Consider the following 134,015-nt stretch of genomic DNA (forward strand, 5'->3'; position numbering starts at 1 on the left):
ATTTCTGCTCAATCTATCTAGTCAAACCCTAGCCTTATCTCTCAGTGTCTCATATCTACAATCATGACTGTTTCTTCGCATCAAACCACTACTCAAACCACTGTTTACCTTCCTAATATCCTTCTTGATGACACAAATTATCCTACCTGGTTGTTTCGGATGGAGTCTTTCCTTAGAGGCCAAAATCTCTTTGGCTTTGTTGATGGTTCAACACCTTGTCCTGCACAATTTGTACTTGCCTCTGATGGCTCTACAAACACAATATCTGTTGAGTATATTTCATGGAAGACTCAAGATCAGAGCATAGTCAACATGATAGGCCAAACTCTAAGTGCTGTGGCTATGACATGTGCTGTTGGGAGCAAGTCTGCTCAAGACTTATGGACTCGGCTCAAGCTAAAATTTGCTGATGCTAACAAGCAAAACATTCTGCAGCTAAAATCAAACCTCCAAAATGTGAAGAAAGGGACTGATGACATTGAGACTTATCTTGATAAAATCAAAGCAGCAAAGGATGCTCTAGAGACTGTAGGAGTGTCTATTGATGATGAAGATATTGTGGTCACAGTTCTCAATGGTCTACCTTCAGATTTTGCAGCAATAAAGACTGTTATTCGTGCTCAATTCACTTGTGCATCACTAAGTCAACTCAAAACTCTGCTTAAAGCTGCTGAAATGGATATTGGAAATGAAGCACAAGGCCTGCAGAATCTGCTTACTGCAATGCTTGCAAAGATCAGTCCACACACTCTGCCATCATCTTCTGCAACTACTTATGCCACTTCCACACCACCGTCATCTATGTTTCAGCAATCACAATTGCCTCAAACTCAAGCCATACAGTTTGCATCACAAGCCTCATCCTCCAACACATCTGCACCACCTGGATTTACAACTCAATGTCTTGCATCTTCTGGTGTTGTGCCTCAGGGATTACCTTCCTTTCCAATGTCTACTCAAACTCCATATGTTCCTATCCCAGCTATGCCTTATGGATTCACACCTATGTTCAATCCCAATAATGGCATGACAGGATTTTATGCTGGAAGAGGACCTGGCAGGTTTCAACACAATGCAGGCAGAGGCAACAATTTTGGTGGAAGAGGAAATGGCATGAACTTGACTGCATCTGGCAATCAGAATGGTGGCTTCAGGACTTTTGGCAACAACAATGTTGGAGGTGCTAATTCTATTACTTGCCAATGGTGTAATAAGGTTGGCCATAGCGCCAAAACCTGCAGATCTCTTCCTATGAATCAACAAGGCAACAATAACTCAAATCAAGGTGGCTGCCAGTATTGTGGGAGACATGGACATACTGCAGATAGGTGCTATTTCATTATTGGTTTTCCTGGACAACAAAATGATTCTGAAAATTCTAATGCCACTGCCATGGTTGCTGCTGCTACCAACCTTGCTCCACAATTTTGGCTAGCTGACACAGGTGCCACCAACCACATGACCAACAACTTGCAGCTACTCAACAATGTTGTTCCATATCCAAACACAGATGGTGTGCAGATTGGTAATGGTAATCAACTCCCAATTACTCACATTGGTAATGCAATGTTGGGACTGCTTAAAATGGACAATATTCTATTAATTCCAGATCTTGCAGCACACTTGCTCTCCATTTATCAACTATGCAAACAAAATAACTGCTCAGTCTGGTTTGATGAATTTATGTGTGTAATACAGGACAAGGTGCAGGGCAAGATATTATACCAGGGACTGAGTAAGCAAGGCCTTTATCCCATACCATTTGATTTACCAATGTTCAATAAAGCATCTGCTACAGCTTCTACTTCAAGTATTCAGAACACAAAAACAACTGCAAGTATTCAGCAAACTGCTTCTTCTTCACATTCAGCTTTTCTTGGTCAAAAGGTGCAACATCCTCTTTGGCATCAGAGATTTGGCCATCCATCCAATGAAGTGATCAAAGTAATGCTGAGCAAACACAACATAGTTCAAGCTTCTGATAGTGAGAAAAGTGTCTGTGAGTCATGTCTGTTAGGAAAATTTCACAAACTCCCTTTTCCTAGTTCTCAGTCTAGATGTGCTACACCCTTTGAGCTTGTGCATTCTGATGTGTGGGGTCCTTCTCCTCACCTGTCCATAGATGGATACAGATACTTTGTTCTCTTTATTGATGATTGTACACGTTTCACTTGGATGTTTCCAATGAAAAATAAGAATGAAGTTCTTTCCTACTTCAAATCACTGTGTGCATACATCTCTACTCAATTCTCTGCTACTGTAAAAATGTTTAGAAGTGATGGAGGAGGTGAATATATCAATGCAAAATTTAAGGAATTCTTGAATAACAGTGGTATTGTTCATCAAGTAGCATGTCCCTATACTCCTCAACAGAATGGAATCTCAGAGAGAAAGAACAGACATTTAAGAGAGACAGCTGTAACTCTTCTACAGAATGCTTCTCTTCCCAATCAGTTCTGGTATCATGCCTGTGCTACTGCAGCTTTTCTGATTAATCGAATGCCTACTCAGGTACTCCTCATGAAATCCCCATATGAAGAACTATATCAGTCTACTCCACAGGTGGATATGCTCAGGGTGTTTGGCTGTGCTTGCTATCCCTTGTTGACACCATATAGATCAAATAAGTTACAGCCTAAGACTACTAAGTGTGTCTTTATTGGCTTTGCTGCTGGTTATAAAGGCTATATCTGTTACAGTCCCTCTAACAGGAAATATATCATTTCAAGGCATGTTTTCTTTGAAGAAACCACCTTTCCTTATGCTGTGAACACAGTGCAATCATCATCTTCTACAAGACATCCTCATCTGTCATCTCCTCAAGCTCAGACTACTGTGCCTTGCTTTGCTCAAACTCAGTCCCATACACACACTCCTGTGCCTGCATCTGTCACCACTTCACACATCACTTCAGGTCCATTATCTTCTAATCCTTTACATAATGATCATCCTGTGTCAACTCCTGTGCCATCTGATCCTGCTGCATGTGATAGTGCCACTCCCAGTGTCCCTGCATCATCTGACAATCATGACACATACTTAGAACCTCTTCATGTCACCAATGACTGTAATTTTGTAAATAATGATCCTGAAATTTTGATATCTCCATCTTCGAGTAATATCTTTGCTCCTCAAGCTGACACTGTTATACGATTTGCTGAAAGCGATGGAATCATATCATTGTCTTCTCAATCTGGAACTGGTACAATATCAGTTGTTCTTAATTGTGACACTGCTCCAACTCCTTCCACTCATATCTCAGAAGCTAATATTCTTCACCCTGTTGAAGGCATTGCTCTTAACTCTTTCAATGATCATCACATGATTACAAGGGCCAAAAGAGGTATTCATAAGAAGAAATGTTTTCTGACATCATTATCTCATGATTGTCTTGATCCAAGTGCCACAGAACCTGCCAACTACAAAGCTGCACTTCAAACTCCAGAATGGAAGAATGCAATGCTTGAGGAGTATAATGCTCTTATGCACCAACGCACATGGACTTTGGTACCTCTTCCCCCTGACAAAAATCTTGTCTCCTGCAAATGGTTGTTTAAAGTCAAGAGAAATGCAAATGGCTCTATTGCTCGTCATAAAGCACGACTTGTTGCACGAGGATTCAGTCAGGAATATGGAGTGGATTATGATGAAACCTTTTCTCCTGTGGTTCGTCATACAACAGTGAGACTAATTCTTTGCTTAGCTGCCTATCATAACTGGAAACTTCATCAGTTAGATGTTAAGAATGCATTTTTGCATGGTCTCCTTGCTGAGGAAGTATATATGACACAGCCTGGTGGTTTTGTTGATCCCCATACTCCTCACTATGTCTGCAAATTAAATAAGTCACTGTATGGTCTTAAGCAGGCCCCCAGAGCTTGGAATGAGAGGTTCACTACTTTTCTCCCCACTATTGGCTTCTCTTCCTCCTATGCTGATCCAAGCTTGTTCATCAAACAAACCCAGTCTGATTATGTCTTTCTACTTTTGTATGTGGATGATATAATCATTACTGGTTCTTGTGAAATATTGATTACTTCAGTTAAACATGCTTTGCAACAGGAGTTTGACATGACAGACTTGGGAAAACTCCATTATTTCCTTGGTCTCGAGATTCAGTATATGTCAGATGGTTTATTTGTTTCACAAAGGAGATATGCTAAAGATTTGTTACATAAATCTGGCTTGGATGACTGTCACACTCACTCTACACCCTGCAGGTCTGGTTTAAAGCTATTCAAAGACACAGGCACTTCCTTGCAGTCTCATGATGTTATTCAGTTTCGAAGTTTGGTTGGATGCCTCCAATATCTAACCTTCACAAGGCCAGACATCTCTTATGCAGTCAACTCAGTTTGTCAATTTCTACACAATCCTACTGATGAACACATGACTGCTGCACACAGGATTCTCAGATACATCAAAGGCACCATGGATCAAGGTATTTTCTTCCAGAAGGGACATAACATTCACAAAGACACTGCACTACAGCTTCAAGCATATTGTGATGCTGATTGGGCTGGGGATCCAAATGATCGAAAGTCTACCACAGGATTCGTGATCCTCCTTCATAATTCCCCAATATCTTGGTGCAGTAAGAAACAAACTGCAGTGTCTAGGTCCTCCACTGAAGCTGAGTACAGGAGCATGGCAGACACTACCTCTGAAGTCATGTGGTTAATGCATTTACTCCATGATCTTCATGTCCATCTTGCTAATGTTCCAGTGCTTCATTGTGACAATATTTCTGCTCTTGCCTTGGCCACAAACCCAGTCTATCATTCCAAGTTGAAGCACATTGAAGTTGACGTGCATTTTACTCGCAATCAAGTCAAGGCAGGCTCTCTCAAACTGCAATTCATCACATCCAGAAATCAGCTGGCCGATCTTTTCACTAAAGGACTGTGCTCACCTCAACACTCATATCTTTGCTCCAGCTTGCTGCTTTGCACCTCCCATCAAGCTGAGGAGGGGTGTTAGGATTATGAGTGTTATTTAGTTAATTAGGGTTAATTAGTTAGGTTAATTACGTACTAATTCTGTTATCAGTATGCATGAGTTGTCTTCATGTGAGCTATAGATAGTATACACGTGTCAATCATCTGTGGTATTTCAGCTACTATATATAGTCCTACTGTACCTAACTTCATTATCGAATGAATAGATCATCTTCTTCATTTCACAATTCTCTCTCTAGCTTAGCTTTGCTTCTGTAGCTTTCAGTACTTGTGTGGAGAAACTGCGATACAGTACTCTGGATGCTCAACGGAAGTTCTTTGGCACTCAGAATGACAAAATACAGCAGAGTATTTTCTTGATCCAGCCTAGGAACCAAAGGCCCATCTCTTTAGAATTTCTTACAGAAAACTGGTATATGTCGTTTATCTTGATTTTCACTGGAAATATGCAATACATATTTATTACTAATATACTTCTTAACAGGCCATATGGAGGAGAGATTGATTCAGCAAATTGTGTAGCAGTTAAGAGAGATTTCTATGCTTTTCGTGTGGTATTCGAGACTGAAGAAGATGCTACAAGAGCAAATGAAGGTATTATGACCCATCAGTTGCCTGTGGAACTTCGACAGATGCCTCGACCTATGGAAAACAGTTGGTTTCGTTTTGGTATTCTAAATGTGCTACCTAGGGTGGTCTTTGGGAATCCCACGGTTACATGTTATGTACCCAAGAGATCAAAGGCTATGTTATATTTTATGAGCCAAATGGCTGATGACCAGGACTAATTAGGTTTATTGTTGTAATTGTTTTGGAACATACAATGTCCCCTGAAACCAATTTTGTAATATTTTTGACTAGTTGGGTTTATTGTTTTATGAGCCAAAGTGACTTAGCTAGATGAATCTAGCCAAGTACCTACTAACCTGCTTCAAAAACCAATTAATTCGTCCAAAATCAAAACTTTGATTGGTACGACATTTCCTCTAGCTAACCAGGCATATGGAAATCCTCACATTCAAACATTGCAAATAGAAACACCATGCCATGAATGCACTACTTGAAGCCTAGAATTATTTTATTCTTTCTACAAGGATTTTTGCAACTTATTCTAAACTTCGACAGATATATTGGTATTTGGTAACAAGACATATTCACCGTGTCAAATGCTCTTAACTAAGCCACATTCTTGAGTTTCTCTGTCTTGAATTCATCATAGACTTTTAACAATATGTGTTACTTGAGCTACTGTATTTTTTTTTTTTTTTTTTTCTGCTAAAGTCAAAGGTTAAGAGAGGCAAAGAGCCACCTTAACTTTTGAGATTTTATTGAAGAAGAAGGAAAAATACAAGAGGAGAGGGACCAAAAGACCAAAACCTCCCATACAAAACATAAATAAGTTGTAGAAAAAAAGAAACTAACAAAAATGAAAATTTGGCATTCCCAAGCGATTACTCTGAAAATGTCTATCAATGAAAGAATGAGCTAGGTCCCACTAAATCAAATCACTAGAAGTCGCATCATAATTCACCAATGCATCTACAACTTGATTCCTTTCCCGAAAGATATGTGGAGATTGGAATTGTATTTGAGAAATATGATATAAGCAATTGCCCCACTCAATATGAAGCTACCCTCAGTATGAAGTTACCAAGGCACTAAATCAGGGGACCCCATAAAGTTTAGAACTAGGGAAGAGTCGACCTCTAACCCTATATGTTTTCAGTCCCTAACTAGCTTAATAGCCTTAATGACAGCCACTACCTCTGTTGCTATTGAACTAGGAATATTAGTATAAGCAAAGGCACCAAGGAATTCTCCTCTATAGTCACATAAAACGACTCCATAACCACAATGACCTGAATCTTGCTTCTAGGCACCGTTAGTATTTATTTTAACCCACCCAAAAGGAGGAGGGAACCAATTAGCACACCAATCTTGTCAAAGTAAGTTACTTTATGTTAACATCGATCTTGATATAGTTGTCCATACTACATCAATGCCTTGAGTTAGTTTTCTGCATCTTAATGATGTATCTATAAAATTCTCAACTATAATATTGGTACGATAGTTATGGTAGCAGCTCTATAAGAGGAGAATTGTAAACATGTAAAAGTATGATTGAATATACAGAAATACATTATCAAAATTGACATGATATCAGAGTAGTTTTGATCTTGAGACCGATACACATTTCTAGAAATCTAGATTACCCATACCCATATTCCGCTGCCAGAAATACCTTTTAGTTTAAATAAAATATTAGATTAGTCCACAAAATGATATATATAGATACAATTATATGAAATAATGAACAAAAATTAAAATAGATCATGAGTCATAACCTGAATGGCCACTCAATCCAAGCCTAAATCTTCTGCACATCTCTCATGTGGTATTCTCTTATGGGGCAAGAAGACTATATTGCAAATGATGAGAGAGTACAGGATGTAAGCCTTATACAGAGGCTTGGATATTCAGTATCCTCGCATAATGATACTCTCATGCACATAAAATCGAGAAATTTGTAACTTCAATGACAAATAGTCTCATGCACATAAAATCACAATTGCCAGAGAAAAAGTTGTGACCTTCCTCTAAAGATGAATCACAATATATAGCAATTTTTCTCGAAGTCGTTGTTCTATCATCTTTTACCTAAACATGTAGCCCACAATAGCTTGTGAATTGTGGATTTAAAATCGTCTTCCTAACAATAAATTTATACCGCATCTAAACCAAAAACATGTGAATGCTTAAAACAAATTGCTATTATACTCTTTCATGCATATTCAAATACTTAGCATGTTCATTACATTCCAAAAATAATTTCAGAAATAGTTTAATAAGTACTTGAAGATAAAGGTGATACTATTTTCTATGTCTTGCAAGTAATGGGAAGTAGACCTGTAAATGAACTAGATTTGGATTGGATCGACCTAAATCCAAATCTGTTTACTAAAAAAAAAAAAATCAATCCAAACCCGCTCCGTTAACCCGGCAGATCATTGATAGCTCGATCCAAATCCGTATCCACCGGATTAACGGATTCCCGATCCGCTAATCCGATCCTTTATAATTTCAAATATTTTTAAATTTTAAATAGTAATATTAAATTTATATCATGATATCTCATAAGATATTAATAAAAATTTAAAACAACATGAAGAGTATCACTAAAAGTAGAATTACATTATCAAAATATTCCTTACACTGATAAATTAAGGTAACCAAAGTACCTTCAAAGCAATACTTTAGCTTCAATTTTTCATCAGCTCTTAATATTTTATATTTTATATTTAAAAAAAAAAATTATTATATTAATAAAAAATAATATTTTATTATTACAAAACGGGCCGGATCATTAACGGATCAGATCGACCAAAACCCATAGTTGATCCATTAAATAAACGGGTTAACGGATTCAGATTATTAACGGATCAATGGATCAAAATTTTTGATCCAAAATTTTCGGATCAAAATCCGATCCATTTACAGGTCTAATGGGAAGATAGCTAATACTCTTAACCAGTACTAGGAAAATAACATTGATTATACAAACAATGATGTACTGCCATAAGCCCCATAAGTTTAACAGTGCGAGCAGCACCTATTGGCACGAAGACATAACATTATGAAGTTTCTTATTTACACAACCAAAATAAAAGAAAACATGTTATCCCTGACATAGTTAACACCTGTTGGCAAGAAGAAAAGATCAGTTCTCATTATATGTTATCCTTCATTTTGTGGTGGTTTTACATTTGAGAACATGTAAAGTCAATCCTCTTGTTGGAGATATAGTCATGATTCTGCCAAAAACACAAGTTTTGATCTTATAACCTTTATGATCAATGAAGGGGTCGAGATTTCGTCAATTTCAGACGTTAAGCTGCTGACATGACATTCCAACTAAGCAAAAAAATAGGCCCCACATGGAAGTCAAATTCCCAAAATGACCCTAACCAACCAGATATGGAAAAATCCAAAATAAACTTCAAACTTTGAGGTTGGGGAGACTCGAACCCACCCCAACACATATGCAAATGAAATCCCCAACCACCAAACCACTTGCATGGTATGGGTATATTGCAAAAAAAAATATATATATATATATATATATATGTTGTATAATTCTCGTGTTTTGCAATCTCTGAAAGTGTGTATATATATATATATATATATATATATATCTCTCTCTCTCTCTCTCTCTCTCTCTCTCTCTCTCCTCTCTCTCTCTCTCTCTCTCTCTCTCTCTCTCTCTCTCTCTTCTTCATTCCAGATTTCCAGCCACAAAGCACTACCCTCACCCGCGCCGCTTCATACACAAGTACTCCATCATCGACCACCACACACCTTCGATGCCCCTCAAGGCCCAACTCCAGCCCAAAGCTTGCTCCGCGCCCCCAATGTCTTCCGAAAAGCCAAACACTACTGACCTCTCTCCTCCCTCCCTCTTCTCCTCCGCCTTCTTCTCCACCAAGTCCTCTTCTTCTCCCACTGCCTCCACCGGCCTCGTCGGCTGGTACCTGGGCCTCGTCAAGAACCTGCCCATTCTCACCAAGAGCGTCACCACCGCCCTCATCTACACCGCTGCCGATTTCTCCTCCAAGCTAATAACTGTAACCGTAACTAAATCTATAATTTTGGGTATGTTGGTGTAATTGGGTTTATGTAATGGTGGTTTTTTGATTGTGACGATGATCATACTATAGCTAAATCAGAGTTTAAAAACACTTTGATATTTGCAACTTTAAAAAAAAAATTAATAGTAAGAAACTTTGTGGCTGGAAATCTGGAATGAAGAAGAAAGATAAAGAAAGAAATACTTTCAGAGATTGCAAAACACGAGAATTATACAGGATAAATACTATGTTTTTTGCAATATACCAGTAACATGCAAGTGGTTTGGTGGTTAAGGATTTCATTTGCATGTGTGTTGGGGTGGGTTTGAGTCTCCCCAACCTCGAAGTCAAGAGTTTATTTTAGATTTTTCCATATCTGGCTGGCCAGGGCCATTTTGGGAATTTGACTTCCATGTGGGCCCCATTTTTGCTTAGTTAGAATGTCATGTCAGCAGCTTAAATTAATGGAATTCCGATGGAGGGATCTATTGGATGAGAAGATGATACTGTGAGGGTGTTTTTGATGAAATTAAAAGTCAAGGGACTGAATTGATGTTGGTCCTAGATCACAGGATATTAAACAGTATTTAGCCCTTATCAATATATGCGAAGACCAATGTAGGATATTCTAGATCATATAGGACCAGTAAGACAAAAAATGTATCCAATGTAAACTTATCTTCAAGGTTTCTGGAAAATATACCATACGCTCTAATTATTGCATAAAACATGACAGCGAAAGCAAAACTTGAGTATAGCACGAAAGTGAAACTGTTTGTAATCTGATTTCAAGCCATATCAATCCAAATACATGACTAAGACGAAAATTAAGTTAATATGGCTGTTGAAACTTGAAATCAAAGCATAACACTTAACATGCTAAACTTGATTTATTGTACAAAAAAAAAAATCGATATGCTTGATTTGTGAAAAGAAAATCATACATATATCCTTGATGTTGAGTCTCAAAATTAATTTACACAATCAAAAGCTTATTTTTTTGACATTAGGGTAATCTAATGAACAGATAACCTTGAGGATCATATCCATAGCTGAATAGTAACATGTACAAACATTGATAATTCAGTTGCCTAGATAGTAGTATCTCTTATCCTTAATATAGTGATCGAGAACTAATAACCGTATTTAAATGCTTTAATAACATAGTATCAAGGGGACCACGAAGTTTTCTTGAAGGGCAATTATTAGGCCAGTGCTTCCCTTGATCATTATCAAGGGAACAAGTCATGTAAAGAGGATGGTTCATACCGCTGCGACAATTTTCAACCCCACAGCTCTTACAAACCATTATATATCCCTCTGAAAGAAAATCACCTGGTTGTTCAGATTTATTAGGAGTATATGAACCCACTAATTCGACTTTAGAATCAGTGCCAGAGCCAAGTGTTCTGTGAGGAGGGTGTTTTCTATGGCCCGGGTCAACCTTCTCACCTGGTTTCCATTAAAGGATTGAATAATCTCAAAACAAAAAACAACAGGCTTATTTAGGGTTTAACCCAATAGTACAAGAGAGGATTTCCAGATAATTCAACAGGAACCATGAAACAAAAATCAGAAGCATACCAGCAAAAAAAAGGTAGTCTTGTTGCAGATATGATCTTTCTGCGAGAGATCGATCGGATGATGATCCTGGTATTATACTCATGGAGGAGGGAAATTGCACAAATTGGGGATTAGGGTCAGTGAGAGGTGAGAGATTCCGTAGGTTCTAATTAACAGCCTGCCTATTCCTCTTCCTGGCACCAGATTTTGACACCTGGAGACTCCTGTGAACCACACTGAGCCTAGCAAGGGCCGCTTTCTTCAAATCTGGTCTGTAGAAGTTATCAACCACCTAGAACAATAGAAATATAACATTCAGTAAGTACTTGCATCAAGACAGTATAAAATTATTGCAACAGAGACAGTAATGTAATTAGTTCACATTCCATTTGCACGTACTTCACTTTCTATTCTCACTTCAATCAGAAGTTCATTTTGGTAACCACAGTATCATGTTAAGTTCATGCAACCTTAAGAGACCAAAAACTAATAGAAAGTTGGAGGAGAACTGTAGATACTCAGAAACTGAGAAAAGTAATTGAGATCCCAAGAGTTGGATTTTATTCATCAAATAAAGACTTTGCACATAGGCCGGTCTTCGTAAACAAGATATGATAAAATTGGGATCATTTCTCAAATTTACTCAAGTTATTACATAAAATAGCCATCTACCATTTGCCTCAAAGAGTTTCCTCAGCCATCAGTTGTTGTTAGGGAGTTCGATCATAGATGATCAGCAGTACTGCCGAACAAGGCTTATTCTGAAACAGTAATTGCGTGCTTTTTTATTCACTCATCTTAAAACGAAGTCTAAATATTCTCTATCATTATTTGTTGGGAGTCATCCCCATGTAGTTCTGATTTAAACGTCTATGCAGAATGTGGTATTCTTAGGGCCATTCTCTGAGCAAGCCAAGGCCTTTGCGGGTCTGGGTCGATGTAATAATGATTGAGGAAATGGTCTGCTTCCTCACATCCCAGTTGTCTAGCCCATGTCACTCGTTTTTCTGGGCAACTACCCGGTCCGAAACACCTGTATTCGTTAAAGCAAGCGCTTCCTTCATTCTCTGTTTTATCCCAATTATTCCAGCCTACATGTTTGATGCATGCATCCATATATGTAAATGCAAAGACCACTCTTCCACAAGGTCCCCATGGTCGTCCCAGAAATGCGTATGGAGTACCTCCATTTCCAGTGATTACACATCTTAGGAACACATATCCTGTTGCCTCCTCGCATGAATTTCTTTTGTGCGCGGTTATGAAACCTTCCGACTTGCAGTGGATATGACAATGCTCCAAAAGAGCTGTGCTATTGCCGAAAATGAAGTCTACACTTCCTTCAATATAACAATCTTTCAAATACTGCTTTCCATGATGTAAGTATAGGGTATCCTGCCATCCAAGGAATCTGCAGTTATAGAAGGCACACCTATCCGCTGTTACTCTCATTGCCACAGCTTGGCCTGAACCCTCAGGAGAAGAGTTCTCAAAAGTGATATTCTCAGCAATGAAGTCCTCTCCTTCCAGTATTGTACTCCCACATGCAAAAGTCCCAGTCCCAATCACCTCAGAATTCTGGTGGTGCTCGATTTTGGTGGCGGTGTTGTTCCACGTCAGCACAGTCTCCTCCGGAAGCAAACCAGTCAGTGTGATGAGGTTCTTGGTCTTGGGGACATACACCGGCTGCTGGTAGATGCCGGGAGATATACGAATCACAATGCGACACGTGTTTTTGAGAGGCACGGCGTCGATGGCCTCCTGTACGGTGCGGTAGTCACCGGAGCCGTCCTGTGACACCGTTTTCACACAGTCGGACATTTCAAGGCGTTTGCCTAGAATTATTTTGTTGAGAATTAGACTGGATCAAATAAAAAGAAAAAAAATGCATGCGGTGATTTGAAATCGATAATATTACCAAAAATCCTACCACATAAACCAATATCTCTCTTTCTGAAGTTTCATACAAAATCCCTAAGCACGCTTCTTTACTGTTTTATAACCTAACAACACAGATAGTGAACAGGAACACTGAAACAAAAATATATACCAGCAGGAAATGGAGTCTCGTTGTGGATCTGATCTTCTTATGGGAAACCCGATGAGGATCGTGGTACGTACCCTACTCATAGCGAAGAGTTGTGGATTAATAGGGTTCAGTTGAGGGGTGAGAAATTTGATAAATAACCTATTTTAAGCCTTCAAATTGACTTTTATCCATGTTTCTCTAATCAGTTATAAAATAACCACATGAATAGATCAAAGCTCTTAACTACCCCCTATTATAATTCTAGTTTGAGAAATTTTAGAAAATGACATACGTTAGGCATTTAAACTGACTTTTGAGTCTTTGACCATGGCCTTTTTTTTTTTTTTTTTTTTAAATAAACGGTTGGTGCGGTTGTCTTCAAGCCTTGATTAATGAAACTATCAAATATGGGGGGAGGTGACATAGAGCCTAAACCCCTGATTACAATAAGCATTTAGAGACTGTCTTGAAATGTTATCTAGAGACCCTATCAAATAAATGTATACAACTAGACACCAACCAGCAAAAAGTGCTATAATAGCTAATATATTTAATTTGACATAACGGAAAGATAATTCGATACAAACGAAGCTAAGAAAGATTGTTAGCAGCAGGTGTTGACATTTATTTGCATGGCTCCCTTCAAAAGGGTAGGGTTAAGCTCGGCAGAGGGTTAACAGGGGCATAATTACCGAAAGCATAGCTTTCCTACTATGTTGCCGCTAGAAGATAAATCCAACGACATGTAACTTTACCCTGTCACTAGGAGGTTGCGACCATTTAACCTTGTTATTTTAAATAGATGAAAATGACCATATAAAGAGATCGGAGGTCTTAACCGTACTTATTAAAATTATGTGTAATCCATATAAAGAGATCAGAAGTCTTAAGAATAGGGTTTTGGTTGATGGATTACACATAATTAACATGGGCGGTTTAGACTTTTGCTCTATATGTATGATAATTATTCAACTATTTAAAAAAAACCGCACTAGCCCTTTATTTAAATTGACTTTAAATAGTTGATAAATGACCTATTCTTGATGGTTAAGGGTTTTTAGGGGTTTTTAGTTCTTCATTCGATCAACTTGCTCATACGAGTACTGTTTAATGCCACAAGCGCGCGTGTGATGAAGCAAACCGAAACAAGTTCAGTGGCCTGCCGCAGGCCGCAGGAAGTTACTTGCAACCTTTCGTATAGAAGTCATTGCTAAAGCCAGCACCTTGCTGAAAGACTTGGAAGCAGTAAGGTTGGTCACAAGGATAACGTTTTAAGTACTAATTCCTTCATCTCATAGATCGACTCGATCTCCCCATTCTTTTATGCCTGAAGGGCAACTCGTAGGCCGGTGCTTACCATGATCACTATAAAGGGGGACAAGATGACGGTGCAAATCGGTGCGACAATTTTCAACCCCACATATCTTAAATATCCCTTTGACAGAACATCATCCGGTTGTTCAGATTTTTAGGAGTATCAGAGACTAGTGTGTTGTGAGGGAGCGCTCCAGGGCTGTCCCTTTTGGCCAAAAGAACCCAGTAGTTCCGATTCAGGATCAGTTTAGCCAAGTCTTCTTCTCTTCTAAATTGTCAACAACACCTGGTTTCCATCATAGAATTGGATAAAGAAAAAATATCTCATAAATAACAAGAAGAAAAATAAATCTTGAGTGGAACATGTACATAGAGCCAGTTGCATTAATCTGCAAAGATATTTATGAAACTGATACCCATGAAGCCAAAATGAGTTAGCTAGCTGAATTCATCCAAGATTAAAATTTTGGTACAACGTACATTATCCCTTAGGTATATGATACTCACCATACGATCAAAAAACTCATTTTTTTAGCATGTTCAAGAAATAAGATTGAAATTTGAATCAACTCGATCCACTTTTGGACTCAAAGATTGGTTTGAGAAATGGATAGTGGCATGATTACAACTACTATGCATGAAATCCATTTGGGGAAAGCCATTGATTCAAATACTTCGGTCTGTAACTTCAAAATTCAATCAAGATTCCAAAAACTTGAATCAAAGACTCGTGTATTTACTATTTAGTCGTGCTGATTCCAAAACTACTTGTCGTTTCTTGGAGATGATATCTAATTGGATTGATCAACGGTCCTGATTTGTTTGCACGATACGGCGTCGTTTGGTCTGAGCTCTCGCGCGGTAACTATATACAACGACCCACTTCAACTTTCTAAAAGCTTTCTTAAACCGCGAGAGAGAGAGAGAGAGAGAGAGAGAGAGCAAGTACCCAAAAAACCCTCGTAAAACCCTAATCCTCTCCCATGGGTCGCCGAAAGAACCAAAGCACCAAGACCACCAATTCGTGCTCGACGGACTTGGCCCAAGGCTCAGCGACTCCTGGGTTCGAAGACGAAGTGGGTGTCATAGACCACGACGAGTCCATGTCCATGTGCGACCCTGATCTCGACAAAGCCGTCGACGACTCCATGGGCGAGCCCGAGGTCTCCTTCGTCGACGCCAATGACAAAACCAGCGCCGACTATTACTTCGACTCCTATTCTCACTTCGGTAACTTTCTTTTTTTCTGGGTTCATAAAAGCTTTGATTTTTATTATTGGGTTTTGGTAAAGTATTGAACTTTTCAGTTGGCTTGGAGCTTTAGAGGAACATCTTTGGTTTTTATGATTGGGTTTTGGTGAGGTTTTGTAAAGTTTTGAACTTGGGTTCATTGGCTTTAGTTGAGTTGGAGCTTTGGTTTTGAGCAATGATGTAGTGATGGCAGAGCATTAGTGTATGTGTAATCGAAATTTCGTAGAGTTTGTTATGGTCTGTTTAAGAAGTTGTTGAATGCTGAGAAAATAGATGGATATGAAAAAAGGAAAAGTTTTGGTTTTTATTGAACTCGGTTGTATTGGCTTTGGTTGAGTTGGAGTTTTGGTTGTAGTGTGTAAAGTGATTATATAGTTGTCTAATTTTTATAGAGTTCCCGTATGCTGTTTAAGAAGCAGTTTTGATTTTCTTGATGTGTGTTGTTTTTTGTGTAATTGGTTCATGTATGCAACAGAACACTTATTTTAGTGCTCTTTCTGTGATTGCAGGTATTCACGAAGTAAGCGTGACAATCTTGGATGAGAAGCAGTTTCGTATTTCGTTCTTGTAGCTTTCTTGCGAATAGTCATTAGATGTTGTGCTGACTATCATTATGTTGCAGGAGATGTTGAAGGATCTAGTGAGAACCAAGACGTATCAAAATGTTATTTATCAGAATAAGTTTCTATTCAAGGACAAAGTTGTTCTTGATGTCGGAGCTGGGACTGGAATTTTGTCCCTATTCTGTGCAAAAGCTGGTGCCAAGCATGTTTATGCAGTACGTATTTCTCCAAAGAAATTCTGTTGACACATGAGTTTCTTTAGTTGCATTGTAGACTTCCTAATTATTAGTCCGTCTACATCTATTTAGTAATGTTGATTTGCTTCCACAGGTTGAGTGCTCAGATATGGCTGAGAGGGCAAAAGAGATTGTTGAAACTAACGGGTTTTCTAATGGTAATTCTCTTGTATTTCATTCCTGTATCTAGCTCTGATCTGCCACTTGAGCCTTAACTCTTAACATTGTTCATAATACTATCCTGCTTACTTATCAGTTGTTTTATAAATGCAGTTGTTACCGTTCTGAAAGGAAAGATTGAAGAACTTGAGCTTCCGGTTGCTAAAGTGGATATAATTATTTCTGAGTGGATGGGATACTTTTTGTTGTTTGAGAACATGTTGAATACAGTCCTCTATGCTCGTGATAAATGGCTTGTAAGTATTATTTGCAATTTTTATTTTTTTAAAATATTCTGATATCCAGTGCAAGAATAAGCAAGCCTTATGCAAAGTTGCAGATTTGTCAATTGAGGGTGGTTATTATTATTATTAGAAAAAAGAAAAAAGACCTAGACTTTTTAGTTGGGTGGCTTAGGTTCATCTTCAAGGGATACAATTCCATTATAGTTGTGTGTTTTGGGATACTATATGATAAATTGGAGCTAGGGGTATACTCTTATAAACTTTCAAAACTATGATCTATCATGCTCTGGCTTATTTATAGGAAAAATTCGTTCTTTTCCTGTTTGTAGGTAGATGATGGAATTTTGCTACCGGACAAATGTTCTCTCTTTCTGACAGCTATTGAGGATGCAGAGTACAAAGAAGATAAGATAGAATGTAAGCCTTCTGATCTCATGTGTATTTACATATAGATTGTTGTTATTTTTTGTTTGGAAATATCGCTTATTTCCTCTTCCAATTATCTCAATATTCCAGTTTGGAATAATGTATATGGCTTTGACATGAGCTGCATCAAGAAGCAAGCCATGATGGAGCCTCTTGTGGACACGGTTGACCAAAACCAAATTGTTACTAATAGCCAGCTACTCAAGGTGGGAAATACATATGCCTGCACTGCATCAGATAAGCGCTTTGTCCTTTTATATGCCTCACTAACATTCTCCACTTTTCTTCACTCAGACAATGGATATATCTAAGATGACTCCTGGAGATGCTTCCTTCACAGCTCCTTTTAAGCTTATTGCTGAACGTGATGATTTCATTCATGCTCTTGTAGCCTACTTTGACGTGTCATTTACAAAATGTCATAAATTGATGGGCTTCTCCACAGGTCAGTATATGTGTTCTTTACCTCCTACTTTTGTTTTCTGTCCTGATCAAAATTCCTTTTGGAAATATTGGCAACAAAGAAGTGTTAAAAAGAAGAGATGTTCTATTGATGTGCTTCCAATGTTTTCTACATGCATTTATAGATAATTGCCATAATGTTCTTAGTACAGTGTTGTGCCCTTGTTTCACTCATGTTCTGTCACTCTGTCAATTATGTTGTGTTCAGCTTTTGGAAGGGCCATTCCATCTCTCCTCCCTTCTTTTCTTTCTCAGTACATTTGATGTTAGGGGTATTTTCATCAAATCAACATTACTTCTGATAATAACCAAAAGATAATAATGGAATCAATCCTTGATAAGTAAGCATCACTACTGTGTTAGGAGCCACGATACTTTAATAACACAATTGCTTTCTCATATGCACCATCTTTCTTACAACGTGAAATATAATGCAGGGCCAAGATCGCGATCTACACATTGGAAGCAAACAGTCCTGTACTTGGAAGATGTGCTGACAGTATGTCAAGGAGAGTCGATTGTTGGAACCATGACTGTGGCGCAAAACAAAAAGAATCCCCGTGATATTGATATAATGCTCAAGTATTCATTGAATGGTCAGCGATGCAGTGTCTCAAGGGTTCAATATTACAAGATGCGCTAAGTTGCGCTATTTTATCGTTCCATGAGAAAGCAATCCATACTTGCAGCAACTAAATGTTGTGGATTGTTTTTCGACCAGTTTTAAGAAGAAACTGCCACCATATGGATCTAGGAAATGATCTAGGAGGCAGTTTTGTAGCATTTGTACTATTAACTATTCATTTCTTGAACTTGTAATATCAAAATTTTGATTCTAAAAAGGCTTGGTATTTGATCTATTATTTAACTTTCTAAGATCTGATCTATATTTGATCCATTACCCGGGAGGGTTTCCATGACTTTGAAAAGGCATACAATATTATTCAGTGTGGTTAGTCTCACTTGAGGAGACACCATTAGCCTTACTGAAAGAAAGAAAAAAAGACCAAGAAAAAATGATAAAAACAATTGCTAAGGTATTCTTGGTGTGATGGAAACAAGAACTCAACGAAACCGTAATTCTCCCTCAACTTCCTACTTGTTGGCAATGGCAAAATCATATTGATACAATTTTAACAAAAATGTAATGGCTCTAATACAATTCCTATAGTAGTGTGATTCAGTGGTCTAAAGCTCTGCCTTGCCGGCCTTTGTACTCTTCTTTGAAGCTGTCTTTTTGAGTCCCCTCCACCTTTGCCGTAACCAGTTAGAGACCTTGTTTGCATGCTTCTTTAGTGTGTCCTTGGTCTTTATAATTCCATGGGTGATCTTCTGTTTCAAATCACTCTTTGTATTTTCTTTGTCTCTCAAAGCCCTTCCCTGTTGAATAAGTTTTTTTACATGGCATAAGAAACAAATATAATGTTCATATGAGAAATGTATAGACTGAAATATTGTAATTACCAATTTTGAGGGAAATTGAGTGTCGTCTTCGTCATCATCATCTTCGTCATCACCATCTTCGCCGCCAAAGTTTTTCATGTTCATTAAATCATCTCTTGAGTACATTTTCATGCCTGGGGCTCCTGGCATACCCTGAACAGTAAACAAGAACATGGCACAACATTCAGCAAAACACTAGCATTGTATGAAATGAAGCTCTGCACCAATGAAAGGACAATTACCTCCATAGATTTCAATATTTTTTCCATTTCAGCCTCTTTTGATGACTTGGGCACAAAAACTTCTCCAGGAGTCCTACCCTGGGAGATGCAAGATATTATCATGAGTATTCTTTCATTAGTATGGTACATAAGTGTGTTGCTTTCAAAGCAAATTGTGTGTAGTCAATCACTAGATGTACATTAACCTATTTATGTAGAGATACTTATCAAAATGATCCAGGTGGTTAAAAACAATGGTTGAGATCAATATATAAACAAGGCAGCATGTATGGATCACCACTCACCTTGTTAGGATCTGAAATGTATACATGTCGCTAAAGGATTTTATTTGTTAAGCGCATTATATGGTTTTATGCGTTATGAAATAAAGAAACAATTGGCATTCACATGTGATCCCACTGGGGTAAAAACAAATTTCAAAGAGCATCTTTATAGTGCTCAAAACATGAACTTAAGACGTATTGGAATCATGATTGCAAAGATCCCTAGTCTCTATAGATCAGCAACAACGGAGGATGTCTCACAAATGTGTCAACAATGAATTAACTAGAATATCAACCAAGAAAGCAGTTACCTTAGGAACTGGGGGAGGCTTGGCACTGCATGCTGTAGTAAGGTCTTTGCATAGATAATTAACCAAGGAATCAATGTCGGGTTTGGATTTGTATAGATATTCAGCAACATCAGTATCAGAATACCCCAGAACCTGCAGCATTACAGATTAGCTCTTTAATTTGAGTATAGTGCATCAACAATGAGGCTAAAAAAAAAAAAAAAAAACTGAAAGCTAGGAGAGAACAAATTGTAATACAGAGGAATACAAAGGGGAAAGGCAAAGAACTTTAACTTGATTAACAGCAAAGAGTATAGGTACAAGCGAATAGAGTTTCTAGATACACAAAAACATTGAAAAAAAATCCTCATTACCTCCTGACAGGCTCGCTCGATCGTCTTGCATTCGGAATTGCATTGTCCTTCAGATTCTTGTTCGACCAGCTGAAAAGTATCAAAGATCATGTCAGGACATTGAGCAACCAAATATCTATACTTTAGCCTATAAGACTTAGAAATACAAACCATCAACAGTTCAACACTGAAAAAACAAATGCTTTGAATACTAGCAATCCATTATTTCTGTTGACAAAAACACAATCTCTAAACTTTCAGTCCACAAGATCCAAAGCAATGAAGCACAAATTCTTTACCTGCAACTTATCTCCTTGTTCAACTATATCAATCAGCAAAATCCAATCCGCCTCCGCCTTCTTCAGATTACAAACATTCTCCGTAATCTCAATAATCTGATACTCCGAGATCTACCTCAAAAAAAAAACAAACACCCACAATCAAATTCCACAACCCATTACTCAACTCCTCAAACAAAGCCAATAGAACAAAACCCAGATGATAAAGTTACCTTCTTGGGTTCGACCTCAGCTCTCTTCTTCTCAACTTGGTGGTGCAACTGAGCTGCGAGCTTCTCACAGACCTGGCATTTGATGAAGGGAATGTCTTCCTTCCTCGCCACAGTCACTGGCTTCTTCGCACACTCGGAGATCGATACCAATGCCGAGATCACCACCACCACTGTAAAGATCCAAACTTGAATTGCCCTCACTTTCGCCATAGCTCTCAACAACCAGGAATGCTTAGAATGTTTTGAAGAACACAAACTAGTTTTTGATGATTTTATATAAATTTTTCGGAACTACGTTGATTTATCGAGGTTCGAACCCTGGTTGACCCAGATTGGTCAATTTGCGAGACTTGAGTTTTTTTTTTTTTTTTGTGTTACGTGTTCAGCTGCATGTGATTGGTTGAGTATAGTTTGGTCCTGCCGGCCAGTGGTTTTGGCCAATAGGGTACGAGATTACACGTATGACGTATTATATAAAACCTTTAACTAGACTCGGCAAAATGCAAAATCGTTTATAACACGATAATACAACACGAACACAAATTAAGGTTCAGTTTCATTTTCAAAAAAATAAAAATAAAAAGGATCTATTTCATATTAGGTCACCACAAGAAGTACATTATTAGAGTGTTTGAATAAGTTGAGTTAATTAACCACAAAAATGTGTAAATGGTCATTATCCTTTTATTTTATTGTTTTTTTCAATTTTCACGCCAACTTCAACTCTCAATTAGGAAGAAGAAAAAAATATTTCGACTTTACAAATAATTTATGTGTCTCTTGTGTGGCTCTAGTTTTATAAGATTTTATAAGCTTACAAAAGAAATTAATTAACGGGTTAACAAAAAAAAAATAGTGGTTGACTGTGCTCCTTAAGCAAGTTGAGGGACTTGAGGCAGAGGTCTCAAGTTCGAGCCTTGTGTATGGAAAAGACTATGCGGGGAGGGCAAGCCCACCTATTTGGTGTACTCGATGCCCGGAGGGGGGGTGTCGCTGCGTCTTTGGCGCGGCACTGTGCTGGACTTCGGGTAAAAAAAGGCCATTGCGTGCCTCCTTGTGGTCCTTCCCAGTACCTCCTTTTTAAAAAAAAAAAAAAATAGTGGTTCGGTTTAGTGGTTTGTAATTCCACAACATGACATGAAATTACACAATACAGGCACGACACGACACGACACGATATTTTGCCAGCTCTACCTCTGACCCAGACCCGGATCCGGAACTGATCCGAACCCAAGTCCCAGTAAACGACACGTAGCTTTCGAAATTCTCTTAAACCCTAGCTACCCAGCTTTCCTACAAGCTCAAAAGGTTTAGGGTTTTACTTGAGCTCAGCTCCTACTAGCTCTCACTGCAATTCAAACAGTTTCACCATGGTTCCATCTCTAATCGAGTTCACGACTTCCTCAAATCCACCAAACTCCGAACTCCAAATTAAGCTAAGCCCATCAATTCAGACCGTTGTGGATGAAATCCACAAGGAAAACCCCAAACTCTCTCCCTTGATTCAACAATTCTACCAACCAATGCAAGCTCGGGTCGACCCGCCTCTCGAATCCATCTGGGTCTACACCGCATTGACATTTCGGAGCCGGAACCACCCAAAAGGCGACATCTTGGACCGAATCGCCGCCGCAAAGGACTTGTTTCAGCTGCTCTCCTCTTGCTCAGCTCCCTGCGGTTCCTCAAAGAGCGTCGCGCTGCTCGCTCCGGTGGTGCGGTTGGCACACGACGTCGTTTTGGATTTGTTTAAGAGGGACTTGGGGTTGAAGAAAGTGATGAAGGAGGTGAAGAATTTGGTGGGAGTGATTCTGGGGTTTATAAATGTGTGCTGTTCTGGCAGGGATTCGGGTCAGGAGGAACCTTTGATTGATTCGAGTTCGGGTTGGTCTTTTTCAGGTTTAAGTTGTGTTTGGTTGGACAGAGATGAGAATGTTAGGAATTTGTTACCTTTAGTGAGTGAGGAGGTGATTGGTGGGCTTACTGAGAGATATGGGGATGTGAGTTACTTGGCTGGAGTTGTTATTGCAGAGGTTTTTTTGTTGAGACTGTGCTTGAATTGCAAAGCTGGGACTTCAGGGGAGGTGTTGGAGACAGAGTTGAGGACTTGGGCTGTTGGTTCCATTACTGGGTTCCAGAATGTTTACGTTTTCGGTTAGTATTGTTTTATCCTTGCATGAATTGGATGAATGTGTATTCGTAAATCAAGGTGTTTACTTCCACTTACATTGAGAATTTAGTGTAGGACTATTTAATGTCTGGGTTTGCTGTTTGTTGATATCACAAGAAAGGGTGTAATTCTATCATGCTTGTATGAATCTGTTTGGTAGATTTCGAGTACTGAATAATGGTATTAGTTTTGTTGATCTCGTGTTTAGTGTGCTGACTTTCTTACTCTTTCTGTTAACTAGAGGTCCTTTTGAGGATGCTGCTGGAGAAGACTTTGCCTGTTACCTCCCTTTTGGTAAGTAACAAAGTACCCTCTGTTTAAATGTTTAGTTTTGATACTACATCTGTTGTGTTGGCTGTTTCCCTTTGAATATTTAGTATCTTGATTCTACTTGTACGAAATTTAATTATCTTTGTTTTGTTTTGTTCTGAGGTGATCTTATAAGGTAATGACTAAAACAAAAACTATCACGGTGAATCTATGCAGAGTTCTGAAGACGAAGTTTTGTTGAGGAAAGCGCTGTATGATGCCATCATATTGGTCGAATATTCTTTCCTTAATCCTGAGAAAGCAATTCACATATCTGCTGAGCACATGAAAATGATTGCCATGAGAAGATTGATTCTTGCCCATGAAGCAGTGGAGTATTTTAGGTAAGAAAGACCTACAACAAATATTATTACATGTCCAGAAAGAAGAAATAAAATGTATATTTCTTGTTGTGGTTGAAATTCTGATGATACCATTAATCAATTTATGGCTTGTTTCAGGGAGCATGGTGATCAAAGGAGAAGCATCTCTTTTACAACTGCATTTTCCAGTTCACAATTGTATTCCCAAGTGGTTAAATGGGTAAGGAGTCAGATTCCTGTGGAGGATAGCTTGGTCAAATCAAAGGGAACCTCACCCAAAGCTCTTATAAGTAAGTGGCTCTGCTTACTTCCCTTGGTAGTAAATCAATAATGACATATTTACTAATGCTCTGTATAATATTGATCTCTTTCTCCAGAATGGCTTCTTAACCTCGAGCGTCGAGGCTTCTTAGTGTTTGGTGATAGTATCTTGAAGTATCATAGTCTTGATATGTCTAAACCACCAGCTTCGAAGTTAGACAGCAATGAAGTTGATGAAGACCCTATCTTTTACATCGATAAGAAGAGGCGAGGAGAACATACAGATGATGGAGAAGTTAATGAATACATTAGTGCTGCATTTTTAGCTGCTGCCAATACAATGACATCAGCGGAGAAAAGAGGGAAAAAACGGAAAGGGGAAAGCAGCGAGAGTGAAGAGGAGAGTTCACTCTCTGATGAGGACTCGGAATGAATGAGAATGCACCATTTGATGAGGACACAGAATGACAGGAGCACTATAATTTCTCATGGATGCTGTCTCGAGACTGGTGCTGATGGTCTAGGAGTTTATATGAACGGCTAACAATTTTGTATTGAAATATTATGAAATTATATCACTTTTGTTGTTGTTTGATGAGGCCTGTACCATTTACCAATTGTTTGCAAGAAACTTCATCAACAAATTGTCAAATCACTTCCAATACATCTTGTGGCTCTTTGTTATTCTTTTACAAAGTGGAAGAGCAACTGCTCCAAAATTAGCACAGAACATGGGGGAGACCCGTTTATTATCGCTGTTCTTTTTCTTTGCATAATTGAGTAATTTACAACCATTCTTCGCCTCAAAACTCTTATTCTATTCTTATGTGATCTATCCATCTCTCTTTCCGGCATTTTAAGAAATGCATCAAAATTTGGAAGACAGCAATGAGACTCTTAGAAGAGTTGCAACCCATTGAAATCTTCATTGGAGGCGATGATTGCTGAAACATAATCTTTTGTCCATATTCAGTTACATGGGTGGTCCTAGCTTCAAACCCAGGTTGTTCCTACGCGAGACAGCCTGCACCAGCCGTACCTCTACTGAAGTGGCCGCTGCTCTGTCACCACCCGATCACAAACCTGGACCTGCACCACCAACCATATCCATCCATCAGGCTCCATAATAAACATTGAACATGCTCTTTCGTTCAATCTTATGTTGGAGAATCATAGCTATGAATCAATCGTGCACATCCACATGCTAGACTCGAACTAACAAGCAAGTTGCAGCCTACCTCTATTAAGGCACTGTATCTCCCATCCAACTCTGAAGTCACGACAAGCGCCTCAGTGTCGAGGATTTCATCCCCAACAAAAAAGTGTGCAGCACCTTTAATCCTTCAGTTATGTCAGGTCTGTTGCTCAGTCCTGCAAGAAAGAAAAAGAAAGCTGCATTTCCCTCTGCAGAAAAAGAAAACCTTAATATAAGATTGAAAGAAGAAAAGGAAAAGAAAAGAAGGCCATTCCAGCACTGTCTTTACCAATGAACTGCCCAGAGAATTTCCTAACCTTTGACATTTGCCTCTCTTCGAGAAACTGAAGAAGAAGCACCCAAGTTAATAAAAACAGATAACACCATTTGAAAATCAAGAAGAAAGACAGACAACTGATTCCATCAAACTGCAGTACAGGTCAAAGAAGTTTAAGTAGCTGATTACTTTTATGCATGCTTTAACTATATCTGAAACTTCAGCGCTCTCATGAACCTCCCGTTGTTTATAGTTCATTACGAGAACAACGTTTAGTACTCACTATAGCTGAACCTGCTATCTGGACTATGGAGCTTCAAATACCAACATCACCAGAAGTCCTGACAGGAGCAAGTGCCATTCTTAAAATGATGAAATCGCTTGATGTCACGAACAATTATCTCTCTATTCATGACATCTGAGATGAGCTTCATAACATCATGGCAGTCCCCACATATGCGAAGATTTTTGAAAATACGAATAGTTTTTACAGGATCGGTGCTTAGAAGGGCATACGCAAGAGCCAACCTTTCACTATGATATTGGAGATGTTCCTCTTTTTCTTGTTCAGTGATATTGTGAAGAACATTCTCAGTTTCTGGTATATAACCAACTGAAGTCAGCTTTTGACCTAGTTCCTCCAATTTCAGATGGATTTCCTTGGTTCTTGGATGCGAACCATCATGAGAGACAAAAGTGTGGACTTGTCCATCAACTTCAACCCAGCTACAACCAGGCTCCTTTTTAATACCCTGGCTGGACATTAATGTCCTGACTTTTCTAACATCATCCCATCTACCTTTATTTGCATAGATATTTGACAGCAATATATAAGTCGAATCCATCTCAGGTTCAAGCTCAAAAAGCTTTCCTGCAGCACTTTCACCAAAATCCACATTTCCATACTTCTTACAAGCTCCAAGAACAGTCTCCCAAATAATGGCATACGGTGTCAGTTTCATTGTCACAATAAAGCTTTCAACCTCATCAAATTTCCCAGCACTACCAAGAATATCAACCATACAAGCATAATGCTCAATGGTAGGAGTGATCTGGAAAACTTTGCTCAGCGAGTCAAAGTGCTTTTTCCCTTCTTCAACCAAACCCAGGTGACTGCAAGCTGAAAGAACACCTATGAAAGTGATCTCATCTGGCATGACGCCTTCATCTAACATTGTCGAAAAGGCTTCCAGAGCCTTCTCTCCTTGACCATATTGAGAGAATCCACAAATCATGATGTTCCATGAGACTGTATCCCTGGAAGCCAAACCCTCAAAGGTACCCTCAGCATCAGCAATGCATCCGCATTTTGCATACATATCAACGAGGGCACTACCAACAAACAAATCTTCTAAATGCCCAGCCTTAATTGCCATCGAATGGAGCTGCCGCCCATTTTCCAGCATAGCTATACGGGAGCAAGCACTCAAACAGCCAGCAAGAGTGAACTCGTTTGGCTTCACTCCTTCTTGTTGCATCTGACTGAAACAAGCAACAGCTTTCTCTGCTTGATCAGTTTGTACATAACCAGTAATGATGACTGTCCAAGTGAAAAGATCTCGATTACTCAATCTACTGAAAGCTATAACAGCATCATCTAAGAACCTACTTTTGGCATACATGTCAATGAGAGCCGTCCCAACAAAGTCATTATCATGGAGGCTTGTTTTGACAATATGGGCATGCACTTGTTTCCCGAGGTCTGCATCCAAGAGGCTAGAACAGGATCTTAAAATACTGATGAAGGAATACATGTTGGGCTTGCAACCTTCAGCAAGCATTTGGTGGAATACTCTTGGACCTAGGTCGTGTGCTCCAGATAGAAGGGCATTCCATGAAATCAGATCATGTTCTGTCATTGCCTCAAAAACCTGAGCACCATTTCTCACACATCCAATTTTCATATACATTGTGATCAGAGCATTGCTGACTGGAAGATCAGATTCATAGCCATATTTCCATATAAGAGCATGGATGCTCTCACCAAAATGGAGGTCTCCAAGATCAGTGGCAGCACTAATAATACTAGAAAGGGTAAATTGGTTCGGTGAGATGCCTGTGCTTATCATTGAACGAAATAGTCTAGCCATTTCCTGGTATTGCCTTTGTTGATCAAGGCAAGTGATAATAGCACTCCAGGCCACTACATCAGGATCTTTAATCGTCCTGAATACTTTTACTGCATCAATTGCCATTCGACACTTAGAATACATATCAACAAGACTGCAACCCAGGAATTCATCAACCTCAAACCCAACTTTGACAACCAAAGAATGCACAATCCGACCTACTCTCAAATTTTCTATGTTTGCACAACCTTTAAGGACAGTAGACAAGGTGAACTTACTTAACCTCATATCTGATTCCGTCATTTTGCAAAACAATTTCAGAACTTGATTTCCATCACCTTCCTGAGCATACCCATTTAGCAGGGCATTCCATGATACAACATTCTGCTCAGGCATACAAAATAACACTCTATTGGCGAGTTCCATCTCACCACATTTTGCATAAAGATCAACGAGAGCAGATCCAACAAAACCATCGGAAAAGAACCCCGCTTTCACTGCTTCAGCATGCAACTGCTTTCCAAAGCTTAAATCTAAGCACAAAGAACACGCTTTCAAACCAGTAGCCAACGAAAAGTCATTTGCTCTTGTACCATCTTTCTTCATCTCACAGAACAAATTAACAGCATCAACACCAGAACCTTTGACCACAAACCCATGAATTAAAGTAGTCCACGACACAACATCTCGTTCAGGCATCTCACCAAGCACTTTGCGGGCATACGCAGAATCCCCACATTTCGAGTAAACATTAACCAACGAAACCCACAAATGCGAATCAGGGTGTATCCCATTCTTTATCACCTGCCCATGAATAGCCTTCCCCTCATTCAAAGACCCTTGTGAAGCACAGGCACGAAGCATCCCAGAATACCGTATAAGCCTCTTCTTCCCATTCCAAACGAAAGGCCTGGCTTTCACATCATCTCCTACTATTTCCTGATCACCCACATTCCCATTATCTAATCCTACTTGAGTCTCCAATTTTCGGGTATGGTTTTGAGCCAAATCACTGATTGGACTCGACTCAACAACATTCACAGCAGCACAAGAACAAGACTTCAATCTAGACAGCAACAATGACCTGACACTGGGACTAATCTTGCCATGCAATCGAACCGAATAAGTAGTGGGTCTTTGGCAAATTGGCAGTAACAGGCCTCGAAACCCCGGTGACATTCCCAGAGCAATTAGGTCACATTCCATCTACTTGAAACAGTGTTTAAATCAATCAAATGCATCAAAGAACAAAACTTTAACAAACCCACCAAAATCAAAAGGCTACCCAATAAACACTTGAACATCCCATAATCTACAACAGTAAATAAGTTGAACTCAATTATCAGATTAAACACAAAAATTTCAAAAAAAGAAGAAGAAGGGAACTTTCATGTACTCACTTACAAATGCGACGACGGCGAATACGGAACGACGGACGCAACGGCGGTTTGCGGGTGGTGCTTCTTTTTCTTCTGGAAGTTTCTGGGTATCCTCTGTCCTCTATCTTCTTCTCTTTCTCTAAATTGCTGCAGGGTTTTGCCAAATACCCTTTTCTCTTCTTTTTTTGTAGGGTTTTACTTAAACCCTGGAAATGGAATGGCAGGGGTTTTTCTTCTGCACTCGATGAAAAGAAACAGATAATGAGTGCGACGATGTCGTTTTGGTTATTCAGGAGTAATTAGTATTTTTCATTTCTTTTCTTTGGTTATCTAGAGTGAAAAGCATTCCATACCCCTATTACCATTGTATAACAACAGGCCCGCTCACCTGCGGGACTACTTTTCAGGGACAAAAAGGGACAGATGGTCTATGGCCATTAGATTTAAATGAACCAGATCCGAGGGGTGAAAGAAACTGTACAAACCTTCATGGACTCCACCCAATCCGTTACCCATCGTCATTCGCTGCTCTCTCTCTCTCTCCCCCTCTCTCCTCTCTCTCTCTCTCTCTATTCTATCTGGCTCATTCAATCACTGGGGTTGGTCTCGTTTGAGACTCATGAATAATTAAACATTTATTAATAGTAAAATTCATTGGAATTTGGGTTTGAATCAAGGGTGCGAACTATTACAAATTCAAGATTGATTTCTATTATTTTTTGTATTCTGGAATGAACCAAAATCTAGCACCACTTAGCATGTAAAGGATGAAGTTGATCTTTCTTCTGTTTTGTTTCAGCATAATCACAAGTTTTTTTATATGTAATGGATTGTAATATGCATAAGTTGGGTTGTCATTCAATGAATGTTTTTTCATTCATCCACTGCCCAGAACTTGTGTATATTCTTTTGCATTATGATTATAACTTGTGATTGTGAATTGGGATGTCTGTTACATGTCACTGACCAAGTAACTGTAACTGGTCACGTAACTGACCATGTCACTGACCAAGTAACTGACCATGTCACTGACCAAGTAACTGTAACTGGCCATGTAACTAGTCACGTAACTGACCATGTAACTGACCAAATAACTGCCCATGTCACTGACTAAGTAACTGCCCATGTCACTGACCAAGTAACTGGTCACCTGCCCATGTCACTGATCATGTCACTGACCAAGTAACTGCCCATGTCAGTGACCAAGTAACTGGTCACGTAACTGACCATGTAACTGACCATGTCACTGACCAAGTAACTGCCCATGTCACTGACCAAGTAACTGGTCACGTAACTGACCATGTCACTGACCAAGTAACTGACCATGAGACTAAACGGGATTGGATAATAGGTTAAAAAAAAAATTGTTTTAATGATTTGCCGTTTTATCCGTTTGATCAACTGAATTAAGATCCAACGGCTGGGATGGTTTTGTCCCGTTTTGTCCCTTTATTTTCGTCCCGCAGGTGAGCGGGCCTGTGTATAACAATGTATGTACTATATTGAATAGAACTATACACACGTGTATGACATGACATACACCCAGAATCTGAAGGCTGAAGTGTGTGCAAGTCATAAGTAACATTTATTTCTCATGTACTTATGACTTACACACCGTTAGATCATGTGTATATGTCATACATGTGTGTATAATAAAAATTTCACCGAAAAAAAAAGAAATGAGAAATACTAAAGAAAAGAAGAGTTAGTATCGAGTAAACGATTGGTAATAGTTTCGGGTTTTTGTTCTTTAACTCCAATTCATTGTGTTTAGTGTTTGATATGAATTCTAGCTAGAGCTGATAACGGCATTTTTAAGTCATTTATTTGGATAATTATTTTAGTGAATTCTTCTTTGAGTTGAATGAACCGATGACTTTGCTTGTTGCCCCTCATGTAGGGCAACAGTGGCTCTGTGCATCATGCGCAGCACAGTGATCATTATAAAACTGCAAATGACAGTTGAAAAGAAAAGAAGATGATACATGAATGAATGGGAAGGTTTCCCCCTCTATTATTGATTTCTCGTCATCATAAATAAAATTCAATCCTCCAAAGTGTTCATAGAATATACAGACAGACAGAGACAGCTCAAAGGAATGATTTTCCATTATGAGTGACTACAAAAGAATGAAGGAAGTCTCCTCCCCTTCCTATATAATATATGATATGATACGATATATTCCTCTCCCCTTTCTGTATCTACAACCGCTCCTCCCTCCAGCCGCATGCGAGCTTCTACCCTCTTCTTAAACAATAAAAAATTTGAACAAAGAACTAAAAAATGAAGCAACTTCTGAATCACATTCACAGCTGGATCGATCACCTTGCGTTATTTCCATTTGAATTCTTTCCTTCTACCATGTTATAATCCGAGCGAAACACGGGTCTTGATTGGTTTTAGCTTCAGACCCATGCTTTCCGGGGAGAGAAGCTCAGGGGAGATGCAAGATGGGCTGAGTGGGCTCCTTGGGCTCTCGCTGAAATGACACGGTCTGTACAAACCATACCCCATGAAGAAGTACTCCATGGGTATCAACATTGCATGTGGCTGCTCCTCTGTCACCATCGATCCACAAGCCTGGACCTGCACCACCAACAACAAAGCCCAGCCATAACATTAAGCATGTTCCATTAACTCTGCAGAATCATATCTATCATGCACACCCACACCTACGCAGAGACATAAATTATTGCTAGACTCAAACATGACATACAAGTTGCAACATACCTCTACTAAGGCACTATATCTTCTATCCAACTTTGAGGTCATGTGGAGAGCCTCAGAGTGGAAAGGAGAGCTATCCCCAACAAAAATGAGAGTGCGACACCTTAGTGACTTCAATCCTTCAGTTATGTCAGGTCTCCTGTAAGTCAGAAAGTTAAAGTTCCATGCATTTAACTATTTTCCGTTTCTCTCTGTCAAGGGAAGAAACATAAACAGCAAGATAAAAAGCAGGATCAGCAATGTGCTTACCGATTAATTGCTTGAAGAAATCTCCAAACATTTGAGCTCTGCCTCTCTTCCAATAACTGAAGAAGCAAACATGTTAAGTAAATAAAACAGATAACACCATTGGAACATCAATAAGGAGACCAAAAGTAGAGTTTAAGTAAAGGAAATTGAAATTAGCTGAAGCACTTACTTTTCTGCATGCTTGAACTATATCTGACTCTGGAACTTCAGCACTACCACGAACCTCCTGTTGAGATGCATGGCATACTCAATACTGAATCTACAGAAGTTAATAGAAGGAAAAGAAAAAAGGACACAATGTCGGAGTGCAACAATACCTTACTGAAGTAACGCTGAAGTAAACACTCCTTTAACAAACCACACATGCCATAGAAATATAGCATGTTTGATATCACCTGCATATTACAAGTAATCATAAGTAGAGTATAGTATAACAATTGAGCTTCACAACTTCTAAAAAGAATAATAATAACAGCTAGGTTAGGAAGAAGTACCTTATTATAAAACCATTCAGTCCAAGATGGTGCTCTGCATAATGGGGATACAAGTATCAAACCAAGAACGCGTTCCCTATATTTCATCTGTGGAACAAACCTTGATCAATAAACTAAGATAGAAGTATTTAAAATCATAAGTATAGAAAGTTGAAGGAGAACCTACAGCAAATAGGGAAAGGATATAAGCACCCGCCGTCACTCCCATGCACATAACTGCACCAAGCCTGACAAAGGAGATTTTTGTACAATGAGAAACTAGTTATTGTGAAGCATCTCATCAGAGAAAAGAAAATAAAACATGATTAAAGAAAAGGAAATCCATTTCTACACGTACATTTCACAGCAACCATTACTAACATAGAAGTCTTGAAAACAGTAAGAAAGAAATTCAAAAACTCAAAAATTTCAATTTTGTTAAATGAAGAAACAGTGGTAATCATTACCCGAAAAAGTTGAGAACCTCAAGGATCTGATCTGCCAAGTCATCAGCAGAAGGCACAGGATCATCAAGACTAATCGAAGCAGCTCCTAACTGCAAGAACTCTTGTAAAAGTTCCCAAAGAGAAACTATGTGAATAATAGCATTCAGTTACATAAAAATATTCTTCAAAGAAAATTATATGATTCAAGCAACAATTAAAACAGAAATGCGCTCAAAGGGAAACTATACAGACCTCATGACCAGGAGGACTAATATGGTATATGCAGAAGTTGTGGAGCAGCAAAGAAGCTGCTTCAGGACAAAAGAATAGCCCTTGGAAACAAGACATATCTGCTCAATTCCAAAGAAAAAAGTGAATTAGGATTAACAAATTTTATTGAACTGCCGGGTTATGTTATCAACAAGAGAAGAGGCAAAAACTTTTGTTGTAAATTGACAACACAGTGTAGTAAAATATCGAAAACAGCAAAAAGTAGATACTCAGGTTGTCATTTTAAAAATGGAGTGTAATAGTATATAAGGCACTTACGATTTAGAGCTAAATCAGGATACGTGATAAGTGCCGGCTTATCTTGGTCTCCATAAACTATAACAGACACAGAACCACAGCCAGTTCGAATAAAATGTTCCTGAGGATAAAACATTGCAATAAATGAAATTGTGATATGAACAGAGCAAAAATCACAAGACAAGAAACAATAGGCATGCAGAAAAAATCAAGGCTTTTAAAAAAAAAATTCATAAAAGCCAACTTATTTTTCAAAGAAGCAATCAATCACAAAGCTACAAATTAAACTGTTCTACTACCATAATAATTTGTTATACCATATAGCCTTTATTACTTGGGAGATATCTGGCCTGTCTCATCTATATTGTCCAAGTAAGAGAAGGAAATCCAGGAATCCAGCTTTTCCAGATAAATTTATTCCCCAAAGAGCTTCCCATGTGCACTTACACCTTTTTCAGGGAACTCAGTCTCAAAACACACCTCACTAACATAAACTTTGTTTAAATAGGTGAAACAAATAAGTGGTATTGGATATCAATCATTTTGATCTTTAGAAAAAGAATGAAAATAAAGTGATGACAGTTAAAAAGACAAGTATAGAATCTAATTGTATTAAAGAAGAAATTGACCAGCTACTCAGGAACAATAAAAATGACAAGTTAAAGTGACAGCTAGATTTGTTGATAGAATTGAGAAATGAGACGAAGAAAGGTATCACTTTGGTTTCGTCAATAGACTGTTATACACTTAAGAATAAACCCAAGAGAACCAACTTCCTTCGAACAAAGAACATCACACAACAAGGAAAGAATCAACAAAGAAAGACAAAACAAACAGTAAACCACAAAAAAAAAAAGTGAATGAGAAAAGTAAAATCCCTTAATACCCAGTTGACATTGTATTTCAAGGAAATCAACAAAGGATCTATCTCGATACTTCATACACTAGGTAATCCAATTTGGACCCAAACATTCAACCCTTTCACATAAAAGCTCATAAGCTCGAATAAACTGAAACAAGATTAAAACAAAAGAAGAATGGAAAAAGAAGCTCCACCATTGCAACAGATCAGTGACGACACAAATTAAGCGAAAAGATGTTAATATACCCCAAAAACCCAAATGACCAAATGCATACGTGAAAGGAAAGATTTGTTATATCCGTAACCGTAAAAATCTAAGAAGGAAAAGACTCAAATTCAGCAGAAACATGAACTGTCATGTACAGATCTAGAAATAAATTTTTAGCAAAACCCATCTCCAGAAAACGTCAGAAATCCAAATGCTCCTATGTTCTTCATGTTCAACCAAGCTAAAAAAAAAAAAAAACTTGAGCTGAACAAAGAACCCAGAAATACAAAATGTGGGTTTCCTATACTTCTCACCAACCAATCACAGAATACACTACCAATTCATAAACACCATAACACATTCACCAAAACACAAACCACTCTTCCAAAACTAAAACCCAGCAAGAAAAAACAAAAAATTCACATTCTGCAAAGATTAAACTAAAACCATTCAGACCCAAAATGCCAAACAACTTCATACCACTCTGAGCTCCAAAACCCAAAAATTCAAATTCAAGCAACAAAAACTAAGCGAAATCCAAAAAAAAAAAAAAAAAACCCAAGAAGAAAAAAAATCCAATCTTGGAAGTAAAGGTTTCACCTTTCCACCCAGATAGATCTTCTCCATATCAAGGGAGACGGCGTCGATTGATTCAGCCATAGCCAAGCCCTCTCTTCCCGTCTCCCAAACACAGCCCTCTTCTCTCTCCTCTCTCTCTCTCTCTCTTCAAGAAATGTAGACCTCTCTCTTCTGGGTGTGGCTTATATACAAAGCAATTGTTTCTCTCTCTAAAACTCTCTCTCTCTCTCTCTAGAACCCAATAAATAACCTGCGGTTAACCACCACCGACGCAATTGCTTCTTTTTTACTAACGGAGCCATATGTAGCCGTCGATGTTTTTACCCGCGGTAAAAACCCAACTACTTTAACCCCGCGGCGTCGTTTTGGGTATAGCCGTTAACGTTTCACCGTTCTGATTTACCGTAATTAGCTTTACGGCACCGGAATTACGGTTTCGGTGGCTTATTTGACTTCAAAGGGAATGATAGTGGCACGCCCCTATCATTGTGGTTTGACTAAAAGTGCTTGCTGTCCTACTGACGTGTAGGGTCGTGATTGGAAGAGGCTTTTTCTGGTGGGGTCCTTTTGTGGGGCCACGAAGGACATGGGCCCTACTTTTTGAAGGTACAATATACTCCTCCAGTTTGCTTGCCTTTGATCCAACTCAATCATTAATCATACCATCGTAATCGTGATTGGGTGCCAAAATCTTTTGCACCGTCTGAATTTGGTCTTTTTAAAGTGAAATGTGTATTAAATTCAGGGCAGACAATTAAAAAAGAAATTTTTTTAAATAGATTATGGACTGTTGTTTTTTTGTAACAATTAATTCTTATAGATTAAATTTTGATAAATCAGACTACCAATCACTAAAATATGTGACTGTCATAAATATTGTCATTCAAAATCGATAGAAATTTATACTCATTTATAGTTATACAAACTTGATTTTATTTTTATTTTGAAAGTGAAAATTCTTAGACTTCAGTTTGGTCTTCTCTAAAGCTACGCTAGCAGCTTGCATATCATCATCCCTCAATGTAGCGCTTACATATCAAACGATCTTCAAGTGGAAGGAAAGTTCTCAACTTCTCAATGATTAGTCATACCATCCTAATCATTACTTGGTGCAAAATATAATTTTCATCACAGTAAACAATTGGGTAACAATCCATCACATCTTTTTGTGAAAAAAAGATACATATATTTGGGGGGTGAAATTTGCACACCCAAAATTACAAACCACACACCCTACAATTTTTTTTAATAATATTTTATCTTACATCTCTTTTCAATTCCTTAAATACCCTCAAGTCATATTCATTTTTTTTTCTTGGTCTTTTTCATTTTTAGGAAATTAGGATATTCCATTCTCTAACAGCCTGTCATTCATTTGGTCTTGAAATTCCAACAAGGCCCAAAACAAAGTAAATCACTTTATTTTTTTTTATTTTTATTTTTAAGGAATACTAATAGCAGATGACCAGACTCTTCAGCGTTGGCAAGTTTGGCTGTTACAGTGAAAACTGGTTTCTGGGTCGAAAGAAAACCACCTCCGGCGCTTAGAATGACAGGAACAGTGGTGGTTTTTGACTTCGACCGGACCCTGATCGACGATGACACCGATCGATGGGTGGTGACGGAGATGGGTCTCACCCAGCTCTTCAATGAGCTTCGTCGCTCTACCATGACATGGAACTCACTCATGGTCTGTACTCTCTCTCTTTTTTGTTAGTAAATTTGTCAAAGTTGTTTCCTTTGGTAGAAAAGAATTTTGAACGCTTGGAAAGTATGAACAAGAAAAAAGATTGCAAATTTCTTAGCACAGTAATAATGAATGTAGTGAATTTTGGGTTGAATTATAGCTTGGTTGAAGCATTTGCATATGTGTATGAGGCTTTATATGTTTCAGCTAAGAGACTATTTGGGTTTGTATTACTGATGTTAATTACTTGCAATTGGGGCTTGTATGTTAGATTGATCATGGACTTACTGGGTTTCTTGATGTTGATTCCCACCATCCGTCTTTTGATCATTAAGCAATGTACATAGAACTATAAACCGAAAACTAGAGAGTGCCGAAGAACCAGCCTTGTTAATGTTAACTCTTAACTCTGTAGGATAGAATGATGATGGAGCTTCATTTGCAAGGAAAGACCTCTGAGGACATTAAAGAGTGCCTCAAAAGAACTCCAATGCATCCACAAGTAGCTGCGGCTATTAAGTCAGCTCATGCTTCAGGGTAAGATTTTTGCATTATCTATGGTCAATTGCTTGTTTTCCTTATTGATTTTGTGCTCAAATATTGTGCTTTTTTAATTCGGACATTTCAGATGTGACTTGAAGATAATTAGTGATGCAAATCAGTTTTTCATTGAGTCAATCTTGGAATGCCATGGCCTGTTGGGATGCTTCTCACAGATCATCACAAACCCAACGTCTGTAGATAGAGATGGAAGACTGAGAATCTTTCCTTACCATGATCCAGTCTCATCTTCTCATGGTTGCGATCTTTGCCCTTCAAATATGTGCAAGGTATTTTTTTTTTTTTTTTCATCGAATATGTATGCATTTGCTGGTCTGATGCCTCTGCACACAAAAAGTTTCACTATATTGTCTATTTTAGTTGTATATTTCTCCATGTTTTATTGTTTCTACTGTCTTATGGTTTAGCATGACATATCCACCAAGGTTTGCCATGTGCTTAGTCTGAAATTATGAGTTATGTGTTTGTTCATATCCAATTTCTAAATATTATATTTATAAGTTTGGAAAAGGGAGGGGGGACGAAGAACTGGTTAGTTGTGACTTGTAATTGTTGGAGATTAATACTCAAAGTATTGTCCAGTAGCTTGACTTGTGATCTTGATATATGATCTACATATATCACTGAGAACTTGAGAAACTAATACTCAAACTATTTCAGCGAATATGGTTTATAGCTTGTTTAACATACAATTTGGACCAGGAAACTACAATAATAATTGCTCTTTCTTCCTAGAGGCGGTTGCAATCTTCGCTATTGTCCGGTAGCTCTAATCTTATATATGGTGCTAAGTTTCTGATTATGCTTTCAATTTAGGGTCAGGTGATTGATCAATTTTTAGCTTCTGCTTCTGAAAATGGGAGGAAGAGATACATCTACCTTGGAGATGGGAGAAACGATTTTTGCCCAACTCTGAAACTAGTAGAGGGAGACCATGTAATGCCAAGGAAGGACTATCCTCTATGGGATCGCATTTGCAGCAACCGAATGCTTATCAAGGCTGATATCCATAAATGGAGTGATAGAGAGGAGCTTGCTAAGATACTACTTCAGCTTATCCAGTAAACCTCTATTGAAGAAATCAGGTGCTGTGACTCCAATAAGTAGAACTCATCTGACCACAAATGTCCAGCTATGCCCGATGAATCATATTGTCAAACTCTCAAGTCTCAAGCCTCAAGAAAACTTGAGGGCCATTGATGCTTTAACCGTGTAGCTTATAATCAAACTACAAGGTGGCAGTGGAGAACCTACAATTTTCCAGCCTCTGCCCAAGTTAGGAGCTCTTAAATTAGGTGTTGTTTGGACAAGTCTTTGTTCAATTCAGTAACTGTCAATCTGTCATCGTTTGCTCTTTGGTAACTGTCATTGTGTGTTGAATCAATTGATCTGATTTGACAGAAGTATATTCTCTGACAACACATTTTCGACACTACTTGGATTTCTAATATTCTTGTCTCTATTTTATTCTGAAATTTATAGTTCTAATAGTTATGAGTATTTATTCTGCGAGTTTAGATTTTTGGTAATAGCACATGTTGCACATAATATTTATTCTGCTTTTTGCAGATTGCTGACTGAGTTACCGGCTGGCTTGACTAATAGAATTTAATAAGAATAATAATAATAAAAATAAAATCTGAATTGATGACCCTCGTCACAAACACACTAGATTCAAAGCATGAACAAGCCATTGAATTTTTTCTAAATATTCATGATGGACTTGTTTTCTGGGTAAGGAACAATAATGGGACCATGATTCACCAATAGCATATTCTATAGTTAACCCCATGATTGGAACTTGGTCCACTAAAGGGACCTGATTCCATATTCCAAAACGATTAAAATAGACCTGCAAGTAGCTGATCAAAACCTCCACAACCAATAATAATTGCTTTCTCCTACATAGAAATAAATATAAAAAAATAAAAATAAAATCAGGGATCCAAGTCTGACTTGTCAGGTTCCCCATACATATAAAAATCCAGAGCTCTCAGACAAAGAAACGTTTCGATTCTCAGCAAGCAACCCAGAAACTCTCTCTCTCTTTCTCTCTCTAATGGCGAAGAAGAGAGAAGAAAGAGAGACGAATGTGTACCTAAATGGGGTTATAGACGGCATGCCTGTTTTTGCCAAGGAGCTTATTGCCGGGGGCGTCGCCGGCGGTGTTGCAAAGACGGTGGTGGCTCCTCTGGAGCGTATTAAGATTTTGTTTCAGGTAAAAGTTTTTTACTTTGGAGTTAAAAATTGGTTCTTTTTGTGAAGTTTTAGCTTTTGGTTAGTGGTAAAGATTGGTGCTTTGTGTTGGGCATTGTGCTGATTAGTACTGCATTTTAGATTATTGGGTGTTTGAGTTTTCTGGGTTTGGTGCATATTTGATTAGTTGAGTTGGGATGGCTGGTTTTGACTGAAGTAGTGAGAATTCTATGGATTCTGCAAGTGGTCTATGTTGGGTGTGTCTTGGTTTGATATGTAATCCTAAAAATATGATCATGTAGTTTCATTGAAGGCTTAATTTAGTTGAATGCCTTATTTCCAATACTTAATTTTCCTTTGACTTAGTTATATAGAGGCAGTCATGGGGTGGTCAATGCACACACAAAGATAGATACACATGTATTGATTTTGATTTGAAGATGAATGCTTTGATTGTGTTGCTCTTCCATGAGGTGACAAATGAAAATTTAGATATGCCCTTTTCGATAGAATTGATTTCGTGTACTAATGAAACAACTTGGTTGTTCATCTTTTGCAGACCAGAAGATCAGAATATCAGAGCTTAGGGCTGTTTGGATCTGTGAAGAAGATTGCAAAGACAGAAGGGCCAATGGGTTTCTACAGGTGAATCCCTGAGTACATAATCATTAATGTGTGTGTTGTTTACAAGTTTTGGTGGACTAACAAGTTTTCAGTGGTTTTTGTACAGAGGCAATGGAGCTAGTGTTGCAAGAATTGTTCCCTATGCAGCCCTGCATTATATGAGCTATGAGCAATACCGCAGATGGATTATCCTCGCCTTTCCTGACGGGGGGCGGGGACCTGTTCTTGATCTTGTTGCAGGATCATTATCAGGAGGAACAGCTGTCCTCTTTACCTATCCTCTTGATTTAGTTCGTACTAAGTTGGCTTATCAGGTAAGAAACTGAAAAGGGGGAAAGCTTGACCCCTCTCTCTCAAGTGCACGAGATTGATTTCCGTTGTTAAGGAATTATTAGATCTTTACACTTCAAGGAAAAATTTGCACTAAAGGCATCTTTGTTTCTGCAGGTTGTTGGTTCACCAAAGTTAAAATTGCAAGGGATCATGAATAATGAACAACTTTATAAAGGAATTGTTGATTGTTTCTCTAAGACTTACAAAGAGGCTGGACTTAGAGGCCTCTATCGCGGTGTTGGTATGGGTTTGAAAACTGCTTTTATTATCCTCTGGTGTCATTATGTGTTTCTCTAGGTTTCCAATTTAACATTTGAACATCATTATCAGCTCCATCCCTTTATGGAATCTTCCCATATGCCGGTTTGAAGTTCTACTTCTATGAGAAGATGAAGCGTTATGTACCTCCAGAGCAGAAAAGCAGTATTATGGTGAAGCTTGTATGTGGTTCTGTTGCTGGTTTATTAGGTCAGACTTTTACATACCCCCTTGATGTTGTGAGGAGGCAAATGCAGGTAATATAGTTAATCCTGAAAATAATTTTTGAAAGAAATTTATGTGGCATTAATGGGTGAAAATCATCTGAATAGGTTCAACGACTCTTCGCATCAAACAGTCCTGAGATGAAAGGTACAATGGAAAGCCTTGTTTTGATTGCTAAACAGCAAGGATGGAAGCAATTATTTTCAGGACTTAGCATCAATTACTTGAAGGTGGTAAAACCTAGTCATTCTTTTGACAAAAATTATTAGTCTTTCTTTCTTGTAGCTAATCATGTGTGATTCAGGTTGTGCCATCTGTGGCAATTGGATTCACTGTTTACGATGTTATGAAGGCCTACCTTCGAGTTCCATCACGAGACGAAGGTGTGAAAGGGTAACCAGCAAAACAACTTCCCAGCCCTCGATTCACTCCTAGTGACATTTTTCGTCCAATTTTTCACTATAGGCAACACACGTACACAAATTATTGGGAGCGTTGCTTCCCTTCTCAGTTGTCAATTAGGTTGACTAGCTCATTGTGTAGCATTCAGGTGATTTTCAACTGTACATATCATTCTTTTAAGCTAAAAATTAGCATATCTATAGGTTATATCCCTTACCATGGGGATCTTGTAAGCTGTAGTTTCACTAATTAAGGTAGCAGAAATAATTGATTGGACTACCTTGTATTAGAGGACCCCAAACAGAGCAACATACATTGTTAGACGAGAAGTGAGTAAGGAGAAACCAGAAGTTCAGTTCTGTAATGACACTATTTGTCTAATAAGCTTCGGCATATCAAACTTGTCAGTAGAAATTGAATCATCCAGAAGCTTTGCTTAACTTATGCAGTAAATATTTCTTACTTTTATAATTCATGTTCTGCACGTCTTTGATGATGTTGTAAATTCGAAGAGTATCAGTTCAATTGGATTTTGAAATGATGCAGAGTTATTCGCAACTGATTCCATTTTGCCTTTTATCTTATCTAGACAAAACAAATGCAAAAAAGATTCAATTCTATAAAAACTCTTTTGCCACTGGGACTGTCCCTAGAAGCAGCCATTTTTTGCTTCCTTTACTTTCTACTGAAAAAGGCAGACACAGGAATCAACAAGGATGGTGATGATGCCAAGTGCTGTGCATCTATATCAGACAGATGCTTTCAGAAATAGAATATAAAATATAGCACGCATCATTTTAGCATAATTCATGCGAATCTAATACCAAACAAAACATTATCATAGCAACTGAATTTCAGTACTAGAATAATGTACAATGTAAGATGCTCACAAAATTCTACAAGTCAATTTCTAGCAAAAAGATTCCCTTTTGATTTTTCCGGTGCGGCATTGAAGTTGCCTTACAATCTTACATACTTAGCACCACAGCCTGGTTTTGGAGAGAAGCTTCTATCACCTATAGGCTGATAGCTTTACCAGTAATCTCCACAAGAGCATTTCCCATTCTTGAAATGATGGAATCGCTTGTTATCCCTAACAATCAGCTCCCTCCCTACAATCTTTGACATGATTTTTATTGCATTGTGGCAGTCACCACAGATTCGAAGGTTCTTTATTATCCTTAGAGTTTGCCTAGCAGGAGTACTGATCAGACCGTAAGCAATTGCCAACCGCTCGCTGTGATACTGCAAAGCCTGCTCTTTGGCTTCCTGATCAATGTCGTGAAGCACATATCTAGTATCCGGCACATATCCTGCTTCCCTCATCTGTCCTCTCAAACCTTTCGATTGCTCATATGACTCTCCATATATGTCTGTACACCTATACTCACTCACCAAATTCCTCTCCTCTAGCATGTTAATCTCTGAGTACTTCTTCCGCAGAGGCAACGGGATTTTATCAGCATTGGCCTGAGAAGGATCAACACTAACCAACAATTCCTCAGCGCGATCTTCAAGCTCAAGATCTCCATTAATTCGCGCCAAGTTCCTAAGAGCCTCCCAAACTTTGCCGGTAGGCTCAAATGGCATTTTCGCAATGAACTCCTCAGCTTCATTCAAATGACCAGACTTCCCAAGAACATCAATAACCCCTACATAATGCTCAATCTCCGGCACAATCCCATACTCATCCTTCATTGATTCAAAGTATGTTAGCCCTTTTTCCACAGCTCCCGCACTAGCACACGCCCCCAAAACCACCTTTAGAGTCTCCTTGTCCGGCTTCAACCCTGAACTCCTCATTTGCTCAAACAACAACACCCCCTCACCCCCTTTCCCATTCAAAGCATACCCATTGATCATCGAATGCCACAAACTCAAATTTCTCTCAGGCATTCTATCAAACACCTTGCGTGCATCTCTCATACTCCCACACCTCCCATACATTTCGATCAATTTCACATTCAACTCGATATCTCCCCCAAAAGGAGCCAACTTCAAGTACTGGTCAATCTTTCTCCCAACCTTCAAGTCGTCACAGGACTCCATTAACATACAGAAAACACCATAATCAGCAGAAACGCCATGGCCCATATACTCCAAGGCCTCTTCGACCTTACCCTCCTTGCACAAGCCCATCAAGTCCACATCTTTTCGTAATGGGTCACTCACATTTTGACCGTCGGACTCATTTGTGGGTTCATTTGGGTTGGGGTAGTTGCTGTCCTTTTGTAAAGGTTGGGTCTTGTAGACGGGTTTGGAGCGAGGCCTGGTGGTTTGCGGCTGGGAGGAGCGGTCGTAGCGGCGGCGATTGATGCTGGGATTGTTGACTGCGAAAGAGCGAAATGGTTTGGATGGGGTGGGGTTGAAGTAGGAGAAAGATTGGGTTTTGAGGAAGAGATGATCAGGGTTAGGGTTTGGAGGTTTGAATCGAGAAGAAGAGATTATGGAGTTGGTTGGCTGAAGCGAAGTGACAGAGGCCATTGTTGTGCTAAATCTCTGCTCCTATTGGAAACACAGATGCACCAAGTGATGAGGCCTTTGTTATAACATCAAGTTTCTTGGGCAGCTTTAGTTGTAAACTAACTGAATTTTGGTTTGGGTAAATTCAGCTGGTAAAAGCACAAGATAGGTCGAACTTCTGATGATATTGACAATGTTACCTCTCTAGTTTTTTAACTATTCATAACACACTTTGATTAAGTACGGTACCGAAAGGCGAGCAGTGGGTTTTCAAGTGTAGTGGTTTTTCCATAAAAATATAAACGCCTCGCGCGAAGATTGATACCAAGAGAGTACTATTACTTAATTTTATTTCTTAATTAAAGAAAGAGAAGGTAAGTGTTTGGTACCGAAAATATTTGCATCAATGTTTATTTCTCAAAAATTTATAGACATGACAAGAATATTTTAACATACTTGGTAACTCATTTTCTCCTCTTCTAAAATATGATTCTAAAGCTCTTTCTGAAATCACTTCTAATTAGTTGTCGGAAGGATAGAAAAAAAAATTGATCATTTCATTGTGCGGGTTGACATAGAAACCGACCTAAACCGAACCGCGTTTGCCAAATTGCAAGTTAAATTTTGAAGTTTCTTTATCGGAAAAGATGAAATTCCAACCTAGCCTAATACCAGTCCCAAGTCCTAACCCAATTCTCCGCTTCAGATGATTTTTGGCTAGATTGTGGTAATTTGATGCAGTGGAACAGCTTCTTTATTCTTCATCCTCAAATTGAACTTTGGGGAAACAATAATGCTAGTCCAAATAGATATGGCTAGTAATATTGTTCAACATAGTATGATGCGTCGCAAGCAAAATCAAAATTGACAGAAACCTATATAATATAGTCAGACCACTCCGATATAAACGAAGTATGGTCCATGGATTCTCCAGGCACATCCTCATGCTTCGACGGCTTCTCCTTCCCGCCAACCAACCTCGCAGGATTCCCCACCGCCGTAGTCCTCGCCGGCACGTCAATAAGCACCACCGACCCAGCCCCAATCTTCGCACCCTCTCCAATCTTCACATTCCCCAATATCGTTGCACCGGCCCCGATAAGTACCCCGTCGCCGATCTTCGGATGCCTGTCTCCGCCGGCCTTTCCTGTCCCTCCAAGCGTCACGTGGTGGAGTATGGAGACGTTGTTTCCTATCACCGCCGTCTCCCCGACCACCACTCCCGTCGCGTGGTCGAACAGCACCCCTTTTCCGATCCTCGCCGCGGGGTGAATATCCACCGCGAACACGTCGGCTATCCGCGAGTGGAGCGCAAGCGCCAGTGGCCTGCGTGACTGAATCCATAGCTTATGTGCCACACGATGAGCCTAACAAACACAAATCACTCCATTAAAAACCGAAAATTTGAGGTGTTCTATAGTGCTCCTAAATCAATAAGTTGATCAAAATTACAGTTACAACTCCGACTATGGAAACTCGGAAACCATAACTGAAATGAGTTTTACCAGAGTTCCAATGCTCCCAAACACAAATCAATCAATTATTAGTTTAAAATCGATCAATTAGAGTAACTCTGCAATTTCAATACTGTGCTTCAAAAAACCTACGAGTATTGAAATCCCGCAGATGTGAGTATTGAAGCTCCGAAACCGGAACCGATTACTCCGAGTTTCAAAGCTCTGGAATACAGTAAATCACCGCTAAACAAATTATACTGATTCGAACCTTGGGAATCGGATTATTTACCTGACACGCCAGGAAGCCCTTGTAATTGAGCAAGCAGTGAGAGAAGGACACGCAGGCGGGGTCACGCTCGTGCACGGCGCGTAAATCGGCGACGGCGGCGGCGCGTAGGGATGAGTCGGAGGAGAAGGTGTTGAGGAAGAGGTCGTAGAGGAGGGTGGAGAGGAGCGTGGAGGAGCAGAGCTTGTTACCGAGGTGAAACGACAGCGATCGCTCCAGCGACGAGTGCGACAGGATGGTCGAGTAGAGATAGCTGGCCAGAGCCGGCTCCGACTCGGCGTCGCGCCGCGCCTCCGCTTTGATCTGGGCCCACAGCCACTGCTCGGCCTCTGCCTCCGAGGACTCTGACTGCCGGAGCTCGCCGGCCGGCATCGTATCTGCAAATGGTGGTGCTGAATTTGGTGTTTGGGGGATAGGGCTTTGTGTCTGCGACTCTGATTATGTGGTTCGGTGGTTGCCATATCTCTTAATAATTAATAATTAGGACTATCACGGTGCTTTTGTTAAAAGTGCTTTTGGTGTTTTTTTTTTTCTTGGAAAAAGAATTGGTGCGGCTGCCCTCAAGCTTGCATTAACGAAACTGTGGTTTGGTGTTTTTGGTGCTTTATTACAAATGTGAAAAAAGACGAGAATTGGATGGACTGTACTGCGCCTCACAGTGCTTTTGTTAAAAGCTCTTTTGGAGTTTTGGTGCTTTTTCACGGATGTGAAGCATGCGAAGCACCTAAGACCTATATCGTAAATTTGGTGTTTTAGTTCTTCAATAAACAATTGTTAGATTAGTTATTGTCAAGTGTATATGGTATTTCTCATATAATAAGTTTATCTAACGGCTCACGACTTTAAAATGTTGACAGAATAAGCTATTTAACGACTAACAATTGTGAAATATTGACAAATTAAGCGATTTGACGGCTAATGTACATCTCCATAGCATTATTGAACGCACAACCTAATAAATGCTTCAATGCTTTCAGTGCTAGCAGAAAAGCACTTCCAACAGTCCAAAAAACATACAAAAGAATCAACTTTAACAGAGGATATGGAATTAAATAGGGTTTTTTACTTCAACAGTGTCTGAACTCTTCGAGGACTTTTGAAATGATACCTGAACTTTCAAAGTTATCAATGTGATACCTGAACTCTAATTTTCTTGTCAACGGAATACCTACGTCAGTATTCCGTTACGGGTCCGTTATCTAGAGGCATGTGAGGCGCATGTGATCAAAAAAACAAGGGCAAAACAGACATTTTATCCCAATTCCCCCTAAAATGGATCAAAAACTAAATTCCCTCTATAAAGTTTGAAGGACATAAGGTTCGAACCCCCAACCTCTCTCACAACAACTCAACTCTCCACCACTGGAGCACAAATTATCCTCGGTACAATACCTCCAAACTTTATATTTATACTCTCTTTAAAAGATACCGAATAATTATACAAAACACACAAACCATGGAAGACTTGAGATTCGAACCGCTAACCTCTCGCACGACAACCCAACTCCCCACCACTAGAGAACAAACTGTTCTCGGTATTGGATCTCCAAACTTTATATTTATACTCTTTTTAAGAGGTACAGAATAATTAAACAAAATATATAAACCATGAAAGACATAAGGTTCGAACCCTCAACCTCTCGCATAACAACTCAACTCCCGACCACTGGTGCGGGAGCTGCCAGCGTTAAAATGTTTACAAAATTTAAATTTATACTTTTGTTAGGTGATAGATTAAACATAAAACAGAATCTTCTCTCTCTCTTGGTCTTCGACCTTTCTTCTTCTTCTTCTGCAGTTCTGCTTCATCTTTTTTTTTTTTCTTCCTCCCCAATCTCCATCTCAAATCAACACAGATCAACATCAGATCTTGTAATTACAACATATTCCATCACCAAATGGATCAGTTTAGTATCGAATCCACCCCTACTAGTCCAAACTAACCACACAAAGAAAATTTCAGATCTTAAATCAATCATAAACTATTGCTCCCAAACCAAAAAGGAAGTGGTGGCTTCAGTGGTGAGAGGTAGGAAAAGGAATGGATAAATCTGGTGGCTTTGTGTTTCCAAGGAGAGAATGATTATTAGGGTGAGTTGCGGTGATTGTATAGAAAATAGAAATGGATAGGTGTTGTGGTGTTAGTTTTTAGTGTGAGATTTGCAGGTGAAGAGGTCGGAGGAGGTGAGGGAGTCGCGGCGGCCGGGGGAGGCAGGGGGAGAAGAGAATGGGAGGGCGGCATCGGTGGACTGAAGTGGCGGGGGATCATGACTGGAAAGAGAGAGTTGCAGGAGGGGGAAATGTCGGAGACCGGAGGGGAGGAGGCGATGGGCTCCGGAGCGGCGAAGAACCTGACTTGGCGGACCTTCGGGTCGCTGACGAAGAAGATGAAAGAAAGCAGGGGAAGAAGAAGCTGAAAAAGAAAAACAAGAAAGACAAAAAGAAAGAAAGAAAGCAAAAAAAATAAAGAATTAAAAATAATAAAAAATACTTTTGAGGGTAAATTAGTCTTTTATTCTTATTTTGTGCCTTACATGCTGACACGTGGTCATAGTTAACGGACCCGTAACGGAATACTAACGTAGGTATTCCTTTGACAAGAAAATTAGAGTCCAGGTATCACATTGATAACTTTGAAAGTTCAGGTATCATTTCAAAAGTCCTCGAAGAGTTCAGACACTGTTGAAGTAAAAAACCCAATTAAATAATAAATACAACAAGATAGTAACTAAAATACGTTAGAGAGTACATGATACAACCCAATTTCTACAGGGTACAACAATAACTTAAAAGGCTATCATACAGATTAAGGCTGAATGCTACAACATAAGCATGAAACTATAAATCACACACTATAGTATAGAACAGCTCTGTAAATTAGCACACATTTCGACCTTTTCTTCTTTCACCAACTTACAATTGGATTTCTGGATCCCTCTCCCTTTGTGCTCATCACACCTCACTAACATGAACTGGTGGAAGCTCTACCGGTTCATATTTCACATTTGATGCACCATGACTATCAAGCTCTTTGTTGCTGAGAACACTGCATTTTGAATCCACATTCTTATCTGATTCCTAACTATAATTAAATCCTCCTCCCTTTGTGTACAGCACACCTCTGTCTTCCTTGAACTGGAGGCCTTCTACAAGCAGACCCAGTATTTGTACGTGCCCCACAAATTCCAGTGTTTTCCCAAGTAATGCCACTTTCATATGAAACAAACTCTCTGTTGCTGATAAAACTGCATCTTGAGTCTACATTGCTAGCTGTAGTCGATCCAGTAATCCTCATCCCTTTGTGTTCAGCACACCTCACTCTTCCTGGAACTGGAGGCCTTCTACAAGTAGACCCATTACCTGTAACCACCCCACAAATTTCAGTGTTCTCCTGAGTAATGCCACTTTTATATGAAATCAACTCTCTGGTGCCGATAAAACTGCTTTTTGAGTCGGCATTGCTAGCTGTAGTCGATCCAGTAATCCTCATCCCTTTGTGTTCAGCACATCTCACTCTTCCTGTAACTGGAGGCCTTCTACAAGTAGACCCATTACCTGTAACCACCCCACAAATTTCAGTGTTCTCCTGAGTAATGCCACTTTTATATGAAATCAACTCTCTGGTGCCGATAAAACTGCTTTTTGAGTCGGCACTGCTAGCTGTAGTCGATCCAGTAATCCTCATCCCTTTGTGTTCAGCACACCTCACTCTTCCTGGAACTGGAGGCCTTCTACAAGTAGACCCATTACCTGTAACCACCCCACAAATTTCAGTGTTCTCCTGAGTAATGCCACTTTTATATGAAATCAACTCTCTGGTGCCGATAAAACTGCTTTTTGAGTCGGCATTGCTAGCTGTAATCGATTCAGTAATCCTTGTCCCTTTGTGTTCAGCACACCTCTTTCTTCCTTGAACTGGTGCCTTTCTACATATGGACCCATCACCAACAGCCACCCCACAAATTATAGTATCTTCCCAAGTAATCCCACTTCCATCCAAAACTAACCTAGGCTGTGATCTGCCAAACTTGAAAACTTGGGGTATGAGATTCCTGCTCTCCCTATCAGCATAGTTACTGAACTTGTCCTCTGTTGAAACCAGATTGCTGGAGTTAATTCTAATACCGACTTGCTTCTGTCTGGAAGGTAGAGGCCTCGGGACAATATTAGTAAATCGGGTAAGTTTTGAGGGAATTTCCTTGAGTTTCTGAAGGACATCATCACGGCGCCGTGCACCATTGATCCTTGTGTTCCACGCATAATCATGTGTGTCAAGCAGCTGTCTTTCTGTTCTCTCCGCCTCACTTTTGGTTCCCATCTGTTTGACAACGAACAAAGAATGAGGGCATTTCATCATATATTCCAATTACATGTCCAAACTTGCACCTAAAACTGCTATCACAACTATTCTTTTTATATCAAACTGCATAATGGCAAGCAGATAATCACAATTCACCATATGCATCACCCTAGACGTATCTCTAGCATACTAGCATGTATGTGAATCAGAATGAAGGACAAACATAAATGTACACAACCATGCTTAAATGAATGTTCAAGTTATGACAGCTAAAAGCCTCAAGTTGAACCTATTCTATACAGCTAGTATAAAGCTTCATATAAAGTACAGGTTCTATCTGTACTCTTTAGATTCTGTCCATTTACTAGAGAACTGAAGTGCACAGAGAAAATTATGCATCTTTCCACTGTTTTCACTATCAAATCCAAAAAGCCACACCAACCCTATATGAAGAAAGAAGAATCACAAATTCCCTGAACTCCATATCTTCCATAGAAAGAGGGAATACCAAAATCCTTCTAGTATTAGTAAAAAAGCAGACAAACAATGGCGAACTGGCGATTAACAACTGCAACCAAAACACAGATTCCATAGCATAGCAGTACTTATAACAATACAATCAGCCCAACCAATTAAAATCCAGGAGATACAACAAATGTCAAACTTACAGGAGCCCATCTATACACAATGGAGTATCCACTTTCCAGCATCTCCTCAATCAATCCGGGCCCCTTACAGATTTGCTCACTCGGATTCCCTGAGCATGACCTCCCCAAATGAGCCCCTGTCCGGCCATACTGCTGAAGCCTTGTCCTCGCACTATCAGCTTGTCCAACATAAACCGGGACTATTTGATCCGCTTTAATCCCACGGCCTGAACCACTGGGCGGAACAGCAACTCCGAGTTCATACACTCCTGGGCTCTCGTTTCCAGGCAGGTTTTGAACTCTGTACCTTTCAGCTCCATCCTTTCCAGGCGCAACAAGAACCTGACTTTCATCACAATTGAATAAGTCAAGAATGTAAATGCCATGTACAACTCGATTCGGCCGTGATGTGGGGTGTGATGAAAGCAACATAAGTTAAGCCAAATACTAGGAGTAAATTAATTACAGACAGACACAAATCTTGAAAACAAAGTGAGCTTGATAAGCGCAATTACCTTCCATTTGGAGAAATGGGGGCCGTGCTGTAAGCGCTTGCGTTCTTCCCTCTTCAACGTTGGACTTTGGACAGCAAGGGTCAAGACTTGACCCGCCACCATTGGAGATTCTTCATCTTCGAGTTCGAGTATTAGCGGCATGTCTTTTTCTTGAAGAGTAAGCCCTATGATGAACTCAATGTGTGCTCATGGCATCCGTTTAGAAATTTATACACTGTCATGCAGTACGTAACTTATAAATGAATGGTGGAAGAGACTGCAAGTACCACTCTCACGACTAGCTAGCTTCGCTAGAGGAAGAATCTTTTTTTTTTTTTTTTCCGGCAAATAGAGAGGAAGAATCTGACCAAACAAAAATAAAAGAGATAGAGAGCAATAAAGGAGCACTGATGCACAGTAGTGAACAGTGATAGTACCATTCTCCCCAACTCTCGTCACTCTACTTTTGATCTATCCCTATCTCATGCCAATATGCGTGTTCCTGTTGAGCAAGAAAATATGACAACCACATTCCACTAGCTAAATTATTGGTGCTTTTTATTAAAAAGTAAATATAAAGAGATCTTATCGGATCTTTCTTCCCCACATGTTCTGTCCTTTAAGGGCAGAAGCAGAGGTAAAAATAAATAAATGTTGAAAATTGGTATGTGTTTTATAGAAATCACTTCCATTTTCATGCACATGTTCATTGAAAAATCATTTATAGATGAAGTATGGTTTGTAAGAAATATGTGCAAATTTCAATCCTTAAAAAAAAGAAACCAAAATTGCAGGAATGTTTATTGCCTATCATAATAATTTGCTAGTCGGGACATAATAATCCATTAAAAGTGCTTTTGGTGTTTTTTCTACAATGCAAAAAAAAAAAAAAAAAATAGATGTTAAAAGTGCTTTTGGTGCTTTTTTACAAATGTAAAGCAAGCACCTAATAATTATATTATAAATTCGATAGTGTTTTAGAGAAACTGATTTTGGGAGGAATTTGCTGTGTATTCTCATTGATAATAGGAGCCTCTTTATATAGAGGATTACAATGCGTAGAATCTCAATCATACAAGGAAAGTAATTCTACATTGATTAGGATTCTAGATCCTTCTAATTAAATCCTATTACCACTAGGTCAAGTAACCTAGAGTTTGGGCTAAACACAAATTAGGTTTTCCTTGAACACTCCCCCTTGTGTTGCCCAAACGCGGTGCTTCTCTCGTTGCCTCGTTAAAAACCTTGCCGAGTAACAAAAACCCAGTGGGACAAAAATAACCTCTGTCGAAGGGGAAAAAGAGCACAACACACCCTTCACGATTCGAGACAAACATGTAGACATCCCCCCCTGATGTCTGCACCTCCCCCTGATGACTACGATCATGGGAGTTCAGATAATTTCCGCAAGCCAATTCTTGCCACATGTTTCTCGAACGTGGTATTGGGCAATGACTTAGTAAACAAGTCTGCCTCACTATCCTCAGATCGAACCTAGTTCACTTTGATCTCGAGGAGTGTCTGTTGTTGCTGATGATGCTTGGTGTTATCGCTTTTGATGTAGCCTTGCCTCATTTGTTCAAAACAAGTAGCATTATCTAAATGCTCGTAGGCTCATCTGTGGTAGACTTCAAACCACAATTGTTCGAACATGCGTAATTATGGATCCAATCCATATACATTCACGAACCACTTCGTGAAGAGCAATGATCTCTGCATTGTTCGAAGATATAGCGACTACGGTCTGTTTTGTAGACCTCCAAGATATCACGGTCTTTTCCCATGGTGAACACTTAATCGGATTGGGAATGACCATTGTGTGAGACAAACAGATACCCAACATCAGCAAAACCTTCCAAAACACATGTCGTTTTGGGATGGGGATAATGGACGCAAGCCAGGGTTGGCGGCGTACCTGGTGTGCGATGGGTCCGAATCCATCATCTCTTCATAGGGATAGAACAAGCCTATATCAATCGTACATCTCAAATATCGAAAGATATCTTTTACGCCAATCCAATGGCGTCGCGTTGGCGCAGAGCTATATCTAGCTAACAAGTTCACAACATATGAGATGTCCGGTCTTGTGCATTGAGATAAGTACAATAATGCGCCTATTGTACTAAGTAAGGCACTTCTGCCTCTAGCACATCTTCGTCATCATCCTTCCAACGAAGAGGGTCCTTTTCAGGATCAAGACTACGGACGATCATGGGGGTGCTTGAAGGCTTGACCTTGTCAAAATGCCTAAGCATCTATCGACACGATGCTCAAGTTCCAAACCGAGACATAATCGTGTTCTCCCAAAATCCTTCATCTCAAACTCAGATTTCAAGTGTTCAGCGGTTTCCCTTAACTCTTTAAGGGCTTCTAATGAAGATCATGTCCAACATGAACCGCGATGGAATCCGAAACTTGTTATAGAAATGCGTGGGCATATCCCTTCCCAATCAAGTAGTCACTTTAGTGAGCGTTTCAACCTCTTTGTAAACGCGCTCCATGGTCTAGAGCCACTTGACTTGGGTAAATGAAGTTCACCATGAACCTTCATGTATATTCCGTATCTAGATCCCTATAGAGATACGTAGTGACCATATTTGTAAGCTGCATGTTCAGTTATTCGGAAACTATCAAACTGACAGGGTAGTGGAGTGCAATGACATCCATTACGAGAGAATATGTCTCATCGTAGTCGATTCCAGGCCGTTTTGTGAGAAGCCTTGCGCCATAATGCGAGATTACCATCTCTTTTTCTCATCACGCTTTCTAACGAAGACCCATTAGTCAACAGGTTTTTATATTAGGAGGTGTTGGCATCTCTAGCTCGAAAACCTTCCTCTTCGTTAGAGAATCCATCTTAACCTGGATCGCATCTTTCCATTTAGGCCAAAAACTCTCTACGTTGGCATTCATTCATCAACGGAGCGTGGTTCGATATCATCTAACTCAAAAACTCATGCGTAACAAAATACGCAACTACATCATCAATTCTGATGGAGTTTCTATCCCACGTCTCATGTACACTAGTGTAAGTTTCATAGAGCTCTATATTCTCAGGAATAGGGTTTGACGTTGAGGCGTCCCCCAACGATAACCATAACCCGGAAGATTCTCATGAGACGGATTTTGAGTGTCAATGATCGAGGATTGGTTTGTGCCAATATATCCTTCGAACCTACGGGCCTCCCACGCATCCTAGCTGGGGCCATGGCCTGTAACGCCAGAGTGCCACTATCTTTGGCGTTGGCGCCATGCCTACCTCCGTGTAGGGTGACGCTACGTCCTCTCGTAGGGACGTCCTTCCTTGCAGGCATGTTTGCAGCATATTTGTGTGATCTCGTCACTTTAATAGGGATCAAGATGAGACATAGTGGGGACAGACTACGACAATTCCTGTCGTTCCTGTTGAACATTCGTGTTCTTATCTCCCCCTAACGACGGGAAGACTGTCTCATCAAAGTGACATCCGCAAATCTAGCGGTAAAGAGATCGCCTAACAAGGGCATTTAAGTGGCGGACGATTGTTGGAAGCTCAAATCCAACGTAGTTGCCCATTCGTCTGTAAGGACCCATCATAGAGCGCTGTGGCGGCGCAATTGGCACATAAATGGCTCACTCAAATATGCGTAAGTACAAAATACGTGTACCCAGTCACTAGCTGTAACGCAGAGGTACATTGAGTGGCGGTAGGTCGTAGACGAATTAGCATAGCTGCATGCGATATTGCATCACCTCAAGCGGATGTAAGAAGATTGGTGCGCATTACCAATGTTCGGACTACCATCGTAGTCATTTCCGCGAGACCAATTGGGTGTGTATATGGGAATGTGATGTCCAACATCAAACCCATTGCAATATCCATCGAAAGTCTTCGATGTAAACTCACTAGCATAGTCAAATCCAATTGACTGAATAGGATGATTCGGGGAGTGAGCCCGTTGTCACATGATATGTGCTAGGAGTGTAGCATAAGTAGCATTTATAGGTGGACAATGGCACAACACGTGACCGGCGTGTTTGCGTGTCAACCAACATCATGAAATATTTAAGCGTCCGCAAGTTGGTTAAATCAATCCACAAAATCCCTACGGATTCTTTGTAAGAACAGAATGAGTAATGTCATATCCTTTGCATAGGACGGTCTCAGTCCTAATTTCCCTAAGGAACGGGCTTAGTAAAACGAGCGAGAGGCTTTAGAAGCAACCAATGAGAATTTTGGTTAGGCCTGAGCGTCTGAAACGCTATTTTGAAGCAAGTTGGTGATTGCAGCATCACCTAGGGCGCCATCACCATGATGGATGCCATCCATGGAGTCATGGATAGGGACTACGCCAGCCCTAGGCTGGTGGTGGACTGAGGCGGTGCCCTAGGCAACAGCGTTGGTCACACTTAGTCTAGGAATCAACTTTTGATTCATGCTTCATTTCGCTCGAAAGAAATGATGTCCATGTGAAGTCTTTTTGTAGACGGATCATCATATCAGGACTAGGATGATCTATCCTGTCGTGACAAAGCCAATATGTGTCTAAATCCAAGAGATCTTCTCTCATAACTTTATTGGATTTAATAGCTCGAATAGTGACATAAAGTCCACTAGAGCGACACATAAACTTCTCTAAGATGCGTCTTTGTTCGCAATCATTAGAGGTAATGCAAAGGAACTCATTTCCGTTCTCTACATGCATTTTCGCATGGAATGCGTTGGCTATTCATAGGTGTGATTTTCCCTATGAGCGTAGAGAGCTTTTGCGACAATAATCAAGGTGCCATTTGGCAAGTGGAACTTGGGCTATTCCATGTCCTTGAATTAATACTGATGACCCAGCCATCGTAGTCACAAAGTCATATGCTCAGAATCAAAATTGAGTCATAATGAAAAGAACTCGAAATTTTATTCATAAGCCAACGGAGTACATCATTGTTTCTTTGATCAAAGAAAATCTAATCCAATAAAGGTAATATGGCAATCGCCTTACATCTCTTGGAAAATAAAGACTTTAACAGAATTGGCGATCTATTGATCCCAGCCAGATTTGTAGTCTGCAACCCTTCACTCTAGATCATTTTCTTGATCTTCTTGTTCCACATAGTGAGCTTCTCTTGCTTCACAATATGCTTTGTAGGCGGTGACCAGTTCTTCACGAGCTCTACAAATGTGTGCCCAATGCTCAGACACTCCACATCGAGAACATACATCTCTCTGCTCGAACTCCATTAATTGAGGCGCTTTGAAAGCGTCATTTAGATGGCTCTTAGTGTTGGTGGCGCCACCAACATGGCCAGAGGCGTTGCCTCCCTCTCTCTTTCCACGTTTACCTCTTCGGTTCCGTGTTCGCCTATTTTGGCGGTTATCTTCCCAAGTAGAGCGATTATATGGATCAGAATGTCCATAAGTATACCTAAGATTAGGGTTTCGCTCTTGGCGCCCTCTCTTAGAGGTGCGATTATAATTGGATTCCGGAATATGCTCTGTTTCCACGGATCTCGAATTATAGTTCTTCACAAGGATATTGTCATGCTTTTCAGCGACATTCATAGCTCCAATGAGCTCATGAAACCTTGTGATCCGTCTTGCATATACATCGATTCGATAGTTCTTAGTAACCATCAATGCAGAGACGGGGAAGGTAGAGAGAGTCTTCTCAATCAACATCGCATCTGTGATCTCTTTACCACAGAATTCCATTAAGGATTTAATGCGAAGTGCTTCCGAGTTATAGTCAAGAACTGACTTGAAATCACAGAAGCGGAGGCTATGCCATCTCACTTCTAGGTCAGGAAGCAAGGAGTCACGGACGTTGCCAAATCTTTCTTCGAGTGAGACCCACAGCCTTCTGGGGTCTTCTTCATTCATATACTCGTACTGGAGCGAATCATCCATATGACGAGTCATTAGGATGATGGCTTTCGCCTTATTTGCCTCTAAGGCTGCTCTATTTGCTTCCAAAGCTTGAGCTTGCTCAACAGTTATCACGTCCTGGCTAGGCTCGAGAATCATATCCAAAATTCCTACAGCCTTGAGATGCTGGCGGATATCACGAACCCACCTGTGATATCCAGAGCCAGTTGTTCCCAATGGAGCAAAGTCCAATTTGTTCAGGTTACTCATCCTGAAAGAGAACAAGAAATTAGGGTTAGTTTCGGAGCGAAAAGGGCTACCACGAAAAACTTATTAAATTTCTGAGCGTAGTCGCTTCCAAGAAATTAGGGATTTTTCTGAGCGTAGTCGCTTCCAAGAAAATCCTATTCCAAGAGGGGTTTTGGATTAGATCGAAACAATGATGTATGTGGTCGATCGTTTTCTTCTCAACAAACTCTAAGTTTGGAGGACTCTACAAGCTCCAAGTTTGGAGTGAGCACGAACCCCCACAGTTCGGCTATTGGTCTCCCCCATGAAGAAGAAAGGGGGGGTAGAAGAAGGGATGTCGGAAGTCCCCGAGAAAAGAAGAAGAAATTAAAAAAAACTTCAAAAACGGGAACTTTTAGAAAATTTTACCTTAAAAGATGGCCGGAAAAGTCGTCGCCGGAAAGTTACTGTAGCTGACCGGAAAAAATCACCGGAATGTGGTGGTCGGACAGTGGTCGCCGCTGGCCGGAGCTGAGCTGGTGGTGGCTGCAGGCGGAGGTGGCAGAGCCTTGCAGGGCTTGTGCGGGGCTGCTGCAGGGCTGCTGCGCGGCTCCTGCAGGTGCTAGGCAGGGGCTGTCGCCAGCTGTCGATGGCGTGCAGGGGATCTGTCGGCAGATGTCGACAGATGCTCGGCAGGTGTGCGCGGGAGCTCGGCAGGTGTGTGCGGGGCTGTCGGCAGGTCTCGGCAGGGATCGTGCAAAGCTCTCGGCAGATGCTTGCAGGGCTGTCGACAGAGACTCGGCAGCACTCGGCAGATCTCAGCAGGAAGCGTGCAAAGCTCTCGGCAGATGCTTGCAGGACTGTCGACAGGGGCTCGGCAGCACTCGGCAGATCTCAGCAGGGATGTGCAGGGACCTCGGCAGGACTCGGCAGGTGTCTGCAGGGGGCAGAGGCCGGTCCGATTTTTCCGACGGCCGGTTCAGGGGCTTTCCGGCAGGTTCCGGTGGTTCCGCCGCCGGTTCTGGGTTCCTTGAGGCTAGGGCTTCAATATGTGGGGCGGTGGATGTTGGAATTTGAGGGCTACGAAATTAGGGTTTCAGGGTTAGGGCTTCGTGCTGATAACGTGTTTTAGAGAAACTGATTTTGGGAGGAATTTGCTGTGTATTCTCATTGATAATAGGGGCCTCTTTATATAGAGGATTACAATGCGTAGAATCTCAATCATACAAGGAAAGTAATTCTACATTGATTAGGATTCTAGATCCTTCTAATTAAATCCTATTACCACTAGGTCAAGTAACCTAGAGTTTGGGCTAAACACAAATTAGGTTTTCCTTGAACAGATAGTGTTTTAATCCTTCAATTAAAAATCGTTAGACTACTTAGTGGTTAAGGTGTCTCACACAATATAACGACTCACGTCTCTGAAATATTGACACAATAGGCTAAAGAACAACTATTTTTGTACTCCAGAGCACTATTGAACACAATACTGACAAATGATTCAACTGCTTTCCATGCGAGCAGAAAAGCACTTCCTACAAAATTACTTCCAATACCCCAAAAACGTCCAAAAGAATCAAATTTAACAGAAAATATGGAACTGTACTAGAATTAAATTAGAGTACATTATACAATAATCATGCCCCAATTTCTACAGGGTACAGGGTACAACAATAACTTAAAAGGCTATAACTCATACAGATAAGCCTGAATGCTACAACATAAGCATGAATCTATAAATCACACAGTATATTTTCTATTTCAGAAAAAAAAAATGAATAAAACATCAACTGGAGACTCTTCTTCCTCCTTTTGTAGTATTTGCTCACACCTCTTCCTTTCATGAGCAGTTCTTGTATGGTATAAGTACAGAACAGTTTTGTAAATTGGAATACATCAATACATCATGCACATATTTTGACCTTCTCTTCTTTCACTGACTTGGATTTGCATTTCTGAATCCTTCTCCCTTTGTGCTCATCACACCTTTTTCTTCCTTGAATTGGTTCTGTTCTACAAGGAGAGCCATCGGCCAAGATGAATCCACATATCGATGTAGAGCTCTCACAAACATGAACTGGTGGAAGCTGTACCGGTTCATATTTCACATTTGATGCATCATGACTATCTAGCTCTGTGTTGTTGAGAACACTGCATTTTGAGTCCACATTCTTATCTGATATCCTAACTGTAATTGACCCTTTAATCCTCATCCCTCTGTGCTCAGCACTCCTCTTTCTTCCTTGAACTGGTGGTGTTCTACATATAGATCCATCACCCGCAGCCAACCCACAAATTTCAGTGTTCTCCTGAGTAATGCCACTTTCATCGGAAACAAATTCTCTGTTGCTGATAACACTGCATTTTGAATCAAAATTGCTATTTGATATCCTAACTGTAATCAACCCTGTAATCCTCATCCCTTTGTGTTCAGCACACCTCTTTCTTCCTTGAACTGGTTCCTTTCTACAGATGGACCCATCACCTACAGCCACCCCACAAATTATAGTATTTTCCTGAGTAATCCCACTTCTATCCAAAACTAACCTAGGCTGTGATCTGCCAAACTTGAAAACCTGGGCTGTGAGAGTCCGGCTCTCCCTATCAGCATAGTCACTGAACTTGTCCTCTGTTGAAACCAGTTTGCTGGAGTTAATTCTAATACCGACTTGCTTCTGTCTGAAAGGTAGAAGCCGCTGGACAATATTAGTAAATCGGGTAGGTTTTGAGGAAGTTTTCTTGAGTTTCTGAAGGACATCATCAGGGCGTCGTGCACCATTGATGCTTGTGTTCCATGCATAATCAAATGTGTTAAGCAGCTGACTTTCTGTTTTCAGGGCCTCACTTTTGGTTCCCATCTGTTTGACAAAGAACAAAGAAATAAGGCATATCCTTCATATAGTCCAATTACATGTACAAACTTGCATACAAACTGCTACTACACATTTCTCTTTATTGACAAACTGCCATCTCTCATAATGGCAAGCACATAACACAATTGACCATGCGGCACTCACCAAGATGTATCTCTAGCATTATAGCATGTATGTGAATGAGAATGAGCATGAAAATGTAAATGCACCCATGCTCAAATGAACATAAAGTTAAGACAGCTAAAAGCTTCGAGTTTAGTCCACACACACAACAAGTAGAAAGCTTTATATGACTACAGGTCCAATCTGTATTGTTTAGATTAGTAAATGTTTAGGTTTAATAGAGAACTGATTAAATACGGAAAAATGATGCATCTTTCAACTGTTTTCGCTATCCAACTCCACAAAGCTACACCAAAAACCATATAAAGAAGCTATATGATCTATAGAAATCGGGTATACCAATGCTCTTTAATATGCATAATAACCCAACTAGACATGGCATCAGTAGAACAAAGCAAAATGACAATGGCGAACTGGATATCTAACAACGACAACCAAAATACGGATTCCATAGCAGTGAAAACACAGCACAAACCAAGTAAAATTCACTACTTGAAATGAGATGAATCATAGATCAAACTTACAGGAGCCCATCTATACACAATGGGGTAGCCTCTTGCCAGGATCTGCTCAAACAATCCAGGCCCCTTTCGGATTCGCTCGCTCGGAATCCCAACTGAGCAGCACTTGCCCAAATGAGCCCCTGTCCGGCCATACTGCTGGAGCCTGGTCCTCACACTATCAGCCTGTCCAAGATAAACCGGGACTATTTTATCGGCTTCAATCCCACGGCCTAAACCACTGCGCAAAACAGCAACTCCGAGTTCATACACTCCTGGGCTCTCGTTCCTAGGCAGGTTATGTACTCTGTACCTTTCAGCTCCTTCCTTCCCCACCGAAAAGTCCTCCCAATCACAGGGCCCAACAAGAACCTGACTTTCATCACAAATTGAATAAGTCAAGAATGTAAATCTCGAGCCTGGGATCTGGGTGTGATGGAAAGAAACGTAATTTAAGCAAAAGAGGAGGGAGTAGATTACAGAGAGACAGAAATCATTGAAAAAAGAGTGAGCGTGATTAGGGGAGGGGAACTTACCTTCCATTTGGAGAAATGGGGGTCGTGCTTTGTGCGCTTGCATTCTTCCCTCTTCAACCTTTGGAGAGCAACGGTTAAGTCGCTGGCTACCATTGAAGGGCTACCTCATACAAAATGTCAAATTACCGTTGATGACGCCCTTTAACAGCGCCAAGAGTGGAGGAACAAACTTCGAGGAGCGGCCTAAAGTCTGGCCCGTTTACATGGTGTATGGGCCAGTCCAATTCTTTTTTAATTCCTTACGCAAAGGAACGGTCTACCATTTATAGGAAAACTTTTAACGACAACTGTTAAAATGAGACTTCATAACGACTTTTTTAATGTACGGATGTGAGACCCATTCTTTTATCACATTTTGTAATTTATGAACCTGAAAGGTTCAGATTTGATAGATTTGTTTCGTTCATTGATTTAATCTAGTTCGATACCTTCACGATTAGCAATTTGGAAGAAGATTTTCACAAGTGACTTACTCATGCATACATAAACATCTAACGATTTATTTGCTATAATCTAATTTAAAAATGAGTCTCACAACCTTTGATTAAGAAGTGTTCATTTTAAAGGTCCTCATTAGAAGTTATTTCTACAATATATTAATGTATCAATATAATGTAAAAACGTCAATACATGGAATTATAGTACATTGTAGGCTAGTTCACTACAATCGAAAAGTTAATCGAGATGGCTAAGTCTACTGATACATAGAACCAATCTAATATGAGATGTATCAATACAATAATGTATCGTAGATGACTCATAAAAATAATGTGCCTCGAGTATTAATTAGTATCCATCAAGAACTAGTCCCGCTCCTAGTGACTGATGAAAAGGAATATGATCACGAGCAAGAGAGGAAGATGATGACCAAATGAGCATCTTCCTAGCTTAATCAAGTTGTAGATAAGTTGACAACATTTGACTAAGTACAAAAGCCCTACAAAAGCTAAAAGTTTGGCCCTCGAGGCCTCGACTCTTGATTGATTTGATGACCGACCATCAAGATCAGAGTTGTTATGCATTTTTGTTGCTTCCTATATATCGTTTTCTTACTCTCGACGAAAGGCAACTTCATCGAGCAATAGATATGATGATGTTAATGCATCCTAGATCTTTTGTGCTGAAGCTGCTTTGGATAAAAGGAAAAGGGAGGTGGATGGGGACTTTAAAACTTGAGATTCGAATAGCCATGAGTCACGAAGTTACTTGCTTGTGAATCCATAATGCATTCATCTTTTGGAGAAAAATAATTGAACAAAAGAAGCAAAGAAAAGCGGACGGAATACCTGAATATGGAGACTTTTATAATAGAAAGTTTGATATGGTAATCACATGCATAGAATAAAAATCACCGTTCTTTATGATTTTGTAAAGACGTGTAAGATAATTACTAGAAAAAGTGAGTTCTAGCTTCAGTATAAGTTATGTTTCTTGCACTAACCTCAACATATTATGCATATGAGACCGCCTTAGAAATTAGGAATGCTAAAAGCAATACTGTTTTTTCTTACTTCAAGGAAATGAAGGCAAGCAATGCTTGGAATGTAAAATGAAGGCAAGCGATGCTTGGAATATGTTAGGCCCTTAGAGCAAGTGGAGCGGTATGCTTAACTGGGTAAAAAAAGTCATTTTGATGATGTGTTGACCAGGTATATTGAAAAAGTACCTTCCATCGGACCCTTTTTGACTGGACAAAAGATGTCTTTTTTTGACCCAGGCCAAGAAAAATGTCATGGCCTTGACATATTGCTTGCCCAGGCGAAGAAGCAAGCCAGCTCAACCCATCAGGCCACATGGGTGACGTCAGCGGCCAATTAAAGAGAGAGACGTCATGGCCTTAATCTGGGCCGTTGTTTTCAATTAATGTTTAGATCCAACGGTGGTGCAATTATATGTATATATAGGGTTGTAACGGTAACAAAACGGTAAGAGAAAATATTGTTAAAAATTCTAAATATTTCTCTATAAACACCCTCCATTTATTTTACATCTCACCCAAAAAAAATTATATTTCATAGTTACACAATGAACAGTGAAATAAAACTGTAAAAAAAAAACAATGAACAGTGAAAAATAAAATAATGAACAGTCTTGACCGGTCAAGAAAAAAAAAGGGTGCTAACCCATGTCCAGTGGCAGTGAACAGTAACTTCACTAGTCGAATTCTTGATTTTTCGACCTTGACATTTCTTGATTACGGGTGAACTTGCTCTTAGGTCTTACTCTTATCTCTTAAAGAGAATATAGGGTGGATACAATGTCCCCTTCTCCATTGATAACCATTGAGATTTGTAAATTAGTGGCCCCAAACCTAGCTAAGTGCTTTAACTTCTATCCCCAACAACCATATCAAATCAAACAATCATCTACATTAAACAAGGGTTGAATAAGTGGCGCCACGTTCCTATCAAGCCCCAAAAATAGATGTGACGACATGGATTATGGTTTTGAGAGATGTATTAGCCATCATTGATTCTTGATTGTTTATGAAAGGACAAAAGTCATCACGATTTTCATTAATTGATGCCAACTTAAGGTTTATGAATACAATAAAAAAATTTCATATAATACACAAAATTGTTTATCAAACTGAGTTGGTTGGGATGTTATGCCGTGATATTGTTAATTTAAACTACTAATCGATTGAGTTGTTACTTAGTACACTATCAAGATTAACCATTTACTACTCTATGAAATATCTTCCTCACTATATGTTGAGAATATTTCGTTGAGAATGTGAAATAAATATAACTTCTGCATTGAAAAAAGGGATCGTCTACAGTACATTAATGTATCGATACATTAAGTACACTAAGTTCAATACAGAGGTAGACTAGCTCAGTACATAGGTAGACATGCATGGAGTTAGTCTACCATTGTACCGAGTTAGTCTACTTATGTATTGAACTTAGTCTACTTGATGTATCGGTACATTAATGTATTGAAGTATTTTCCTTGAAAAAATAATATTTTACATATGAACTTATAAGGATTTAGGCCACTCTATCGATCTATTGTCAATTGATTTTGGATGTGAACTCTAAATTACTTTATTACTATATCATTTTCCTCTAAATCAAAAGCATATTGAAAGAGGTAAATGAGAAGACAACTTGTTCATATCTCTGTAGTTATGACTTATGGTTAATTTTGTAATCCTTAGTTTAACAAAGAAAAGACAAACCCTAATCAATATCATAACCTACTGACCAATTCACTAAACAATAAACTACACAATCTCCCTCACATATTCCACTTGCAACTTACAAATAACAAACACTATTTAAAGAAAGCAAGAAAGAAATAGTCCAATGATTGGTCTTTGATATAATATTTGGTTCCTCTTGTCGTTTAAGCTAAAACCTTCTACTTCCTCTTGTCGTTTCATTGGTTTTCCCTATTGGCGCTTCTTCCTTACAATTATGCTGGAGCCCAAATCAGAATCTACCAACAAAAAAGTCCAACTTTAGGCCACCTGCTACTTCCTCTCTCCAAAGACTCGATCAAATTATGGCTCAAAACTTGTATAACATTCACACGCATCCCACATGCAAAAGGGTAGAGGCTTCATTTCCATGAAAGACCAAAACTTCGTGCTTGAAGATTTTTTGTTCTGTTTTGCATTAATCCCAAAGGTTCATGTATAGTGTTTCACACAGAGTGAGTGAGAGGGTTTTGGGACTTTGACGTGTCCTTTAACGGAAATAAACCCAGTCAGTGGTTAAAGCAAACATTGAAGACAGTGCGTGTCTTGTTCTTCTACTTTGGTTTGTCGCTTTTTTTCAGATGGAAAAAGCTTATTCATTTGGGGGTTTCTGATTCTCAGAGTGATAATGCACGTTTTTCTGCTTCTGGGTTTTGTTTGTTTTGGACAAGCTCTGGAATTTGGATGTGGGTAGTGAATTTGGGGTGTGTTGAGGAAGTTTTGGTGTGTAAAGTTTGAGTCTTGGTTTGGCCGAGTATGAAGGAGAAGAGGAAGTCAGTGGTGGCTGGGAAAGTTGTGGTGGTTGCTGTTAAGGCTTTGAAGGAGATTCCAAACACAGCTCTGGTGTGGGCTTTGACTCATGTTGTTCAACCTGGAGATTACATTAAGCTCTTGGCAGTCGTTCCTTCACATACATCAAGTAATCATCCTTGTCCTTCTCTTAATAAATGAAGAAAAGTTTGTACCTTTAAATTTCAAAGAAAGCATGTCAATTGCAGTTCATGTTGGTTAGCTTGATTAGAAACTTTTGTTCTTCAAATGATTGATAAGAGGGGTCATGGTTAAGTTGGTTAGTTCAATTGATTGTTTGATATGTTTTTATTTAAGGACTGTAGGCACAAGTTAATGGTTTAGGGGTTCAATTCTGTAATATATATACCTGTTTAATATATCAGCAGCCAACTATCTGGTGTGGCATGTCTAAGTAGGGTGTTCTACTTCATTTTGACACACCCATGTGTCTATGAGAATCAGAAGTTCTGCAATAAGAAACTTTTTGGCAGTATGTTATCCGCTACTTTTGTTTTAATTGCTTGTTGGGTATTCAAAACCTCCCCATGGCATGCTAGTTTTGACAGAAGCACTTCACAGATTTCAAAATTTATTGAATCCAGGCCAAGTTGAACAATGCATAAGAGTCTTGTGTTTGATGGAGTTTTTACCCTTGTCCTTTTATGCTTGGATATACATGAACTGGGGAAGCCAAAGTTGATGTTGATGAAAACACCATATGTTCAGGTAATAGGGTATGGGACTTTGCACGATTCACCAGCGATTGCACCAGAAGTCACCGTTGGTCTCTCACAGGAACCATTTCAGATCAGAAGGATGAGATAGTGAACTCATGCTCTCAGATGGTGCTACAGCTCCGAGATGTTTATGATCCAGAGAAGGTCAGTGAATCAGTGTAGTGTTTAGTCCTAGTGCTTCATATCCAATATTAATCTCTTCCCTCTTTATTTTACTTCACAGATAAAGATCAGGATAAAAATCCTCTCCGGCTCACCATCTGGTGTTGTGGCTGCAGAAGCGAAGAAAGCTCAATCAAACTGGGTTATATTGGACAAGTATTAAATTCGATGCAACCTTAATTTCCACTTTTCCAGTATCACTTACTATAGCTGAAAACTTCTGATTATAAGAAGGCATGCCTTTTACATGTTTGATAATGCAAAATGGCATCCTTTTTTGATTTCTCAATGTAAATCTTTAGTCAGCACTTTTTGTGCATAAAAGTCTTTTACTTCACTTTCCGCCTGTTCAAATTATAAGTTTTGCTGTTGTGCAGACAATTGAAATATGAAAAGAAACACTGCATGGAACAGCTGCAGTGCAATGTTGTGATTATGAAACGATCTGGGCCTAAGGTTCTCCGGTTGAATTTGGTTAACTCTCCAAACAAGGAACCTGAAGTGGCTTGCCCTTCATTGTATAAATCAGAATCTTCTCCTAAACACCTGAAGAGCAAATTTGCACAGTGGAATATAAGTGGAGGGCCACCTGTGACTCCTACTAGTAGTTTTGACCGTGAGTCACCACTGACTGCAACTGATATCGGATCATCATCCATATCAAGCTCAGATATGGGGACTGAATCATTTTTACATTCTGGAATTCTCAGGAGATTGAAGCAAGAGTTTCCATATACCAGTGAAGGTAATGAGATTTTAAATGAATCTGACAATGAGGCAAATAATGAAAAGACGAGCGCTTATTTCACGCGTTCATATTGCCAGCCCTGGATGGTAGATTATCATTCTGATGGTGAATTTTCAAGATATGGGGCCGGAGGTTCACAAAGACCTTATGATAGATCTCTGATTTCAGCATATGGAAGCTTGCTAGATAAGTTAGCTAATTTGAATCGAGAGCCTGATGTTGGAGTCCTGAACTATAGGCTTGATTTGAACTTGAGTAGAAGTGTACGTGAATCAATTTCCCTCCGTAGAAATTTACCTTCTATACCTCCTCCGTTGTGCTCTGTATGTCAGCACAAGGCACCTGTCTTTGGCAATCCTCCTAGGTGGTTCACATATGCTGAGTTAGAACTTGCTACATGTGGTTTTTCTCAAGCAAATTTCTTGGCTGAAGGTGGGTTTGGCTCCGTACACAGAGGTGTCTTACCACATGGTCAGGTTGTTGCTGTTAAGCAATATAAATTGGCCAGTTCTCAAGGAGATCATGAATTCTGCTCAGAAGTTGAAGTCTTAAGCTGTGCACAGCATCGCAATGTTGTGATGCTAATTGGATTCTGTGTGGAGGATGGAAAGAGGTTGCTAGTATATGAATATATCTGCAATGGTTCTTTGGATTCTCATCTATATGGTAGGTTCTCCACTACTCCTGATTGATGTAAATAGCCAGCATGCATTACTCTCAATACCTTTTTACAAGTTATGCTTTATTCACTTCTATGGAATGACAACACTAAAATTTACAGGGAAAGACCAACGTTCATTAAAATGGTTTGCACGACAAAGAATTGCAGTTGGAGCAGCTAGAGGATTGAGATACCTTCATGAAGAGTGTAGAGTAGGTTGCATTGTACACCGTGATATGCGACCTAACAATATCCTTCTGACCCATGATTTTGAACCATTGGTATGTCATGCTCTTCTCATCTTTTACAAAATTCAAATCCTCTATTCACCAGCATATTGTATTTGATGAATCATACCTTGTATGAGTATTGTCTCTCCCTGTCAAATTGTATGTTCATTAAGGATGAAGCTTTAGACTCTGGCATGAATCAGTTGGAGTGACAATCAACCACTTCTAATTTCAGGTTGGAGATTTTGGACTAGCAAGGTGGCAACCAGATGGAGATATTGGCATACAAACAAGAGTTATTGGAACATTTGGGTAAGACCATAGGACTTAAAAGCAAAAATAAAGTTGTTAATCTTATGAAATATTGAAATTACAGCTTGATAAGAAAAGTTTTACTAAGTGAGAAGTCTTGTGTTAATGTAGTTACTTGGCTCCAGAATATGCTCAAAGTGGAGAAATTACAGAGAAAACTGATGTATATTCCTTTGGGGTAGTACTGGTGGAGCTTGTTACGGGACGGAAAGCTATGGACATAAACAAGCCCAAAGGCCAGCAGTGCCTCACTGAATGGGTATGTATGAGTAAAGGCAACTCTAGTTTGAAATATGCGGCATACCATATAGTGGCCAAAATTCAAGACAGATACATATAACCCTATAGTAATCTTACATGATCTTCTTTTGGTGATTACTTATGCTCATTTGTGTGGTGAGCAGGCACGACCCTTGCTAGAAAAGAACACCATTGACGAAATGATAGACCCCCGGTTAAGAAACTGCTATTCAAAGCAAGAAGTTAGTAACATGCTGCGATGCGCTTCCTTGTGCATCAGGCGAGACCCTCATTCCAGGCCTCGAATGTCTCAGGTATCAGTTGATCTTAGCACTCATTGCCTCTTCAAATTCTTCTTCGTGGAATCAATGGAAAGGTCAACTATAATCTCATTCTTGTTTTTTTGGCTTCTTATCTATAGGTGCTTCGGATTCTGGAAGGTGACGACAGTCCCATGAATTCCAAATCATTCTTAGATGAAGGGGGTTTTGACAGGACAGTTCTGTAGACAACCCAGATGATACCCATTCATTTTTGTGTGCTTCAAATCCAGAATATAGTTATATATACATATAGTTTCTACGTAGTACATAGGTGTTAAGAGAGATCTGTCTGCAATCAATTTTTACGAGTACCCCTCTCTCACTGGCATACGTTGTTGGTTCATTTCCCAATAATCTCCTCAACAAATCTAACATTAGTAGAAAAACAAATATCAATCCACATTAACCGGACAACAAACCTTGGTCTACATGAGCTACCGAATTCAGAATCCCAACTTGTCATTCAAATTGGATGATACTGTTCATGATCATTTACCTGTGGCATACGTTGTCAATGAGCTGTGACTTGTTAGTAAATTATAATTGTTACATTATAAAAGTTATGGGTTCGATTCTTAATGACATATGTACGGGTAGAGGTGGGCCAAGGATTTTTTTCAAAAAAAAAAAAAAAAAACCTCCCATTTTTATATAAAAAAGCTTGAGTTTCTCCTTAAGACAGACCTACAAGTCATTGCTTATTAAAAAAATGTTAAGATTTGGATAACTTTTTGATGCCTTTGGCGGTCATAATGGGTAAAACAAGTTCTCCCAAAGATTAAAAATATCGGTTTTGACATATCTATCGGAACTTTGAAAGAAAAATATATCAGAAATAATAAAGATATTCTGGAAAATATATCTTTTTTGAAAGAGTCAATTTATTGGAATTACATATAAATGGATATGAATGTCAACTTCATCTATATCTAAAAACATACTCTAGGTGGTTGAAAAGTAGCTCAGTAATAATTAGAGAAAGATATATGACTCATATAGTACAAATTGTAATGATGAACATGATAATTATAGATCTCTTTAGAGTTGCCTACTATTTCTCCTATAAGGGGATAAATAAGGATGAATCTAACTGGATGACTCCTCATTTGAATAATTGAACCTTTATGTTCTTTATATTGTCCAACTACAGACTACACAAAATCACAACCTACACAACACCAAATGATTCATATAATTGAGGCCAATTCCATATAATTGAGAAATATGAAGTGAGTGAATTATTTTTTGAAACATGGCTCCATCAAGTTTGTTTTCTTTTAATGAAATTGCTCTATCATGAATTCTCCGCACCCAGATTTGTCTTCAGGGAATTCTCCTCACCTGGATTCTACTCCTCACTCAGATTTCTCTCAAAGGGAATACTCCTCACCCAAATTCGCTTTGAGGGATTTCTCCTCGCCTATATTCGCCTTGAGAAAATCTCTCCTCACACATATTTACATTTAGGGAATTATTTCTCACCCAGAATCACCTTGAAGGATTTCTCCTTACCCAGATTCGCCTTGAGAGAATTTCACTTCACCTAAATCTGCCTTCAGAGGTTTCACTTCGAGGTTCTTTTCCCAAACAGGTTAATTTATCTCTTTATTAGGTCATCTAGTCAGGAGAAACCGTTGTTAAAATTTTACATCCTGACACAACCTCCATATTCCATAATATATGTTTCTTTGTGAATAACTGGGTTTTTTTTTTTAATCAGATTTTACGGATATTTTTTCATATTATCGGAATATATCCTAAATATCTTATATATTGAGGATATTTGACGATATCGAAGAAATTTTACAAAAACGGTAGAAGATAATATATTTTCTCCTATAATATATCGGTCTCTCCGAAAAGGAAGATATCAGGGGATAATCGGAAATATCATAGATATTTTAATCCTCCATAAAAGGTTCTGAATATCTGGATATACACTTATAGATTTGTCATAGTTTGGACTACACGATATTTTTTACACTATCCTTGCTTTCAATAAATGTACTATACACGACTTTTAGGAGAAAATGGAGAGAGAGCCTCCGAAACTTGCCGAGCGACCCGGTAGGGCGAAATTTCGATTTCGTGATGACGGCGGGGAGTCTCGTGCTCTCCATACCATGCGAGAGCAAGATGGCCGCGGCCCGGGTGTGGAGAGACTGTGGTCACTTATGCACCGGCGCTGGGATCGCAGTCAAATTTCTCGAAGATTCTGGCTGAGGAGATTCTCGGCTGAGGGTGGTGTTTCTCGACGTGGGATGGCGAATCATGTCGTCGGCGATTGCAGCTTTCGCTGCGCTTGGGCTCTGCGTTGTGGGCCGGCTTCGTTTGACCACGTCAGGGGTCAGGTCGAGGTGAATGGAGACGTCGGTGGTGGAGTCGAGCCGAGATGCACTCGAGTCAGGCTGTGGTGCTGCAGATTTCCAGCGATCTGTGATGGCAGTAGAAAGGCCAAGATGGCGTCGACGGTGGCCAGATCGGGGGGCAGGTTGGCTGGGACTGGTTTGGCAGCGCTGGTGACTGCGGCGGTAAGCTGCAGGGAAGATCCAAAAAAACAGGCAACAAACCCTAGTTTTGAACTAGGGTTGACTTTGATGGGGCTGCTTTTGAAGTATGGGTAATTTCTATAGACTTTTATAAGACGTTTTTAGTTGATATTTGTACTACAATTGCGTGATTGGCAGATTAGACTAGATGAATATTTCTTCCTTAGAGAGCGAGACTACTCTTGCTTAGTTTTAGGTTTGCTGTTCAGCGAGCGTCCCTTTATATTTTAATGAGTTTAGAGTGGCTTAGATAGGTTATCCAGTTTTGTCGTGATTTTCTTATGTAAGTTCTGTTAGACTCTGACCTGTTTTCATGGCTTTGATATCTAATAACATCAAATCCTATTAAATAAGAGTTTTTCTATTGGAACCTCCAAATTTACTCACTTGACCTCTATGCTTTTTACACCTCTTATCAAATTTTCAAATACTAAATTTACTCACTAAACTTCCTCAAATAACCTCACTCATATAATTTGCAAACAAATTATTATCTTTAAAATAAAAAATTTAGTCATTTCAATGATTTAATCATTCTATAAATCTTAACTAAATATACATTTCTTAATCAAACTTGAATTTCAAAAATTAATGTCTAATCAATAAGAAAATGCCATGAACTATTATATTTTTTTAAATATTTTTTTTTCTATTTTAGCTATGCAAAAAAAAGAAGAAGAAATCATTTGTTTTTATTCTCAAAAAAAAAAGTCATTCATTTTTTTAATGTTTTTTTTTCTGTATTTTTTGAACCACATGATTAATTATTTAAATATTTTATTATTATTATTATTATTATTTTACAAGTATAATGGATTGACTTAGATTTAGGTCATAAATCATAAGAGAAATTATTTTGTTTTCCCTCACCAATATGCGTTCAACATATATATCATACATTTTTATGTCACATGATCTTAATACATTTTTATATATTTAATTCTTATTAAATATATATGAATGCTTTAATGAGTATGTTGTGAAATTGGAAAATGAAAATAGGTAAGGAAAATAATTAAAAATACAATCTAATATTATTGAATTGGAAAGTCTACATAAAATAAATGTAATATTTTTTTGGTATAATTATTGTCCTTAATAGTCATTTTATATTAGGTTATATATGTCATTTGATAATTCATAATAGAGTGAGGTCAATTGAGCAGATTTGGAGGTCCCAATAGAAACTCTCATTAAATAATAATAATAATAATAAATAAATGTACTATACACGATATTTCTTTGATATATTTATGTATACAGATCCTATCCAGAGCGGAGCTCCGCTTTGAAATTAACGTGTGAAGTTCGAGTTTTGGGTCACTTTTCGGTCGCATATCCACATCTCGACCGTTCAGTTTTTAGGTACTGGTGTATAGATCATCTCTGCAAATTTTCAGCCAAATTAATGATCGTTATGGTATCTAACTCGCTTAAACCAATGGACGGACTGAATCTGTCAACCTGAACCGTACTAGCTTTAAGGCAATTATCAATGCCTTAACGATCATCATTTTGGTTGAAAATTTGCAGAGACGATCTATACACTGGTACCTAAAAACTGAACGGTCGAGATGTGGATATGCGACCGAAAAGTGACCCAAAACTCGAACTTCACACGTAAATTTTCAAAGCGGAGCTCCGCTCTGGATAGGATCTGTATATCAGATCCTATCCAGAGCGGAGCTCCGCTTTGAAATTAACGTGTGAAGTTCGAGTTTTGGGTCACTTTTCGGTCGCATATCCACATCTCGACTGTTCAGTTTTTAGGTACTGGTGTATAGATCATCTCTGCAAATTTTCAGCCAAATTAATGATCGTTATGGTATCTAACTCGCTTAAACCAATGGACGGACTGAATCTGTCAACCTGAACCGTACTAGCTTTAAGGCAATTATCAATGCCTTAACGATCATCATTTTGGTTGAAAATTTGCAGAGACGATCTATACACTGGTACCTAAAAACTGAACGGTCGAGATGTGGATATGCGACCGAAAAGTGACCCAAAACTCGAACTTCACACGTAAATTTTCAAAGCGGAGCTCCGCTCTGGATAGGATCTGTATATCAGATCCTATCCAGAGCGGAGCTCCGCTTTGAAATTAACGTGTGAAGTTCGAGTTTTGGGTCACTTTTCGGTCGCATATCCACATCTCGACCGTTCAGTTTTTAGGTACTGGTGTATAGATCATCTCTGCAAATTTTCAGCCAAATTAATGATCGTTATGGTATCTAACTCGCTTAAACCAATGGACGGACTGAATCTGTCAACCTGAACCGTACTAGCTTTAAGGCAATTATCAATGCCTTAACGATCATCATTTTGGTTGAAAATTTGCAGAGACGATCTATACACTGGTACCTAAAAACTGAACGGTCGAGATGTGGATATGCGACCGAAAAGTGACCAAAAACTCGAACTTCACACGTAAATTTTCAAAGCGGAGCTCCGCTCTGGATAGGATCTGTATATATCTTTACATTTGAACGTTGATATATATCCATGATGGTCAATTTTTTTGAACCTCGTAAGAGTTTGGGCCCAAAAATGTAAAAGCTACAAAAAGAGTAAAAGTACTTCAAAGAAAAAGGAAGTGTCCGAGTCTGACTGAGGTCACTGGTCGAACACCATGTGTGCACTATTCGAACTTAGCACCAAGCGCTTATTCACTGCCCTGAACAACCAGAGCTCTCTATCTCTGCGACGACGCTTCTTCTGCAGCACAGCTTCCGATGGCTTCATTCACCCCTCTGCGATCGTTCACCCCAATGCCGTTCTCGGCCAGGTACCTAGTTTTCTTCACCTCTCAATAAAACTAGCTACTCAGCGATGCTTGAAACTCATAGTGTGGTTGTGGGTTTTGGTTTTTTACGATCAGGGTGTTTCAATTGGGCCCTTTTGTACTGTTGGGTCGTCGGTGAAGCTCGGAAATGGCTGCCGGTTACATCCCGGAAGCCATATTTTTGGGAATACTGAAGTTGGGGAGCGTTGTGTTTTGATGACGTGAGTTTCGAATATCTGCATTGTTGATTTTCTTTGTAATTTTGGGTTTCTATTTCATTTTGTGCTTTAAAGTTTTGAACTTTTTCATTTTGTGCATTAAAGTTTTGAACTTTTTCAATGTGCGAAAAATTGGTCAGGCAGTGGTGCCATTGTTGGTGATGATCTTCCGGGGCGTACTATGCTGGGTTGCAATAATGTTATTGGATATCATGCTGTGGTTGGTGTTAAATGCCAGGACATGAAATACAAGGTGAATTTCGATATGTAACGAAGTTAAGGGAATAGGGTATTGAATTTTGGAAGACTAAGTTTGCTAATTTGTGTTTGTTTTATGAGTTAGTCAGGGGATGAATGCTTTCTTGATGTTGGGGACAACAATGAGATTAGAGAGCATGCTTCAATCCATCGATCTTCGAAGTCAAGTGATACTACAGTATGTGGATGATATATGCTCATCCCTTGCTCATTTCTACTTGCGTACTAAGTTTTATACTCTCATTAGTGTTATCATTTTCGTTGTGTGATCAGGTTATTGGGAATAACAATCTTATCATGGGTTCTTGCCATATTGCCCATGATTGCAAGGTTGGGAACAACGTTATTTTTGCGAATAATACCCTTCTGGCAGGCCATGTTGTGGTGGAAGTAAGCCCTTACTTTGAATCCACAATCGTGTCATTTGAAATCCCCACTCTTTTAATTCCTATATATGAAAGTACACCTTAGTCTGTTTCTCATAGAAGTCGGATATGTGTATATACATAAGTATACATACTTCTGTGAGTTCTATCCTACATGCAGAATCTGAAATCTAGTTGGGTTTCATATGTAGGATTATGCTCACACTGCAGGGGCTGTTGTTGTTCATCAATTCTGTCATGTTGGTTCTTTCGCATTCATTGGCGGTGGCTCTGTGGTATGACATAATCTTACCTTTAACCTCCATCACCGTACGCTATCCTTTTATGTTGCTCATGTCCAAAAGGCACTAGGTAACTGACTTGGTACCACTGAACTATTACCTTGGTGCCAGTACACACATGAAGTGCACACTCTACAGTTTCTACCTGCTATATTTTGATTTCTTTGATCTGAAGATATGCTGATTACAGTTTACGATTCTAGCCATAACATATTTTTTTAGTGTTCCCAGGGTGCGATCTTGATTTTATATTCTTGTTTTATATGCATAAAGATTGCACAGGATGTTCCAAAGTACATGATGGTTGCAGGAGAAAGAGCTCAGCTCCGTGGCTTGAATCTTGAGGGTCTACGGCGTCATGGATTCACAGTGGCAGAGGTTTGTGTCAATCAATTTCTGTTGAGTTCACTTTTTTTATCTTAATATGTAATTCACTTTTAAAGAGCTCTTATCCCTTTTGGCAAGGATCTAGATCAGAAGCCTTAGAACAGCTTACCAAAGGATATTCATGCCTGCTGATGCAAATTCCAGTGGTTTTGAAGCACGTCTTGCTGAAGTGGTATCGCATTCAACCACATCCTCACCCTCTCTCACTAAAATCTGCACTTCATATTGTTATTCAAAGGAGCTAAATCATTTTGCAGGAGCTCCATGATAAATTGGCTCATATACCTGCTGTGTGCTCCATGGTGCAGTCTATCCGTGATTCTTTCAAAGAAAAAAGACGTGGACTATGCAAATTCAGACATTGGAATAGCTCTTAAAAGCACTAGGTCATTTTACATATTCTATTTGCAGGAAAAGAATTTAATAACAGCTCTATTCAAAAAAGAAGAAAGAAGGCTTGTTATGGGATATTGAATTTATCATAACATTCTCTACTTTTTCCCCTGAATTTTATAATGTCTATTTAGACATAATTTTCATCTAAAAACTAACAGAACATTATCTGCATCATATTTCACCAATTTCCATATCCATGCTTCATAACTAGAAAGAAAGAGACATTTTACTTCTGAATAATGACAGTTGATATGGTTTTTGTTTATTCTTTTTGCAGTGACCTAACTGCTATTGCTTTTACGGAAACTGATGGTGTGCATTGATGATATGCTATATGAAGAGTTGAAGACTCTAAGCAGCTTTGGTTTTCTTTGTAGTGAAGATTTATACTGCGACAGTTCTCGCTATTTGATGAAAGAATCGGTGACAGGATGCATTACAGAGAGAAGATTCAAATCCATACATACTGTAGAAGAATGAACTTTGATCAGCTTGCCAAAGGTTTCTTGTAGATTACATAGTGCAATTTCATTCAAGTTATCAAAATGAACAGTTTTTGGTATTATGCTGCCTTGTAACATTGACCTTGAAGCACATATTTGTAGAAGCAAATTGGTCTCTCCAATTCAGAGAAATTCCTAGAAATGTGATTTGTTCTGCGTTTTCGGTTACATAATGGGTTTTTCTTATCCTTTATACTTACTTGAATAATGTTTAAAGTCCTAGATCTCAATTGATGTGGTACCGCCTCACCTGTTTATATCTAGGTTCATTTTCAGTTTCCTTCTGATAAGACACTGACATCTCATCTATCAGATCATTTCGAAACTAAAATTTGGGAGGAAGCCTTGGAGTATTATTGACCCTAGAAGCTTGCTTCTTTGAAAAGCAAATCCACATAAAATAAAATCTTTTATCATACTATTTTGGAATTCTCTCAGCTCTCAAAATCCATTGGTTTACTTCTTGATTTTGATTGCAGATAATCAGTTGAAGGTTATTAAAGGGCATACTGACTTTAATTATAAAAACAAAATGCTAGCTGTTCAATCTTGTGACCTTTGACTACACCATCTTGGTTTGCTTTCAGGAACTGAAACTAATAATCAAAGAAGTTTCTATCCATTGTTGAATACTTTTCCTTCTTTTCTTACACGGAGCAAATATGAAAATGAATAATTGAATATGGGTGGTACTAGAAAGATTTCTGTTGTCTGAATTCCACATTAACCTTACATTTACAATTTCTGATACTCATTCCACCAGCCCAGGATAAATTCCTTGTGATCTGTGTTAGGATTGACTTCAACTTTTCAAAACCTAAGGTATATTATGTTAAACCCTTAGGATGATAAAACTTTTTCAGTGCGGTCTAAATGGCTGGAATTTTCCAAGTTTCCCCATCTGCATAAAAAGATTCTTTCTTAAACTTTGACTTGGAAGCAATGACTTAGAAAAAGAACAGGGTACCTCCTTGTGTGGTTAGAAGGACACTACTTCAAGATCAAATGTTAATTCTATGGTAGCATGCAGGAAAAAATGGAATAAAAGTAGAGTATAATAAAAACTTTGTTTATGCTTAATGAAATTGACAGACTTTAAGTACCACCAATGTTCTTTCTCTTATATTACAATCATTCTCCCTCCACAGAACAGTAGTACTTGTAGATTAACATAATATGGAATTGATAATGATATCTATAGACACCATCAGTACCTCTCCTTTGCTTCTGTGGCTGCTGATATGAAATTATATTTTGAACAGAAAGATGCTGAGTGCTTGTACATTGTATATTCCTCTACTTTAATTGCAGTACTACTACTGGATTATGGCATGTGATGTAATGTTTAGCACTAATGGCTTTGTACTGCTAATGGTATAATCAATCTGATATGAAAATGAGATTTATAAAGGCAAATACGCAGTTCCTAAATAATAATGAGCAGTTGAGATCCTTAGATATGATTATGACCCATGTTGAAACCTTGTCCGTTCTTTCGACTTTTTCCTTATTTGAACTAATTCCGATGTATGATATGCTCCTTTTGCCATGTTATCTATGAGTGGCTATTAGGGTTTTTCAAATGCTATTCTCTCTATTTCCATTAATATAATATTTGTATGACTTTTGAGAAGGGATCCCGAAAAGATAGAAGGAAGGAAGATAGAATTGCATCGCAAATATTGGATTTAAGATCTAAGATTTAAAATTTCAGATTTTAATTTTAACATTTAAAACCATACGTATGTACAATATTTTAAACCTTATCTTATGAAAGAAAACATTTTAAAGCCTTGTTTATTACTTACTAGATCAATTAGTTTTAGGTTGGACACTCTCGTGTTAATAGAAATACTCATCCATATATGGTTCCTTGACTTCCTTCTGCAATGTCATTTGGTCTCATTTGAATAATTGAACGTTTATCTTCTTTCTATTATTCAACTACAGAGTTACAAACTACATACAGAGTTACAAATATAGTCACAGACTACACAGTACCAAATCTCTCCTCACACAGATTTGCATTTAGAGAATTTATTCTCACCCAAAATCGCCTTGAGGGTATTTCTCTTCACCTTAGATTAGCCTTGAGGGGATTTTTTTTTACTCATCTAGATTCGCCTTTAGGGGATTTTCTACTCACCTAGATTCACCTTGAAGGGATTTCTCCTCACTCAGATTTACCTTAAGGAGATCTCTCTTCACACATATTTTCATTTAGAGAATTACTGAGTTTTTTTTAAAAAATTTATATCAAATTTTACAGATATTTCTTCACTTTATCTGGGATATATCGCAAATATATAATATATCGGAGATATTTGACGATGTTGGAGAAATTTCGCAGAAACGGTAGAAAATAAGATATTTACCCCCTAAGATAAATTAGTCCGTAAAAAAAATGAGATATTGAGGGATATATCGAAAATATCGCAGATATTTAAAACCTTGGAAATGTCCATTTGAAAGTGGTCCACTTACTATTGGATTGCGATTACAATTGGCTGCTGTAAAGTGAACAAGTAATTTGAAAGTTAATGATCGTGCATGAGAGAAATTATTCTTTAGATTTGATGCAGTGCATTTTTAGTACTTCAGCAAACTCAGGCTGCTGGTACAATTATGGCCATTTGTTGTTTGTAAAGTTGATGCCTTTTGAGTTGGTGCTGAAGCAATTATGGGAAAAGAAAATGGTTTCCAATCAATCTTTATCAATATATTATCAATACTTTAACAAGAAACTAAATGATTTAGGAAGTACACCAAAGAATCATATATATGCTTTAATAGTAGTTCATATGTGTGCAACTCGGTACTTATATATTCCGATCCCTTTGAGTTTGCATGAATAAGATATTGGAGTCATTTTCAGTTGAAAGATGATCTCAAGCTCACCAATTCTTGCAGCACTAGCTCATAGGGTATAGCCCCAAAACCACCCTATACCCTCTGGCAATCTAAAGTGCTCATCAATCCAGTAGTGCGCTACCTTTGTTTTTTTTATCCCTATTCCATTAAGAATGGAACACAGTATCTCCAAGCTTCACAATCGATGAGAATTGATTAAGTATCACCATGCAATAAAATTTAATCGAGTTTAATTAGGCACTTCATTTTAATGGCATTTTTAATATACTGAACTATCAATGTATCTGGGTCCTGTAATAATCATGCATGCATCGAGTTTTGGCATAGCAAAATGATTTTAAACAAAATACCCTTATATGGGTGCAGCTCAAATGCCATTGAGAGGAGGCCTCCTTAAATTAATATCAATATAAATGACCTGTATGAGATTGGAAAAACTTAGCATTATTAGTTAAGGGATGTCACGATTTTCACCTACTTCAACTATTATATGTTGATTAAGGTCTATCATCAACTTTTCTACTAATCGATCAATAGGGATATCAACTTCTCTCTTAAATTAAAAATAAAAAAATAAAAAAAAACCTAAGCAAGTGACTTACAATTGTGCCTAGTCAAACAAGAATAGACAACTTCACAATGACCATTATCCTCTTGTTTCATACGAGGGAAGATTCCTTTGTGTAATAATGCCAAATGCATCCCAATAATATTATAAATAAAATTGGAAGTGTTTCTAGGTTCAGATATAGAAAGGACTAAACAATTTTCAACTAGGGTTCCAAATATTTAATTGGTTTAATTAATTTTTCCAACTAGCTAGCTATAGCTTGAAATCCTTAACAACTATTCAAGTTGGCTCCCATGTATGATAATAATATATAATAGTTACATTACTAAGTAAAACAGAAGTAGGTGGGTGAGAGGTGTATATATCCAATATGTTATATATCTCAGTCGGTCAGTCCATATCTTGATTTTGAAGAACATATATACATACATGTGGATTAGTTTACCAATATGATCAAGAAAGGGAATATACTATTCTCCTGCCCTTCAATCAAACTGATCGAGGATTCTATTTTGTTTAGTGCTACCTTATAGATAAAGTCATTAGTCGTACACGTTACATTATATTAATGAACTATTTTACTAATCAAAATAGGTGATATGGTCAAGTAAGAGATGTCAAACATGCAGTGTTTTTTTCAAGGATAAAGAGTTAGGTACGACTTAAGAAACTGATATAGATTGATAATCAGCAGCCGAATAAGTTTTACGTGCTAAAACTCTAGAAATCAATTCCCTGATTGATGATACAGGGGTCATAGATTCTGAGCAATTTCGATTACCAGCAATGATACAGATGGTGATAATGATCAATTTGTTTTTAAGTATTTAGTCCACTTATTTGAATGGTTGATTGAATTAATGCAAGAGTACGGTTTGGTTTGTAATTCCCTGAAAACCTTAATACAAGTCTTAGTCATGCATGTGAACCATTTGGGCATATGTTTTTGTTGACTTATCAGAAGGGAATAACCTAACTTTCTTAAATTTTGTTGGAACGTACTAGCCATGAAATTGATTGATCTGAGTACATGATTCAGTCTGTATAAAGTAATGAATCAAATTTTTACTGTTTTTTATTTTTATTTTTATAAAAGCTAGAGAACATACCAGTTGTATGCCCCTATTTCCTAGATAAAAATAGTACAGAAAACTACTATGTTTCAACAATCCTGGCACAGTGCAGTCTATGCCACATAAAAATATCTCGCGTTGCAGGCAAGATTGTCTATCTAACTTCACACGCTGAGCACGCAATTGTGGTAAGCTAAAGCTAAACACTTCCACAAAACTCATAGAGATATTCTTACCAGCATAGACATTTATATATTCTAAAAAAAAAAACATACTACTAAGCAACTATAGGCTCCTTACCCTTGGAAGGGTTTGAGCTACCTGCAGCATCAATGATGGTAAATTCCGGCAGTCCATTCACTAGTTTTTCCTCCTTCCGTGGGGTTTTAGCTCGCTTTGCCAGCGACTTCTTCATGGCTAATGATTGAACAGCTTTGAGCTCTTTAACCTTGTTTTTTGCTCCCTTCGGATTACCTCTCTTCTTATAGACCTCTTGTATCGGTTTCATAGCACACAAACCCATAGTCACAGCATCCAAGTTAGTTTTTCCTACAGCCAAACTAAGTCTCAGCTTCTTGGGTGATATCCCATCATCCTCCACTCTCTGTCGACGCACTCTACAACATCCAGGTTTGTTCTCCCTAAATATAATAGTATTATTTACATAGTACGTGTAATATCTCACTCAAATATCGTCATCTATTTAATTTTTTTTTATAAATAAATGTTTAAACTCAAAATCTTTCTCGTCATATATTTTTTTTAGGATTAAATTCTGCTTACTACCCTATACTTTTAAAGGTTCGTCAGTTCAGTCCCTGCATTTTTAATTTAATCAAAAAAGTAATCGCACTCTTCAATTTCATCAAATCGATCAATTCCGTCACCATTCCGTCAATTTTCTTTGTTAAGGTGCTGACGTGGCACTTTTTCACAGGGAAATGCCCAAAATACCCATACAAATATAAACATAAACTCTCCTTCTTCTCAATCCTTCCCTTGTTCAATTCTCAACCAACTTCCCAAGATCGATCCCCACTACTAGCTCACTTGGAAGGTCATACTAAAATCAAATGCATACCAAAACACATCAAAGACTCCAAATATGAACTCATCCAAGCAAGAGTACTAAAATCAAGAGCACCTCACAAAGACAAAACCCCCAACAATCAATGAGAAGACTCTATGCTTTCAACACCATCAACCTAAAATACACATGACCAGAAACTCAAAAAACAAGCCCAGAATGAACCATTCAGTAAGCAAAACATAAAACAAGAAATTTGGCTAATCATTTTGTTTAGTATAAACACAAACTCACACACAAACGTGGCCAGCCCCAGTTGATCATACCCCAGCAACCATCTTCATCCTCCTCAGCCAAATGCCCTACCTCTCTGACCCCAAAGTCATCGCTGCCATGACCCGCGCCGTCTCCGACGTCGCCCAGACCTGCTCTCTCTGTCCTCAACGCCCACGGCGATCGTCCCGACCACAACCTCCTCCCGCAACCATACCCTTAACGGCAATCCAAACTCTCCGAAATCACCACCGAATTCTCCCACCACGACCCTAACGTCGCCCAGATCAACAACTGCAGCTTCGGGTCTTGCCTCGATTCCATTATCCATCCTCCTAGAGTCCAAGTAGTAGCGTTTGCAGGGGGCGCACTGGAGCCAAACAAAGTCGGAGCCGGTGTCGAGGACCATGTAGCGGTATTTAGGGGGAGTGCCGACGCCGATACGGGTGAGGGAGAGGTGAGGGAGGTGAAGCGGAGGGCGTCGCGATGGACGCAGAGGTGGAAGAGCTGGGAGATGGTTTGGTTGGAGGAGAGGGCATCGAGATGGTGGAGTTAGAGGAAGATGGAATCTGGGTCGGGTTCGGAGGTGGCGGAGAATCATTCGGGTTGGGGGAGAGTAGGGGTGGAGGGGAAGGGGGAGAGAAGGAGGGTCTGGTGGTCGAGGGCGACGGAAAAGGAGAGGAGGAGAGTGAAGGTGAGGGAAAAGAAGAGATGGGTTTTCTTCTTCTCCTCCATTTTTTTGGGTGGGAGAAGAGAGAGAGAGAGGGAAAGAGGGTTTGGGGAAGAAGAAGTGGGAGAGACAGTGAAGCATGCTTCTGCAGGAAAAAGCTTTGAGTAGGGGTATTTTGGGAATTTCCCTGTGAAAATGTGCCACGTCAGCACCTTAACAGAGAAAATTGACGGAATGGATCGATTTGATGAAATTGAAGAGTGCGAGAACTTTTCTGATTAAATTAAAAGCACAGGGACTGAATTGACAAACTCTTGAAAGTACAGGGTAGTAAGCAGAATTTAATCCTTTTTTTTAATACATTTGTGAAAAAAAGATACACCAGTAACTTTATATATGATAAGATATGCATAATGATAATTATAATATTTTTTTTAAAAAGATACACCGCTAATTTTATATAAGATAAGATATGCATAATAATTTATCGTAATATAGTTAATTTCTACAGACGTAAAATATTGGTTTATCAATATCGAGTTTCAATGGTCTTCATTTTCTTTAATATTTCTCACCCACCTGCTTTCCTAGGTATTGGCTCTCTCTCTCTCTCTCTCTCTCTCACAGCTTGTACATACCATTATAGGAAACGTTACAGATTTTACTGTACAATAACTTAGATACGAAACAAGTACCTATCTAATAAGGGTGCGGCTATTGCCACCCTACCATTTTCTCTATTCACCCTACAAATATGTGAATTATTGAAAGACTATATTACCCAAATGTAAAATTACAAATAAGTACACTAATTTTCTAAATCCAAATTAATCTGTAAGGAAAACTAAATACATAATTAATTAATTAAATACAAAACTACTTAATTTCTTATAGAATAACATTAGTCTTCATCTTCTCCACCCAAATTTGAATTTATTACTATTTTTCTGTCTTTTTGGTGCATCTTCATCGTTAATTCATTATTCAATTCACAAAACTATTAGTGTTAACTTCATCAAAATCTTTGAATATCCTTTATGAACACTGAAAGTAAAAATTTAAAACACGAAGAAAAAAAGCAATCTTTTCTTTCGTTGCTCATAGTTGTTAACTTACTAATTTTTTGATATAGATTAAAATAGACGAACATTAAAACTGATTGAAAAATTAAAAAATGGAAGTAAATCAAATTATGATTTTATTAGGAAACTTTAATATATTTTATTTTTTTAATTGATATAAAGTAAATGAGAGATTTTCGTTAAAAAAAAAAAACTTTTTTAATTGAATATGTCATATATATATAAGGAAATTTCTGAAAGAGAAATGGGTTAGATAAAAAAATTTAATAATTGAAAATAAAATGCAAGGTGTAATGAGCAAGTAGAGTGAACAAAGAAAATAATAAGGTGGCAATAGCCACACCCATCTACTAATTATATATAGAAATACTAATTAATTGGCGGCCTCATATGAAAAAGGAAATTAAACAATCTTAAAGGGTCCCAAACTCATGAATGTACGTAGTATGCTACAAACTCCAGAAACCTCCTGTATAAGATAAGATTTTTTTTCAAGAGAGTTAGAGAGGTAGTTATTAGTAGTACTAGTTATTATTTTGTTTAGAACCCAAGTTGGAAAATATCCAAACAATAAACAAAGTCCATCCAATCATCTTCTCTTGGTGTGCATCCATTTTCATAAACCCCACCCCATCATCATATCATATATACCACCAAACATATCAGCTACCTCTCTATCAATCTCTACTTTTTCCCATTTCTCTCCTCTCTCTCTCTCTCTCTCTCTCTCTAGTTTCATTGGGTTTGGAATTGTGGTGGTGTCGGCTGTTAACAGTTTGAGATAATTTAGTTCAGGAGGTAGCAATTGGTGCTAATTGTCTCTTCAGAAATGGGCAGAAAGTGCTCACATTGTGGAAACATGGGCCATAATTCAAGGACCTGTACAAATTTCAGAGGCAGTTCCACTGCTGGTTTTGTTGGTACTACTCCTCATGGATTCAGGCTCTTCGGTGTTCAAGTTCATCATCATGATCATATGTCATCTTCAGTATCTTCTTTTAATGCCATGGACATGATGATGAAGAAAAGCTTTAGCATGGATTGCTTGCCCACATCTTCAGCCTCATCATCATCCCCATCCTCTTCAAGGATATCCATTGATAATGAAAATTCTGATCATCACAAAGCCTCCATTGGTTATGTCTCTGATGGCCTCATATGTCGTGCCCAAGACAGGAAAAAGGGTACTTACCTTTTCCATAATCTTCTTCTTTTCTTAAGTTTTGTTCGGTAACATAGCTGGATTTTGGTTATTTTCATCATTGTTATTGAACAATTTAAGAACCTTGTTGTTATGAACCCGTTTCTATATATGTCGGTAACATGCTAGACTATCTGACAAAAGAATATATTTGGTTATTTTAGGAGTTCCGTGGACAGAAGAGGAGCACAGAACATTTCTGATGGGGCTTGAGAAGTTAGGGAAGGGCGACTGGAGAGGAATCTCTAGGAACTATGTGACCACAAGAACACCAACTCAAGTTGCTAGTCATGCTCAGAAGTATTTTCTCAGGCAAGCAACCCTCACCAAGAAGAAGCGTCGTTCAAGCCTCTTCGATATGGTACGTACTTAACGAATCGAACTTTATATTTCATATATATGCATCAGTTATTTAGTTAATTAAATCTTAAATGGAAACTAATTGATTTTCTGTATGCTATTATTGTGTTTATGACAGTTTGGGAGCAATGGCCGTAATCCACAATCCCAGCCAAGTAGTATCGATCAAGCTCATTGTGTTAACAATATTCCAACAACCCCACAAAGTCAAAGTAATATTCAGCTTCAACTTAGTACTACTACTACCTCAGCAGCCCAAAATCTAAAACCATCAGTTCATCAGCAAAAACCAGCTGACTACAGCAGTTCTACTCCTCCTTTAGGCAGTATACGTGATCCTGATCGCGCTATGCCTGGATGGATTTACGGGTTGATCGATTCCCAGCTGAAATATTCAAATGCAGCTTCATCATCAAAACCCAGCACTAGTAATATTCCACCACCACCACCACCACCATCAGTAGTACCAGATCATCTAGAGCTGACGCTCGCTGCGCCGGTTGTTAGGCCTTTGGATTTGGATCAAAATAGATCGTCGTCGTCGTCTTCCCCGACATCTGGCCCTCTCCTCAATATTGGACCTATTAGTGTTACTTGATCCTAGAATTATTATAGTAATCATGAAGATCATTTTTGACGTACGTTAACCCAAGAATCCTAGCTAGCTCTAGCTGAAGAGGATCAAGGAACATGTTATTAATTCATCGGGCTCTTTTACTTATAATATAACGTTAGTACGTTCTTAGTTTTTTTTTTCTTCTTTATCCATCTTATTTCTCTTGAATAAACGGATCATGTATCCATGACATCATTATGGTAGTAGTAATTAACTGGTTAGCTCTCTATATTAATTTATGGTGCTTGGGCTAACCATGTATTAGTTTTGTTAATTACAGGTTACAATAATTGGCGACCTCTATCTTTAATCCTTTATTTTAGAATTAATCAAATTAATAGCAAGTGACGGAAGACAACATATCTCTAAGGCCCCGTTAATCATGGTATGAAATGGGAATTAATTTCATTTTCCATTCAGATGTGCCGAATTTAGTTGTAATTAGAGATTGGAAAGGAAATAAAAAATGAGATATGACTGGAAATTAACTCCCTAATAAAGCCTGAATAGAATTACCTAGTGAGGGGTGGTATTCTTTTTCCATTTCCCACTGTCGAAGGTAAAATTACATTAATTATCCCTCTAAAAATTTATACCCCCTCACCAATATTCCTTATAAATTGATGTACTTTAATTAGTAAAAGGGTGTTATTGAAAATTATAATTTCATATTTCATTTTTATGACTTACCAAACACTACAATAGAAATGAAAAATTAATTTTAAAATTTAATTTCCAGTAATGTTCTAAGCACCCACATGAAAATACCAAAATATATCCCATTCCATATCCGTTTGGAAAGAAAAATAAATTTTTTTCTAATTTTGACATTTCTGCTAACTAAACAGGGCCTAAAGTCTAAACACTAAATAAGGATAATGGCATCTTCCTCATGACTAGTACGAGAAACTCAAATTGGATACCCAACCATTATTGGAGTTTCTGTTCACTAGGTTTATTTTAATCACGGGCTAACTAGCAATAGCAATTTTTCAAAATGACAAGCAACATAGATAACCAACCAGTCGATCACCTCCTAAGAATGGACAGGTCTGACAAGTGACAACTAGAATTAACATAAACATTGTTCAGTCAATGTTTAATTATGACATAAATACAGTCTTAGACTTTATTGATTGATTATCAACCTGCACAAGTTTGTGCATGCAATAATTAAGAAGTAAGGTCCAGCTAATGTTTGTGAAGACCAAGGTTTTAGGAGCATTCCACCTCTCATTTTTAAGCAGCATCATGTATTCATGTTTATAGCTAGGGAACACTTTGCAGTAGTGAAAGGCGATACAGGCTGCTGGTAGGTACATGTACGTGAATAAATACCCAGATAGAGACGTTACAGGCTTTTGGAAAATCCCAAATGACCGTATGGAAAATACATTCACAAAACTCTGAATTGGGACCAAAAATCATAATTTGGGACAATTTTAGGCCCTATTCTAAGAGCAGAGAAAGTATGCATTCAGTGATTTCTGTGTAGCTTCACCAATATAATTTACTGGGTGGTCCATTATATCACAAAACGTAGTTCTTGACTTTCAAGTCAATTAATATTATGCAATGAGGAAATTGAAGTCTAAGTCCAATATACTATGTAATATAAAAAACTGCACTAGTTCAGATTGCAGAAAACTATGGACTAATGGCCGGCCGTATAACAAGTCCTGAAAATATTCCCAAGACCCAAGACGCTGTAAGATTGAATATTTCACAGTCTGAAACTAGTCTATGAACTATTTCAATGCCATGACAGCAATTTAATTAGTTTTAAAGTTGTTCTAGTTTATTTCCAAGGGACCGAAATCTTGGAGAATTTTCTTCTGTCTAGGGTTTTGGATTGACCTCCAGAAAATCCATATCCATACGTGTATGTAAGATCAATCAATTAAAAAGACAAAAGTGTTATCAGCTTAGTTCTGTGACAACACAGCTTACACATGCATCGACCTATGGATATTACTTTTAGGATAAGGAAGAAATGAAGCTAGTCCACAAGCTCAAAAGAAAACACAGTATCGCATTCTAGGAGTTTCGATCGATCATGATCATGTCTAGCTACTAAAGTTAACAGCTTATAGATTTTGTATCTTTGTGTCAATTCCATCAAAAGGGCTAGCTACAAGTTCAAGTGGGGTTACATCGTAGAAGTGGGACTTCGATCGGAGATTAAATTACAAGCTCACAAATCCGTCTTTTTCTAATACAAAGAATAAACAGATCTCAAAAAAGAATATGAGAATCAAACTCTATATATATATATATATATATAACTCTATATATATATATATATATATATATATTTGAGTTTTAGGTCTCTTTTCGGTCGCATATTCACATTTCGACCGTTCAGTTTTTAGGTACTAGTGTATAGATCATCTCTGCAAATTTTCAGCCAAATTGATGATCGTTAAGGTATCTAACTCGATTAAACCAATCGAAAGACTGAATCTGTCAACCTGAACCGTACTAGCTTTAAGGCAGTAATCAATGTCTTAACAATGATCAATTTGGCTGAAAATTTGCAGAGATGATCTGTATACTAGTACCTAAAAACTGAACGGTCGAGATGTGGATGTGCGACCAAAAAGTGACCAAAAACTCGAAGTTCACACTTTAATTTCAAAGCGAACCTCCACTATGGATAGGATCTGATATATATATACAAGCTGGTTCTGAAGCGGACGTCCGCACTTCGCTAAAGTGCGGACGGCGACGGCTGCTCAGGGCTTGGCAGACGGAGGCCGGAGGCATTCCAGACGGTTCTGGGCAGCGATCGAGGTCGGAGGAGGTCGAGGTTGCAGGTTCTGGGCAGCGACTCAACCTGCAATTGCAACTTTCTGGGCGGAGCTGCAACCTCGTCGTCGGCGACTCCACCCAACTGCAGACCGGTCCGTCCTACCCCTGGCCTCCATCCTGCACGCGGCGCGGCGCCGTCGAAACTTGATCGAGGCTGCTGTGTCGACGTCCGCACTTTAGCAACAATACGGACGTCTTCTTTGGAACCGCTCCATACACACACACACACACACACACTAATTCCAACTAATACACATCTTGTACTTGCTTAGCCAAAAAAGGAACTAGTCTTATACTTTTTTAATACTATGTTTTTTTTTTTTGGTCTGATTTTTTAATTATATGTAAGGAAATGAATATATACTTACAAATTGGTACTGATATTGTAGAATTTACTTAGATCTCTTCTGTCTCTATTTGTGTGCATAAATAAATACGACCTGTCATATTTATTATCACTTTTAAATTACAGGGACATTTCAACCAACACTGTTATGTCTTCTTTAATACCTGTAACTATCTCTGTGGTGTCCAATTATTTGGAACCTTCACCCAAATCGAAACCCACACATTAATGTTCACATGAATCTTGTGGAGGATAGGACTTTGTTTCTTATAGCAGGTGAGTACAAAGTTTCATTTATCTTTAAGATCCCTAGCTATTTCCAGATCTATATATATATATATAGACATTTATGTCATAATATTGATCATGTCATTGTATTGGAAGTTCAGCTGCAAAATGACTCCAGGTAGCTTCAACTTGTTTACCATTTTTATTTGCTATATTTCAACTAGCTACCTTGTTCACTTTCTTGGGTAATCTTGTTTGAATCAATTTAGGTTTTTTTTTTTTTTTTGACTTTGTCAAGGGGAACTCAAAAACTTCTTAGGCCCAAGATAAAACCCCTTTGGCGCATGTGAAATGCTCAAACTGTGCATTGCAGCACAGTGTCTGACCACTTTGACAACTTCGGGGTTCGAACCTAGGTTGGGGAGCACACTCAACTAGGCAAAAACCAGGGGCGGCCCTGGGGGTGTTCAAGTAGAGCAGCCGCACAAGGCCTCCGGTTTTTGAAGGCCTCATAATTCAATTTTGTAATGGCTTTTGATAAAATATATTTATCAAGAATGTTGAAACCTATTGAACTGTTTTTCAATTCAGTTGGCAACTTTACCTTAAGTTGATTGGCTTGGTTGGTCTTGGGTTCAAAACCCATGGGTGGTGGTTAGCTCTGGTTAATTTTTCTTTGCTTTTTTTTTTTTTTCTGATCTTCTCTCTTCTTTTAATAATTTTTTTTCCTTTTTTCTTTTCATTCCTAAGGCCTCTCTACTTTCTTCTTTGATCTTGTGTTATGTTTCTTGACTCTTTTTTCTCTCTCTATATTTTTCCTTCCTTGTTTATGTTTTTAAGTCTCCACTATTTTTTTCTTCTATTTATACCAAACATTTTTTTCTTAATTCTTCTAATTGAGATCGTGATTAATAAGGCATCATTTAAAATTTCACACTAGACCTCTTAATTTTCAGAACCGGGCCTGCAAGAACCATCAGGCCACTTGTAGACTTGCAGTGGTTAAATTAATTTAGGCATAAACCTAAAGCACAATTTCTTTTAACCCATATTTCACAAACTAATGACATGAGCTAGGTCATGAAGGCACATAATGTAGTATGATGTCATCTCATCAACGTGAATTGGATAATAAAATTTATAGTAATTACATAACGCTTTAGAACTACGAATTAGCTAATTCATATTATAAGCTAATTGGTCTCTTAACCTTTACTATTATTTAATGACTTAAATAATGTCAAAATAAAAATCAAATTTAAGATAACATATCCAACTCAAAACCGATCAAATTATTAATGAAAAGAAAAACCAGAGATGTCAACAAACCCTAAACCTAAACCTTAATTACAAGCCCCATTTTTAATCTTATATTATGATTTTTTTTTTTTTTTAAGGAAACTTACATTATGATTATTATACTTGCAAGCTTCGTTCATAGCATAGCCATTGCACCAAGCTACAAGAATGAGGTAGCTCATGTGGGTACGTATATTGAATACGTGATGGTGATCATCGATCAGCTTCTTAATTATTAATTATCACCCAATAAACTAAGATGGCGTACTAAGTAATTAATGGCTAGTGAACAATCTATATCAGTTAAACGTGGATTACCCACTATTATAGTTTTGCTGATGGAGAAATTGCCCTTGAACATTTCTTTTCTCATTAATTAGTCCTTTAATCTGCTTTCGCTGCCTTAATTGATTAATTAATCTATACTTAATTTTGTATACATATTGGAGATCAATATTGCTGGCATGGAATTCTAAAAATAAAAGTTTTAAAGTGCTCTGAAGTATTTTTTATTTTTTAACTTTGTCAATGGGAACCCAAAAGCTTTGTATATCCAAGATAAACTCATTCGGCGCATATGAAATGCTCAAACTGTGCATTGCAGCACAGTATTGAAACTCTAGAACATAAAACTATTAGATTGTAACTTGTTTGAGGTATGCCCCCGTACCCAATGAGTTAAGTCACTAATTTTGAACTTCAAAATTTCAATACTCCGATACATTATAGAACACCTCATTTCTAAAAATGAGTTGATTCACACGTTCGTATATAAATTCTTATGGAGATCTTCATATCTTTAAAAATACCATTTACACCTCTATTTTTTTTTTTTTGTATCTTTTCTCATGGGTCATTTGCACCTTACTTAAAATAATGAACATGGTTTACCCCCAATAGACATAGATTATGCTTTTTTTTTTCTTTCTCTTTCAATTTTGTCGATGTCCCTGATCATCTTTAATATGGTGCGTTATGCATGGCTAATTAATTAACTTTTGCTTTCATACGTAGGTCAACTTTGTATGGGATTTCTTTAAGGTACAGAAACCTACAACTATTAGTACTTTATGTTACCTGTAATTATCAGTGAGATTACAGTTTCTTTTTCTTTGAAGTTTTGTCTGTTTTTCATATTATTCACATTTGTTGACAGATGAATATAGTAACTTGTCGATCTGCTAAATTAAAACCTGCGTAGTGTTAATCAAGGACTGATTACACTAATCAAAGGATAGTCTTCACCACGTCACGTCAATCACGTTGCTACATATTCATTATTTATGGATCCGACTTGTTTTCCAAATGTCTTATAAGTTATAAGAGTCTTCAGAACTGTACTTTTTTACAAAAATTAATTTTTCATTTGGCTTAAAACTTGACCCGATTTGTGCCAACTTTATTTTCTTAAAAGATCCTCTCTCTTTTTTCTTCCAACTTTTTGAAACCTTCATGCACAAGTGATGAAGAAGGCATGCCAAGAAAACCAATCCCATTATTTTCCAAGCGCAAAATCCTAGTTTTTTTACGCTCATTGTGTGATTCCTAAATACTGAGCCCAAGGTTCTTCCAAATTTCTTTTAGGAGTCTTGGGGACTCGCTTTTCTACAAAACTAGTTTTCCTCCTCGATCTGGCCCGATTTGTGCCATCACTAGTTAATGTCTGTATTATCATTGCTCAATAGTTTTCCTCGTATTAAAAATTGATCGATTATACAAACAGTACTAGTGGAAGCTGTAATGCAAGCGTGACTGCTGATATAAGGACCTATGATACAGAGATGAACTGATGACAGGAGAAACAGAGAAGAGAAATATAAGCATGTCTGTAATTTCTATGAGGTCATCTCTCTGTTTCCTTAAGAAATCACAGTGTATATACATTTGCCAAACAAATTATTGAAACAACAAAACATAAACCTTACACAGAGAAAAAGAAAATTGTAGTTCTATTGCAAAGGAAGAATCCATGATACATTGTTGATTGGAAACAACACTGATCTACTAGAGGAAACAAAAGCAAGAAAGGTCAGCGAAAACAAAACAAAAATTTTCGACCTCAGGAAGGGACGAAGCGGGCAAGCAGATAATTTACATTACAAAATGGGCACTATTTTACAAGAGAAAAGTTACCGTGCTGTTTTTTTTTCTCAATTAGTATTTATATGATTCACTCTTGCTCCTTCAGTAAGATGAACGGAAAGTAGGCAACAGTCGGGGAGCTTTGCTATATACACAAATTCAGTCAGTCGACCTCCTTTGCACTCTGAAATACCGTCCTTCAGATTATCAACTCCAAAGGCTGAATAGTGCGATTGTCTGGTCATTGTTTTTTTTTTTTTTTAACATCATAAATGATGAGATTCTTGGACCAAGAAAGCAATACGCTTAGCACCATCTGAGCGAAAGCTATCTCCTTTGAAGCCAATCTGGGAGGAGAAACCATATTTAAGATACCTCAAAATATTTGCTCCAACAAGAACTATGCACAACTGTAAACAGGGACATTTCCACACGGTGAAAATTCATCACGTATTTAAGTGCAGACCATTACCTCACTTAGGCTATCAGGGGAGAGCCACCGCAACAACACCCCAAGATGAACAACAGCAGGAATCATCTTGAACAGCAATGGTGTAGTGACCTGCATTATTACAATATAAAAATCAACAATTCCAACAAATAGCAATTGAAAAGAAATTGACAGGAATTGGCTATTTCCAAAAGTAGATAGAAACGGTTTTATTTACAATAACAGGTAGACACTAGGAGTATCAGCGAAAGGAAGATTGATTGCAAACTGTGCCACAAATCATAATTTAATATATATCATAAATAGCTAACATACCAGACTAAGAGCTGTTGTGCCTAGAAGTAACACATACAGTTTACCCTGCAGTAGTGACCGAAATTCAGTTAGAATGTAAGTTCATGTTAAGGTTTAATTCCTAGATTAAGTGCGAAATGTAAGAAAATTAACTGCAATTTGAACAAATTCTTAGAAGGGCAATTTACAGGTGAAGCACCCACCTCTACCAGATGAAGATTAGAAGCGCGGCTGAGTAAAACAAAAGCAAATTCTCCGATTTGTGCCAAAGACATTCCAACCTACAGATGGGATAACATAAGGCTCCCTCCGTCAATAAAATGTATGAAATAAATGAATATAAAGCTCTCTTAGCAGTTTTTGAAATCTTACAAGAAGGGAAGTCTTGTTGTTGTATCCAAATCCCTTGACAACAGTAGCAACCACTACAGTTTTTACGATGATTACCAATGTAACAGCTGCTAATAAAATATCAACATGATTCCAAAGGAAATGAACATCTATTAACATCCCAATGCTAGCGAGAAAAAGAGCGGCAAACATATTGCGAATGGGCTCAACCTGCATGACAGAAACAAAGACACAAAGAAGAGCAACAAGATTAGTCTCTTCAATTAAAAAATTACAATCGGTGAGGAAAAGTCAATTTTCTGTACATTCAACACTATGTTTTAGAAACTCAAGCATGATTACAGCTGCTGAATTTATTAATCCTGTTTCATCTTTGAGAAGCAAAAAAAAATATTTAATAGAAACAATTTGGAAGCTTGTATTCTTTTCTCGCTCTCTCAAACATTCACTTGTTCCTAACATGAAAGTCTTAATACATGAGTATCACAATGATAGGAAAAGTCTTATGTGATACATATACTAGAAATTGAAGCATACAAGGAAAGGAAAAAAGGGAGAAAACATGAAAAAAGACAAAAAAAAAAAAAAACTTAGGCACCCCACAACTTCTCAAGTACATATGTACAAAAATACCTTACCTGTTCAAGTGTATGTTGACCAAGATCAGTTGTTGATATCATTACTCCTGCCGCAAAGGAACCCAGTTCAAGACTTAAACCCAGCTTATCACTACACTGAAATGAGATAAGAAGGCATGTATTATAGTGTCTCTGCAGGGAGGCATTAGATAGATGCTGTAGACCCAAGGTACTTGAGGGCAGGCGTCAAACCATGACACCCCCCGCCCCCCCCCCCCCCCCCCCCCAGCCCCCACAAAACACACACACACCAACAAAAAAAAAATAAAAAAATTACTCGGTGAAAGGATAGTAAAACAGTCCAATCCTATAAGTTGTGTATATTAACTGCAATAATATGTATGAGGTCCGTAGATGTAAAAAGTAGGAAACAAGACAAACCCAAGCGACAAGTAAGCAGAATGCCACAGCTGCCAATTGATAGAGTTCATTAGTCTGCACATAAAAGAAAAATGTCCATAACATAATCTGTAAGGTACAGCATCGAGGTTGATCAAAATGAAAACTTGTCAATACCTGAGAAGATAGGCTTATCATAAGCTTAAGGAACCATGGTACACAAGAACGTGATAATATTGATAATGTAGCCAAAAATGTAAGCAAGACCACCAACCTGTAATAATTAAAGGAGTATGTGAAATGAGACATGAGGCACTTATGCACAATTCATATAGATTTATATGCATGAAAACAAGATAAAAGGTGTTGAGTTGTTTGTGCATTAGACAGGGGCATTTATCATCAATTGCATAAACCTTTATAATGGGATCCCTTATTCCATCTTTACTTACGATTTGGTCATGGATATTACTCCTTGAAGAATACCCGAAGTGCCACCAAGAACTGGAAGCAGAGCAAATAGCAAACCCACAGCACAGTCCTAGTACGTTACAGTTTTGAAACAGTGAGAAATCATAAGTCTGAATTTTACAAGTTTTCTTTATAATACTAAGTAGCACATGCTTAGTAGTGAACTAGTGATATGCTGCAAACTGAAAAATTTATGAACCTGCATTATAAGAGTGCCAACTGTGACTTGACCATGAAGAGCATTAATACTATTTCTTTCCATCAAGAATTTCAAAACCTGCAGATCCAAAAAGATGAGATTAACAAGAAAATGTCGACCTTTCAATATCTAATATATCCTACTACCAAATACCATTTACATATCAGCATCACCCTTCTTATACAATAAGAAGAAAAATAAAACTCCATACATTCATATACAAACTATTTTAAAGCAGTTTAATGTCCCATAAGCATAAAAGGAAGACTACTACAACCCGTTTGCAAGGATTAAAAACTGAACAGGTAATTAAATCATACATTTTCCCAAAGGTAATAACAGAAGAAAATATACAGATGTCAGTGCAAAAGATAGTTACCACTGCTGTCGAAGACATAGAAAGAAATGCACCAACAAATACCCCTTCAGAAGGTCTTCCACCACATAACTGGAAATAATATGCAGCTGTGCAGCGTTAGAACATTGGGAGAAGTGGAAAAAATGACAGAAGTATAAATAATTATAATGCATCTTTGCTTAGTTTTATATTCCAGGTTAAAGTATGATCATTTGCAGTCTAATTGGATAACAAGTGAATTCACACTTGATAATTTTTTTCAAAAGCATTCTTTCCGCATCAAATACGTAGCGTTGATTAAGATGCTAGACTTACCGAGGCTGTTATTCCACACAAGCACATAAATAGGAAAGTCTGCAGTAAACCTCCCAAAACAGCCACTGCTCGAACAACCCGAAGCTGCAAACTTGAAGAGGGGAGGGTAGAATCATGACCTAAATTAATTGACAAACAAGATTGCAAATGTATACCACAACACTAAGGTTACATGCCAACCTTAGCAGCTGAGAATTCCAGGCCCAATGCAAAAAGAAGAAATATCACTCCAAACTGAGCCACTGTCTCAACCTGCATGCTTGTTTTAATAAGAAAATGAAAGTAATACGTATGAAGCCTTATAATGGCAAATAAAGAATATATTATATGACAACTATTAATAGTGAAGTGTACGTAGCAGAAGTATACCCATATTTTTCCTTTCTTGCATTTTTTTCGATAACAAAGAAAATCAACCAAATACCAAGAAGCTTATTACAGTTTTTACGCATATTTGTGCACTTAATTGGAATGTAGTGCATGAAAAGTCAAGTAGTGTTTGAAAAATTAATGACAAAGAATGAAAAGAAACTTATAGATCCACCTAAACTGAATGGCAAAAGACCGAACTAGTATAACATGAGTATTCATGATTTTGAATCTGCTAATGGAACAACTGAAAACATAATCCTGAAGAAGCGGTCAATAGGGGCAGCGCAAAAAAAAAAAAAAAAATCAGCCAAGCAAAATAGGAATAAAGACAACATACTTGGACCATTTCACTGACAAAACTCAAGCCTCCTGGTCCAATGGCAGATCCTGCTAGTAAGTATCCAGTAATGACCTGAAAACATTCGAAAGTAAAGAGAGATAAATTTTTGGAGAAGAAGCGGATCTAGAAGCAAAGAAAAAACTGTGTACAAATGCCAAGGACTTATCCTCCCATTCAAAATAAATAAGTCAATAAAATAAAAATCCCAATCTTTAAAAGAATTCACTAGAGTCTAAGCAAAATTCTGTGATAGAGGACATACAGGTTGTCCAGCACAGGCGAAGGCAATGCCACCACATGTTGCAGAGACAATGACAACTACCAGATCTGATATCAGTCTGTAACATGAAGAGGATATATCAGCAAACCTTTTCTGCCACTTATATATAAATGGCAATTGAAACAACGGCAAAAGAATTGTAAGCTGACCTCAAGTCCACTTGCAGCACAGGATACTTTGACTTGAGATTGGATATAATAAAAACATTATCCTGATAAAAAGGATGACAAAAAATAAGCATGTCAAAAAGTATCCACTTCAAGCCCAAGACGTTGTAAATATTTACCATTATGGCATCATCACTTTATACAAATCGTCTACATTCCCGTACTTTCTATGTTGCTTTTCTACATTACACCAATAAAATCATGATATGAATCAAAGACAAGCAGCAGATATACCTTGCGATCTATTAGTGTAGGCATATCTTCTGCTCCATTCTCATTCTCCAGATGGAAAACATCATGAAATTGAAATGACCTAACATAAGGCTCACAAAAATGTCAGCGAACACACTTCATGTAAACTATTTGATATTTCCAGCCACTTCCAATAATGGAAATCAACAAACATATTTCGTTTTTCTGTTCACAAGATAGAAGCACATACTTCTCCTCCTTGCTGTCATTTTTCTTGGACTTAACTCTAGCAACAGTCTCCAGAGTCGCCTAACAAACAAAACAACATCTTTTAAAATGCAGGCCGACGATTATGCGAAAGCACTCAGATAAACACATTAGTTACATCGACATTTTCCCTTTTTCGTTTTGAAATCATCAAGCACATGCATTGAACAGCACATTACTCTAAACTCACAAATGTCAGCTCGGCCGAGTACCTACCTGCTGTTCATTAACGCTATTATTGAAGCTACCGGAGTCCGCGGCTGCACAAGAAGACACAGTTCAGAAAACCATCTACACAAACTAAAAGCTTCAAATTTTATAACAATCCAATTTCTTCGTCGAAAACTAAATCTACCTATAATGTGAATTAAACTGCAAAGATAAACTCAGCAGCACCATAAGAATCGAAAGTTTCCATAATCAAACCAGACCTAGTAACTATGCATGAAATTGAAGGCAATGCAGTGGCAAATTAAGTCCGGAAATTCAAAATTCAATACAAGCAAGAATTGAAGAATTCGGACCTTGATTTTGCTCGTTCTCAGGGAACTCGCGCTCGAGAGCCCGATCAATCATGTTGGCGAAGCTGTCGTTACCAGATCTCGCCAGCGACGAGTTTTCCGACTCGGCATTGATCTCCTCCTCCAGCACCGAGTTCGACTCGGCCGAGGCCGCGACTGGGGATTCGAGCCGAGGAATAGTGACGAAGCAGAGACACAGCAGAGCGAGTCGGAGCCTCATTGCAGAGGCCTAGACTGTGCGGCGCGCAGTAATACGTCGTCGTTTTGGATTTGGTTATCTAGATTTCTCTGGTGGAGAGAACGAACGAACGAACGAGAGGGAAAAATTTTCAGTTGGGGGACGGAGGAAAGGAGCCGGTTTATGTGAAAGGACAAACTTGTCCTCCGAAGCAAGCAAGGTGTGGGATTCCAGGTGCTCACGCGCGAAGGGCATGAGCGTGTGGTACACCGAAAGGCACGCAGCGAGCGTGGCAGTGGGGTTAGTGTAGCGGCGTTTTCCTCACCGTTAGGAGAAGTAGGAAGATGTGGTGACGGCGCATGAAGGGCGATGCAGGTGCAAATTGGGTTGCTTTAGTTGCAGTTTCTCCGAATCTTTTTTCCGCGCGCTGTGGCGCAAGCCGGGGCAGGTGCTGCATGCGCTCATCTCGTGATACGGCATCGTTTTCTGTCACTCCTATCACTGTAGCGTACATATGAAAAATCCTTGTGAAATAATCGTTTTTTTTCTTCTCATAATTAAAAAATAATAATTATAAATATCAAAACGTCACAATGTTTTTAACCAAAAAAAAAAAAAACGGCACAATGTTTCTATATGATGTTGTTTTCTGAGATTTTGCTTTTGATTCAAGTCATTCTATTATGTTTCACATGTGGCTAAAATTCAAACCCCGTATAAAAGTGAGAATTTTTTAATATTTAATTTTTGTCTCACGTTGAGGTTGTCATCTAAACCCACTGTCTTAAGCGGTTACGTACTTCAGTAGATACAACTGAAAACTAGAATTTAGAACTAGCTGTAGAAGCTGCTATATGACTTAGTTGTGGCAAAGAAGATAGAGTTGAGTGCCCACATCTTTAAAATTTCATATGCTTTTATCGAAAGAAAAAAAATCGTAACAAAAACTTAAAAAATGCAATAAATCATAAAGTGTGATATTTACACAACTACATTCTAAACATTTGGATACCAAAATGGTGAAATGTAATTCACACAAGATATTCACGTTTTTTAAGTATTAATTTAAGCAGAACCAAATAGGGATATGGGCATGCAAGTACGAAATATTTAACGTACTCTAATCGCTTTGCCTAGACATACCCTTCAACCAAAGCAGACCAAGTTACTTGTATCTGCTTGGGTTCCAGCACCTTCAAATAAGCAAGGACTGTCCTTGATGCATTCTTGGGAATGATCTTCCTTATATATTTTAAGGCGCAATTCAGTAGATTCTCTTTAAACTGCCAGATCTGTCTCTGGATTTCTAAGTCCTCAAGAAACTAAACTTAGATCCTTGCCAAAACTTCATTGAATTATGTGTATAACAAAATATGCTTAATCTATTTTCCAAATCCATCTACTCGCATAATTAATACAAGTATAATATACCTACCAACATCATACTGCAGACCAATACACATGACTTGCTGCACAATCACAAAGATTAACCAACCAACTAAACAGTTTTCCAATTTATTTGTCTAATACCAGCTAGAATGTTAGAGTTTTTATGTCTCCTAAACACTGTAGGGTTTGGCAGGATCGTGAAGCGGGGAAAAAAGAGTTCTTGAGTATCGAAAACAAAGAAATGGTCCAACTTTGATCCAACTAATGCAAAATGTAAAGCCGCCCACTTGCAAAGTTTCTTCCCCCAGTTTTTTTTTGCTTGTTCGAATGGAAATTGATTCAACATCAGTATGTCACAATTTCTCGATTTATTTGTCTAATCCCAGCTAGATTGTTAGTGTTTCAGGTCTCCTAAACACTGTAGGGTTTGGCAGGATCGCGAAGCGGGGCTAAAAGAGTTTCTCCGTATTGAAAACAAAGAAAATGGTCCGACTCTGATCCAACTCCAACTAATGCAAGATGTTAAGCGCCCACAGGCAAAGTTTCTGCCCCCAGTTTTTCTTTGCCTGTTTGTATGGCAATTGATTCAACATCAGTATGTCACAGTCAAACAGCCCCCGGTTTTGTTTAAACTGACAAATATCAACAGCTGATAAGACTAAGTTTGTTACAAAAATATGCATATGATAATAAAAGACCGGTGGGCAGACACATTTGAACACAAGGAGACTGATAGTGAGGGATGCACATGATGATGCCAAATCAAAAGGGGTCTAAGTTAGTCAAGGAAAGTTTTTCTTGCAAAAAAGTGAAGAAACAGAACCAGGGTTTACTGTATCTTGATCAGAAGATATATATATATATATATATATATATATATATATATATATATATATATATAACATAGAGTTGATCACATGTGCCGGCCCAAGCAATTCTCCTTTGAAAAGGTTAATGTGTAACTACCGCATCTAATATAATATTGATGAATACAGTAACTTCTGGTCCTATAAATACTGCATTGCATTTACCTGTTTTCTACATCAGGACAAGAGAGAATGAAGGAAATGGAGATCCCTGTCATAGACTTTGGTGAGATCAATGGTGAAGAGAGGAGCAAGACAATGGCTCTCCTGAACCAAGCATGCGAGCAATGGGGTTTCTTTCAAGTAAAGTGGATCATTTTTTATTTTATTTTTTCGTTTTTCAATTGTAAATCGACGTCTTATGCACATCTAATATATTGGTTAATGTTTGCAGATTGAGAACCATGGAATCGACAAAAAGCTGATGGACAAAGTGAAGCAATTGGTAAATGCACACTATGAGGAAAATTTGAAAGAGAGCTTTTATCAGTCAGAGATAGCTAGAAGCTTAGAGAAAGACGATACCTCTGACAAAGACTGGGAAACCACCTTTTTCGTCTGGCATCGCCCCACATCTAACATTGAAGCAATTCCAAACATCTCAGAGGATCTTTGGTAAGTCAATTATCAATAGAATAGCAGAACCATAACGTATGAACTATAAACTGACACTGCAAGTCCAAACATGTATACTGAGTTTTATGCATGAAATGCAGCAAAACAATGAATGAGTATATAGCTCAGCTGATCAACCTGGCAGAGAAACTCTCTGAGCTCATGTGTGAGAATCTTGGTTTGGAGAAGGATGATATCAAGGATGCATTTTCAGGTAGCAAGGGTCCTTCTGTCGGGACAAAAGTTGCAAAATATCCCAAGTGCTCTCAGCCAGAACGTGTGAGAGGATTGCGAGAGCACACTGATGCTGGTGGGATCATACTGTTGTTCCAAGACGACCAAGTTCCGGGTCTAGAATTCTTCAAAGATGGCAAATGGGTTGCAATTCCACCGTCTAAGAACAACACCATCTTTGTGAACACAGGTGACCAACTGGAAGTGCTGAGTAATGGAAGGTACAAAAGTACTTTGCACCGTGTCTTGACAGACAAGAATGGAAGTCGACTCTCCATTGCTACCTTCTATAATCCTGCCGGAGATGCCCTCATCTCTCCAGCTCCCAAACTCTTATACCCCAGTAGCTTCCGTTTTCAAGATTACCTGAAGCTTTATGCCACCACAAAGTTCAATGACAAGGGCCCCAGATTCGAATCCATGAAACAAATGGCCAATGGGAACAATGGTTTCCATACCTAAAAGTGCCGAACTGCCTACCACATATATCTCTGTATCTCATTTCATATAAGTTTGTACTTTTGGTTTTGTTTTCATAAAGTTGTTATGTCATCTACATAAAAAACTGTTGAAAGGAAAAGAAGGCTTTGCAGGGAGAGAAGCACTATTTCTAAAACTAGTATTTCTTTTCCTTTCGAGAGGAAGCAATATATATGTTCCTTCATCTCTCTTTCATTAATTGGGTTCTGATTTGTTGTACACAAAGTCCAAAAGAAATTGAAAAATCAGTTTCTGTAGGGTCAAAACTAAAGAAAATCCAAATGGTCCTAACTGACTTATATGTATATAATAAAAGACTGGCCTTTGAAAAGAGTTCTAACATGTACCAAATACAGATTCTCAAAGATAGACAAAGCATGTCCATTACAATCAACAAAAGCTACAAGCCAGCTATTTTACATAATATAGATTTAGCTAAGAATGTTTTGTTTTGCTCAACTACTTTAGTCAACATAAGCTTGTGAGGCTTCAACAATGGAGAGCATTTGGTGACTAAACATAACAAAAAGTTCCCAAATTTCAGAGAGTTAGAAAATGTTTCAGCCAATTGCTGAACCTGGTAAACAATATGGTCAACAGAACTCTGTGTAAAATGAATATTATGATTCAAAATGCTTTGCAGCAGGCTAAACAATGATTCTGTCCATACCATTTTATCAGTTATCAAATATTTGTGGCAAGGAAGACAAATGACTCTCCTCTCATCTTTTTCTCCACACAGCAGCTTCTGACAGAAAGATGAGACATGAGCCGGGTGCAAGCTTTCCTTGATGACTCTTGTGATCACATCATATATAGGATTGTTGATGCCTTCCTGTTGGAGAATCAGTGGAAACAACAGTGCATACTCAGCAGCCCTTTGGTGTAGCCTGCAGTACTCTACTATTGAGGTCACTAGCACACGTGAGGCTGGTTCCTCAAGAACTAACAACTTGGGCAGGACAATCGAGCACAGAACCTGGCTTGGCCAAGTAAGCTCTTCCTCGCCTCCACTTGTCAGATGAGAAAGTAGAACTGAAGCAGTCTCATCATCAGCTAACCAAGGTTCAATCAGACCCAAAACTGCGAAACATTCTCCTCCTTTGTCCAAGCAAAATTCACGAATTTCATTTGCTAATCCCACAGTCTTTGAAGTTGATTCAAAACTCACAACCCGCTCTTTCAAACTAATAGCCTTCTCTCTAACTCCAGGTTCAATATCAACACTTTTTGGAGAATCAATATTCATTTCCTCGACAACATCATCCATATCCAAATCCTCATCTTCATCCCCTCCAACTTGACTCAACGAACCACCATCATCACCACTCACTGTCCTTGAACTCAACTCCTCAGCCGATATAGGCAGCCATGGCATCACTGAATCACTCTCAGCCGCCGACAACTTAAGCCAATCCGGCAACGACTCAAACTCAAACTCATCCTCCTCCTCCCGGGAATCCAAACCCAAGCAGGAAATCCACTCGTAATTTGACTCAGACATTACGTCGAGCAGGTGGCGTGCAGATTTCTGGACCCAAAAATCAACCCCCTGATCACAACTCAAAACATTTCTAGCCAATTTACCCAACTCCCTGCCGCTAAACCTTTCACGATCCAAAGCCAGAAACGACAAAACCCTCGCCTGAACCACATTCGGCAGAGTCTGTATAAACATCACCCTGTAAAACCCAGTACCACACTATCAGTCTCCGATCAAAACTCATCAAAATCAGAACTTGGGTTCGGCCCATTACCTATTCGGGGACGGACCTCCGGAAGAAGCATCGATTGTCTCCAATGGCTTCATCAGCAACGAGAGGAAGGATCCAGTGGTGATCGGCGCGGCGGTTGACGACGAGGCACTGAAAGATTGCTTCAGCCACGTCGACGCTTCCGATTCCGGCGTCGGAGAGTTCAGGAAGATGTCGAAGAGTGGGAGCCATTGCTCCATTTCCCTCAGGGTCTCTGTAAATCCGTAGAGTTGGATTTGGGGGCTTTGGGAGGGTTTAAAGGGTTCGATAACGCGCGGGAAAGCGAAACGGTGCGTTTTGTGATGACTCAAGAGTTTGGCAAACAGAGTCCGACTCTGAACGTGGGAGATGGGATTTGATTGTACCGACTACCGAGGACGAATGAAATCCCGGGCACGTGGTGGGTTGAACACGAGGCACGTGGCACGACGCGTCGGAAGCCCTTACGTGCGGTGGGTAGAATCACTTTTGACTTTTGACTTTTGACAATGCGGTTTAACTTTTCACATGTAATTTCAATGAAAGAATTTTGAGATGGATACGGATCAAGCTTTTTGTGCAAGTTCTATCCTTTATCCGCAAGCTTTTAGTTGTTTGGGTTGTACTCCATATTATTTCAAATTTCAAATCATCATGATGATTTAGACATCATGACACCTTGATCCGAAAGAGGAGCACTTGCTAATACAATATTACCATTGCAAATCATAGTAAACGATTATAAAACTGTTGTGTTGTCGAGAGAAAACACAAAATCGATTGAAATTTATGATTAATTATAAGTGTGATGAATATTTTACGTTTATAAGGTTATTATTGAACATCGCATGATCGTCTGTCAAAGAAGTTATTTAAAATTTCACCCAAAGAAAAAAGAGGTTATTTAAAAATATTATCAAGAAATGCTATATCTCCATGAATTGGTTTGAACTTTAATGTGGTCGGTAACCTAACAAAATATGTAAGTCGTAATGCTTTTTCTATGTAGTACTACTACAAACTCGAGCGAGACCAACTTTACGACGAATGCATTGGTTTAGCGATCATAATCCTGCATCTATCGCTCTTTCACCATATAGAGTTTGTCTTACTACTCGAGTTACAATTCCTATCACAATTTTTTGAGATTCCGTGTCATAGTTTCTTATTCTGCAGTAAAACTTTTCATATTTTCTGGACAAAAAAGACGAGAATATATGCCCTCGCCAATAAGATCGCAACATTTACCACCTCTTACAGAACTACAAGAACCCCTCCCAATAATGCACACCGGTTCACTCCCAACACCCTCAGCTCCAACGCATATAAACCCAATCCACACGGTTCCTTCACACCAAAACAAGCTAAGAAGTAAGCAAAGCAAAACACAAACCCCTTCTCCACCAACCTCACAACCACCACCACCATGGGAGTGAGCAACAAAATCACGGCAGTCCTCAACTTCACGGCGCTCCTCTGCTCCATCCCCATAATGGCCGCCGGCATCTGGCTGGCCAACAAGCCGGACAACGAGTGCATCCGCTCTTTCCGGTGGCCAATTTTCGTCCTCGGCGTCCTCATCCTCCTAGTCTCCCTCGCCGGCTTCATCGGGGCCTACTTCAACAAACAGGGCCTTCTTGCTCTCTACCTCTTCTGTATGGCCGCCCTCATAATCCTCCTACTTGTTGTGCTTATATTTGCTTTTACTGTCACGAGGCCCGACGGAAGCTACGGCGTTCCGGGTAGGGCTTACCGGGAGTACCGGCTGGACGGGTTTTCTAAGTGGCTTAGGGATTACGTTACTGATTCCGGGAACTGGCAGAAGATAAGGGTCTGCTTGGCTGAATCGGATACTTGTCCTAACCTCACTCAGAATTACATCACTGCTGATCAGTTCTTTGCGGCTCACATCTCTCCTCTTCAGGCAAGCTATTAATTTCTTTTGTTTTTCATAAAATTTAATGTTCTCGAAGATGATTTTGACTGTGATTGTTGATTTGAGTGTCGTTTTGATGAAAAGAACCCAACTTTTTACCTTTTTTTCACAAAAGAAGCTGATAACTTGGATCGTAGTGGTGCTAAAGTTAGAGGACAAAGGCATCTTCTTTTTGGTGGATCCAAACAGGAACTAAATTTCGTGAATGCCACATTGTGATTAGTTGATAATTCTATAAGGTCTTTAGTTCCAGACAAGTTCTCGATCTCTCTGTTGCCTCTGTTTCTTTGCTTGGAATGGTAAAAATTATTGTCTTTGGGAAGATAATATTGACTGTGAGTATTGATTTCATTGCTGTTTTGATGAAAAAGATTGCAACTTTTTACACTTTCTACACAAATGAAGTTGATAGAAGATAAAGGGCTCTTCTTTTGGTACATCCAAACAGGTCTTTAGACTTTATGCCACATTGTGAACTAGATGACTAGATGTTAGAAGCAGAAATTTCCAGTAATTCAAGTGCAGTGGAGTAAGAATAGGAATCTAGGAGTGATCAGGACCCACCATTTCGGTTTTATTCTAGAGCCAATACTCCATGCCCCCTATCTACCTTTCAATGTGGTCCATAAATTAAATGGAAAAATAGACACAAACTTTGCTCTAGTGGATGGCAGTTGCTTCTGAATTATTATAGAAATCATGGAAGGTAGACCAAATTAAAGTAACCAAAATACCATAACCGGGATCACAATGGAAGAAGATGAAAAAGAACAAACTATGCTTGCCAGCATTAGATTCATATAGTGACAAAATTTGGTGGGTTTTTTATTTTTCCTTTACCTTTTTCTCTTTTTGTTCCTTCTGTTATTATAACATAAACATTGTTCTTGTTTTACAGTCAGGATGCTGTAAACCTCCAACAGCTTGTGGCTACAACTATGTGAACCCAAATGTGTGGATAAACCCAGTAAACCCTACAGCAGATCCAGATTGTTTGCTGTGGAACAATGACCAGAACATACTATGCTACAATTGCTACTCTTGTAGGGCTGGTTTACTGGGGAACTTGAGAAAAGAATGGAGAAGAGCCAATGTGATCCTCATCGTGGCAGTGGTGATTCTCATCTGGGTCTATGTCATTGCCTGCAGCGCCTTCAAGAATGCGCAAACGGAGGAGCTCTTCCGCCGTTACAAGCAGGGATGGGTGTGACTTCAGCCATGTAGCCAGACACAGCCCAAGTCCGAGGTCACTAGGTCCTATCTAAGGGCCTAATCCTTTTGGTGTGTAATATGTCTCTGTCATCAATTGCGTTCTGTACATATTCCTGTTTTTTATTTATTTTTTTTATCTAGGAATGGATTGATATATAGACAGAAAGTGGAACTCTGAAAACAGAATCTCATTCCTCAGCTTTTTTCTGCTATTAGATGCTTCTGCTTCAGTGGTGCTTGTGGCTTCTTGGATTAGTACTTTTCTAGTATTATAGCTATATATTCTTACAAGCACTAATGTACAGTTGTACACACTTTTTGATGCACCGACTATAGAGACCAACTTTCACAACATCAAGGATGGATTCAAGTCTCCAATAATTCTGTTTATGGTGTGATCATAGAACAATGGTGCTGAATTCTAGGGCTTATGGACGGTGCTTTTTGAAATATAGACGCCTTCGTTAGACTTATAGAAGGATTTGTTATAGTGCTTTCCCAGAATTACGCTTTGCCATGGAGGTTCACGGATAAATTTTTGAGTGCTCCCGTCAGTCCATGCTGGCATTTGACCTGGTTTGACGAATCAATCAGACATTGACACGTGATTTTCAATTTATTGAATAAAAATGTAAAGTCTTTCTCTTTATTTGGGAAAAGACCATTTCAGGTCCTCCTTGAATGGTCTTTTATTCAGTATCTTTTTGTCTTCATCCTCCAACCTCATCATTATCCATAATTTGCATAACTATCTTCTGCAACTATAACCAATGTTGGGAGAGTGAACCAATTAATCTTAAAATATGTTATATGTCCCTCAATATTAATTGGGTCCTTCAAATCTGAATTGTATTTGGAATTTAATTGGAACAGTTGCGATCCTTCAAAAACTTATTGGATTTAGGAGTTTTTGGATATGAGAGGTCAATCTATGTAATCTAATTGGTTTTTCTAGCCAGAAGCTTTGGTCATCAGTGCTGAGGATTTCACCGAGGCTATATCCACAGGTTTGGTCAATTTTGCTTTATAATAATTAATTAATCATCAAGTATTTGAATTCAAATCATTACAATTAGAATTTCAGATCTTAAGAGTATAATCCAATAGTTGTTTAAGGATAGGGCAGGCGTAGCAGGAGGATCTTGATGATAGTGTTGATGGGATAGGATATAGAGTTCGAGAAAAGTTTTCATTAGCAGGATCTGGAATTCTGGACGATCATGAAGAACAAAGCAGAGAATAAAAGCCTTGAATGGTCCTTTTAACAAATGACTGAGTTAATTAAGTTTTAGTGGAAACCACATGTCAAATTTTCATTGGTGCGTCAAACCACCTTGGATTGCCAAGGTGGTTTGACCGGAGCATCCAAGGTGGTTTGACCGGAGCACCTAAAAATTTCTCAGGTTCACGTCCCCTAATCTCACATTCCCAGCTGATCATAGATTCATAGTCTCGCTTTCATTCTGGAATTGTTGTTGTCCTGCAATTTGATCAACCAGACCCTATTTAATGCTATAGGGTCGGGTATGACATTCCTTAGACGGTTTCTATTCATATATAGAAAGAATCTGGCCTTCCTAGAACTTTAGTCTATAATGTTGCCATTGTGTAGTGAAATATTTAACCAAATCTTATAAACTGGAATGAATACATAGTCTATACAAATGGTTCCCAGCGTAACATAAGCGCTTTCCACAGAAGTACCACCAACTAATATCTTCCTACAAAAACACCGTCACACCGGCCCTATTGCCCAATTGCAGAAGTTATATCTAGAGACGGAAACAAGAGCAATTTGCTAACATTGACTATGGACTTTTTTTGTTCCGGGAAGAATGACTGACTATGAGTTTACAACTTTAATACTGTAACAATTTCTATTGAAAATTAGACCACTGATTAGATGAAAAAGAAGTTTCTCACATCTGGTATTTATACGGAAGATAACTTTCTAGAGTATACAATGTACATGGGGTCTGAGCGTCCAGGGTTGGGAGAAATATCCACCCCCTGCATAACAGCAGCACATTTTTTTAGGTAACGCATTACTGCTAAAATACTTGGAACTGTGACAGTTGAATAATTAATGATTCATGTGTGAAGAGAACTTATATGAGATGAAAAAAAGGAACAAAAGCAATAGAGAAAGAAGGAATTAATTACCTGAGGAGGTTCAAATCCTCCAGCATAGTGGAAATATGACCCAACAATCAAACCATGATCAGCATCACCAGTTGATGTCCAGATTGAGATTGCTTTAGTCCAGAAACATCGGTTGGAAAAGCTGTTTTTTAGGCATTGGAATCAAGTTAGAATTGGTTCAGAAGAGAGACCAGATTGATTAATAAAAACAACAGAGGCGATCTGAAGCACTACTCTCTCCATAAAAGCCCTTATGAAATCCTATGGGTAAGGGATGATTTCAAATTTGTATCTACACTGAGATGACAGCATCTTTAATTGAAAGAAGAAGACAGTTTCACCTAATTATAGCAAGTCCCCCTGGCTTAAGAATCCGGCACATTTCCTTGAATACTTCAATAGGCTTGTTTATATAATCAACACTAACCTGCAATGTGAAATTTATTTACCTCTGAGAGCAGTAAAGAACAGTATATCTTTGAAAAGCATGCACCGCTTGCTTGAATTCTATCAGAAGATGATAAACAACAACTATGATGGCAGTAGATGTACTTACCACATTAGTTATCACATCAAAAGAATTATCTTCAAAGGGAAGTTTAGGGTTGACATTCAAGTCTTGAAGAACATACTCTGTCAAAACCTACAAAAGTTTTATCAATGAGCATGGATATTCTCATATCACCATACAGCTATAAGCCTATAAATAGTCAATAACTACCATGGCTAATGAAAAAGAAGACACAAGTTTCTCCATCTTTTGCAACTTAAGATAGATCTCTGGGCACTAGAAGTTTATAATTACATATTATATCTTGTATTTACGAAATGGCATACTACTTATAGCAGAAAATGGTACTCTACAAGACTTAGCTTCAGTATAAACGCATTCATTTAAGCATCAACAACAGTACTATAAGAAAATTAACAGAACACCCAATCAAGACAAGCAAGAAAAAGTGAAAAACAGCTCGAGTGCAACTTGTATAGATTCTCAAATAAGTAAAATAATTTAAAAGAGAAGTACCGGATTCGCCTTTAGCTCTGCTTCATTCATTCCCATTCCAACTACTCGCTCTTGCTTGTATCCTGGTGGAAAGTGACTAACCTAGATATAATATCAATCACTATATTATTACTTCTAAAAGATAGAAAATGTGAAATACAAAACAAGGCCTCACTTTATTAACTTAAAAGTCTCACCCAACTGCTACACATGTCCAGCATGCTTACTCCTGGAGTGTTGCTAGGCGGAAACACCTTAGAATAGTACTTAGTCAGTGCCGCAATGGCTGGATCATCAATATGTGTCACAAAGCGCGGACTCTCATAAAACAATGTATCTGGTGACCTGATGAAATCAACTTCTAGTTTTAGAACTCATCAAAGTTAAGGTGAACTTTCAGCCCATTAAAACTACATTGTACAAGCAGAAGTTAGAAACTTTACTCATCATAGCGCTGGAAATCCTCCAGCTTGTAAGGAATCTGCTCCGGCCAATCCACATTCTTCAATATCTTCAATTAGACACAAAACCAAAAGGAAATTCTACAAAACTTCAGAACACCAACCAATAGGTTAAAATTAAGAATTCATAAAACTTATGGCTACTTTTGCAGGAAAAGGGTTTCAGAAACAAAGCCCAAATTTTATTAAAGACTACACCTTTTGCTGTTTCAGACATAACCTTATAACCCTATCAAAAATCTAAACCCAGAATCAATACAGCACCTATCCATAATCAAAATCCAAAATTGTAGAAAACCCAGAAACCAAATCAATATAAATAGATAAAGAACAAAACTTTATCCCCAATCATGGATCGAAAAACTACCTCTTCAAAGGAAGGACCACTCTTCAACCTGGCAGAGGCAGTGAAAGCCTTGCCGCCAACAGCACCAGACATGTTCATCAACTGAGCCCAAAATGAAGCTCCAAGGCCCAAAACCAGACGCCGAGGTGCTCTACCTCCACTGCTCCATTTGCTTACTACTTTTGCAAGATTAGGGACAGACCCAACTGCACTAGTGATTGAATAAGAAGAAGAACAAGAATAAACACCCGCCAAATATGGAAGTCGATGAGGAAGCCCGAGTCCAATTCCAACACATTTGGGCATTGTTGACTGTTGAGTTTTAACTTTTAAGTGATAGTTAAAAGGGTCAACCGTCAACCAGCTAGCGTTACAGAATTGAAGAAGAAACCGAGAAGGGTTACTTTGGTTTGTGTAGATTATCTGGAATTGGATCACATTTTGCCACATTTGTGGTGGACTGGCAATTTACGTGGCCATCGGATGATAGTGTTCTTATACATCACACATGTTAAGCATAAGAAGTAGATACTTATTATCCAAAAGCACCAGCATGTGTATTTTGTTCTCTAATTTGTGGTTGAATTGTAACTTTAATTGATGAATCTCGAACATTATGCGATTTTTATGTTTGTGTCAACAATGACTATATAATCTGTACAATTTTTGTCATTCTTGCATTAAAAATCACACATATGTTACACATTGTTCAACATATGAACTGGAGTGGCAAAATTCAATTCACATGAAGTAAGTCAAAATCTATCATTGTCCGTATTAAGAATCCTCAAGAAATTTTAAGAATTCTTGTTATACAAGAACATTAAAAAAAAATGTAAAATTGAGTCTTGATTGATTTGGTTACATGATACTTCATTTTGTTCATTGGTATTTCAAAAAAAAAAAAGATATTTTGGAAAAATCGTTTTCTTAGCAATCAAATAATTAATAATAATATTTGATATGCCATAAGCACTTTTTCAAAAATTTGTAAACATATTTTAGATGTTCCGTTAATGTTGGCAAATGCAGAAGGTAGGGAGGGAAAAGAAGTAATTGAGAGTGATTTAGAGAAGTAGCAACTCCATTTGTATTGTCTAATTCTCGGTTACAATTCTATGTAATAACTACAAATTATATAGCCACATTATTTAACAATAAAATCAAGAGCCACTAATAGACCTACTGATAACATAACACTATATCATAGGGCTTGAACTTATCTTCTGATGCCCGGAATGATAATAAGGGAGCTACGAATTCTACAGTACACCATGAGACTGGAAAAGTGGTCACACTGACCATGGAGACTCTAAAACAGACAAAGTGCCAACTCTATTGGTAGAATAGCGTCGGCATACCAATGCGTTAATGATGTATGTGTGCTCAAATCAACTCTGTCTCCTGCTAAGTGAATACACGTGATAATTTCAACAAAATCCTGGCATTACTCATCAGCGGTGTTTTGAGATTGAAGCACAACAAAAACGATCACAAAGGATCGGCAACAACTTATTACCGAGAAAATTCTGTCAAAATTAACTTTAATGGTTCTATTTGTCAAGATTCTACTGCAAGAAGCTTCGTAATCAGAGACTCCTTTGGAAGACCTCTGTTTGCAGCTACTCGACAAGTTGGGAAGACTACAATACCGATTGCTAAAGCCGTTGCCCTTTGCAATGGTCTGGAGTATGCAAAAGCAAAAGGCTATAGGAGGATTGAGGTGGAGGAAGACTCAAAGCTTGTAATTGATGCAGTTAGAGGAATTATCACACCACCTTGGAGGCTTATCACACTCATCAAGGACATAAAGAATCTTGCTACTTATTTCAATTCGATCTCCTTTAAACATGTTTTCATAGAGACTGTTTGAGCCCAAATCAAACAATCAATCCCAGCGATTACAAAGCCTCCCCGGAGCAAACCCTCAACCTCGTTGAAACCCGGTGACCACCCGCCAGTCCTAGTCTCTTCGCGAGCCGACTGTCAGCCTCACCAGTTCAACCCGGCGACCATACTTCCAGTCCCAGTCTCCCCAGGAGCCGACTGCGAGCACAACCGCCACTGTTACTTCCAGCGAAGCAAGGGTAACGCCCTCGCAACCCAGCGAAGCTAAAGTCACGCTTTAGCAAACCCGTGCTTCTCTCAAACTTCCCAGTGATTGCTCTGCTCAGCCTTTCAGCGTTGAGTATCGATTCGGTGAACGCAAAGAGACCACAACCAAAGCCCTTACCCGCGTAAGGCAAGAAGTCCTTTTCCGGAAGGCAAGAAAAGAACCCTGTGACGAGGTTGGTGCTCTCCTCGTCCACAGCGCTTGAAGAAGAAGTCAGGTCATGGGACTACCCCAACGACTGCACCCCGCGGTGCTGGCACGCCTGCGCAACCACTCGCTCAAAAGAGACTGTTTGCACACCAGCTGGTTTTGGAGCCAAACATTTTGGCACGCCCGGTGGGACAACATACTAGGGTTTCTTTCTGAACGCAACCATTGGGAAGTCTAGCAATAACCCTTACCAAAAAGGCTACGCTAGCTGCCCAAAGCATAAGACCTCCAGCTACAGATCGCATTCTCGTGCGGACTGTCGTGGTCTATCTGAGGAACAAGTAACGCAACGATTCTCTCTGCAGGCTCAACCATCCAGTATGTCAACTTCGCAAGGTGAGAATCACTTGGCCGCAACTGAAGGTCATAGCGTCAACACTAATCAGGCTAGCGAGCCTGTAAGTCCCTCCACTGTCAACGCTGTAGTGGAAGCGGAAGAGGCTTTTGTTTCGAAGCCTATCCCGGAGGGAGCAACCGTCGATGAGACTATCGCGATCCTTATGGAGAATGTCGATAACCATCGCAAGAAGATGGACGCGGATCTAGCCAGAGAAACAGCGAAATCAGAGAAGCTCCTCCGCGAGTTTGAACAGCGCATGACTCTTTATGCGGAGAATACCAGGCAGCAGGTCACACAGACAGAGAGCGCCTTGAAAGCGCAAGCTATAACTATCGCTGCCGCACAAGATGAGCGTCATAAGACAATTCTGAATGCTATAGCGGATCATTCCAAGCAAACCACATCGAACATTGCTGATCTCCGCAAGGAGGGGGCCAACTTGGCAACTGAAGTGGCTATACAGAGAGCTGAATTGAACCATGCGAAGGAGGTGATGCACACGGCTTTAGGAGACCCTAATACCATCCTTGGCTCTCTTGGCCAGTCGTCCGGTTCAGGCAAGTACGTGCCACCAAATCAGCGCGACAAGGCCCACCAGAACGTCGGTTCTTCGTCGGCGATGGCTGCTACTACTCCATCGAAGAACAAGGAGCAGGCCTTGGTTATTCCTGGCGGTAAGGAAAAGGTTGCTTCATCAGGTGGACAGGCTGCCAGGAAGCATCAAGCCTCGAAAGGTATAGGAGCTGCGTCAGAGCCTACGACTTTTGTCCAGTATGACAGTGATGGGGCGGAAATAACATATCAAGAATTGCCAGGAAGCTATTATGCGCTCGACCAAACTGGCACTCCGATCAAGATAACCGCTCTATCAAAGGAAGAAATTATTCCTGCAATGACTCTCCCGCCAAAAACGGCTACCCGCACTGTACATGGCGGGGAAGGATCAACAGTAGTAAACCAGGTAGCCCTGAACAAACTGCTCACCGAGCTTTGGTGATACCCCCTCCACCTCCGGGTCCGGATTACGTGAGACGGGACGAGGTAGAGGAGATGATCAGAATGGCAAACCCTAGGGCCCAGCCAGATGGAGTGTACGAAGGACCTTTCCCGCCAAACATCATGCTCGCACCTTTCCCTCGAGGTTATAAGAACATTATTTTTACTACTTTTTCAGGGGAAGACACGGAAGATGCGGCCACTCATCTGGCCAGATTTAGGGTGCAATGCGGCCAATATCAGAACGATGACGTCCTCAAGTGCAGGATCTTTGGTACCTCCCTATCTGGCGCTGCCTTCAGATGGTTCTCTAAACTTAGGCCAGGGACAGTAACGGATTGGCCGGCGATGGAACTACTTTTCCGGGCAACTTTTGGGAATATTGAGCCTGAGGTAGATCTGGCCTCTCTTACTCAGATGGCCCAACAGCCCGCAGAATCAGCAGTCTCTTATCTTCAGCGCTTTCAAATCCAGAAAGCCAAACTGAACGTCATTCTGCCCGAGAAGGAGTTGGTCAAGTTGGCGGTTAAAGGCTTGGAACCCCGGCAAAGAAAGAAGCAGCATGGCAGCATGATACAGTCGATGGGGGAACTCATCACAGAAGTAGGCAGTTTTGAGCATCTCCTTCGAGAGACAGATGCAAGGAAGAACGCTTCTAAAGGAACGTATGTGCCCGGTAAACACCGTATGGTAGCGGCCCTGAGCTACCAGCCGACCACTTACGACCCTTATTATCACCGCGGTACGCCAGAGATGAGCCAGGACGATGAAGAGGAAGAGGATAATGATATAGCTGCCTATGAACTGACTGGGAAGAAAAGCTCGTCTTTGAAACAGTTGAAGATGTCCAAGGAGCCTGTTAAGCTCAAGTCGATGGCTTTCACTAAGCCGGAGTTCACGGCATATACCTACGATGCCAACAAAGCGCACGAGATTCTCGACGAAATGATTGCTGCAAAGATGGTAAAAACTGATTTTGGGCCGTTTCCGCGGCCAGAGCAGTTGAAAGGAAAGAAATACTGCAAGTTCCATAACCTGTGGAACCACAACACTGCGGACTGCGTAAAACTTAAGGACCAAATTCAGGTATGGCTTAATAACGGTAACTTGCAGGTCGAAGCTCCAGTCACCGCGACGGCACTAGTGGATGTGGACCCCTTCCCTGATACTGGGGTTAATATGGTCAACATAGACTGGAACAGGAAGCAGCAACGGAAACCGACACTGGATTTGGCCCCAAGCGAACAGGGTTATAAATCCGCCGCAGGTGAGGCATCTGTTAAGGATAAAATTGCGACAACCAACCAGGCCTCACCCGTGGTTCTTTGTTCGCGATGTAAAGAGGAATGTGGTATCCAAACGCCGAATGAGGAAGCTGAGCAGACATTTCGCTTTGGTTCCCTACCACCAGTCAAGTGGACTTCCCCATCGCGGAACTATCAGCCTACCAGCCCGAGGGAACGGGAGAAAGTGACACCATCTCCTCCCAGAGATTCCAATTTATTCCTGAAACTAAAAGCAACCGCGAAAGAACCAGAGCGGGAAAAGGTCAGAAGTGACTGCAAAGATGTTTTGACCAAGCCCTATATACCACCTGTAGCAGCTAATCCCATCAAAGAAGGTAGATGGTACACCAGGGAAAAGGGGAAGGCAGTGGAGATTAGCCCGTCCAGAAAGAGGAAGCTACAGCGCCGTTTCGGTGAAGCCAAGCGCACTCTAGAGGCCTTAGACCAAGGCCTAATCAAACCTTCCCAATTGGTCAAGTCGCCTGAACGATACCAGAAAGAGCTTGAGGCACTGGCCGCTAAACCACTGAGACCTCTCCGTGGTCTTGACAAGCAAACAGATTCGCTAATGGGAGCTTCAAAGCCCAGTGTGTTTTGCAGGATTACTAAAGAGATCTCACCGCCGCCTACCCAAAGGAACAGCACGCCAACTCGGCGACCGCACGTTCGGCGCAGACTCTCCCATGAAGCACCGGCGGTCAAAGCTTCAGTCTTCGACAGACTGGGGGCAAGGACAGAGTGGTTAGCACTTTGCAATGGCAACCTAAGAAAGTCCAAAGTGTGATCCTTTCCGCCCCAGAAGAATGTAGGGAACCGGAAAACCCTAAGCCGTTGGTACTTGAGCAAGAAATCGAGTCACAAGGGCCTGAACACTGTCAGGTAAAAGGCCTTACAGAAGAGTCGCTGGTAGATCGCTTGGCTCGGCAGTTCCAGACTGATATCCCATTGGAAGAACCCAAGATTGATCTGGATGTCAACATGGAGGGGACTAAACCAGATAATGTTTCTTGCAACATGGTTTATGTGCTCCCCGCGAGATATGCCTTGCCGGTCGCTGCCCAGTGTTGCGTGGAGGAGACAGAAGAAGAGGGTGCGCAACCATTGCAGGTCACGTCCGCAGCCGCAACTCCGGTAGAAGACGGAGCCTTACCAGAACCAGCGGGGGTTCCAGACAAAAGGGTGCTCATGCATTTCTCTAAGCCAACACCAGCCATGGCCCAACACATGCGGCCGCTATACATTACGGCAGACATCGGTGGTATCACAGTCAGCAAAATCATGATTGACACTGGAGCGGCCGTTAATGTTATCACTACTCGGACCATGCACTTGCTTGGAATCAAGCGGGAGAAAATCCAATCCACGTCTCTCGCGCTCAAAAACTTCGCAGGAACTGTCACCAAAACCCTAGGGCTATTGTTCTTGCGTATTAAAGTCGGCCCAGCAGAGGGAGTTTATGCTTTCTTTGTGACGGATTGTTATGCGGCCTACAGCGCCATTTTGGGCAGGGATTGGATCCATCGGAGTTACTGCGTTCCGTCGACACTTCACCAAGAGTTGGTTATGTGGAACAGAGAGACAGACACGGCAGAAGTGGTCCCAGCAGATCCCCGTCCGTTTCCAGTCTCCGCAAATTATGTAGATGCCAGATACTATTTGGAACCTATCACTCCATTGCAGGTTAGTGGCATCGACGATAAGGGCCGCCCCACAGGGGTGACGGCCTCTGAACTGGCACAGTGGGGTCTCACGCTCGCAAAAGAAGGCTTGGAGCGGCCCGGCCATGCTGTGCCCAAACCATTAACTGATTAATGGATTACGACCTCACTGAGGAGGGAATGGAAGCCTTCCACTCGATACACGAGCGGTTGTCATCATACATGGTGGAAAAAGAGGCTTACGATCGCATCGCGACCTTAGAGGTCGTCAATGAAGAACTTGCTGATCCGGAGGATGACGAGGACGTCCACATTCAGCTCGCTCCAGCGGCGCTGGACGATACACCTCCAAAGGTTAAAGTCCCTACAGAGAAAGTTAACCTGGGTACGGTAAGCGAGCCTATGGAAGTATCCATCAGTGCTTACCTAGAGCCTAACGAGAAACAGAGGCTCATCGAATTATTGCTAGAGTTCAAGGATTGTTTCGCGGAGAAGTATGAGGACATGCCCGGCCTGTCACCAGACTTGGTTTGTCATCAATTACCAACTCTGGCTGAAAAGAGGCCCGTCAAGCAGGAGCCTCGACGAATGAACTCCGAGACCCAGATCTTGGTAAAGGAAGAGGTAGAGAAAATGCACAAGTCAGGCATCATACGGGTGGCCAAGTATAACCAGTGGCTATCTAATATAGTGCCTGTCCGGAAGAAAAATGGCAAGATAAGAGTCTGCGTTGATTATAGAGACTTGAATCTCGCCACACCTAAAGACGTTTACCCCATGCCGGTCGCGGATATGTTGGTAGACGCGGTGGTGGGCCATGAGCTGTTGTCCTTCATGGACGGCACTGCGGGATATCACCAGATTCCGGTCGCTGAAGAAGACAGACACAAGACTGCTTTCCGCTGCCCTGGCTTCGCGGGAGTGTTTGAATATGTAGTCATGCCTTTTGGCCTGAAGAACGCCGGTGCGACGTATCAAATAGCCATGAACCTGATCTTCCACGATATACTTGGAAAGGTGTTAGAGGTATACATTGATGACGTAGTCGTCAAGTCTCAGAAGCGAGGGGATCACATCGCGGATCTCAGGAAAGTGTTTGAGCGCATGCGCCAACATAAACTCAAAATGAACCCGGCCAAGTGTGTGTTTGGAGTGCTCGCCGGAGATTTCCTGGGGTTTATAGTCCACCAGCGAGGAATTGAGATCCCCGAGGACAAGGCAAGCACAGTTATTCATGCATCTCCCCCACGGACGAAGAAGGAATTACAGCGTCTTTTGGGTAAGATCAATTTTCTACGGCGTTTCATCTCTAATTCTGCAGGGAAAATCCAGCCTTTCTCACGTTTGCTGAGACTACAAGGACAGAATGACTTTGTGTGGGAATCCAAGCATCAGGAGGCTTTCGATAGTATCAAGGCCTATTTAGCAAACCCACCAGTCTTGGTTCCCCCTAGACCCGGAGTCCCGTTAAAACTGTATATCTCAGCAGCCGCCGCCTCCATTGGTAGCCTGCTCGCTCAGGACGATGAGGACGGCATCGAGCACGCTGTGTTTTATCTCAGCCGTGTACTGACAGATTGCGAGACAAGGTATACCCCCATAGAAAAGCTGTGCTTAACCCTATACTTTTCGGCGTGCAAGTTGCGCCATTACATGTTATCCTTTACTACTTGCATCATCGCTCAGACCGATTTGGTCAAATATATGTTGTCCCGGCCTATCTTGAGAGGCCGCGTTGGCAAATGGATATTGGCACTTTCAGAGTTTTCGCTCCAATACGTACCCCAGAAGGCGGTCAAAGGGCAGGCTATCGCAGATTTTCTAGCACATCATCCCCAGCTAGAAACACCCGTACTGAAAGAGCTGGAAATTGCTTACAACGCCACGACTCGACCAGATAAAGCATGCATTCCTGAATACGAGGTCTGGTATCAGGCTACTATTTTTCTACAACCCTGGGTGTTATTCTTTGATGGCTCACGAACAGATGCTCTGGCCGGCGCAGGGATTGTTTTGGAGAATCCTGCCGGTGACCGTTTCTCTTATTCTTTCCAGCTCACGTTCCAATGTACTAATAATCAGGCTGAATATGAAGCTCTCATCATTGGACTCGAAGTCCTGTTGGAAATGGGCGTCCGGGACGTTCAGATTCGCGGAGATTCTCAGCTCGTGATCAATCAGTTTCTGGAAAAATATCGTTGTACGAGTTGGCTGCTCATCCCCTACCTGAGTCGCGCCATTGAGCTTCTGGACCAATTTACAGATGTTGGTATGGAACATATACCACGTGAACGTAACTTTGCTGCCAATGAGCTCGCTCAGCTGGCTACAGGCATTAGCTTGAAATACGGAGTGCGCGAGCGCATTCTGAAGGTTGAGCGCCGTACACTACCTTCGTGGCTTGCTCGCCCTGATCCTCCAGATGAGCCCGTGGTTGCGGTACTCGAGCCCATTGATGTTGATTGGCGGATCCCACTGATTGAATACCTCAAACGACCAGACTCCAGCGCTGATAGGAAAATTCGCTTCCTCGCATTAAATTACTTCCTTAGAGGTGATGAACTGCGCCGACGTGGCGAAGATGGTATAGATTTTCGATGCGTCTACGGTCGCGAAGCCAAAAGATTGATGCGCGAGGTGCACACGGGGATATGTGGCTCTCATCAAGCCGGACCTAAGATGCGTTGGCTCCTCCGACGTCATGGTTATTATTGGCCCAGCATTTTGAAGGATTGTATTGCATTCGCCAAAGGCTGTGCGGATTGTCAAGCACACGGTCCTGTCCAGCATGTTCCTAACATCCCTATGCAACCTATAATTAAACCTTGGCCTGCGCGAGGCTGGGCGCTAGACTTGATTGGGATGATCCATCCTCATTCTTCCCTACAGCACAAGTTTATCATCGTCGCCACAGATTACTTCACGAAATGGGTTGAAGCAGAGCCTCTGAAGGAGGCCTCCGGCACTACCATTCGCCAATTTATTTTCCGTAATATTCTCTGCAGATTTGGCATACCTGAAGTGCTGGTGTCGGACAGGGGGGCAGCGTTCATGGGAGGCCCCGTTGAAGAGCTGGTGCATGACTTTGGCATTCAGTTCACCCATAGTACTCCATACTATGCTCAATCTAATGGCCAGGCGGAGGCAAGCAACAAGATAATCATCACCTTACTAAAGAAGATGTTGGTGGAGAATCCTAGACAGTGGCACGATACTTTGTACGAGACACTTTGGGCCTATCGCACTTCTAAACGTAACCCCACCGCCACGACGCCGTTCGCGCTTATGTTTGGACATGACGCTGTCTTACCATTAGAAATTAATGTGCATTCCTTACGAGTCCAAGAACAGCATCATTTGATTGGTGAGGACTATGTTCAAGCAATGTGGCAGGAGCACGAAGACTTAAGCGAGCAGCGCTTAGCCGCTTTGGACAATTTGGTGATGGACAAGCAGCGTATCGCCCGCGCCTATGACAAGAGGACGCGGGGTCGCAGTTTCAAAGAAGGTGACCTCGTTTGGAAGGCCATTTTACCCCTGGGTGAAAAGGTCACCGGTCGCGGTAAATGGACGCCGCGATGGGAGGGACCCTTTGTTATCCACCGAATATTGGAGCGCGGTGCTTTTCACCTCAAAGACATCGACGGCGCTATCCATCGCAACCCTATTAACGGTCGTTTTTTGAAAAAATATTATCCAAGTGTCTGGGAGTTTGACGATCCTCCCGACTCTGTTTTTACTCCGACTGGGGGGCAACCTTAATCTTCATCGGCTCGCAGCGTTATGGTTATTCGGCCTTTTCAAAGTGGCCTTTCTATTTTGTTTCTGCTCCCCGCTGAACATTGGGGGGCAACATCTCAATATCTATTAGGGCCTACACAAGAGGCTTCATTTTAAGAACCTATACAAGAGGTTTTGTTTATGATTATAGTCCATGTTATCAGTTACTAGGTTGTTATTCATGATCTTGACAAAACGTGTTAAGAATAAATACAAAGGCCTATACAAGAGGCTTTCATTTTGGATTATTTTTGCTTTTGCGTTTGTACAGATTTTTGAGTAAATCGAGCATTTTTATTCATAAAGTGGCTTTGCGGCCAGAAGCATACAACAGAATAGAGCAATACAGGTTCACATGCGAGCTACAGACATGAAAGTTTAAAGTGTTCGCCGTGGCCGTGTGGAGAAGGATCTAGACGCTACCACCTCAGAGCATTCTTCCCCCTATGATCAGATCCTCCTCCCATCTAAGTCGCCGCTGCTGTCATCGATGCTGGAGGAAGAGGGAAAAAGAGGGCCTTCACTCCCCTGCTGGGGCCTCTCCTCCAGGCAAGAGTTGGGCTCCAGAGCAGGCGTGACTCACAACCACATCTATCTCCTGAGGTAAATCAGAAAGTGCGTGCCCAGGCCCCAGAGATAGACCGCGGAGGCAGAAAGGAAAGCCTCAAAGTGGCCTTCCTCCCCTCCTCCGTTTGCTCCGCGCAGGCAATCTGAAAAGTTGGACTCCTCAGAATTTGGTTCTGCCGCGTTAGGAGCGCGGCGTGTTCTTCGGTTTAACTGAGACTGGCAAGTTCATCCAGATTTTCAGTAACCAGAGACACGCCGCTGGACCTGAGATTAGGCCATGAAGCCTAACCAGGTCTTAAGATTAAGCCATGAAGCCTAAGAATCTGTGGCTAAGGGTGAGATTACGGTGGGAAGATTTTAGAAAATGGAGGAAAAGCAACAGGGCTGGCGAGTTCATCTTTGGAAGAAACATGGTGGTTGGGTTATCGCTCTTCTTTGGCAGCTGGTATTTATAGGGTTGATCTCACACCGTGCGGTAGGCAGTTAAGACGATTTCAACGCCATCAATAAGAGAATCAATGCGGTTGAATGCGATTATCTCGGAAATGGAAGATATTGAAAACGCGTGGGAAGCAGGACGGTCTCCAAGAAAGCAGCCGCCCAAATTAGGATTATCTTTTCAACGGTCTTGCTGTTCATTAGTTGGCAAACCTTAAATGATATTTGGGCCAAACAAAGCGGGCTGAATATTGTATATATTAAACATATCCTTATATAAAGTAAAATGGGCCTAAAACAGGAGGCTTAAAGTTTTCGACCCGCATGGGTCAAGTGAAGCAAGTGCTCATCCAGACGAAAGCTAGCGTCGGCAGCAGCGTGCTCTGCTTGTCGAACTGCTTCGCGCGCTTGAGCCAAGTTCTGAGACATTGCTTCTAGCGCCGTTAGGGGCTGTTCTATCTGAGGCTCCTCCTGCGCCAGTTGGGCCGTGACCGTCACTAGTTGGGCTTGGGCTTCGATTAGTTGGGTTTGGAGATCCTGAATGTGGGTCCGAAGGTGGTTCTGTGAGATTCTCAGATCCCTAACGCGAATCGCTTGATCGCTTAGAGAGTCGCGAGATACTTCTGCTTGTTGTGCAAGGCCGTGATAGTGAACCTGAACCTGCCTGGCCTGCGCGGCCGCGGTCGTCCTATCTTTGATCCTTGCAGGAAGATTTTGCAAGAGCTCATATATTTCAACGAATTCATCTTCAGCGATGGCGCATTCGCGGCGAAGTACCATCAGATACTCTTGAGCTCTGGCAGCTGCGCCCGGCAGTAAAATATCAGGACCCAGGAGTCGCTGCAGATTGTCCCTCGCTTCATCCGCGACCCTCGGGGGAGCCACTTCGAGTACGCGAACAAGTCTTTCCAGCCTATTAAGAGGCTCAGGAGGAGGAACTTCAGCGATGATGTCTGCGTCAGCGGTAGCAGCAGCAGGGCCTACTTGAGGTTCGATGGTCGGGGCCGCAACTTGTTCTGGTACTGCATCCATGTCAGCGACTATCTCTGGAATCTGGGGGCAGGTTCTTGATTCGCCATGCCGTCATCAGCGGACTTAGCAGGGTCAGGGACAGCGACCTCCTCAACAGGGACGTCACTCTGCAATGAGGAAAGACGGTCAGGTGTACAAGAAGAGTAGGAACTAAGGCACCAATTTTCAATTAAGAATACCTCTGCCACAGGACCCTCGCATGAGACGTTTACTGGCGCGGATTCCTGAGCTTCCTCATCAGGATTGCGATCAGGTGATGCGAGTGCTGGTGGTTGTGTAGCGAGCAGTTCCTCAGTTGATGCGTCCGGAAGGGGCGCATTCTCTTCCGTTTCATCGGAACTATCTTCTATGATCTGTACAGGGATAGAGGCTGAGCCGCCATCAGTGCTGACGGGAGGTGGAAGATTTTCAGGTCCCACGGATGTTGGCGCTCGCGAAGCGTTTGTCCCTTGAGCGGCGGCTGAAGAGCCTTCCCCGGCATGGTTGGATGGTCTGCGACGAACCTGTAAAGGAGAAGGGTGTGAAACATGGGCAGAGACAGGGAGAATTTCTAACATAGGCTCTTTATTTCTTACCAGCCGGTCGGCCATCGGTTCATCTTCTTCCCAGGTGCCAGTATGAGCATCTGAGCGACTACGCTTGCGGGCTATAGCAGCCACGACCTGGGAGAAGCGAGAGATTAGCATTCAAATCACAAAGTTGGTCCTGAAGACAAAGGGTGCTTACGGTTTGTAGATCGTCGTCATCAGAAGAGGAAGAAGAGCCCTCAGCTGTAGCTTCAGCAAGTACCGCTTTTTGTTTTCCAGTCTGTCCAGCGGCCGGTGAAGCATGGTTTGTGCGGCGGCCAGGGCGCGGCGCACTCCCCTAATACAAACAAGAATGAGTAAATGAAACAAAGAAGGAGTCTGCAGAAATTAGAGTTGCAGTACTTACTTCTGGAGGTGGTTCACGAATTACGATGCCAGCCTGGGCCGGGCGAGGAACTCGTGTAGGCCTGACCACTTGGAGGGGTCGAGGCCTGTTGGCGTCTTCAGAAAAGCGAGCGAGCACTTCAATATCAGTGGGGTATGGGTTCCTGAGCTCGCCAAAGAGAGTAGCGAAGAGTTCGTCATCTGGTTGAGTCCAGCAGTTGACAGAGACTTCTCTCCACCAAATCTCATACCCTTCTTCAGTTCCGTCGACAGCCTCTAGGTTTTGGGCCCAATCGGGAAGGTCGACCAGCACGAGCATACTTTGTGCCGGTGGGGGCCCGGAAGGTGGACCGAATCTTCTCCAGGAAGTGTTGTAGTTCCAGGCATCATACGGAGGGATTGGTACCAATTGGACAAGGCCAAATTGGCGGGCGAAATGGTTAGGAGTGTAGAGCTCATAGCTGAGTTCCTCGGTAGCGAGCCGAATGTCTGAACAAGAGATGGCGCGGCGGAACGCCAGGCGAGCGCGGTCGGGATAACGAGGATCGCCAGGGAGGAATCCATATTGTAACACAGAAGGGAATCGTCTCCCCAGAATTAAATCACAGTATGGCATGTCGTCTAGCAAGTACAGATAAGAAAAGCACTCAGAGTAGGGGGGAGATAAGTACTTGTCCTCGCAACAAAACCATCGACCTAACAGTTGATCGACCGGCGGAGATAGCAGGATATCTTCGCGGCGGAAGAATGGGAAGTAGGTCTGGATCCAGAAGTCCAAGATCCAGAAGGGTCCGGAAATGTTGGTCTTAAAGGGATGCATCGTCGCTTGGTACAGCATGCGATAAATGGCGCCCAAGACCGGTTGTCCAAGCCCGATGTTGCGGCCGTTGTAGAGGGCCGTTGCTAAATAGGTCCAGGTACCAGTGGGCTTGCAGGAGGAGGTGCAGAATACGAATTTACAGAGCCAATATTCAAGGAAAGCGATTCCTCCGGTCGCATTGTGTTCCCGGCTGTAATATGCCAGCCATCTTAGGTATGAACCACTATGAGCGCTGCGGCCTTGCTGGGCCATGGTCAAAGTGAAATCGGTCGAGTCAAATTGACCATGCACATACGGTTCGCCATCGATGGGAAGGCCAGTGATGGCAAGGATGTCCAACAGGGTAATGCTCATTTGACCAAATCTGAAGTCAAATGTGTTGGTGGAGGTATTCCAGAAACAGAGGAAAGCAGCGAGTGGCGAGCGATTACCACCGCGAGGAAGGTGGAAGCACAAATCAATAGCATGGGTGATACCCGCAGCATTCCAGCGACCTAGATCTCGCGCCCGCGCCTCGCGATACCAAGAGGTTTCCTGCGCACTAATGGAGGATGGCCAATTCCCTATCTTGGCTCGATGGTTTTGGACACCCCAACCGCTAAAGTCTCCGGGAGTCCTTCGGAGGACTAGAATGGGCCGTCGGACAGGAAGACCGTACATAGCGATGACATCATTTGGGATAACACCTTGCGGTGCTGGGCCTAATCCGGTGTGGTGATTGGAAAAACGAAGGAGTAGGGGTCGGTGAATAGTGGTCTCTAGATGAATGCGAGCCCCGATACTGGTGCCCCAGGTCCGAGCAGCCGTTTCGTTCAATTCTTCTTCCTGATCGACGACAATTTTCTTAGGGGGAGCCATTTCTGGATCGTTTGCAAAGAAGATGGAGCAGAGATGAGTGCGGCTGTGAGTTTAAATAAAGAATTTTTTGAGGGAAACGATGCGACAGAAAGCGTTTCACAAATGAGGGGACGCGACCCTTATTAATGGCATCGTTTCAAGCGACCGACGCTTCTTTCTAAGTCCCCTTCAATCAGTTGCATTTTAGCAGGCCTGATTTCGGGGCCTGGGGGGCAATGTTTGAGCCCAAAAGTAAGTTTGGCAAAATCCTTTAGTGGGTCTGAGCCAGTGGGCCGATACTTGCGGCCCAAAATGGGATTACATGGACTTGGGTCGTGATGCTGCTTATCCCGTGTCTCATAAGGAGATATCATCATTAATTGCATGAAGATTTGAGCGCTCAGAAGGGCGTGAAGATATATTTGCAATTAATACGTGCGTATCCTACTGCTCGCATCCAGCGATCACATCTAGGATTCTAAGAGGCAAAATGTTTCTCTGGCCGATACTTACCTACATTCTTCTAGCGGCCGGTACCAGTTGGGCTGGATGCAGGAGGATAATTATTAATTATCGCTGTGCGTATCCTTGCCTACATTCTAGCGGCGACAGAGGAGGATAATTATTAATTGTCGCTTACGATAATATCAAAACTATTAAGAGTTTTGATTTGATTCAAGGCCAATAACTGTGGCCTAAAATATAGTATTCCATTCCTATTTGGAAAGTGAATCTGCAGTAGCCTATATATAGAGGCTAAAAACGATACAGAAAGGGACCTCTCTCAAATCAATCAATCCCAGCGATTACAAAGCCTCCCCGGAGCAAACCCTCAACCTCGTTGAAACCCGGTGACCGCCCGCCAGTCCTAGTCTCCTCGCGAGCCGACTGTCAGCCTCACCAGTTCAACCCGGCGACCGTACTTCCAGTCCCAGTCTCCCCAGGAGCCGACTGCGAGCACAACCGCCACTGTTACTTCCAGCGAAGCAAGGGTAACGCCCTCGCAACCCAGCGAAGCTAAAGTCACGCTTTAGCAAACCCGTGCTTCTCTCAAACTTCCCAGTGATTGCTCTGCTCAGCCTTTCAGCGTTGAGTATCGATTCGGTGAACGCAAAGAGACCACAACCAAAGCCCTTACCCGCGTAAGGCAAGAAGTCCTTTTCCGGAAGGCAAGAAAAGAACCCTGTGACGAGGTTGGTGCTCTCCTCGTCCACAGCGCTTGAAGAAGAAGTCAGGTCACGGGACTACCCCAACGACTGCACCCCGCGGTGCTGGCACGCCTGCGCAACCACTCGCTCAAAAGAGACTGTTTGCACACCAGCTGGTTTTGGAGCCAAACAGAGACAAATTTCATTGCTGATGTAGTAGCAAATTTAGGTTACAATTTCTCTCATGATATTTCTTGGACCAATAGGTTGTTTTGGATGTCTCAAAGGCGTTGTTATTTGATAATATAAACTTTGATTGTCTCATAAGCTTTAATATCTAATTAATTTTACTTATCAGGGAAAAAAAAAAAACTTATTACTAAGAAAACAGAACAACAAACACAAACATAAAAACAGAAGAAAAAAAGAAAAACCCAAATCCAAGCCTATGCCCAGGCCCAATCCTCAAAGCTGCACACCGCTGATCGCTGATCCGTGAGGCCGTGACCCGACAATCCCAAAGCCTACCGCCGTGTGGCGCGTGCAGAATTACTGGGAAACCCTGAAGCAGGACAATTTCCACTACATTTCATGTTCCCTGTTTGGATCTCTGGGTGGTTTCTTTTTTCTTTTCTTGGCGCGTACGTCAGTTAATTAGTGATTACTGGGGAACGACAATTTCCACTACATTTCCTATTCCCCCGTTTGGATTTAGGATTAGTTTGGATCCTGTCTCTATTAAAGGGGCGTGCATGAGGTGCGGTACTACTATAGCAGTATAAATCCACTGATCCATAAGTGAAATTGCAAGATGTCATCCACTGATCCACTCACTGTCTAGCTAGTACTACACTTCATGCACTTTGAGTTTATTTCTACCAATAAACAGAACACAAGGACAATTAAGTTTTAGACTCGCTCATCAGATTGCTGAAGCACTGAGTTGATGGAGACTTCAAAGAACATAGTTGGTGATGGTAAATACTTAAAATGGAGGCAAGGGTCGCTAATTGTTGTGGACTCCAGGCTAGGGAAAATGAGACATAATATCTGTCCAAAAATTTCAACGGAAAAATGAGTGATTTGGGGTGGAAGATCGAGGTTGATCCTGCTCTCCTGCAGTCTCGAAATACAGTATAGACGTAAGTGAAGCACAAATTCATAGCCATTGTATACTCAAACATATACATAATTAATATGTATACATAATCTATCTGTATGGTTCTCAATTCTCAGTGTAACATATCACATTTCTCAATTGCATAATGCAGAGGTAAGTAGCTCTTACATCCCTAGAAGTCCAGTTGCATGCACCAAATCTAGCTATATATGAGCTACCAGACTGCAAAAGGTGCTTGCATGTGTAGCAATCTTTGTTGACGAAGACATTACATAAACCAAGCCTTATAAACAAGTACAGAATACAGATAAGAGCTCAAGATTTACTTAGATCTAGCTACTCCAACTTGGAAGAAGACAAAGTGTGGTGTTGGTATAGATTGGTAGGTAAGGAAGTGGACACAAGAAAAGCTGGATATCATTATATCATCTTATAGTTCAGGACAAGGAAGCTTTAAAATCATTGACAGCACTGTCTAGTCAGAGAGTGTAGTACTTAAGCAATATATATCATGTATTGTAAACAATTGCAATTGCTAGCTGGGAGCTGAAAACTCCAAGAAGGTGATGAGTATGAAATATCTCATGTTTAATTAGACGGGATGGAAAAGCATATGATCCAACATTAGATGATGAATGATCTCATGCGTGAAAAGAGCTTCTTATTCTATATATTCATGAGTTAATCATGTGATTCATGTCAAGTGGTATTATAATACAAAATTGCAAAAGCCAAGTTGAGGAACTTGCCATGAGTACCTTCGAGAGCTTTACAGAAAGTACATTTTTTATTGGAAATTATTCTGATTATAATACATTTATTAACACAAATCAATATGAGAATCGAATTCAAGAACGCATATATATAAATCAAGAATGATAAATCAAAGTTAAATATCCAAGCAAAAGTTAAGTATTAGGTTTCATATAATTAATAAACAACTTAATATATTAATAAGATTAATGAGACTTTCGTATACTATACTTTCTCATCAATTGAACTTGTCTCTGATGTAAGAATTTTTTTTACAAGTAAATAATCGTATCATAAACACTTTTTCTCATTTTTTAAATATTTTATTCATCCAACCTATGAAATTTATCTCAACTTCCAGACATGTATTCGCATCAAAGCAAAGAAAACCATTCAATCACACCGTCTTATCTTATCTTCTGAATTGAATATGTATATATTCTCCAGTCCAACCAAAGTGAGAAGAGGTAAAATATTATGCAAGAAAAGGCGTATTTGGTTGGATTGCGCTTCATCACTATGCAGGAAGCTGACTTCTACCACAAAAGTCATCCAACCCCTTCTAAAATTGTTTCTATTTTATTAAGGATCGCTTTCATTTGTGCTTCTTCTTTAATACCTATTCTCTAAATGTACTTAACATAGCATCAATTGATACGTATAACATAGCATCAATTGATACGTATACGTACGTCCTTTGAATATGAGAATACCATAGTTAGATTAAAAGGATGTTTATGTTTTTACTCTACCAATTCCTTTTTGACTCAAGAAGATAGAACCCTAATTATATATATTGTTCTTTTTCCACAATAGTGAGTCTTTGCATATTTTAAGTTTTTATTTTGAAAAGTTTCAAGTTTGTATTCAAAGAGGTATGACATTTAATTTCTACGAGTTCATTTTCGTAAAAACGAAACTCACTCAAACATCGAGAGTTATTTGCATCCGCGCTGAAATGCATCACACACTTCATGTGAATTAGAAATAATTTTTGGTGAATCCTTATCTTTCAACTGAGATAACATTAAACACTGAAAATTTTTAAACAATAAGATGCAATGTAAAATCGATGCCAAAATTTTCTTTTCATACATATACTAGTGTAAGATAAAAAAATCACGGGGTAAAAGAGTAATTTGCCTAAAAACAAACGTCTATAAATTTGCTCGCATTCCCTCCTTTCGCTCTTCCTCCTCATCTCTCGGATCCTCACTCTGATCCCAATAACAACCCCCCACTCCCAAAACCCGGGTCGACCCGAAACACCAGCCTCTCCTCGAAAATGGACCGACCCAGATTCGTAATCGAAGCCTCGGAGGCGGAGTCAGCGGCCAAGCAGAAGGGCCTCACCGTCGTCCAGCACCTCCCGTCCCTCGTCGAGTCCGCCAAGGACCTCGCCCGGGTCCCCATCTCCAAATTCCCCGTCGGAGCCGTCGGATACGGGTCCTCGGGTCGGGTGTTCTTCGGGGTCAACCTCGAGTTCCCGGGCCTCCCCCTCCACTACTCGGTCCACGCCGAGCAGTTCCTTGTCACCAATCTCTCGATCCAGTCGGAGCCCCGCCTCGAATACGTCGCCGTCTCCGCCGCCCCCTGCGGCCATTGCCGCCAATTCTTTCAGGAAATCCGCCGCGCACAGGACATCAAGATCCTCATCACCTCCGCCGAGGCTGGAGACGACAGAGACGACACGTTGTGCGGCCAATTCAGCCCCCTCCGCCACCTCCTCCCCCACCGGTTCGGCCCCGAAGACCTCCTCGACGAGGACGTGCCTTTAGTTCTCGAGAAGCACAACAATGGCCTATCTTTTAGCAACAAACCCGAGACTTTTAGCGACGATTTGATAAACCACGCGCTGGAGGCGGCGAATAGGTCCCACGCGCCTTACAGCCTGTGCCCGTCTGGGGTGGCGATTCTGGACGGTGAGGGGAAGATTTACAAAGGGTGGTATATGGAATCGGCGGCGTATAATCCGAGCATGGGTCCGGTCCAGGCGGCTCTGGTGGATTACATTGTCGGCGGCGGCGGCGGGTATGAGGAAATAGTGGCGGCGGTTCTGGTGGAAAAGGAGGGTGCTTTGGTGAAGCAGGAGCAGGCTGCTAGGTTGCTGTTGCAGACCATTTCTCCCAAGGTCGAATTTCGGGTTTTGCATTGCAAGTGATGAGAAATGTAGTGTGTGTTTCGATTCGATTGTGGTTATTGAGAAAACACCAATGCATGAATGAATGGAATGGAATGGAAGATGATTTGTAGCTGTATGCTATGAGTTTTATGGTATAGTTTAATCAGATTCATGTGTATGATATAAGAAAAGAAGCATGCTTTGGCTGCATGCATTATGCCCTGCAATTCGATCCTCTTTGTTTTCTCTCTTTCTGTTGTCTCTGTTTGTGCTGTGTACAAATTGGCATAGTTACTCTAATGAATTGTAAAACAAGAGTTCACACAGCAAGGTTGCTCCTGGAGCAATTTCTCCAATACCAGAATTTCGGCTAATCCATTGCAAGTGCTAGTAAAAAGGCTTGTTCTTGATGAAAATGTGATCTATTTGATGTACTTGGTTCTCTGGGAAAACCTAATTGGTTGGTTTTGAGTTTCTGACATAACACATTCATGGTAAATGAATTAGCTTCTGCTTCTGCTCTAGCAATTCATGGTTAGTTTTGCCATGCTTTGCTAGTCTGACCCGTTTTGCTGCTTTATGTTACTGTCATGGCCTTGAGGCTGGCATGTAGTGGCTTCCAACTTTTTTCGAAAGCTCTTGTTTTTTCTGTTAGTACGGTCAGCCAAAACCAAAGCATCATTCCTCTATCTCATACATGGATGGAGTAGATATAAATCGCAGTATTCAAATCGTGAAGGTCCACAAATAATAGCAAATTGATTGGCTTATGGAGTATCTACGTACTGAGGTGGACTTCCAACATAGGGAGGTGCCACTTTTCTTTAAACCTAATGACTCTTCATTAAGCTATTGTGGATTTTAGCCATTTGGGGTTAACAAAGAAGGGTAAGCTTGGCTTTTAAGAGTCGTGTAAGCAAGAAAGATCAGATCAAAGTTTTCCTTCCAAGTTGGCTTTGTATGGAATCGACGTAGAGTTTTGGTCACTACAAATTAGCACCTCATCTTGATTCAATGCATGCTTGGGATATTATGTGAACTACAAACTGGTCTTTTCTTCGATTGGGTTGCTCTACATTGCCAGCAATGTATGGAGATAGTGACTGAAACCTGCAAAGTGGAGCTTTCAAGCTCTACTACAAGTCTATAACCCTAATTTCTGTTACCTAGAAATTTAGCTTAGAAAATGATGACAAACCCTTGGGATAGTTTGGAACCAAAATTGCAGGTTGCAGTCTTGCGGATAGAGTTTTTACCAAAATATTACGTAGCACAAGCTGAGCATCCAATTCTAATCTGATCCTTCCGAGGCTAGCAATGGGTTGAAATGTTGGTACATGTTGAATCCACAGGAAAAGAATCTGAAAACATAAACCGAAATTTACATCTCAAACTATAATCTAACGAGTCCTAAGATCATGCACAAATCAAGCTGAAAATGCAATTTAGCGCAACCAGTCACTCTCATCATACAACCATATATGACATATTGCTTATGTTTCTTCTTAAGAATCGGAAATATTGACTGAAAGATTTACAGCTCAATCTATACTCTAACAAGTAGTCCCAAAATCATTTACACAATCTAGCTGATGAACTGATGAAGCAACTTAATTATCAAAACCAGTCAGTCATATTGCCTTGTTGCTTATGTCTTGTCTTTCTCTTTGCACTAATCTTTGTCATCTTTTTTGTACTTATCTGCAAAAATGAACATTCTTATCAAACTCATTAGTCCCTGTCCATGTATTCTAAGAAAAGTTGAGCTGCCTGGGGATATTTAATCACTCTGCTAGTTTCTTTGCACCTTCATCTCCAATTGCATTAGATTTAGATCAATTATATACAAATTTACAGATCTGAGACTCATTCACCGTCCTTTGTATTACACATGTCACCAAACCCAGAATTCACCATCAATTTACAAACGTCTAAAGTAAAGTAAAAGAAAAAGAACCAAGGAAATTTTGGAAACATGACAAATCCACTATTGGGACAGAGAATAAGAAGAAGAGGCAGCAATTTTTAGAGGGACTTTTAGAACAGGGCCACCACCTGATGCAAGCCTTTCTTCATCATCCACAGTCATGACATCCTCTGGCTCCCTTAAGGCTCCATGAACCAAAACAAAAGCAAGGCCAATAGAGAGTGCCATTATAATGTTATATTTCACATTGGTAAGGAAAAGTATCAGGGCTGTGACCAAGAACAAAGCTGCCATCAGGAATCGTTGATCGATTTCATAGCCTACAACCACCAAGGGCTTGTCGTGTAGATAATATAGAAACAACCATGCAGCCATCGTGACGATGAAGATCATCAATGAGATGGGGTGCCATAGAAGGCTTATGAAGAGAATGGTCAATATGATAATGGCGTAGTTCATGCGGAAGAAGGCTACGTTTGTCCTGATTCTTTGGATTGATTGGTTGAAGGAGGAGGGAGGTTTGAGATCTTGGAGCTGAATCATCTCCAGCCATGGTCTTTGTATGCCAAGGCATAATTCAATCTGTCCTTTTGCTTGTGAAACGATATCTAGGTTTGAGGATGGCAAACGTTCTGTCGGGATAGTTCCATAGGTCGTCATCGTCTGGAACGGTGACAGAGACGGAGAGAAGAATGATCATGCAGAACATGGAGCTTGGATTTCTAATTTAGGGGGAAGGATTGTGAAATGTAATTTGGTCGCACCAGTTTCTGGTAGATGGTTTTGTAACAGAAGAGATGATATGTCAGTACGTGTTAGGTGAATGTTCCTTCAAGTTATTTTTGACTGGAGTTTCAAAAGATAAAGACTTAAAATAGATCAAGTTGGGATAATTACCAGAAGTACCAAACAGTACACCAATCATATTGTTTTTCTCATTTTCTTTCTTCTTGGCACAATAAGCCCTTGACATTCAATAACAGAAGATTGCAAATGATAGTAAAAACTCTTCTCAAACTTGCCTATGGGGGTGGGAGAGCGGCCGGAACCTCTCCTCTCTCTACCTTCCAAGGTCCTCCATAAAACTTGGGCTTCATAAG

General features: G+C 39.9%; 23 protein-coding genes across 38 annotated transcripts in view; 10 read left to right on the plus strand and 13 right to left on the minus strand.

The window, feature by feature from the left end:
• Window positions 1–10,613: 10,613 nt before the first annotated feature.
• LOC112183470 (pectinesterase 31) lies at window positions 10,614–13,325 on the minus strand. Of its 2 annotated transcripts, XR_005807138.1 has the most exons (4): window positions 13,197–13,325; window positions 11,819–12,981; window positions 11,168–11,438; window positions 10,614–11,035 (listed from the first exon to the last, which is right to left on the minus strand). XR_005807138.1 is itself a non-coding variant. In XM_040515267.1 (2 exons), exon 2 carries the CDS (start codon window positions 12,965–12,967, stop codon window positions 12,017–12,019), a length of 951 nt encoding a protein of 316 aa, XP_040371201.1. In that variant the 5' UTR covers window positions 12,968–12,981; window positions 13,197–13,325; the 3' UTR covers window positions 11,673–12,016. The 2 variants fall into 2 exon arrangements, 1 of the variants encoding a protein (XP_040371201.1); XM_040515267.1 differs by lacking the exons at window positions 10,614–11,035; window positions 11,168–11,438 and having other exon boundaries at window positions 11,673–12,981.
• Window positions 13,326–15,395: 2,070 nt separating this feature from the next.
• Window positions 15,396–18,720, plus strand: LOC112187938 (probable protein arginine N-methyltransferase 1.2). 2 transcript variants are annotated; one of them, XR_002931258.2, is made up of 10 exons: window positions 15,396–15,719; window positions 16,250–16,260; window positions 16,363–16,518; window positions 16,634–16,697; window positions 16,813–16,955; window positions 17,273–17,360; window positions 17,460–17,575; window positions 17,664–17,814; window positions 18,269–18,552; window positions 18,605–18,720. XR_002931258.2 is itself a non-coding variant. In XM_024326913.2 (9 exons), exons 1-9 carry the CDS (start codon window positions 15,473–15,475, stop codon window positions 18,472–18,474), a joined length of 1,182 nt encoding a protein of 393 aa, XP_024182681.1. In that variant the 5' UTR covers window positions 15,396–15,472; the 3' UTR covers window positions 18,475–18,699. The 2 variants fall into 2 exon arrangements, 1 of the variants encoding a protein (XP_024182681.1); XM_024326913.2 differs by having other exon boundaries at window positions 18,269–18,699.
• A 151-nt stretch (window positions 18,721–18,871) lies between these two features.
• On the minus strand, window positions 18,872–21,235 carry LOC112187939. The gene is made up of 7 exons (XM_024326914.2): window positions 20,934–21,235; window positions 20,722–20,832; window positions 20,444–20,512; window positions 20,091–20,222; window positions 19,517–19,594; window positions 19,296–19,427; window positions 18,872–19,211 (listed from the first exon to the last, which is right to left on the minus strand). The coding sequence occupies exons 1-7, from the start codon at window positions 21,141–21,143 to the stop codon at window positions 19,020–19,022; spliced, it is 924 nt and encodes a 307-aa protein (XP_024182682.1). The 5' UTR covers window positions 21,144–21,235; the 3' UTR covers window positions 18,872–19,019.
• A 984-nt stretch (window positions 21,236–22,219) lies between these two features.
• Window positions 22,220–24,679, plus strand: LOC112188991. Its single transcript, XM_024328244.2, has 5 exons — window positions 22,220–23,084; window positions 23,342–23,394; window positions 23,587–23,753; window positions 23,871–24,022; window positions 24,110–24,679. The coding sequence occupies exons 1-5, from the start codon at window positions 22,304–22,306 to the stop codon at window positions 24,424–24,426; spliced, it is 1,470 nt and encodes a 489-aa protein (XP_024184012.1). The 5' UTR covers window positions 22,220–22,303; the 3' UTR covers window positions 24,427–24,679.
• On the minus strand, window positions 24,626–29,140 carry LOC112188989 (pentatricopeptide repeat-containing protein At2g03880, mitochondrial). Of its 9 annotated transcripts, none has more exons than XM_024328240.2 (5): window positions 28,939–29,140; window positions 25,655–28,740; window positions 25,478–25,532; window positions 25,232–25,397; window positions 24,626–25,082 (listed from the first exon to the last, which is right to left on the minus strand). In XM_024328240.2, exon 2 carries the CDS (start codon window positions 28,738–28,740, stop codon window positions 25,795–25,797), a length of 2,946 nt encoding a protein of 981 aa, XP_024184008.1. In that variant the 5' UTR covers window positions 28,939–29,140; the 3' UTR covers window positions 24,626–25,082; window positions 25,232–25,397; window positions 25,478–25,532; window positions 25,655–25,794. The 9 variants fall into 9 exon arrangements, with proteins under 9 accessions (XP_024184008.1, XP_040370584.1, XP_024184007.1 ...); XM_040514650.1 differs by having other exon boundaries at window positions 25,655–28,743; XM_024328239.2 differs by having other exon boundaries at window positions 25,655–28,846.
• Window positions 29,141–30,899: 1,759 nt separating this feature from the next.
• Window positions 30,900–35,164, minus strand: LOC112190002 (protein NDL1). The gene is made up of 11 exons (XM_024329414.2): window positions 35,008–35,164; window positions 33,359–33,458; window positions 33,062–33,159; window positions 32,831–32,919; window positions 32,551–32,611; window positions 32,385–32,471; window positions 32,208–32,285; window positions 32,060–32,116; window positions 31,891–31,946; window positions 31,645–31,780; window positions 30,900–31,500 (listed from the first exon to the last, which is right to left on the minus strand). Exons 1-11 carry the CDS (start codon window positions 35,065–35,067, stop codon window positions 31,279–31,281), a joined length of 1,044 nt encoding a protein of 347 aa, XP_024185182.1. The 5' UTR covers window positions 35,068–35,164; the 3' UTR covers window positions 30,900–31,278.
• A 1,244-nt stretch (window positions 35,165–36,408) lies between these two features.
• LOC112187822 (thiamine phosphate phosphatase-like protein) lies at window positions 36,409–38,682 on the plus strand. Its single transcript, XM_024326767.2, has 4 exons — window positions 36,409–36,676; window positions 37,089–37,210; window positions 37,302–37,503; window positions 38,051–38,682. Exons 1-4 carry the CDS (start codon window positions 36,536–36,538, stop codon window positions 38,297–38,299), a joined length of 714 nt encoding a protein of 237 aa, XP_024182535.1. The 5' UTR covers window positions 36,409–36,535; the 3' UTR covers window positions 38,300–38,682.
• A 483-nt stretch (window positions 38,683–39,165) lies between these two features.
• On the plus strand, window positions 39,166–41,698 carry LOC112186445 (mitochondrial carrier protein CoAc2). The gene is made up of 7 exons (XM_024324875.2): window positions 39,166–39,452; window positions 39,990–40,075; window positions 40,161–40,368; window positions 40,502–40,628; window positions 40,718–40,902; window positions 40,978–41,100; window positions 41,175–41,698. Exons 1-7 carry the CDS (start codon window positions 39,294–39,296, stop codon window positions 41,265–41,267), a joined length of 981 nt encoding a protein of 326 aa, XP_024180643.1. The 5' UTR covers window positions 39,166–39,293; the 3' UTR covers window positions 41,268–41,698.
• A 379-nt stretch (window positions 41,699–42,077) lies between these two features.
• On the minus strand, window positions 42,078–43,985 carry LOC112186444 (pentatricopeptide repeat-containing protein At2g15690, mitochondrial). The gene has a single exon (XM_024324874.2). It carries the CDS (start codon window positions 43,754–43,756, stop codon window positions 42,305–42,307), a length of 1,452 nt encoding a protein of 483 aa, XP_024180642.1. The 5' UTR covers window positions 43,757–43,985; the 3' UTR covers window positions 42,078–42,304.
• Window positions 43,986–44,466: 481 nt separating this feature from the next.
• LOC112186447 (serine acetyltransferase 5) lies at window positions 44,467–45,942 on the minus strand. Its single transcript, XM_024324877.2, has 2 exons — window positions 45,482–45,942; window positions 44,467–45,102 (listed from the first exon to the last, which is right to left on the minus strand). Exons 1-2 carry the CDS (start codon window positions 45,848–45,850, stop codon window positions 44,611–44,613), a joined length of 861 nt encoding a protein of 286 aa, XP_024180645.1. The 5' UTR covers window positions 45,851–45,942; the 3' UTR covers window positions 44,467–44,610.
• A 2,246-nt stretch (window positions 45,943–48,188) lies between these two features.
• Window positions 48,189–51,310, minus strand: LOC112190500 (protein EFFECTOR OF TRANSCRIPTION 2). The gene is made up of 3 exons (XM_024329935.2): window positions 50,941–51,310; window positions 50,447–50,767; window positions 48,189–49,796 (listed from the first exon to the last, which is right to left on the minus strand). Exons 1-3 carry the CDS (start codon window positions 51,079–51,081, stop codon window positions 48,567–48,569), a joined length of 1,692 nt encoding a protein of 563 aa, XP_024185703.1. The 5' UTR covers window positions 51,082–51,310; the 3' UTR covers window positions 48,189–48,566.
• A 7,245-nt stretch (window positions 51,311–58,555) lies between these two features.
• Window positions 58,556–61,180, minus strand: LOC112187331 (protein EFFECTOR OF TRANSCRIPTION 2). Of its 2 annotated transcripts, none has more exons than XM_024326086.2 (3): window positions 61,022–61,180; window positions 60,510–60,857; window positions 58,556–59,847 (listed from the first exon to the last, which is right to left on the minus strand). In XM_024326086.2, the coding sequence occupies exons 1-3, from the start codon at window positions 61,112–61,114 to the stop codon at window positions 58,894–58,896; spliced, it is 1,395 nt and encodes a 464-aa protein (XP_024181854.1). In that variant the 5' UTR covers window positions 61,115–61,180; the 3' UTR covers window positions 58,556–58,893. The 2 variants fall into 2 exon arrangements, with proteins under 2 accessions (XP_024181854.1, XP_024181853.1); XM_024326085.2 differs by having other exon boundaries at window positions 60,510–60,911; window positions 61,022–61,179.
• A 3,281-nt stretch (window positions 61,181–64,461) lies between these two features.
• LOC112189974 (inactive protein kinase SELMODRAFT_444075) lies at window positions 64,462–68,778 on the plus strand. The gene is made up of 9 exons (XM_024329387.2): window positions 64,462–65,145; window positions 65,745–65,899; window positions 65,979–66,073; window positions 66,295–67,331; window positions 67,447–67,607; window positions 67,792–67,868; window positions 67,980–68,127; window positions 68,273–68,422; window positions 68,530–68,778. Exons 1-9 carry the CDS (start codon window positions 64,983–64,985, stop codon window positions 68,614–68,616), a joined length of 2,073 nt encoding a protein of 690 aa, XP_024185155.1. The 5' UTR covers window positions 64,462–64,982; the 3' UTR covers window positions 68,617–68,778.
• Window positions 68,779–73,519: 4,741 nt separating this feature from the next.
• Window positions 73,520–75,992, plus strand: LOC112189075 (probable acyl-[acyl-carrier-protein]--UDP-N-acetylglucosamine O-acyltransferase, mitochondrial). Of its 2 annotated transcripts, XM_024328346.2 has the most exons (10): window positions 73,520–73,768; window positions 73,862–73,986; window positions 74,128–74,236; window positions 74,327–74,419; window positions 74,515–74,631; window positions 74,819–74,902; window positions 75,182–75,286; window positions 75,381–75,467; window positions 75,553–75,681; window positions 75,969–75,992. In XM_024328346.2, exons 1-9 carry the CDS (start codon window positions 73,613–73,615, stop codon window positions 75,670–75,672), a joined length of 996 nt encoding a protein of 331 aa, XP_024184114.1. In that variant the 5' UTR covers window positions 73,520–73,612; the 3' UTR covers window positions 75,673–75,681; window positions 75,969–75,992. The 2 variants fall into 2 exon arrangements, 1 of the variants encoding a protein (XP_024184114.1); XR_002931706.2 differs by lacking the exon at window positions 75,969–75,992 and having other exon boundaries at window positions 75,374–75,467.
• Window positions 75,993–84,295: 8,303 nt separating this feature from the next.
• On the plus strand, window positions 84,296–86,235 carry LOC112187080 (transcription factor MYBS3). The gene is made up of 3 exons (XM_024325719.2): window positions 84,296–84,945; window positions 85,127–85,323; window positions 85,441–86,235. Exons 1-3 carry the CDS (start codon window positions 84,591–84,593, stop codon window positions 85,918–85,920), a joined length of 1,032 nt encoding a protein of 343 aa, XP_024181487.1. The 5' UTR covers window positions 84,296–84,590; the 3' UTR covers window positions 85,921–86,235.
• A 6,319-nt stretch (window positions 86,236–92,554) lies between these two features.
• LOC112183407 (K(+) efflux antiporter 4) lies at window positions 92,555–98,941 on the minus strand. The gene is made up of 20 exons (XM_024321779.2): window positions 98,263–98,941; window positions 97,955–97,998; window positions 97,722–97,780; window positions 97,514–97,592; window positions 97,262–97,323; window positions 97,095–97,170; window positions 96,830–96,904; window positions 96,301–96,372; window positions 96,121–96,204; window positions 95,827–95,895; window positions 95,448–95,525; window positions 95,230–95,318; window positions 94,955–95,051; window positions 94,820–94,873; window positions 94,439–94,534; window positions 93,822–94,010; window positions 93,653–93,730; window positions 93,471–93,515; window positions 93,177–93,266; window positions 92,555–93,051 (listed from the first exon to the last, which is right to left on the minus strand). Exons 1-20 carry the CDS (start codon window positions 98,477–98,479, stop codon window positions 92,971–92,973), a joined length of 1,734 nt encoding a protein of 577 aa, XP_024177547.1. The 5' UTR covers window positions 98,480–98,941; the 3' UTR covers window positions 92,555–92,970.
• Window positions 98,942–100,838: 1,897 nt separating this feature from the next.
• LOC112184269 (1-aminocyclopropane-1-carboxylate oxidase 1) lies at window positions 100,839–102,220 on the plus strand. Its single transcript, XM_024322537.2, has 3 exons — window positions 100,839–100,995; window positions 101,087–101,307; window positions 101,409–102,220. Exons 1-3 carry the CDS (start codon window positions 100,885–100,887, stop codon window positions 102,001–102,003), a joined length of 927 nt encoding a protein of 308 aa, XP_024178305.1. The 5' UTR covers window positions 100,839–100,884; the 3' UTR covers window positions 102,004–102,220.
• A 170-nt stretch (window positions 102,221–102,390) lies between these two features.
• On the minus strand, window positions 102,391–104,086 carry LOC112184268. Its single transcript, XM_024322536.2, has 2 exons — window positions 103,779–104,086; window positions 102,391–103,703 (listed from the first exon to the last, which is right to left on the minus strand). Exons 1-2 carry the CDS (start codon window positions 103,973–103,975, stop codon window positions 102,422–102,424), a joined length of 1,479 nt encoding a protein of 492 aa, XP_024178304.1. The 5' UTR covers window positions 103,976–104,086; the 3' UTR covers window positions 102,391–102,421.
• Window positions 104,087–105,020: 934 nt separating this feature from the next.
• Window positions 105,021–107,256, plus strand: LOC112188630 (tetraspanin-2). The gene is made up of 2 exons (XM_024327781.2): window positions 105,021–105,678; window positions 106,589–107,256. The coding sequence occupies exons 1-2, from the start codon at window positions 105,181–105,183 to the stop codon at window positions 106,898–106,900; spliced, it is 810 nt and encodes a 269-aa protein (XP_024183549.1). The 5' UTR covers window positions 105,021–105,180; the 3' UTR covers window positions 106,901–107,256.
• A 1,255-nt stretch (window positions 107,257–108,511) lies between these two features.
• Window positions 108,512–111,334, minus strand: LOC112188152. Its single transcript, XM_024327200.2, has 8 exons — window positions 110,879–111,334; window positions 110,494–110,561; window positions 110,248–110,395; window positions 110,072–110,152; window positions 109,601–109,687; window positions 109,386–109,471; window positions 109,066–109,186; window positions 108,512–108,912 (listed from the first exon to the last, which is right to left on the minus strand). Exons 1-8 carry the CDS (start codon window positions 111,305–111,307, stop codon window positions 108,835–108,837), a joined length of 1,098 nt encoding a protein of 365 aa, XP_024182968.1. The 5' UTR covers window positions 111,308–111,334; the 3' UTR covers window positions 108,512–108,834.
• An 18,713-nt stretch (window positions 111,335–130,047) lies between these two features.
• LOC112187267 (cytidine deaminase 1) lies at window positions 130,048–131,312 on the plus strand. The gene has a single exon (XM_024325998.2). The coding sequence runs from the start codon at window positions 130,152–130,154 to the stop codon at window positions 131,025–131,027; it is 876 nt and encodes a 291-aa protein (XP_024181766.1). The 5' UTR covers window positions 130,048–130,151; the 3' UTR covers window positions 131,028–131,312.
• A 1,358-nt stretch (window positions 131,313–132,670) lies between these two features.
• Window positions 132,671–134,015, minus strand: part of LOC121048849 (uncharacterized protein At4g29660) — a 3,203-nt gene continuing 1,858 nt past the window's right edge. The window contains exons 4-5 of one of the 4 annotated variants that reach the window (XM_024326004.2): window positions 133,938–134,015; window positions 132,671–132,689 (exon numbers count right to left, since the gene is read on the minus strand). The exon at window positions 133,938–134,015 is cut by the window's right edge and continues 39 nt beyond it. In XM_024326004.2, the coding sequence (XP_024181772.1) occupies window positions 133,938–134,015 (78 nt within the window). In that variant the 3' untranslated portion in view covers window positions 132,671–132,689. Of the gene's footprint in view, window positions 132,690–132,788; window positions 133,686–133,777 lie in introns of those variants that run through there. The other 3 variants (XM_024326005.2, XM_024326003.2, XM_024326001.2) reach the window with 3 other exon arrangements.
• LOC112187268 (PRA1 family protein F3) lies at window positions 132,976–133,575 on the minus strand. Its single transcript, XM_040513204.1, has one exon. The coding sequence runs from the start codon at window positions 133,573–133,575 to the stop codon at window positions 132,976–132,978; it is 600 nt and encodes a 199-aa protein (XP_040369138.1).

Source organism: Rosa chinensis, chromosome 2, assembly GCF_002994745.2.
Source record: "Rosa chinensis cultivar Old Blush chromosome 2, RchiOBHm-V2, whole genome shotgun sequence".
Lineage (NCBI taxonomy): Eukaryota > Viridiplantae > Streptophyta > Magnoliopsida > Rosales > Rosaceae > Rosa > Rosa chinensis.

What these genes read in the sequence shown, in the direction of transcription:
- LOC112183470 (XM_040515267.1), bottom strand. Translation starts at nt 12,967, where the DNA reads ATGTCCGACTGTGTGAAAACGGTGTCACAGGACGGCTCCGGTGACTAC.
- LOC112187938 (XM_024326913.2), top strand. Translation starts at nt 15,473, where the DNA reads ATGGGTCGCCGAAAGAACCAAAGCACCAAGACCACCAATTCGTGCTCG. An exon ending in GTGCCAAGCATGTTTATGCA is followed by an intron (nt 16,519 to 16,633) that starts GTACGTATTTCT and finishes TTGCTTCCACAG; the next exon opens with GTTGAGTGCTCAGATATGGC. An exon ending in CAAAGAAGATAAGATAGAAT is followed by an intron (nt 17,361 to 17,459) that starts GTAAGCCTTCTG and finishes TCAATATTCCAG; the next exon opens with TTTGGAATAATGTATATGGC.
- LOC112187939 (XM_024326914.2), bottom strand. Translation starts at nt 21,143, where the DNA reads ATGGCGAAAGTGAGGGCAATTCAAGTTTGGATCTTTACAGTGGTGGTG. An exon ending in TCGAGCGAGCCTGTCAGGAG is followed by an intron (nt 20,223 to 20,443) that starts GTAATGAGGATT and finishes GTAATGCTGCAG; the next exon opens with GTTCTGGGGTATTCTGATAC. An exon ending in AAATATTGAAATCTATGGAG is followed by an intron (nt 19,428 to 19,516) that starts GTAATTGTCCTT and finishes TTTACTGTTCAG; the next exon opens with GGTATGCCAGGAGCCCCAGG.
- LOC112188991 (XM_024328244.2), top strand. Translation starts at nt 22,304, where the DNA reads ATGGTTCCATCTCTAATCGAGTTCACGACTTCCTCAAATCCACCAAAC. An exon ending in GAAGCAGTGGAGTATTTTAG is followed by an intron (nt 23,754 to 23,870) that starts GTAAGAAAGACC and finishes GGCTTGTTTCAG; the next exon opens with GGAGCATGGTGATCAAAGGA. An exon ending in CTCACCCAAAGCTCTTATAA is followed by an intron (nt 24,023 to 24,109) that starts GTAAGTGGCTCT and finishes CTCTTTCTCCAG; the next exon opens with AATGGCTTCTTAACCTCGAG.
- LOC112188989 (XM_024328240.2), bottom strand. Translation starts at nt 28,740, where the DNA reads ATGGAATGTGACCTAATTGCTCTGGGAATGTCACCGGGGTTTCGAGGC.
- LOC112190002 (XM_024329414.2), bottom strand. Translation starts at nt 35,067, where the DNA reads ATGGCTGAATCAATCGACGCCGTCTCCCTTGATATGGAGAAGATCTAT. An exon ending in AGATCTATCTGGGTGGAAAG is followed by an intron (nt 33,459 to 35,007) that starts GTGAAACCTTTA and finishes TTTTATCCTCAG; the next exon opens with GAACATTTTATTCGAACTGG. An exon ending in TAGTTCAAGCATGCAGAAAA is followed by an intron (nt 31,947 to 32,059) that starts GTAAGTGCTTCA and finishes TTGCTTCTTCAG; the next exon opens with TTATTGGAAGAGAGGCAGAG.
- LOC112187822 (XM_024326767.2), top strand. Translation starts at nt 36,536, where the DNA reads ATGACAGGAACAGTGGTGGTTTTTGACTTCGACCGGACCCTGATCGAC. An exon ending in AAGTCAGCTCATGCTTCAGG is followed by an intron (nt 37,211 to 37,301) that starts GTAAGATTTTTG and finishes CGGACATTTCAG; the next exon opens with ATGTGACTTGAAGATAATTA. An exon ending in GCCCTTCAAATATGTGCAAG is followed by an intron (nt 37,504 to 38,050) that starts GTATTTTTTTTT and finishes CTTTCAATTTAG; the next exon opens with GGTCAGGTGATTGATCAATT.
- LOC112186445 (XM_024324875.2), top strand. Translation starts at nt 39,294, where the DNA reads ATGGCGAAGAAGAGAGAAGAAAGAGAGACGAATGTGTACCTAAATGGG. An exon ending in GGGCCAATGGGTTTCTACAG is followed by an intron (nt 40,076 to 40,160) that starts GTGAATCCCTGA and finishes GTTTTTGTACAG; the next exon opens with AGGCAATGGAGCTAGTGTTG. An exon ending in TTGTGAGGAGGCAAATGCAG is followed by an intron (nt 40,903 to 40,977) that starts GTAATATAGTTA and finishes TCATCTGAATAG; the next exon opens with GTTCAACGACTCTTCGCATC.
- LOC112186444 (XM_024324874.2), bottom strand. Translation starts at nt 43,756, where the DNA reads ATGGCCTCTGTCACTTCGCTTCAGCCAACCAACTCCATAATCTCTTCT.
- LOC112186447 (XM_024324877.2), bottom strand. Translation starts at nt 45,850, where the DNA reads ATGCCGGCCGGCGAGCTCCGGCAGTCAGAGTCCTCGGAGGCAGAGGCC. An exon ending in AGGGCTTCCTGGCGTGTCAG is followed by an intron (nt 45,103 to 45,481) that starts GTAAATAATCCG and finishes TGTGTTTGTTAG; the next exon opens with GCTCATCGTGTGGCACATAA.
- LOC112190500 (XM_024329935.2), bottom strand. Translation starts at nt 51,081, where the DNA reads ATGCCGCTAATACTCGAACTCGAAGATGAAGAATCTCCAATGGTGGCG. An exon ending in CCCATTTCTCCAAATGGAAG is followed by an intron (nt 50,768 to 50,940) that starts GTAATTGCGCTT and finishes GATGAAAGTCAG; the next exon opens with GTTCTTGTTGCGCCTGGAAA. An exon ending in TTGTGTATAGATGGGCTCCT is followed by an intron (nt 49,797 to 50,446) that starts GTAAGTTTGACA and finishes GTTGTCAAACAG; the next exon opens with ATGGGAACCAAAAGTGAGGC.
- LOC112187331 (XM_024326085.2), bottom strand. Translation starts at nt 61,114, where the DNA reads ATGGTAGCCAGCGACTTAACCGTTGCTCTCCAAAGGTTGAAGAGGGAA. An exon ending in CCCATTTCTCCAAATGGAAG is followed by an intron (nt 60,912 to 61,021) that starts GTAAGTTCCCCT and finishes CATCACACCCAG; the next exon opens with ATCCCAGGCTCGAGATTTAC. An exon ending in TTGTGTATAGATGGGCTCCT is followed by an intron (nt 59,848 to 60,509) that starts GTAAGTTTGATC and finishes TTTGTCAAACAG; the next exon opens with ATGGGAACCAAAAGTGAGGC.
- LOC112189974 (XM_024329387.2), top strand. Translation starts at nt 64,983, where the DNA reads ATGAAGGAGAAGAGGAAGTCAGTGGTGGCTGGGAAAGTTGTGGTGGTT. An exon ending in TTTGGATTCTCATCTATATG is followed by an intron (nt 67,332 to 67,446) that starts GTAGGTTCTCCA and finishes TAAAATTTACAG; the next exon opens with GGAAAGACCAACGTTCATTA. An exon ending in AGCAGTGCCTCACTGAATGG is followed by an intron (nt 68,128 to 68,272) that starts GTATGTATGAGT and finishes TGTGGTGAGCAG; the next exon opens with GCACGACCCTTGCTAGAAAA.
- LOC112189075 (XM_024328346.2), top strand. Translation starts at nt 73,613, where the DNA reads ATGTGTGCACTATTCGAACTTAGCACCAAGCGCTTATTCACTGCCCTG. An exon ending in CCAATGCCGTTCTCGGCCAG is followed by an intron (nt 73,769 to 73,861) that starts GTACCTAGTTTT and finishes TTTTACGATCAG; the next exon opens with GGTGTTTCAATTGGGCCCTT. An exon ending in AAGCACGTCTTGCTGAAGTG is followed by an intron (nt 75,468 to 75,552) that starts GTATCGCATTCA and finishes ATCATTTTGCAG; the next exon opens with GAGCTCCATGATAAATTGGC.
- LOC112187080 (XM_024325719.2), top strand. Translation starts at nt 84,591, where the DNA reads ATGGGCAGAAAGTGCTCACATTGTGGAAACATGGGCCATAATTCAAGG. An exon ending in TGCCCAAGACAGGAAAAAGG is followed by an intron (nt 84,946 to 85,126) that starts GTACTTACCTTT and finishes TGGTTATTTTAG; the next exon opens with GAGTTCCGTGGACAGAAGAG. An exon ending in GTTCAAGCCTCTTCGATATG is followed by an intron (nt 85,324 to 85,440) that starts GTACGTACTTAA and finishes TGTTTATGACAG; the next exon opens with TTTGGGAGCAATGGCCGTAA.
- LOC112183407 (XM_024321779.2), bottom strand. Translation starts at nt 98,479, where the DNA reads ATGAGGCTCCGACTCGCTCTGCTGTGTCTCTGCTTCGTCACTATTCCT. An exon ending in GTGCTGCAAGTGGACTTGAG is followed by an intron (nt 97,171 to 97,261) that starts GTCAGCTTACAA and finishes TTCATGTTACAG; the next exon opens with ACTGATATCAGATCTGGTAG. An exon ending in GTAATATCCATGACCAAATC is followed by an intron (nt 95,052 to 95,229) that starts GTAAGTAAAGAT and finishes TAATTATTACAG; the next exon opens with GTTGGTGGTCTTGCTTACAT.
- LOC112184269 (XM_024322537.2), top strand. Translation starts at nt 100,885, where the DNA reads ATGAAGGAAATGGAGATCCCTGTCATAGACTTTGGTGAGATCAATGGT. An exon ending in AGCAATGGGGTTTCTTTCAA is followed by an intron (nt 100,996 to 101,086) that starts GTAAAGTGGATC and finishes TAATGTTTGCAG; the next exon opens with ATTGAGAACCATGGAATCGA. An exon ending in AACATCTCAGAGGATCTTTG is followed by an intron (nt 101,308 to 101,408) that starts GTAAGTCAATTA and finishes CATGAAATGCAG; the next exon opens with CAAAACAATGAATGAGTATA.
- LOC112184268 (XM_024322536.2), bottom strand. Translation starts at nt 103,975, where the DNA reads ATGGAGCAATGGCTCCCACTCTTCGACATCTTCCTGAACTCTCCGACG. An exon ending in GGAGGTCCGTCCCCGAATAG is followed by an intron (nt 103,704 to 103,778) that starts GTAATGGGCCGA and finishes TGGGTTTTACAG; the next exon opens with GGTGATGTTTATACAGACTC.
- LOC112188630 (XM_024327781.2), top strand. Translation starts at nt 105,181, where the DNA reads ATGGGAGTGAGCAACAAAATCACGGCAGTCCTCAACTTCACGGCGCTC. An exon ending in CTCACATCTCTCCTCTTCAG is followed by an intron (nt 105,679 to 106,588) that starts GCAAGCTATTAA and finishes CTTGTTTTACAG; the next exon opens with TCAGGATGCTGTAAACCTCC.
- LOC112188152 (XM_024327200.2), bottom strand. Translation starts at nt 111,307, where the DNA reads ATGTGGCAAAATGTGATCCAATTCCAGATAATCTACACAAACCAAAGT. An exon ending in GTGGTCCTTCCTTTGAAGAG is followed by an intron (nt 110,562 to 110,878) that starts GTAGTTTTTCGA and finishes GTCTAATTGAAG; the next exon opens with ATATTGAAGAATGTGGATTG. An exon ending in TTGATGTGATAACTAATGTG is followed by an intron (nt 109,472 to 109,600) that starts GTAAGTACATCT and finishes TTCACATTGCAG; the next exon opens with GTTAGTGTTGATTATATAAA.
- LOC112187267 (XM_024325998.2), top strand. Translation starts at nt 130,152, where the DNA reads ATGGACCGACCCAGATTCGTAATCGAAGCCTCGGAGGCGGAGTCAGCG.
- LOC112187268 (XM_040513204.1), bottom strand. Translation starts at nt 133,575, where the DNA reads ATGACGACCTATGGAACTATCCCGACAGAACGTTTGCCATCCTCAAAC.